Consider the following 139784-nt stretch of genomic DNA (forward strand, 5'->3'; position numbering starts at 1 on the left):
ATGATCTTAGGATAGTTATGACCATAAGCTGTGAAGGGATTTTTGATATCTCAAACGGTATGGAAATGGCGAGTCGTACAGTACACATATTGCGTGCAAAAAAAAGACTTTTTTTTCGACATCGTCCGATCTGGCTGATATTTTATAAATATGTTCACTGTTGGAGTACAATATGAAATGTATACATATCAATCGGGGCGTGGCTAGACAGCGCCCCCTATAATTATTATTCTCTTTTTTTTCAATGTATTTTGCATTTTTGAGGTGCTTGCCATGGATGAAATCTCACGGAATTTTGCACACACATGAGAAGTTTTGGCTGTCAGGATGTATCAGATGCTCAGACCTGGGCGTGGCCGAGGAACTCCACAGCGCCCCCTAATGCTTTGTCTTCTATTGTGGACAGGCACTTTGAGCTACCTTCACTTAATTTGGTATGCATGTGGGCCTCCTCTGGAAAAACACATTTGTCATTCACATCAAATCAAATATGTGAACAGGAAGTCAGCCATTTTGAATTTTGTGCATTTTACATGTACTACACTTTTAAGTACTCCTCCTAGGGGGTTCATTACATTCACACGAAATGTGGTTAAAGCGGTCTTAGGATAGTCATGATACTAATTCCAAAGGATATTTTTGATATCTCAAACGGTATGGTCATGGCGAGGCATACAATTTTCATGTCACGCCGCGCCAACAGGAAGTAGCCATAAATTCATGGTCTACATTGTCTGATCTGGCTGATATTTTAGAAATACGTTTATTGTTGGAGTATAATCACATCCATATCCCAAGAACGGGTCAATATTATAGCGCCACCATCTGGCAACGGAAGTGAGGTTTTTATCATGTTTGTATGCGTTCCTGCTAGGGTATTCATCACATTCACACCAAATGTAGTCATCATGATCTTAGAATAGTCCTGACCCTAAATGACGAAAGGATTTTTGATATCTCAAACGGTTTGGCAATGGCGAGGCGTATAATACACACGTTACGCCCAAAAACAGGAAGTGGGCTTAATTCCGTTCTACATCATCTGATCGGGCTGATATTTTACAAATATATTCACTTTTGGAGTGCAATCACATCCATATCCACATTCATCTGGGCGTGGCTACACGGCGCCCCCTATGGCTTTTTTCTAATATTGTGGACATATACTTTCACGTAAATGCACCACGTCTGGTAGGCATAAGGGTCTCCTCAAGACACACACATTTCTCATTTGCATCCCTTAACTTTTCCCAACAGGAAGTGAGCTATTTTTGATTTTGTGTGTTTTTAAGTGTTTTTTCACGTACCAAACTTTGAAATACTCTTCCTAGGGGGTTCATCACATTCACACAAAATGTGGTCAGCATGATATTATAGCCCTGACACACAACTATCAACTGATTTTTAATATCTTGGAATGGTATGGCTAAGGTCAGCCTTAAAATTAACTTGTAATGCTGCCCAAACAGTTCATGTTTTAATACAATTATGTATTAAATAATTTCAAAAAGGTATTAAATTCTACATTGCCTGATTTTGAGGCTACAACTTTTCACATATGTTCATTGTTGGAGTGTCATCACATCCATTAAGCAATAATAGTTCACTATTTTCGCTGGAGACTCATTATATCCAGTCTTAAAACTTCAACTCAAGTCGCAAATGACTCTCCCATTTCTAATACGCGACTGCCATCTACTGGCAAAAGTTGGTATTGCATATATCTTGCAATGACGTTCAATGTTATTTGGTTTTAAAAAAAACCGTGTTGTAGCATTTTAAGGACTCAATACAAAACAGCTGTTCGGAAAGTTGGCTTGAAAACCAAGAAGCCTTATTAAGGAATTCGAGCCGTTTCTATTTGACTTCATTCGGTTGAAGTGAATGCCGTAATGCCGAATGCCGGAATACACATAATAGCCTACACTGTCAACGTGAAATAAAAATATATAGAGGTTTAAATCGATCCTATATTGGGACATTTGTTATGATGGCTGGTGCAACGGGCATTTTCGGTACCGTTGACCATAATCGAATGCTAGCATTTGTATCATTACACTGACCAAGTCCTGTTAAAAAGCACATCACCTTTGTGGAAACAGTGAAGTTGTCTACACAATCTATTCTACTCACAGACTAACTGCGTCGCTGTAACTTCCCCCCATTTCTGATACGGGGATTCCATTTATTGGCAGAAAGTGGAACTTTTATATTTTTCTTCCTTCAACAGATTTTTCAACGATAGGTTTTTGTTTTTTTTCTAGCGAGCCAGTAGGCATAACGATGTATGATTTACAGTTGCAGCCGACGTGACAAAATGTATTGACAACACCCAGCCCGACGTTTCTTTGCATCTATTTTCATTTTTGAATAGAATATCTGAAATAAATATTAAAGACATTTAATGACTGTCTTTAACTGGCAGGAGAGTAGCATATATTTAAAAGAGTCAAAAGTCAAAAAGAAACGTTAACGTTTGAGATGGCTCTGGTCGAACTCTGTGTTAACATGAGACCGTTATGTTCAACAAAGGTATGGCATGCAGGTCGTTGCGAGATGACGCGCATTGGCTAACAGCAGCCAGCCTGTCCACTGTCTGTGTGAGTCAAAAAAACAGGTCAGCTACGTTTGTTTACATGAATAGAAAACTTTCAGTTAAATCGCCAGATATGTTAGTTTATTTTGCTTGTCATTAAACACGAATTAAGAGAACATACAATTTCGCTAGGAATTTTTGACTTAATATGAAAATACCGGATTGAGGGCAGAGACTTGGCATCTCCTTTAGATTTGGCTAAACAAATGCGTTTCAGGCAGCATAATTACCGGTGAAATGGAAAAGAATGATGCTGGCTAACTCGACGTTTAATGCAATATTATCCGACACTTCGGAGAGAAATTATTTAACCAGGATAAAAGGAAACATACAACTTTTGGCCAATAAATGGCGTACGTGTATAAGAGGGCAGTATAGCTTAATGGTTCAGACAGTGGATTAAGACATGCAAGGTCCGCGGTTCCATCCCCGGTGCGGCCACAATGAAGTTGAATAGTTTCTTTACGCCAATGGTTTCATTTTGAGTGCATATTTATAACCGAATGACTTCTCAAGCGTAAATTGTGCCTCCCGCTGTAAAATCTATTGAAATTAATTCATCTCTGCTCTCCATACAGGACTGTAGCACGTTATCACAATGTGTTTGTTGTTTTTGTTTCATTCTACATTGTCTGATGTGGCTGAAACTTCACACATGTTCATTTTTGGAGTGTAATCTCATCCATATACCAATAAAGGCTCAATGGCATAGCGCCACCATCTGGCAACAGGAAGTGGCCTTAATTTCACTCGACATCTTCCGATGTGGCTGAAAATGTAGAAATATTTTTATTATTGGAGTATAATTAAATCCATATACCAAAAATGGCTCAATGTTATAGCTCCACCATCTGGCAAAAGGAAGTGACTTTAATTTTACTCGACATCTTCCAATTTGGCTGAAAATGTACAAATATGTTAATTATTGGAGTGTAATCAAATCCATGAACCATACACGGCTCAATATTATAGCGCCACCATCTGGCAACAGGAAGTGAGGCTTATATCATTGATGCATTCCAATAGCAGCAGCAACATCTTCATTGATCAAAGGAGAATTCCTGTGCACACTATACGTTGTCCAGGAAGGTGATTATTTCCAAAGTGTGTACATATTGTGAAACATGTCATTGGCACAACTATGCCACCAAGGCGGTTGCGCCCCTGGTGCTTGGGCCCGTTCATTGCTGCTTGCAGCTATATTTATTATTATTATTCTTTTTCTTCAGGCAAATGGGCTTTTTTGAGGGCCTTGCCATGCGTAAAAAGTCTTGACATTTTGCACACACATCAGAAGTGGTTGCTGTCAGGAGCTCTCAGATGCTCAGACCTGGCCGTGGCCGAGGGACTCCACAGCGCCCCCTATCGCATTGTCTTCTATTGTGGGCAGGCACTTTGAGCTACCTGCACCTAATTTGGTGGCCAAATAGCGCTCCTCGGTCCAAACACATTTCTCATTCGGATCTAATCAAATATCCAAACAGGAAGTCAGCCATTTTGGATTTTCTGAGTTTTACACGTACTACACTTTTAAGTACTCCTCCTAGGGGGTTCATCGCATTCACACCAACTGTGGTCAGAATGGTCTCAGGATAGTCATGATGCTAAATTGCCAGGATATTTTTGATAGCTCAAACGGGACGGTCATGGGGAGGAGTACAATTTTTATGTCACGCCGCGCCAACAGGAAGTGGCCATAATTTCATGGTCTCCATTGTCTGATCTGGCTGATATTTTAGAAATTTGTTTATTGTTGGAGTGTAATCACATCCATACCCCAAGAACAGGTCAATGTTATAGCGCCACCATCTGACAATAGGAAGTGAGGTCTTTAACATATTTGTATGCATTCCTGCTAGGGCATTCAGCACATTCACACCAAATGTGGTCAGCATGATCTTAAGATAGTCCTTACGCTAAGTTGTGAAGGGATTTTTGATATCTCAAACGGTATGGAAATGGCGAGTCGTACAGTACACATATTGCGTGCAAAAAAATGACTTTTTTTTCGACATCGTCCGATCTGGCTGATATTTTAAAAATATGTTCACTGTAGCAGTACAATATCAGATATATACATATCAATCGGGGCGTGGCTAGACAGCGCCCCCTATAATTATTATTCTCTTTTTTTTCAATGTATTTTGCATTTTTGAGGTGCTTGCCATGGATGAAAACTCACAGAATTTTGCACACACATGAGAAGTGTTGGCTGTCAGGATGTATCAGATGCTCATACCTGGGCGTGGCCGAGGGACTCCACAGCGCCCCCTAATGCTTTGTCTTCTATTGTGGACAGGCACTTTGAGCTACCTTCACCTAATTTGGTATGCATGTGGGCCTCCTCTGGACAAACACATTTCTCATTCGCATCGAATCAAATATGTGAACAGGAAGTCAGCCATTTTGAATTTTGTGCATTTTACACGTACTACACTTTCAAGTACTCCTCCTAGGGGATTCATTGCATTCACACCAAATGTGGTCAAAGTGGTCTCAGGATAGTCCTGATACTAATTCCCAAGGATATTTTTGATATCTCAAACGGTATGGTCATGGCGAGGCGTACAATTTTCATGTCACGCCGCGCCAACAGGAAGTAGCCATAAATTCATGGTCTACATTGTCTGATCTGGCTGATATTTTACAAATATGTTCACTGTCAGAGTGTAATCACATCCATATACCAAGAAGAAATCAATGTTATAGCGCCACCATCTGGCAACGGAAGTGAGGTTTTTATCATGTTTGTATGCGTTCCTGCTAGGGTATTCATCACATTCACACCAAATGTAGTCGTCATGATCTTAGAATAGTCCTGACCCTAAATGATGAAAGGATTTTTGATATCTCAAACGGTTTGGCAATGGCGAGGCATGTAATACACACGTTATGCCCAAAAACAGGAAGTGGGCTTAATTCCGTTCTACATCATCTGATCGGGCTGATATTTTACAAATATATTCACTTTTGGAGTGCAATCACATCCATATCCACATTCATCTGGGCGTGGCTACACAGCGCCCCCTATGGCTTTTTTCTAATATTGTGGACATATACTTTCACGTAAATGCACCACGTCTGGTAGGCATATGGGTCTCCTCAAGACACACACATTTCTCATTTGCATCCCTTAACTTTTCCCAACAGGAAGTGAGCTATTTTGGATTTTGTGTGTTTTTAAGTCTTTTTTCACGTACCAAACTTGGAAATACTCTTCCTAGGGGGTTCTTCACATTCACACAAAATGTGGTCAGCATGATATTATAGCCCTGACACACAACTATAAACTGATTTTTAATATCTTGGAATGGTATGGCTATGGTCAGCCTTAAAATTAACTTGTAATGTTGCCCAAACAGTTCATGTTTTAACACAATTATGTATTCAATAATTTCAAAAAGGTATTAAATTCTACATTGCCTGATTTTGAGGCTACAACTTTTCACCTATGTTCATTGTTGGAGTGTCATCACATCCATTAAGCAATAATAGTTCACTATTTTCGCTGGAGACTCATTATATACAGTCTTAAAACTTCAACGCAAGTCACAAATGACTCTCTCATTTCTAATACGCGACTGCCATCTACTGGTTTTGTTTCTTTTTGCGAGCCAGTAACCATAACGATGTATGAGTAACAGCGGCAGCCTACGTGACAAAATGTACTGACAACACCCAGCCCACAGCAACGTTTTTTCTCATCTACCTTAATTATATGGATTGAATAACTAAAATAAAAGACAGGCTTTTACTGGCAGGAAAGTATCATATATTTCAAAGATTAACACATATAATGCATATCTTGCAATGACGTTCAATGTTATTTGGTTTAAAAAAAAAACCGTGTTGTAGCATTTTAAGGACTCAATACAAAACAGCTGTTCGGAAAGTTAGCTTGAAAACCAAGAAGCCTTATTAAGGAATTTGAGCCGTTTCTATTTGACCTCATTCGATTGAAGTAAATGCCGTAACCCAATTAAATGTAATTCGCTTCGGAATACACATAATAGCCTACACTGTCAACGTGAAATAAAAATATATAGAGGTTTAAATCGATCCTATATTGGGACATTTGTTATGATGGCTGGTGCAACGGGCATTTTCGGTACCGTTGACCATAATCGAATGCTAGCATTTATATCATTACACTGACCAAGTCCTGTTAAAAAGCACATTTTTGGTTCCTTTGTGGAAACAGTGAAGTTGTCTACACAATCTATTCTACTCACAGACTAACTGCGTCGCTGTAACTTCCCCCCATTTCTGATACGGGGATTCCATTTATTGGCAGTAAGTGGAACTTTTATATTTTTCTTCCTTCAAGTGATTTTTCAACCATAGGTTTTTGTTTTTTTTCTAGCGAGCCAGTAGGCATAACGATGTATGATTTACAGCTGCAGCCTACGTGACAAAATGTATTGACAACACCCAGCCCGACGTTTCTTTGCATCTATTTTCATTATATGAATAGAATATCTGAAATAAATATTAAAGACATTTAATGACTGTCTTTAACTGGCAGGAGAGTAGCATATATTTAAAAGAGTCAAAAGTCAAAAAGAAACGTTAACGTTTGAGGTGGCTCTGGTCGAACTCTGTGTTAACATGAGACCGTTATGTTCAACAAAGGTATGGCATGCAGGTCGTTGGCTAACAGCAGCCAGCCTGTCCACTGTCTGTGTGAGTCAAAAAACAGGTCAGCTACGTTTGTTTACATGAATAGAAAACTTTCAGTTAAATCGCCAGATATGTTAGTTTATTTTGCTTGTCATTAAACACGAATTAAGAGAACATACAATTTCGCTAGGAATTTTTGACTTAATATGAAAATACCGGATTGAGGGCAGAGACTTGGCATCTCCTTTAGATTTGGCTGAACAAATGCGTTTCAGGCAGCATAATTACCGGTGAAATGGAAAAGAATGATGCTGGCTAACTCGACGTTTAATGCAATATTATCTGACACTTCGGAGAGAAAATATTTAACCAGGATAAAAGGAAACATACAACTTTTGGCCAATAGATGGCGTACTTGTATAAGAGGGCAGTATAGCTTAATGGTTCAGACAGTGGATTAAGACATGCAAGGTCCGCGGTTCCATCCCCGGTGCGGCCACAATAAAGTTGAATAGTTTCTTTACGCCAATGGTTTTATTTTGAGTGCATATTTATAACCGAATGACTTCTCAAGCGTAAATTGTGCCTCCCGCTGTAAAATCTATTGAAATGAATTCATCTCTGCTCTCCATACAGGACTGGAGCATATTATTACAATGTGCAAGCAAGAAGTAATTTTTGTTTCATTCTACATTGTCTGATGTGGCAGAAACTTCACACATGTTCATTTTTGGAGTGTAATCTCATCCATATACCAAGACAGGCTCAATGGCATAGCGCCACCATCTGGCAACAGGAAGTGGCTTTAATTTTACTTGACATCTTCCAATTTGGCTGAAAATGTACAAATATGTTAATTATTGGAGTGTAATCAAATCCATAAACCACACACGGCTCAATATTATAGCGCCACCATCTGGCAACAGGAAGTGGCTTAAATTTTACTTGACATCTTCCAATTTGGCTGAAAATGTACAAATATGTTCATTTTTGGAGTGAAATCAAATCCATAAACCATACACAGCTCAATATTATAGCGCCACCATCTGGCAATAGGAAGTGAGGCTTATATCATTGATGCATTCCAATTGCAGCAGCAACATCTTCATTGATCAAAGGGGAATTCCTGTGCACACTATACGTTGTCCAGGAAGGTGATTATTTCCAAAGTGTGTACATATTGTGAAACATGTCATTGGCACAACTATGCCACCAAGGCGGTTGCGCCCATGGTGCTTGGGCCCGTTCATTGCTGCTTGCAGCTATATTTATTCTTTTTCTTCAGGCAAATGGGCATTTTTGAGGGCGTTGCCATGCATAAAAAGTCTTGACATTTTGCACACACATCAGAAGTGGTTGCTGTCAGGATTTTTCAGATGTTCAGACCTGGGCGTGGCCGAGGGACTCCACAGCGCCCCCTATCGCATTGTCTTCTATTGTGGGCAGGCACTTTGACCTACCTGCACCTAATTTGGTGGCCATATAGGGCTCCTCAGTCCAAACACATTTCTCATTCGGATCTAATCAAATATCCAAACAGGAAGTCAGCCATTTTGGATTTTGTGAGTTTTACACGTACTACACTTTTAAGTACTCCTCCTAGGGGGTTCATCGAATTCAGACCAAATGTGGTCAGAATGGTCTCACGATAGTTATGATACTAATTCCAAAGGATATTTTTGATATCTCGATCGGTATGGTCATGGCGAGGCGTACAATTTTCATGTCACGCCGCGCAAACAGGAAGTGGCCATAATTTCATGGTCTACATTGTCTGATCTGGCTGATATTTTAGAAATTCGTTTATTGTTGGAGTATAATCACATCCATATCCCAAGAACGGGTCAATGTTATAGCGCCACCATCTGGCAACAGGAAGTGAGGTCTTTATCATATTTGTATGCCTTCCAATAGGGCATTCATCACATTCACACCAAATGTGGTCAGCATGATCTTAGGATAGTCCTGACGCTAAATTGTGAACGGATTTTTGATATCTGAAATGGTATGGCAAGGGCGAGGCGCACAATTTTAGGTCTCGCCGCGCCAACAGGAAGTGGTCGTAATTTCATTGTAGATCATCTGATCTGCCCGATATTACACAGATATGTTCTTTCTTGGACTGTAATCACATCTATATTTCAAAAGCGACTCAATGTTATAGCGCCACCATCTGGAAACAGGAATTGACCTTGATTTGGCTGAACATCTTCCGATGTGGCTGAAAATTTAGAAATAGGTTTATTATTGGATTGTAATCAAATTCAAAAACCACACATGGCTCAATCTTAAAGCGCCACCATCTGGCAACAGGAAGTGAGGCTTATATCATTGATGAATTCCAATAGTAGCACCAACATCTTCATTGATCAAAGGGGAATTCCTGTGCACACTATACATTGCCCAAGAACGTAATTATTTCCAAAGTGTGTACATATTGTGAAACATGTCATTGGCACAACTATGCCACCAAGGCGGTTGCGCCCATGGTGCTTGGGCCCGTTCATTGCTGCTTGCAGCTATATTTATTATTATTATTCTTTCTCTTCCGTCAAATGGGCATTTTTGAGGGCCTTGCCATGGCTAAAAAGTCTTGAAATTTTGCAGACACATCAGAAGTGGTGGCCGTCAGGATCTATCAGATGCTCAGACCTCGGTGTTGCCGAGGGACTCCACAGGGCAGGCACTTTGAGCGACATGAACCTCATTTGGTATGCATGTGTGGCTCCTCAATTCAAACACATTTCTCATTCGCATTGATGCAAATATGCAAACAGGAAGTGAGCCATTTAGAATTTTGTGCGTTTTCACATGTACTAAACTTTTAAGTACTCCTCCTAGGCGGTTCATCGCATTCACACCAAATGTGGTCAGAATGGTCTCAGGGTAGTCAAGATTCTACATTGGCAGGATATTTTTGATATCTGAAACGGTATTGTCATGGCGAGGCGTACAATTTTTATGTCACGCCGCGCCAACAGGAAGTGGCCATAATTTTGTGGTTTACATCGTCTGATCTGGCTGATATTTTACAAATAGGTTCAGTGTTGGAGTGTAATCACATCCAAATGCCAAGAACGGCTCAATGTTATAGGGCCACCATCTGGCAACAGGAAGTGAGGTCTTTACCATATTTGTATGCGTTCCTGCTAGGGCATTCATCACATTCACACCAAATGTGGTCAGCATGATCTTAGGATAGTCCTGACGCTAAATTATGAATGGCATTTTGATATCTCAAACGGTATGGAAATGGGGAGGCGTAAAATACACGTTACGTGCAAAAACAGGAAGGGGGTGTCATATTGTTCCACATCGTCTGATCGGACTGATATTTAACAAATATATTCACTGTTGGAGTGCAATCACATCCATAACCACATTCATCTTGGCGTGGTTACGCAGCGCCCCCTATGGTTCTTTTCTAATATTGTGGACATATACTTTCACGTAAATTCACCAAATCTGGTATGCATATGGGTCTCCTCAAGACACACACATTTCTCATTTGCATCCTTTAACTTTTCTGAACAGGAAGTGAGATATTTTGGATTTTGTGTGTTTTTAAGTGTTTTTTCAGGTACCAAACTTTGAAATACTCTTCCTAGGGGGTTCATCACATTCACACAAAATGTGGTCAGCATGATATTATAGCCCTGACACACAACTATGAACTGATTTTAATATCTTGGAATGGTATGGCTATGGTCAGGCTTAAAATTAACATGTAATGCTGCCCAAAATTATGTATTAAATAATTTCAAAAAGGTATTAAATTCTACATTGCCTGATTTTGAGGCTACAACTTTTCACATATGTTCATTGTTGGAGTGTCATCACATCTATTAACCAATAATGGTTCACTATTTTCACTGGAGACTCATTATATCCAGTCTTAAAACTTCAACGCAAGTCGCAACTGACTCTCCCATTTCTAATACGCGACTGCCATCTATTGGCAAATAATTGTATTCTTTTTCTTGGATAGTGAATGGAATTCTCAACAAAAGGTTTTATTTATTTTTGCGAGCCAGTAACCATAACGATGTATGAGTAACAGCGGCAGCCTACATGACCAAATGTACTGACAACACCCAGCCCACAGCAACGTTGTTTCTCATCTTCCTTAATTATATGGATTGAATAACTAAAATAAAAGACAGGCTTTTACTGGCTGGAAAGTATCATATATTTAAAAGATTAACACATATAATGCATATCTTGCATTGACGTTCAATGTTATTTGGTAAAAAAAAAAAAGGATTGTAGCATTTTAAGGACTCAATACAAAACAGCTGTTCGGAAAGTTAGCTTGAAAACCAAAAAGCCTTATTAAAGAATTTGTTTCTATTTTACTTCATTCGATTGAAGTGAATGCCGTAACCCAATTAAATGGAATTCGCGTCGGAATAATATCCTACACTGTCAACGTGAAATAAAAATATATAGAGTTTAAATCGATCCTATATTGGGACTTTTGTTGTGATGGCTGGTGCAACGGGCATTTTCGGTACTGTCGACCATAATCGAATGCTAGCATTTATATCATTACACTGACCAAGTACCGTTAAAAAGCATATTTTAAGCTCCCTTGTGGAAACAGTGAAGTTGTCTACACAATCTATTCTAATCACAGACTAACTGCGTTGCTGTATCCCCCCCCCCATTTCTGATACGGGGATTCCATATATTGGCAAAAAGTGGTAGTTTTATTTTTTTCTTCCTTCAAGTGATTTTTCAACGATAGGTTTTTTATTTTTATAGCGAGCCAGTATGCATAACGATCTATGATTTACAGCTGCAGCCTACGTGACAAAATGTATTGACAACACCCAGCCCGACGTTTCTTTGCATCTATTTTCATTATATGACTTGAATAACTAAAATAAATATTAAAGACATTTAAAGACTTAAAGACAGGCTTTAACTGGCAGGAGAGTATCATATATTTAAAAGATTAACACATGAAGTCAAAAAGAAACATTAGCGTCTGAGGTGTCTCAGCTCGAACGCTGTGTTAACATGAGACCGTTATGTTCAACAAAGGTATCGCATGCAGGTCGTTGCGAGATGACACGCACAGGCTAACAGCAGCCAGCCTGTCCACTGTCTGTGTGAGTCAAAAAACAGGTCAGCTACGTTGGTTTACATGAATAGAAAACCTTCAGTTAAATCGCCAGCTATGTTAGTTTATTAGGCTTGTCATTAAACACGAATTAAGAGAACATACAATTTCGCTATGAATGGTGACTTAATATGAAAATACCGTATTGAGGGCAGAGAGTTAGCATCTCCTTTAGATTTGGCTGAACAAATGCGTTTCAGGCAGCATAATTACCGGTGAAAGGAAAAGAATGATGCTGGCTAACAAGGCGTTTAATGCAATATTATCCGACACTTCATAGAGAAATTATTTAACCAAGATAAAAGGAAACATACAACTTTTTGCCAATAGATGGCACCCGCGTATAAGCTGCAGTTTAGCGTAATGGTTAAGCCTGTGGACTAAGATACGCAAGTTCCGCGGTTCGATCCCTGCTGAAGCCACATGGTTTTATTTTGAGTGCATATTTATAGCCTAATGACTTTTCAAGTATAAATTGTGCCTCCCGGTGTAAAAACTATGGAAATGAATTAATCTCTGCTCTCCATACAGGACTGTAGCATGTTATCACAATGTTCAAGTTATTTTTGTTTCATTCTACATTGTCTGATGTGGCTGAAATAGCATAGCATAGCGCCACCTGCTGGCAACAGGAAGTGTGGCTTAATTTCATTTCACATCGTCTGATTTTGCTGATATGTTCCATGTTGGATTATAATCACATCCATGTTCCAATAAATGCTCAATGTCACAGCGCCACCTGCTGGCAACAGGAAGTGGCCTTAATTTCACTCGACATCTTCCGATGTGGCTTAGAATTTAGAAATAGGTTTATTATTGGAGTGTAATCAAATTCAAAAACCGGCGGTTGCGCCCATGGTGCTTGGGCCCGTTCATTGCTGCTTGCAGCTATATTTATTTATTTTTTTTACATTGGCTGCAGTAGCAGTACATCAGTGATGTATGTGTAGCATAAAGTTAACACTGTTTTGTGATAGGCCAGTTCCTCCCTGGTTCCTCCCCCTTTCTCACTCCTCTCTTGTGCATGTCAAGAGACTGTTGTGTGAACTTAAATTAAGGATATAACTACAAATCATACATTATTTTATTTTGTGCATGGTTCATCAGTTGCTGACAGTTATCATTTGTCAGCAGCACTGTTAATTTTACAAGCAGGCTGTTGGAGAGATCTACACAAAACTACCTCAGCTTGAGCCTTGCATGGTATATGCAAAACCCGGAAGTAGTTGACCGCGGCCATTTTGTTGACATAAAAAGCATGTACTGACATTGAATGGCCACTGTCAAGAAAAGTAAAAGCAAATATAACGGGACAGCAAAGAGAGGATGCAAAGAAAATATTCACCTTACTGGCGGTGTTGACCCCTATGCTGTGGATAAATCAGAATGGCTTCAGCGAACAGGTTTCAGAGGTCACCCAATAGGAAGGTATGGGGCAGCTTAGTTCTGACATTACTTATTTCGAAATGTACCGATAATCCATGCAAGCCCAGTGTATTGAATGAGGTGTATTGCCTCTGTCACAGATTGCCGTGAGAGTTAGTGGTACAGGGATCTGATAGGGGGTGTGGTCGCTGGTCACACAAGTGTTTGTGATTTTTGTGGTTTGTGATTTTATTTGAGTGATTTTTATCTGCATTATTTTATTTATTTAACAAACTGTGACGGATGTGTTGCTTAAGAGTACAGTACTTTAGAACAATGTGGGTGTGTGTTTAAAGGCTGCAGTGTGACGGCAACACAGATAGCCAAAAGTGTTCTTTGTAAAATTGTTCACGCACACATCTTTTAATATAGACAGTTTCGGTTTTTTACTTATTTTAAGATTAACAAAAAAAAAATTATATAGTGATTTACCTGCGTAACACTACAAAACTGTAGTAGTTGTGCTTCAGGTGAAAGTCTTGGTTTCAATGTACTGCAAATCGCAATGTAGTACGGGGGTTTAAACGAAACCACTTCTGGATTACGTCATGCAAACTTCCAAGTACGAGTAATATGGATTCAAGTAATTTAATTGGTTTAACGGATATGGAAACGGATATGAGTAATGCATCACTCGATCAGCCCTAGTCTCATCTCCCATTCTTGGATGAGGCTTGGGAGCATGTCAAATTGTGTGTATTGACGGAATTAGAACTTGGGTAGGCTATACAGCTGCAGGACTCAACTGCCATCTCAGGCTTTCCGCCAGCCTTGCGCCTAGGCTTTCGACTAGACACGAATGATCTCACCAAATGCCCAGGGTAGAAAAAATTGCCTATTTTAAATAGCCCAGTTTAAATCACGTTAGAGTCAAACAATATGCTGATGTATTTTGCCATACACAAGTGTTCAATACAGCTTTATTCCTAAATGCCATCGTAAAACCGGAGAAACAAACACAGAGTACTGAACTAAAATAATTCTTCACTTTGTTAACTAGCTCAAATAACTGGTTAACTAAGTTTAGTTTACCATTTGGCTCCTCACCATTTAATTGTTTGTATCGACTGTGTAAAGACTAACCGTTTGGGTGTAGCCTATAGTAATATACCAGTAGTATCCATGTGTTGACGTTACAATTCCATAATATCCCCAGGCTGGTTTTACCTCCTCTCCTCCAAACGCCAGCTCAGGGAAGGCTTTTGGCATAATACTTATTTAAAAGAACCTAGTCATTAATTTCAGCTGCGTTGACAGTGATTTCTGCCGGGTGGATTGCGACCATTATTTTATGTTATTTAAATTTACAGCAATGTCAGAGACGGCTTCTACATATATAGATATATAGGCAATATGACGGAAAACCGCAGTGGAGATGGAAGACTTTAATCCAATAAAAGAGATAAGGAGTTGAAGTGTTTCTATTTTTATTTTTTATTTTCTTACTTTTTAACAAGGGAAAGCAGTGAGAAACAGCAACTCTGATTTGTGAGCCACATACATGGCAGATGGCTTGCCTGTGTTGCTTGTGTTAATAGATTGTATTCTAAATCAGATTAGTCTACCACTCCTTACATGCTGAAATGAGTAAGGACATACTGGGTAACTAATTGTAAAATCATGTGTTTCTAAACACTGTTCATTGTGCAATGTATTCAGTACGCTTCGGCAACGTTGTACTGGAACCCTTCCCTCGTTCAGATCAGCAATATGGTGCTGTTTAATTTCAAACGGTAAAGGTGGCTATAATACTTCTGTGTGGATCTAGTTGTGGTATGATGTTAATCACCTTAGGGTCCCCTCATGTCTGTGCCGGTCCCTTGCCTCTTGTCCCTTAGTTATGCTGCCATAGTGTTATTCTGCCCCCCCCCCCCAGAGACCGACCCCCTCATTTCTGCTGTCCTGCTTCTCTTTTCTAATCTACCACTTACCATTCATTGTTTTGTTTCTGCCTTCTTCTCCCTGCTCCGGCCTCCGGCCTGGAGCTGTAGGTCAAGCACCACAACCTTGCCCAGTGCCAGCCAGAAGCAGGTGGGCTCCCCCTCTGAGCTTGGTTCTGCTCAAGGTTTCTTCCTGTTAGTCAGGGAGTTTTTCCTTGCCACTGTCACCTGTGGCTTGCTCCGTGGGGGGTCTCAGGCCTGGGTCCTTTGTGACAATCTTGTATTGTAAAAAATGCTATACAAATTGAAATGAATTATGCATAAGATACCAGTGGTAAGATTTCCATTGCCAACAATAACATTATCAAACGTACAGTCACTGCAGGATAGAGTAAATGAACTGGATGCGTTGATTAAATTCGATGGGGACTATCGGAGAAGTAATCTCTTCTACGTCACTGAAACGTGGTTAACAAATGACATCACTGACATCAATTTGGATGAATTCACAACAATTTGTTATGATCGCGACTCTCAACAAACTCTTAAGCATGTAGGAGGGGGCCTATTTATGTTTATAAACAACAGCTGGGCGATGAACTTTACAGAACGGGACAGCTCAAAACATTATGAAATAATGATCTCTCAAGTATCTTGGCCAAGTAACTATTATACTGGCATATGCACTGGGCCCTGATTGGTCACTGGAAGAATGGCAAATTTCCCAATGTTACAATAAAGCTCACAGCAGATCAGCTGATGTGCCTGGGTTTTTATTTGGAGACATAAATAAAGCAAATCTCTCCCAAAACTTGTCGACTCGATTATAAAACCTAAGGAGGTTAAATTATTTCCAAACAATAAACCATGGATCAATTACAAATTATTTAATTTAGTTAATTTGCTTTCAGAACGCTTATGCAACTTGCATGTACATGCAAGTCTGATCATATGGATCAAAGACTTTTCAACCAACTGACATCAGCGTGTCAGTGTCAATGGCCATCTTTCAGATGAATTGATCCGAAACATCAACATGGCGTTCCCCAAGGCTGTGTACTATCTCCAGCACTATTCTCTATTTACACAAATGAAATAAAAGAAAACAACATCAATCTCACTCTCATTAAATATGCAGATGACATGGCACTAGTTAGGCTACATGTCTTGATTAGGAATTACCACCAACTGCATATCTCCAGTACATCCAAAGCTTAGTGGCATGGTTTGACAGCAGTTTCCTTGACCTCAACATCAATAAAACCAATAAAAGAAAGGAACTCTATTTTAGAGGCACTATCACCAATGCCATCAAAATAAAAGGGTAACAAGTAGAGCAGGTCTCTAGTTTGAAATATCCGGGTCCTGTCCTGGATGAGAAACACACCCTCACTGAGAACTGTGGCTTAATCTACAAGAAAGCCAGATAGTGGCTCTTCCTTCTCAACAGACTTCAGAACTTTAATGTGGCTGCCCCTATTTTGGTCTATGTATATAGATGTCTCAATGCGAGTATAATGACCATTAACATGGTGACCAGGTACAGAAAATTATCACTAATAATAAACCAGGCCAGAAAAAGAACCAGTATTCAGCAATTGCCTTCCTCAATAATGGACTAACTAGAGCAGGGGTGTCAAATTCCAGTCCTGGAGGGCCGCAGTGTCTGCTGGTATTTGTAGTTCCCTTTCAGTCAGCCAATTAAGGCCTTGAGAACCAGGTGTGTGGACTCTTCAGCCAATGAAAGACTTTGAAATGTAGCTCTCGTGCTGAAACACACCAGAAACCAGCAGACATTGCAGCCCTCCAGGAGCGGAGTTTCACACCCCTGAACTAGAGACTTTGACCTGAGGATGTAGCTGATGACCAGGAGATGTTATTTCAAGGATGGATTTCTATGGTTGTCTAATGTCTGATGTCCTGCTTTTAACCAGTGTCTAGTTAATCTGCAATGAGCATTAAGCTGAAGGAAAGTTTACATTTGATTTTATATTTAATGGACATTAAAGTTTTTCTATTCTATTCTATTCAATTACAGCTAGCTAGCGAAGCAATGGAACTTTAAAACAGTTAGCTGAGAAGTAGCCAGCAAGCTAGTTCACTGTTAGCCAATTGCAGGCTAGCTTGTATAGCTCTGTGATTCAGAGATGAGACTGAAGCTACAATGGAGTGAGGCTTCGTCATGTGATGAAAATGACGCAACTACGATCGCATGAGTCCCTGCCTCAACCAATCAGAGATAAATTTCCTTACTCATTGCATTGATGAAGTGATTTTTGGTTCAGCTTACCAAATAATTTGACCCTGGAACATTTTTAAATGATATTGCCTTTTCTATTGAACTACACTATTAGAAAATAAATTACAGACTCATTAGTAATTCTATTTCCGGGCCATGGCAGCCAACTTGCGATGGTGCCACTTACAGAAGAATGGGCTTGAATGGAACCACGTGACAATGTTTCCTTTCCAGTTATTATATACTCAGGGATCACTTTATTAGGTAGACCTGTACACCAGCTTGTTAATGCAAATTTTTAATCAGCCAATCACATGGGAGCAACTAAATGCATAAAAGCATGCAAACATGGTTAAGTGGTTCAGCTGTTTTTCAGACCAAAAGTCTGAATGGGGAAGAAATGTGATCTAAGTCATTTGATTGATTGTTGGTGTGTAGAATATGGTGCGAAAAACAAAAAATATCCAGTGAACAGCAGTTCTGCGATCACAAATGCCTTGTTAATGAGAGCAGTCAAGTTAGTTAGCTTATAAATTACCTACCATATCAGTTCCCGAATTTGAATTCGACTGCTGACTAACTATGTATTGTGTCACTGAGGGATTTATGTAGGGGATGCTGTAGGGGATGAATGATATGATTTATGTGGGTGGATCATTTTTTGTCTGGAGAGGTTGGGGGGGGGGGGGGGGCAGACCAGTACAGGTTGGGGGCCGGGTTGTAAACAGCAGCTTGTGGAGCTTGTTTTGTAAGGCAGTATTCTCAACCTCGGCTTAGCCGTGAACCGGCCAGTTGGCTAGCGAAGCAAGCACTGTGTTTTTAGTCCCTTATTTGACTGTTAGCTGCTGCCGCTTGCCACAATATCTTGCATTGAAACAAACTGTTCTTTTGTTTATAAAACATATTGTAGCCCTTTAAGGACTATAAACAAAACAGCCGTTAAGAAAGTCAGGCAAACCAAGAAGCCTTATCATCGCGGTGCACAAATGAATCATCACAATTAAGGAATTCCAAGCGTGGTGCAAGTGTAATGTTAATATTGTAAACAAGGTTGTATTATGAAATGTATATGTATGAAATTTCATTTAGACAGTTGATTGTGAGTATTTCCTTGGGACTTGCAGTCACTTCATGTACGTGCTCAAACGCTAACTTCCTCGTTTGAGGTTTGAGAACAATTCATTATTTGTTTGTCATTCCTTTGTCGGTTATTTTGCATACGTACTTCTACTGTATGTTAAGGTGTTTAATATATTAGATCTGTTGGTCAGAGTCGTAGATATGCTTTTATTTAAGACCTTTTGCACTGTGAAGGAAATCCCTTCGGTTTAAAGAGAGGGTTCACTGTTGCAAGGCTTTCTGTTTCTCTTATCTTTTGTATTGCTACCCTATACATAGAAGCTGAATGGAAATGTATAATTAGTAGCTGACTAAGTCTCTAGTTTGGACCGTTTTTTTTTTTAGCTCACAGCTTGAATATGAGGAAGTGATATGATACATTAAAAGTAGCTAGCTAACACTTACCAGTGACAAGGTGATATGATATACACTCACTGAGCACTTTATTAGGTATTTATCACACTTAGTTTTTAGACTTCTACTGCTGTACCCTAACCACTTAGAGTTATGATATGTTGTGTGTTCAGAGATGCTCTTCTGCATCCCACAGTTTAATGAGTGGTTATTTGCGTCAGTGTCACCTTCCTGTCAGCTTTGACCACTCTGGCCATTCTCCTCTGACGTCTCTCATTATAACAAGGTGTTTCTGTCCGCAGAACTGGTAGTGACTAGACTAGTGTGCGTAAAAATCAGCAGTTTCTAAGATACTCAAACCACCCTGTCTGCCACCAACAATCATTCTGTCAAATGATTGTTGGTGGCAGACTGTCAAAGTCACTTAGATCACATTTTTCCCATTCTGATGGTTCATGTGAACACTAACTGAAGCTCCTGACCCGTATTTACATGACTGTATGATTGCACTGCTGCCACACAATGGGCTGATTGTATAATCTTGAATAAGTATGTGTAATAAAGTTTAAATCTTCCTAATAAAGTGCTCTGTGAGTGTATATTTGTTTATTCTGCTGTCACATTGCCTACTTATATTGGATATCCACTTTTCTCTTCTTTCCACTGACAACATTCATGTTTCTTCTCCCTGATGGCTAATAATCTTGGGCAAACATAAGAATGACTTGTTTATCTCCCAAAATTAGCCATTATAACTCTGTATTATTGATGTATTCATAATCAGAATAGCAGACCTGAGATTTAAATACAATATTTTTTGGGGAAAAACACATGCAAGGTTGTCCTCCAGCATGGCGGGTGAGTCAAGGTCACATGATTTGTGACCGTATTAAGAACGGAGAATATGCTAGGGCCTCATTTATCAAACCTACCATACATAAAAAAAACAACACTTTGAGCTGCAAGCACTTAATGCTGGCTCTATCCTAAATATTTTGTACTATGAGAAAATGAAAAATCTTTTCTTCATTCAGTGTGTATGTAAATCTAAAGTGAATGGGCTTTGACAGTAAAATATCATCTGTTGAACAAGTTTGGGGATCTATGGTAGTGTTTCTTGTATCTTACTGTAAGTTGGATAATGATTTAATTTATTGTTGTGTTTTATATATTTGTTTATTATAATAGTATTTAATTTAAGCCCTGTTTTAATTTTCACATGGATATATTATATATTGTTTTGTATTTGGAATTGCATTTTTAAATTTCATATTATAATTATGTTGATCTTTCTGCATTTATGTACGCTATATCAGGCTGTGATTCTGCAGTCATGTAGCCATTGCACTGCTTGTTCTATTGAATATTAAAAAGATCCTATTGCCTAAAGTACCTCAGTACTTGAGTACTTTTTCAGTAGGTACTTTCTTACTCTTACTCAAGTAGTTTCTTTAGATGCCTACTTTTACTCTTACTTGAGTAATTATTATTAGAAAGTAACATTACTCTTACTTGAGTACAGTTTTTGGCTAGTCTACCCATCTCTGGTATACACACACTCCAGAGTGAAAATGGTGATAGCTTTCTGCATATGGCATACGGGCACTCCAGAGAGAGAGTGGGGAAGGTCTTTCGTAAATATATATGCACTCCAGAGAAGAACAGAATAGAGAAGGCACTTATTTATGGTATACACACTCTCTGGAGATACAGAATGGCGAAGGCCCTTTGTGTATGGCCTACAAAGTCTTCAGAGAAAGTATAAAGAAGGCCCTTGCAGAGGATACATACAGTACACAATTATTCATATGTGATCATTTCATCTGCAAGTTTCCTGCAGAGGGTGGCTTACAGTTAACTACCTCTGTTATTTTCGAAGCAGCTGAAATACCATTGTCTTTCCATTAATAAAGCAGTGGCAACACTGCATATTTTACTTCACATCTGTGTTTTAAAACATGCTTAAATTACCAAATTAAATTAACTTCATGTTAGAAAGGGAAAGACTCTCAAAGATTTGAATTGTTGTCAGTTCATAGTTCTGTAAAGGAAAAATGGTCCTGAAGAATTAAAGTCATAGTTGAGTTCCGCTGTTCAGAGCTTGTTTTTCAAAATGCTGTGTGGCACTGTCGAATTTGCCCTGTATTTATTAATAACCATGAAAGAATGAAAGACACTGTAAATGAAAAATAATTCATACATGAAATGCCTGACTAGAACTTATTTTTAAGTTGATCCCCAAAGTGACAGCTCTGTATCTACCTCAGGGCTGTGCAAGCTGTCTCAGTCGCCTTGCATTAGTTTCAATAATTCTCTGTTCTCCTGTTCCTCTTCTATTCTCAGAGTGCCCTCTAAAACACGCTAGTCTGTGCACCATTGGTCATCACCAAAGATTAATTATTGCAAACTCAACCTTACTGTAATGCTTGTGGCAGCAAGAAACCCTGCTGAAAAAAATAGCTAGATTTTGAAACAGCTGGTAGCTGGTTGACCAGTTTAGACCTCAACATGGTATGACCAGCCCCAAGCTATGTTTTGAAACAGCTGATAGCTGGTAACTTCAAGCTGGTCATAGCCGTATTTTACAGCATGGACTGACATCAAAAGAATGAGCCCTCTTTTTCATTGCAAGGAAATGCAGCTGCAGCCCAACTTTGCCAGGAGACAAACATCAGGGTGGGCCGACCCTGGTCCTGGCGAGCTTCCAGGATTTGCAGAGTTTTGTTTTCACCTTGTTTTGACTCGCAACAAGTGTATGGCCAGGAAGCCAGGTGAGGTAATTGTGAGAACAACTGCTTTAATCAATTGAGTGCTGAGCAATAACAGTGAGAAAAGAGCAGGCACTGGCAGCTCTCCATGACCAGGGCTGACCTAAAACGGTTTGCCTGATGGAGAGCCAATCCAGGGATCTGTTAAAAGTGGTGGAAAGAAAAGTCCTGCCATGTGTTGCTTCCACCTGTGGAAGTTCTACCTAATTAGTTCTACCTCCTGGGAGAGGAATTGTGCTAATTTGCAAATTCAAGTGAATTTAATGGGGAGCATTTTTACTTTCTGAACCTTGGTTATCCACCTCTGGTGGTTAACCGGCCACCGGAAAAGTCCTTCCAGTAATAAATCCAGATGAAGGCAAGTCTAACAAATTGTTCAATGTTTGTTGAGCACGGAATGCACTGAGGGAGCCCGAATAGGAACAAGAATAGATTTTGCTTTGTTGATGTGAAGATCCAGGAGTTGCATAAGAATATAGACAGTAGGAGGGGGGCACTCACAGAACACATGAATGCTGTCAGTCGGGTTGGTAGCCAGATTGAAGCAAAGATCTTTGAAGTCGGCAGTCTTTGATTGGCTTTTCAGGTTCGAACCACAAGTTCCCAGTACCTAATTACAGTGTGGCTTTTATTCCTTATGTAACTTCAGGCAAGTTGTATCAGTATAAAGTTACCGCTATCCCACATGGATCTCAGTCTGTCACTGGGGAGAAAATGTTCCTGGTTGCGCAGTTGAAGTCGGCACCTGTTTATTTTATACGACTGACAAAGGTGGGCAACTGCCAGCCTGGCACAGTGGGTGTTGTCTCTGTGTGGGGTGGTGGATAAGCCATAAGCCTCTTATCAAACCTAGCTTACCTCCTGATAGTCTTGCAGAGGTGTCACAGTTAATATTGTTTGATTCGTCTTCTGTTGGAACCCAGCAAATAGTTTGTCTTAATTCCAGATCCTCCATGTGTTACAATTCTATTCCCGCACAGCATATGTATCACAATTCTATTAACGCAGAGGATATTTACCACGATTATACTCCAAAACAGGATATTTACCGTGATTCTAATGCCACATACTGTATATCACATCATTATTATACTACCCCAGCATGTGTACCATGATTGAACTCCCACAGAGGGTATTTAGCATACTTCTACTCCCACACAGGACAGGAGACACCAGGATGTAGCAGGATTCTATTTACAGTCTATTCAGCAAAATTCATATGCCTGTCCATGATATTGACAAAAAAATATTTCATCTTGCACCTAGACACAATCTTTACATGGACCTTAAATGATCTTACATAATTCTGGCTAACAATTAGTTTTTTTTGGATGTATATAAAGGATTCTGATGACCTATGTAAGCAATATATAAATCACAGAAATAAATCTGTTGAATAGGAAGAAGGAGCTACATGCAAATGTGATTTATTTTACCTGCAGATTCCTTGACCCAATTGAATGAATGATTCATACAGTGGGCTCCAGAATTATTGTCACCCTTAATACAAATTGAGAAAAAAAGCTGCATATAATAAATTACATGGATATTTTTTGTACAAACTATATGGGAAAACTTTTACATTTTCTCTCATGTTTCAAAGTTTTTTAAAAATTCATTAATATGATTTCTTCTAAAAACCACAGGTCCCAAATGTATAAATAAAATCTAAGTGAAATTGGCAATACAATTTTACTTTCATTTAGCTAATCTCAGTCTAAGCATTCAGTAACATCACAAGATGCCCTTTGGAACATTGTCAAAGGATGCTGGGACAACATGAATCATCAGGCATCTTTGCACAAATTTGTGGAGCCCCAGACAGCTTGAGTGCATGTTGCCATTAAAGCTGGGGGACATACCAAATACTTCAGAAATTAAGAAATGTGTGTACATCTTTCAGATTCAACTGGTAATATAATTTGTAATATTATTATTAAATTAGAAAATAATACAAAATAGAAACATTTTCACTTGTGGTCTCAGACTTTTTGACCCCACTGTAGATGGTAATTGTCCATCACAAGTCAGGAAATAGGTACAAAAAAAATACATAAACGGTTGAACATACCACTACAATACAAATTCAACACATATTGACTGGTGGAAAACTTGACAGGAAGAGGATGCAAGTGCATAAGTGGTGAAGGAGGCCATAAGTATCACAATTTAAGAATTGCAGAGATTGGTTGTGTCAGAAAATGGCACCTCCATACTAACAAACTCTTTGGAAAGGTGGCACGAAGACAGCCATTACTGTGCATAATAAACAAAACCAAGCATCTTGAGTTTACTAAACGACATTGGAATTATGACTGGAATAGAACGGTGGGCGGTGGGTCATTAATGTTTTCCTGCCAGTGGTCCAGTGGTACTATTTACAGTAAGATCAATGGCACAATGAAGTACCAGGAAGTCTGGTTGCCGCTGCCAGGAAGCTTAGACTTGGTCATAGGTAGATTGTCCAGCAGGACAATGACTCCAAACATATATCAACATCCACACAGAAATGGTAAAGTAAACAACAACAACCATCTTCTGCAACGACTATCTCAGTATCCAGACCTAAATCCCACAAAAAACCTGTGGTCCGAACTGAAGAGGGGAGTATCCCAAGGATATCAATGATTCTGAAATGTCTGTTCTCTAACACAAATGACAAATTATAGGAAGACTCATGGCTGTCATCTTTGCCAGGGGTTGTATCAGTATCAAACCAAGGGTGCCAATAATTGTGGAACCTGGTTTTTGGGGAAATATATTTTTTTATTTGAAAAATTGAATCATTAATAAAGCACACTGCTTTACTCATTTTGAAAAACTTATGTCAATTATTTAATTTTTTAGTTTACAGAATTTTTTTTTGTCAAGGATAAAGGAGCATATTTATCAAGGGTGCCAATAATTCTGCAGCCCACTGTATTTGGTTAAACACATCATGCTTTCTCTTAGGGGACTGATGATTTGTTATACTGTACAGTATCAGCTGTTTTGGAGGTCTGCACCTGTGATACGGGTTTGCATATTACCAATTCATTCAACAAAGCAATAACTGGCGTTTCACGATAATAAATTGGCAACCAGCTGCCATGCAATTATTCTCACAGTGTGGGGGAAGAAAAAAAAACTTTATGATAGTATTTCAGCAATACATTTTAATGGACCAAACAAATTCTGATTAAAATGTCAACGCGTGATGTTTATTTTAAGATGCTTTGGGGAAATAGAGTCCATAACAGAGTGGAACAAATCCAGTTGACAAGGCTCATGTTCCCTTTGAGGTACCACTGTATGTAAGCAAGAAGGCAAGAACAGCAATGGACCTGGCCCCACGGCCTGTGGACTGTCAGCAACAAAAAATAATAAATTAAATTAAATAAAAAAACTGAAAGAAATAAAATACAGTGGAATGCGGAAAAGACAGGAATGCAGGTGAATGAATGGGGAAATGCATTGACCACAGTTTATAAATGGATTGAAAGCAGTATATAAAACCGGAATGTTCCAAATGTTCTGCGTAAAAGGCCTGTAGACAGGTAATGGGTTGTACACATGCCATCACTGTGTAAAGTCTCCGGGAGACTAATTTCTAAGCTTCACTTCTGCCTGTGGTGCAAATTGCTGATTTGCAGGAGATTTCGGACCACTTGCGGGTATCAAGTCTTCACACTATTGCCTCCATCCAGAAGGGTGCAACCCTGAGCCCAGGGGGACGATTTGTCCTCGTCCTTTCCCCAACATAAATGCTGCGTTAACCCTCTCTCATCCATGCTGTGTGGTTTTGGTCCCTCTCCATGTATCAGGCTGTCTCAGGGTTGGTGGACGCTTGGGGGTCTTGGGGGCCATGGTGGTCGGTTTGCTCTGGCTGGCTAGCCTGCCGGTAAACAAAGCGGTACTGCTTGCGGGGGTCGGTATAGTGCAGGTCGGACTTGACGGACAGGGGGAGCTCATCCGGACCCAGCTGCCGGGCTTCATCTTCCACCAGCACCCACAGTGCACATGACTCCGGGTCGTCCACCAGAAACTTATCCGCGCACTGAGCGCAGAGGTCCCGGACCGTGGTGTTGGGGCAGACGCACAGGGTCTTGGGTTCGGCCCCGGTGTCTGGGAAGGATACGTTGATGAAGTCCTGTGAGGAAGAGATAGAAAACTCTGACCTTAACCGTGTGAAACATCAAATTTATCGTCAACATTTTTGAGTACAGCCATTTTATTCCTTTTCAAGGAATGCATTTCAACTAACCGTGTCTGCGAAGTGCAATATTGACAAAGTGCAGTTACTGTTAAGTTATGTAGGCCCACACACAATGGGCCCCATTGACAAAACATACATAAGATCAGAAGTAAACTGTGCGTAACAATGTTTCCATGAACATGGAATTCATCTCTTTTTTCTAATATGAATGTTCTCTAGTACAATGGAAATTTTACATGCATGAAGCTTGACACAGAAGACATTTCTATGAATGCTTTATTTACGTTGCTCCCTTGTGGTTGAGATGTTGACGTCCCAAATTATTGTGGCATATATATTAATAGAAACTGTGGCTGGCAATGCCAGATTATTTAAAAAGACTCTTTGCTAGTGAGAACAGTAGCTTAGATGTTTATCAGCATCTTATTTGCAAAACAGGGCAATAAACCTCCACCCTCCCCATCATCATATTAATGGTTTACAACCCTAACCTTTGCCACAGACTCAAACAATAAAAAGCATATTCTAACAATCCTTCATACCATTTATCTACATCAAGAAATCATGTTCCAATAGAAGAACAAAAATATAGACTAGCGCAGTGAAGATGGTTGCAGCTCAACCTTCAGATCACTGCGCTCAACCAGCAGAAGACAAAAGGTTACATGTATCTTCAGCGGTTATTGTTCCAACCGGCAAACTTCGCCAAAAACGTCTCTGGTTTTTGCAGTTTTTTCCCGCAAGTGTATTTCACCTTGTGTAAATAAGACACCTTCGGAGTTCCTGTAAGGTGTATTTCTTCACTTTAAAGGAGGTAGGCTACTGACTCCTTTCGGCTTCAAGTCTTTATGCTAAGCTAACCAGAAAAAAAAAGAAAAAAAGGCATTTTTATTTCTCCTAGATATTGTTTCTTCTTTGTTTTATGTTGAACTTTTTTCTCTTTCTTTTCTCAACCAATTTTATGCTTTATTTTTATTTTCATTTTATTTATCATTTATTTAGATTTAGTCTTCTAATGTAATGTCTCACTTTGTATCCTTAAATTAAAATAATATATATAAACAATTTTTGGTGAAGTTCTAACATAAGCTCCCTGGGGTTTCCAAAGCTCTCCTGTACATTGATTTAATATTTGTTCACTATAACTGTCCTGAATTGTACATTTGTGCAAAAGAATAAATAAATAAATAAATAAATAAATAAATAAATAAATAAATAAATAAATAAAATAATCAAAATGCTGTCCCCAACTAACTTCTGTAAACTGTATGAAGAAAATTTGCATTTAAATGAGTTGTTTGGACTTCTGTGAATTTGCGACATCACAACAGGAGCCGGAACAAATCTAAGCATTTGGCAGCGAAGGCGTTCAGTTCGTTGGCGATAGCCGGCCAATCAGAACGAAGGTTCATTAATATCAATGGGCTTTAAAGACACAGTCAATACAATTGCCTGTTCTTAGTAAGAGGTCATGAGAGGTGCTGGAGAATGGACTTGTAAAACTGGACATATATAGTTTTTCACACAATACCTAAAACCATACAAATGTCTTCTTATGGATATCATATCCATATTGGGGGACATTGGCTCAGGAGGTAAGAGCAGTCGCCTGGCAGTTGGAGGGTTGCCATTTGATCCTGCCCTGTGTCGAAGTGTCCCTGAGCAAGACACCTAATCCCAAAATGCTCCAGAGCTGGTTGGTACCTTGCATGGCAGCCAATTGCCGTGAGTGTGTGTATGAATGGGTGACTGAGAAGCATCAATTGTACAGCACGGTGGTGGAATGACCTCCCGGTGGATATCAGAACGGCAGAGTCTCTGACCTCTTTCAAGCGCAGACTGAAGACTCATCTTTTCAGGCTACACCTTTCCCTCCCTAACTCACCACCATGATTAGCCTTATATATGCCATAGACTGTAATGGCACTTATATAGTTGTAGAGATATATATATATATATTTTTGTATTAGCTATTGTATTGTTGTACTCAGGGTATCTAGCTGCCAACTGTGGTATGCTAGTTTGGAAGTTTGGAAGTTGATGTATTCTTCAAGGGTTCCAATTGTATCTGTATGGCTACACTAGGACTCGGAACTGTACTGTCCTCTCAGGTCCTCTTCGCACTTGTACTTGTGTTTGATCTGCACTTCGTTGTACATTGCTCTGGATAAGAGCTTCTGCTAAATGCCTTGTACTGTAATGTAAAAACAGCGCTTTGGATAAAGGCGCTATATAAATTCCAACCATTTACTATATCAGTACCTAAAATAATGGAATGGTGTTCAATATGGGACCTTCAAGAAAAGTTTTGTGAATTAAGCCCAATATACCTTTGTGGAATGTATGGATTTTTCATTTTGTATTAAGTGCTGCTGAAGGCACATTTCTGCATGTGGGAGGAAAATAAAGTTGCTTTATTCCATTCTAAGTTATACCAGATGGCTGAGCAGTGGAGCACATGCAGTATCAATTGTGATAGGAATACAATGCATTGATTGAAGCATAACCAATGCCAAGTACAATGGCAAGTCCCTCTCTCCAAATGGTTCACACAACAGGAGGTCCTTCTGTAAAACCATATTCATATGAAAAACAATGCGCACAGAAAACAATGATAATAGCAACTCTATGCCACAGGGGAACAAGTGAGCAGAGAGTGTTTACAGGTCCTTTGATTACGGACTTACCTGTGTGCATTTTCGATAATAAAAATCAGACCTGGGTCAAATACGTAATTGTTTTAGATTAAAATAATTTTCTACAATTTACTGAGCTGACCTTCTGAGCACAGAAAAGTTTTTGAATCCAGAACGATTATGTATTTCACCCAGGTCTGATTCATATAACCGAAAATGCTCAAAGGTGAGCCAGTAAATCATTAAGCACCCCACATAACCGGTAAACTGCATTTTACACCCATGTCTCTGCTGACAGTTTTTGCTGTTGCTATTATCATCATTTTCTGTCCGCATTGCTTTTAACCCGCTGATGTGAATCACTTTGTGATTTACCTGTAAACCCAACGGTTTATAGAAATACAATTTATTTTATTGTCGTACATGATAGCAATATGCTTTTACAATATAAAGCAGGGACATGTCACAAAATAGAAAAGGGCAAAATGAATCGCAGGGCCACCAAAGGCACCTTTCTAAATTGCTTTTACCTGCATGAGTGAGCAAGCCAATAGCAAACCAAGTACAGTAATTTCTTTTAACTGCAGACACTGTAATCATTAGACGAGCAAAATGCACAATACAGCATGGTACAGTAGATCTCTCGGTGCTGAGCATCACATTAATAACAAGCAGATAAATGTATGTCCTCAGATCGCAGCAACACAGTTTCACCATTGCATATGAATAGTCTGCATGTTGCCCATTAGCAGAACAGAGCTGGCAGAACTGCTTCTGTGTCCAGTGTTGCAAAATGGTGTTGTGGCTTTTAGCAGTAACTTTTTTTAAACTTGAATGTTCTCTTTTCAATTGCAAAAAGTCTCAAAGTTCAATAGAAGTTCTGGACCTTTTTCTGGCTAGATTACAGACAGGAAACCTTCAAAAACTGCCAACTAGCTGGCCAGCTGGCAGGTCATGTTGAATGTATCTGCCAGTATTACATGCAATCCTAGGATTTGATGCTTTTGCCTTAAATGGAGTACTTTTTAACACCCTGAAAAACAGTTAAAATGCAAATGGGAATTTGAAGTAACATCAATGAACCGTCCAGGAGACACATATTAGAGCAAATATGATTTTGGGTCGCATCCCTCTTATCTCAGATTTTGCTAAATTATTTTTAAGCAAACATCCATTTTTCATATGAAACAAACCATTGAAACTGCTGTGGTTCTTCTTGAAATTCAGAGTCTTAATTGCAGTCTCCAGGGACTGCTACATGCACTTGTTTTCTGATGTTAAAAAATACATTTTTGGCAAAAGGCCTACCTACAAGATTAACAGTGGTGGGTGTGCTGGCGTTTCGACAAACTTCCCTACCCCTCAGGATGACTTACCTACTCAAACTGTGTAGTTTATCACCGTGCTGTCAATTAGGTTACTCTCGCCCATAAATCCTGCACTTCCTCACAGTAATAAAACAGAAAATCCAACAAAATCAAACAGCTCTGCAAAACAGTTCGTCTTAACCTGAACTAAATGATCTGGCGTGCTGGCATCTATGATTACAGGTACATGTTGTGTAGGATTTTCTCTTCAGAGTATTTTAGTTAATTCTGGTTAATTACATACTAGTTCTCTTTTATGCAACACTGTTATGTGTCTCAGTTTCCGACCATGTACATTTCAACCAAGCTAGCACAATTCCAGGGGTAGCTCTTTTTCAGAGTAGTCTGACTGTTTGAGCGGCAGGAAGGTCAATTCTTCTGCACACCATCCGACCCCCTTGACTGTAAAGCTCACCCATTATGCATCATAATGGTTGGCAAAAGCTAAAAAAGACAGGAAATTCAACCCAAAAACTGTGTTTTAAAGAAGAGATAATGATTGGCAAAAGCCGAAAAAGACAGGAAATTCACAGAAGCACCGAGAACATTATCTTGACCTTTGCACTGACAAGGCTTCCAACACACAATGCATTAATAGCTGCTAGGGGTACTGCAACTATGGTGGTCTACTTCAAACAACATGTACCACTGGGCAGGCTGCTGAGGATTAAATCATATATTCTCTTTGAATCAACAACCTAATAGATTATTTTCAGAGGAACGGAGTTTATTAAGACACAAGGTGTCTTTTTCAACAGGGGTTGATATTGGCTTGCGAAGATGGACAGGGATGTAACGTCATACAAGCAACGAGAAAACAATCATAAGCCTATTTGGTTGTAGCCTATCGAGGTGGCAAAGTATGCCATTGAACTACACACAAGCTAAATGACACGAAAAACACTGCCTGCTATTCACACTCCTGGACGTCAAGGGGCAGCATTTTGGCTCCATATGGCTCTGGCAATGTATAATCCGTATGTTCCGTGGGGCGCGTGGCTCGCAGTTGCACAATGCCTTACATTATAAAGTCACTGGCTAACAGACAAGCTTACTTTTCACCATTCATTTTCAACGGCGCCTCGTTCTCGAAATATCAATTTTAATAACAATCTTTGCACATGAAAACCCGATTTTAGGAAAAGTTATTCGTCCGTTTAAAAGTAGGACGTGTTCCAATTGGGTGAGAAACTGTAAAACGCTTTAAAAAGTTTGTTGAAGAGCGCAAAGATAACTCTTACGAAAATGCTAATATTTTCACTCATCTTTTTAATGAAAACCATCTAACTGATTTTTATGAGATTTTCTAGATTAATTGGAATAGCGCGTCTGCCTTAACAACAGATTTTCCATGTATATTGGTCCCAGAACGGCAAAATGACAAGGCTGCTGATTTTCATGTTTTGCATGCAAGTGTGGTTCGGACATTATCTAACAGAGGCACGACCATTAATGCATGTCTGTAGGTAGGTATGTTTGGACTGTATATTGTATTTGAATGGCTAATGTTTTGTTTGTTCTCAACGATGTACATGTATGTTTCTATGTCGGACTATTTTTACCGAGCTGCACTAAGACAAGTTCCTCTCAACTGTGTTGATATAGCAAAGTATTGTAATATAGTATATAGTAAAGTATAGTAAAGTATTGTATTGTATTGTATTATATTGTATAGGTCTCCTACCTGCACGGAAGAGCGGGAAACGCGGGTCGTGTTGTGCGTGCGCCGGCGCTGCCAGCGGTGGATGGAGTCCTGGATCTCCAGGCTTAGCTGCCGGGTTGGCGGCTGCCTGTCGTAGTTCTTGATGTGCTCCAGCGCCCCGTACGTAGTCGTCAGATAGTAGGAACCTGAGGTGCAAACGTAGCTTTGTGAATATAACAGGCTCCATCAGTGGCGTCAGTTGTACAGTGTGACCTTGAGTTTATCCAGTTTTGTGAATAAATACAGAATACTGTGGAAAAGCTTTAGGCACACTACATTTTTAGAATATAATGTATGTTTTCCAAATAATCACCAATTTTACAGAGAAATGTTTGTATTTTGTTAAATAAAATGACATGATTAAGGAGTAGACTACTTTTCTGAAGGCCGTCTGGGATTAGCTAGATAGCTACAGAAGAACTGTGGAAAGTTCTCCAACATGCTTGGAACAACCTATGTGCCAATTTTCCTATAAACCTGCATGGTAGTGTACATGTACCTAAGATAATTGATCCAGTTTTAAAGGCGAAGGGTGGTCACACCAAATATAGATTTTTGACATTAGAATGCTCAGGAAGTTAAGAGCAGTCGTCTGGCAGCTGGACGTTTGCCGGTTCTATCCCCGACCTGGGTGTGTCAAAGTGTCCCTGAGCAAGACACCTAACCCCCAACTGCTCCTGACGAGCTGGAAGCGAGGCTTTAAGAACTTCTACTAAGCTATATAAATGCAGTCCATTTACCATTTATATATTTACTGTATATTGGAACTGTTTGTTTTTAAGATGTTATCATACACCTATATTTCCAAATGCAATACATGCTGACATAAAGATTCATAAGATTTTAGGCTTTAAGCCAGGGGGATTGGTCTGTGCAGTAGCTGCCGGTATAATGGATTCCTTTCAATCAGCAATCATTTTAGGCCTTGGAAACCAGGTATGTGGCCACGTTACCAATCAGTGGCTTAAGGTAATCACTTAATCACGCTGAAAACCAGCCAGCACTGCAACCCTCCACAACTGGATTCTGCCTTCGAACCACAGGCAATTGCGTTCCTTGCTTACTAAACACACTGACATAGCATTTGCCCTTAGATTTGGGTCAGCTCTAAATCACTGTTGTTGAATGTGCATGTGTGCTTGCTTATGTGTGAGTATTTTTATGTCCACCTATGTGTGTGTACTGCCTTTGTATTGTGTGTGTGTGTGTGTGTGTTTGTTTGGGCGTGTACGAGAGAGAGTGTAAACTGTGTGTGTACAGGGTATTCAGTTTGTATGCCTGTGTGGCACGTGTGTAGCATACGGTTCAGCACGGTTGGTGTATTTATGTTATAAATGGTCCTGCCTTCTCCCAGTTGAAGTGCAGGATCCATGAGCTCCATCATGTACTCCACATCCAACAGCAGAGCGGCGATGTTACAGCGCACCAGTACATACATCAACACTGGCAGGAAGTCATCCGCACCATGAGGCTTCCCTACAGACAGACAGGCAGACAGAGAGAGAGAGAGGGAGGGGGAGGGGGAGGGGGTGGGGGTGGGGAGGTGGAGGGAGTCAGACACTTACAGTACAAAGGCGTCACACACACAGACACACACACCCAGGCACGCATGCACCAGCATACCACAAGGCACTCCAGCATGCATATCAGCACTGTGGGGCCTCCCTGCAGAGAGAGAAGAGAGACTCTGAGTCACACAGGCATCCATGCAGACGCGAGCGCTCTCTTCGGTACGTGCGCATTCTCACACACGCACACACACTGCCGTGATTCCTCAGAGCAGAGGATTCAGAGTCTTCACACACGCGTGCATACACCCACAGGGCCGCGGTAAACATAGGAAATGCGTGCAGCGCCCCGCTGCTCTCAGAGAAGTCACTGCGGAGCTCATCAAGGCCGTTTTATGTTTGAAAAAGGAAACGGCAGGCTGTTATTCCAGCACACACTGAGAGGCGAGAGAAAGCTGAATCTAGCGACAAGCTTTCCGTGCAGTACTCAGGTCTAGCTTGAGCTGTTGAAAAAAAACTGCTCAAGCTAGGTTTTGAAGTAGCTGGTAGCTGGTTGACCAGTTCAGACCAGCTCCCAGCTCAACATGATTTAGCTGGTTGATCCGTTCAGACCAGCTCCCAGCTGTTTCAAAACCTAGTTTGAGTTGTTTTCTTCAGCAGGGTCTAGACCTGCACAATACAGCTACAAAGCTACCAGCACTAGCTGGTTGACCAGCTCATACCCAGCTAGACCAGCTTTATGATCAGCTTGGCCATGCTGGTCGACCAGCTCATACCCAGCTAGACCAGCTTATGACCAGCTCAATTTTAAAGTAGAATTTTACTTCAGGGCTCACATCTAGATCAGACCCTTCCCAGGGTACAGTATGAAGAACAGACTAAACCCTGAATACCCACAAGATTATGAGTACATTGACCATTCAGCATATCCAGGCTCATAATTCTACATACCATTGTAAAAATATATTTTACTGTCATTTAACTGTCAGGGGCAAGGCCCTTAACCCTGCATTGCTCCTGGAGGGATTGTCCCCTGCTTAGTCTGATAAACTCTAAGTCGCTTTGGCTAAAAGCACCAGCTAAATAACAAATTATTATTATTATTATTATTATTATTATTATTATTATTATGAAGCCCCACAATCACAATACAATTTATGTTATCCCCTTAGGGCAGGGGTCTCCAAAACGGCACGTGTCCAATTTTATCCAAAAAGGGCAATTGTGGTTGCAGGTTTTCATTTTAGTCCAGCACTAAGACATCTGTTTGAAGGTCACGATTAGCTAAATATCTGTGTTGTAGTGTTGGGCTAAAATAAAAACCTTTACCCACAGAGGCCCTTTTCGGATAAAGTCGGACATCCGTGCCTTTGGGAAATAGGGCTACAGTGCACACTGACAACAGATATTAAACAGCATGAACTTAAGTGCATAATAAGGCCCATGAGGCCTGCTTGCATTTGTTATCACCTTAAAATCAGTGACCAAATTGGACCCAAGGAAGTAGGTGAGGTGAGTTAACCGTGTAATCGATTGCATGACTGGATCAATTAACAATAGAAACCTGAAGTCCCCGCAGCTCTCCAGGAACACGGTTGCCACCCCCGATCAACAGAACATTGAGCAGAATGACAAACCCGTTTATTTACCATGCCAAGGCTGTGCGGTTCTACTACATATCCATTAGACCCAGGGGAAACGCTAGCCTGTCATATACACTCACTGAGCACTTAATTAGGTATTTATTAGACTTATTTTTTAGACTTATTGGTCTTCTGCTGCTGTAGCCTATCCACTTAAGACGTTTTACGTGTTCACAGATACTCTTCGGCATACCACTGTTGTAATGTGTGGCTATTTGCTTTACTGGCGACCTTCCTGTCAGCTTTTACCAGTCTGGCCCATCTCCTCTGACCTCATTTCTGCCCACAGAACTGCTGCTCACTGGATGTTTTTTCATTCACACACACACACACACACACACACACACACACACACACACACACACACAATACAGCATTGTAAAAACAACTAAACAGTGAAGCTATTACAAGCAATCAAAAAAAATGTTCTGATAGTATTTAATGAAAAATGAGGAATTTAACCATTGAGTTTGGAAGTACAAGAGTTCTTCAAAGATATGCATACACAATGCATGTTTTGAACAGGCGAACGGACTGTGTTACAAGTGCTTTCCATTTTGAGTGTTTTGAAAATTGAGCACAAGCTTGTGAGATTAGTGTCGAAGTGATGGTCATTCTAAAAGTGGAGCCACTCTAAGCCATAAAAGGTGGCGTGCATGAAACTCTGATAGTATTGCTCTCAAAAAATAAGTAGGCCAAAATGATCTTATTGACTTAAGTTTATTTTGTATGTGGCCACTTTCCCGTGTTCTGTTCGGATATGATTCATATGGTTCATATGATTCTGACCTACTTACTGTTACCATATTATTGTAGCTGAGATTGTGCTGAAAACAAAGATATGAAACACTTTTGAAAATATTGTCTTTCCATCCATTACAATGCATCTAACAACCAATGTATCCAACTACTAAGTAAGTGTAACATTACTCCGAAAGCATAGTTTTATGGAAACAGATTACTTGTAACAACATTCCATGTTTTGATCATGAATATGTTAGGATAAATAAATCGATTGACATTAGGGTTGAAGTGATTGTAATAAACTGTCATTTGTACCTTTATTGCTCGGAAAATGTACTCATTTGTACCCAAAGAGAACATTACTGTAATAACATTCCTTGAGAACAAAAATATACCACAACTGTCACTTTATTTCTAAGAGTGTATGATGCATTCACGCAACATATCTCTGACTTAAGAATGTACTATATTTATTTGTTAATGTAAACGATAGGCAAGATTAGGCTACAATCCCACCCGCCCACCCATTCCGATTCTGATTAGACCATGCAGAGCAGCTGCACTGACACTGTGGGCGTATACAGAAGGGCTGCACTCACCTGGGCAGCCCACGGACATGGACTCGAAGATGATCTTGCAGGTCTTGAGCAGCAGGGAGATCTTCTCCTCCGGGGAGTACTTCCGGTGTAGACTGTCCAGCTTCTGGTGGATCTTCTCCATGACGGGTGCCTCTGGGACGCTGGTGGTGATGCCCAGGTCGGTGGTGGTGGTGTTGAGCACCACCAGCTGGTTCTCCTTCAGCTTCCGCAGGGAGTCGTCCCGAGTGTGGATGTCCCGCAGGACCGAGTAGGCCACCTCCCGAATCGGTTTCAGCACGCCCTTGTACAGGGCCACCTCTGCTATGGCTTCTGTGGGGTCCCAAGGAATATGATCATTACCCCCCTACATCAGCTGTATCCAAAAAACCATTTGGTAGTGGATAAACTGAGGGGTGAGATTGTGGAAGCCATTATATCAATACATTCCTTTATAGTTATTTATATTATTATTCCTTTATATTATTATTATTATTATTATTATTATTATTATTATTATTATTATTATTACAGCCTTTTTGACACAGCTATATTTTCTATATTCAAGCATTATACATAGTCTTCCCATTTTAGGCTTTGTCTCTGGTTATTAATTGTCATTTTCATACCCCATGGGATGGCCTACTTTGCTAGCAGTGACACTTCTTTGGTCCTTATGTTGAGAGACAACACCAACAGATTCCAAATGCACATTCCACACATACTATCAACTGTAGAACTTTTGTTAGCTTTCTTGCGCCTGCAATAATGATGCAACAACACACAGCTGGCTATGAAACTGCTGAGCAGAAACTGCTGTTCAATTACTTTTGGTCCCCCAAAATGGAGACTGTTTTTAAAAATAGTGTAACTATGTCATTCCTACATGGTTCACCTGGAATGGATATAAATACTTGCAAATTAAAGCTGACACTTTAACCACACATTCATTGTTATAATATAAAGAGTAATGTTTATTCATATAAAAGTCAAAAGAGCTATCTCAGATAGATGCATGCATAGAATGCAGGGACGTAGTCTCTAATGAGTAAAAAGAAACCGTGGCATAATGTTAGAAGGCCTTTATCGGAGGTCATTGCATTCAAAGAAAGACCATGGTCCCCAACTACTTATTAGGAAAGACATGGTGCCAAACTATTTTTGTTTTGTGAATCATTTCACTACCATCTGGACCGTAGAAAGATTCAATATGTGATTCAAATGTTTTTTCAGAACTAGCAGGACCAGAAAAGTGTTTTATCTTTTACACTTCCTTTCGCTTATCCTTCCTTTAAATATCAACACTGTGGCTGAGTTTCATCTGTCTTCTGCTTGTGAAGCTAACGATAACAATTTTAGTCTGCGCTTGTTCACCATTCGTCATTAAATATATTCATGGGAACTTAAGTGTTGCTCTTTGCAATGTGGTAGGCACCTCAGTGACTGTGTTCATCACCTCTTACCAACAAATAGTTAAATAGTAAATTATTTTATGAATCAGCACAACATTGCTTAATGGCTACAACTCCAGAGGTCATGGGTAAGAGATGGCTAATACATAATACACACCGCAATGTATAAATGAACAGCCTTTAAAGTGCACATACACTGGTTAGATGTGGAAATACAACATTGTGAGTGCTTCATTGGACGTGCCAGACATTTATAAATTTCCCCCCTGTTCACCGTAGTATTTTGGGCTCAGTATGTCGAGCAGAAGCAAAATCTTTCCCTTGGGTGTTCATTTTCAAGTAATCATCGGCTATTTTGGGAAAATTAGACATTTAATTCAAGCTCTAATTATGTATGAATGTTACAATAATAACTGATAACTAATGACTGCAGTAAAAACTGCATATAATATGTATCTGAACGGCTCCAATTATATATGGCTCCAATCATATTTGCACATTAGCTAAATAATTAGGGTAAAGTGCTGAAAAGTGTGTTGAAGCAGTGTGTGTAGGTACTGCACATTGAGATCCATAAGTATTTGGACAACGACAGAATTTTAAAGGCCTGTAATTCTTACACGGTCCACACTTTAATTTGAGGGTATCTACATCCAAAATTAGAGCACCATGTAAGAAGACAGCCCTTTTTTAAACTGTGTCACTGTCCAGACTTCACTGTATGTATTTGCTGGTCTTACTGGACCTGGCCACTGACATATTTTGCATGTGTGTATGTGCGTGGTGTGTCGTGAACATGTGACTTTACCGAGCTTCTCCTCCGGATACAGGGCAGCTTCCGGCAGCGTCCACAACTCAGTGCTCTGGATCAGGTAGCTCTTGAGCTGGGTCAGCATCTGCCGGATCTCATGGAGCATCTCGGTGCTGGAGCCGTGCTTGGGCATGGTCTCCAGCGTGAAGGTCTGGTAGTCCCGTACCAGGTTGCCGAAGTAGGAGTCCTTGTCCCTGGCCAGCTCCACAATGCGTTTCTGAAGCTTCCAGTCGGCCTTCATGAACCTGGTGAAGACCTGCGGCAGGGTGACCATGGACAGCCTCTGTTTGGCTCTGTCCAGGATCACGGTAGGGTTCCGCTTCATGGTCGGCGTGCTGACCCCGGGCGGCTCCGCTTCCTCCTCTGTGCTGCTGTTGGAGTCCTCGGTCGAGTGTAGGGACGTGTCGGAGCCCTTCAGGTTTTCGATGGATGCCGGGCGGGGGGCGGCCATTACCATCGGAGGGTGGGAGTTGGCTCTTGTAGTATGTCGGGATGGTGGTGGGGCGGGGGCGACTGCCAGGGAGGGCTTCTTCCGCCGGGGTGGGGGGACCGGTGGGGCGCTCTTCTTGGGGACCTGGGGCAAGCCGGCCCCACCGGGAACAGGCTTCTCTTCCTGGGGCTCATTGTCTTGACAGGTCGTTGCAGTGAAAGCCGGTGCCCCCTTCTCTGAGCAGGGGGCAGACATGGCGAGCATCTCCTCCCTGTGCTCCTCAAGTGTTCCTCCGCTCTGAAATGGCGCCTCTGAAACACTGAGCGCTGACTCTGGTGGAGACGACGCTCCCTGGCCGACCGTCCATGAGTCACGCTGCTGATCTGTCACTCGGCAACCGTAACTTCCTTCCCCTTTCGGCCCGCCCGTGTCCGTCAGGGGCGGGGGTCCGGAGTCCGCTCCCCGCCTAGCCCTCGACGGCGGCTTCCCGAAGGGAAGACTGTGCGGTTGGGACTGGCTGGGCGCACTCAGGCTCTGGCTCCGGGATTTGGCCGGGGCGACCGTGCTGGACATGCCTTTGGAGTACTCCTCCATGAGAATGGGGTTGACATACCACAACCTGGCGGCCCCTTCGCCGGCCTCTGTCTCGCAGGCCGGGACGGCACCGTGGAGACCCTCGGAGCGTGCGTTCAGGGAGGAGCCCCAAAAATCTGCAGGAAAAGGGTTCAGAGAGGGCGCTTTTAACACATCCAACCATTGCAGAAGCTACTTCCTCTTCTTTCAAGAGCTTCTGAAGCTTGGCCCACCACTTAAATTGGTTCATCTGCAGTCTGATTTAGTACATGGCCATGCCCTGTTTTTTCAGTTCCTATTTTTTTAAAGATGTCATACCATTGAAGTGTTTGTTTGTTTGCTTGCTTTCAAACAGGCTCACAACTTGCATTCTTTGAATTGACTGTTTCTGACAGAAGAGTATGTCAGAAAACGGTGAAAGATTGCACCCTGTCAAACCGAATGACAAAATACAATTACGAAGAAACTGGAGAGGGTGCTGGGGAACAGCAATAGCTTTATGGAACCAAAAAAAGACACAAATAAACAAGAAAACAAACAAATGAAGCACTTCAGGGAAATCAGGTTGCTTTAGGCAGTCTGACGCTAAATGGAAGCACTTCAATTCTACAAGCTTCCTGAAGAGTCGCATGAAAACACACTGGTGCAGAAACCAGGGAGTCTGAAAAGCCCTGAGAGGTTCAGCATATGCTTGGTAATTTTGCCTCACTCAAGTGTTTGCAACAATGGTGATAGTGTTACTTACATCAAACTTACATAACTGTAAATGGGTTTGGCTGGGCAAGGATAGAAAGATAGATAGATACACATCGAAGAGGAAAACAGACAGGGCTGATAGAGTAACAGGCAGAAATGAACAGATGGCATACCGTATAGAAAAACAGATGATGGATACAGAGAAAGACAGACATAACAGAAAAATAGATGGATGAGGGCAAAAGCAATAGAAGAGGGTAGTTTTATATTGTCATCACAGGAACAGGAGGCACACTTAAAAAAAATTAAGGCAAGCCTTTATCAGGAAAAAGCCATAGGCCCCACAGCTGCTCCCAGCATTAGAAAAAATTTTGCAGACACTACTATAAACCATAAACCTTTTCTTGATTCATGCTTTGTGTGCCGCATGCATTTTATATCTGCCTAAATTGCATTTCTGTACAAAATTGATAAATATTTATAATCACAATTAATTTAGATTTTCCCTTATTTTTTCTCATTTTTCTGGAGAGCTCTTCTTTAGAAGTGCATGAATAAATGCTCAATAATAAAATATAGCTGACACGGCTATCAAGGAAGGAAGCGCCACACTGGCTGTGTCAACACAGTCAGGGTTACATAACTCAAACTGCCAATGTGGTTTACACCACCAGAGAGACTCTTGGAGAAGAGTAGCAGTGGGTGATTAATCCTCTTCCCTTCTGCTGGGAGAAATCAGGTCTCATGGACCCCCCCCCCCCCCCACACCCCATTTCCCTCCTTTACCAGGTATACAGGCAGGGCAGGTATACAGTACATTAACACTAAACCCTCCTTTTACTAGAATCCGGCAAACTGTGTTGGGGACACTGTGCTGTAGCAGACACTACCTTTTCGATATTAGGTTAATATGCAGTCATTAAAGATCCCTTGATACTTATCAAAAGAGGTAGACGATGTTCTTGTAAGATTCGAAAACCCGGCTCTTTTGATCTGACCAAACATTTTCCGTTACAGCTGATTGGCTACACATCCCTGGCATCCCTACCCACGTTTATTCCCCTCTGTGAAGGAGAAATGAGCTCTCAGTTTATAGTATTCATCAGTCCACCAGGATAAGTAAAATAAATATAAGAAAAATCATAAACGACCTGGTTCATCTCTGATTCTTTCACAGTTTAATCTATTGCAACAACCCCATCACCCCCAACCAACGCTCACTTACTTGAGCCCAGACTTGAGATGATATCCATGTCTTCGTACTTGGTCGCCTGGGTGATCACCTGCGGCAACCTCAGCGTGAATGGTAGAATGTCTCTACGGGGCACAAGGTGGGATGATATGATGGTGACACCATATTACTAGGAAAACAAGGAAACTATTCCACCACACACACTCTATTGGCCAGTTTATAGTCACCCGGAAATGTGCAATGGATGCCGCTGGTCGCAGCAATGTTTGGTTTATCATACACTCACTGAGCACTTTATTAGTACAGCTAATTATTAATGCGATTATCTAATCAGCCAATCACATGGCAGCAGTGCAATGCATACAATCATGCAGATATGGGCCAGGAGCTTCAGGTAATATTCACATCAACTTTTAGAATGGGGAAAAAATATTATCTAAATTATTTTGACCGTGGAATCATTGTTGGTGCCAGACAAGATGGTTGGAGTATCTCAGAAACTGCCGATCTCCTGGGATTTTCACACACAACAGCCTCTACAGTTTGCAGAGAATGTTGCGAAAACAAAAAACATCCAGTGAGTTCTGCGGGCTGAAATGCCTTGTTAATGAAAGAGGTCAGAGGAGAAGGGCCAGACTGGTCAAAGCTGACAGGAAAGTGACAGTAATGCAAATGACCACAAATTACAACAGTGGTATGCAGAAAACTATCTCTGAACACACAACACGTTAAACCTGTAAGTGGATAGGCTACAGCTGCAGAAGACTTAATGAGTGCAAAAAATAAGTCTAATAAATACCTAATAAAGTGCTCACTGAGTGTATATTTTTGCTTGTTGTTGTTCCGACTAGTCTACGTTGGCCGACAATAACCTTTACAAACGTTCTGCAATTTCCGTCGAGCGACACTGGACTAAACTCGCCTTATGGCCTGCAGAAGGAAACAGAGGAACACACAACTGCATACTCATTTTACTAGAAAGAGCTCTCATATCACCCACCATCAGAAGAATGAACAAAAAGCCAATCCAAATGGACTATAAAGCATTAATTCGCTGGAGGAGATTCAATTATCCCAGAAATCACCATGATAAAATACAGTGAGTTATCGTGTAGGGCAAGGCTATCTTCACTTGGATCCGGAAGGCAGTAATCCAAGGTCTCAAAGTCTCACTATCTCACTTGTGCATTCTGAGAATGGAGGAGAAAATTGCATAAAAAGCAGAAATTAAAAGGATGAACAGGGGGCTAGAGTTTTGGCTTGCTCTGACCGTCACACAGAGCATTTTAGGGGCAAGTCTTATCTCACTGCAAAGGGCAGCACTATACAAGAATGTACACCTGGGGTTGTTGAAGGTGACTTTGGTGAGGTACTAGTCTTTGCTTGCTGTCTTTGCTGCAGTTTTTACTGCAGCCATTTTAGCGCTGAGGTATACAGTATATAAGCTGTGGGAGAGGGAGGCCTGGCTCACCGGCTTACGCAGTAGAAAGCGATGAGTTTGAAGATATTGTCAAAGACCAGGACGGAGCCCTCCAGATGTATCACTGCAGAGACAGGGCATTAGGTGACTTACATGCTAAATGCACAAACAGTTTAACAGTTGCAATCTCAGGTCTTATTCCAAATGTTATCAGAGAGCTTATTTCACATGCTAGTCAGTTAATTCATTCATTTTTTCTCAGATCTGAGATCTACTGTCATTGTTAAACAGCGAAGATGTGGGAAATGAGCCACACACACATCCACACACAGATCGGAAACAGTCGTCAATGAGCCACATCATTGTGCCATGCGGCTATTGTTTCCACAGGACAGCAGAAACACCATTATTTTCTAATTTACTTCTGCCATCACAGTGTCTCCTATTTCCTGTTTGCTTGTGGAAAACTATGTGTGTGCTAAAATGGAGGCACAATATGGGTCTGTCAGAAATCACATTTTATTTCAGTTGCAGTGATTCCAGCTTGTTTCAGAATGCAATGTTCTGGAGATAGCAGGAACTAGTCTACCGATCCCTGGGAATTTCAATAATATTTAGTTTCAAGGCCTCAACATGTTATGGTATTTTTTGATTGCAGAGTATTTATTAACACCATATAATTACATAAACATTAACAAACATTAACTTGTACATTGCTTAGCAAAATGGATAGATAGAAATAATTATTTGGCACATAAGAGACTTGGAATTAATAAAGCATGGTGCTTATGAACAATAAAAATGCTTGGAAGTGTAATGATAATGAGCCCTAATGTTCAGGGGCTGTTAAATTAAATGCACAGTCGCCCACAGAGCTCAGCTAAGTGTGGGAGAGAAGTCAATGAGAAAAACTGTGTGAGCAGTGGAATGTGCTGTCCACCATTAATAACAACAACAACAACAACAACAACAACAGCAGCAACAGCAACAATAATAATAATAAAATAATAATAGTAGATTCAAGCCTATACTCCAACTGGTGCTAGCTCTAACCAGTTGTACTGTATGGGTAGTAGTATTTAACCACTGGCTTGAAGACAAGCACACACACTTTAGGTGGAATTTGATAACCGCTTTATCATCCTGATAAAGCGGTTTATTATACAGCTGGGTATTCATTGAGTCAATTTAGGTACATTGCTGAAGGTTACTCAGGCAGTGTCACTTGGGACCTGAACCTTCAACCTCTGTTACAAACCCAGTCTGTTAACCACTAAAATACAGTGCTGCCCATTACAACACTACAAGGATAGATTAGTATGGCAGTCTCACAGTCCTTAAAATGTCGGGGCTTGCCTTAGGCTGAGATCATTCAATAGTTCGATAGCCAGAAAACTGAGTAAGTTACTCTTACATGATTTCTCCTCTTTGATGAGCATTTCCTGGACCTTTGGTGCCCCCTCCAGGTCAGAGAGACGTATTGACAGGATCATCTTCCTCAGGGCCATGTTCTTCCTTACTAAAAAGATCTTTGCATACGACAGAAGAAAGCAGCCTTCGTCAATATCGTCACTATCCCTTCACAGTGTACGATGTGTGTGTGTGTGTGTGTGTGTGTGTGTGTGTGTGTGTGTGTTTGTGTGTGTGTCGTTAGTGTGTACATGCCTGTGTGTGTCTGTAAACACAGTGTATAGTCAGTCTCACCCCAGGGCTCTCTCCATACAGGATGTGGACAGCCCTCTCCTGTGACATGCCCAGCTGTAGCCATATAGGGCAGGTCTTAATCAGCTTCTCCAGGGTGCTGATGGCTGGAGGGGAGTGCTGAGGGAAAGGCTGCCCGGAAGGCCCGGAGTCGGGGGACGGGAAAGGGTCGGAGAACGGGGGCGAGGGGGGGTCAGCGATGGGAGACAAAGCACAGGCGGCGAGGGGAACCGTGGAGCGGGCAAGGAGAAGGGGCAAGCGGGGAGTGGGGGGCTGGTTAGAGCCAAAATGGAGGATCTGAGGAGAAGGGGGCCGGGTGGGAAAGGCTGAGATGAGCCTGGCAGGTGAAGGAATGGGGGATTTTGAGACCAGGGCAGGGAAAGATGTGGAGTCCACGGGAGATGAAGACATATTGGGGGAAGGTGAGAAAGACAGGCAGGCGAGAGTGGGGGAGGTAGAGAAAGAGAAAGAGAGGGGGGGGGACGGCTTGACAGTCACCCTGTGGAGAGATGTGGGGAGGAATTTATTAAAATATTGCATACAATACTCTTCTCTGAGACCTTGGGGACATATCACAAAGCAGAGTTAGTTGGATAAGTTCAATAGGTAAAACCTGGAACATTTGTTTTCACTTCAGTCCATATTCCACTTTTGGAAGGGTTCTTGGTTTTACTCCTGCTTTTCTACCCTATTTTATTTATATCCTGCTTCGTCATATACCCCCTTGAACACCCTTATTCCATTTGGTGGCAAACCATGTTTGTTTTTCAAAGTTCTCGTCTAGCTCAAATGTCTCATAACTCAACAACTAATAAAGTGGTTTCAAAATCCATGTAAAATCCATGTGAAAACCACATGTTTTCTGAGAATGCCATTTCTGAAGATAAAGTACATCCTCTGCTACACAAATACGCAAATAAGGGGACGGGGGTTGTTAAGCACTGCAATGTTTGTAACCTGAAAGTGAGATCACAGTGAGAGATTAATTGTAATGAATCTTTTATTGTTTGGAACGGTTAATGTTGTTGCCTTATTTGTATGCGCTCTCTACTCATTTTGTAGCCATAAACCCAAGTTTAAGTTAATAACAAAAACAAGTGGTACGATAAGCAGGACATCTGTTTTCTTCATCAACACTTTTGCAAACTTGTTTGCATTTGTTCTGGCCTTTATTTCAAAATCGGACCTTCCTACAATGTATTCTTTAGCAACAGTGCTAAAAGATGCCCCTTGTTTCCTGTTGATAGTATTTCCTTTCCTTAAACGGCAACAGGCTGTGTAACTTCTGTTTAATGCTTGCCTCTTTGTAGCAGCAATAATAACACAGTTAATCTACGTGTTTTAATAATGTATATGTAAGGCATTAACTACATATGGAATTTCATACCTGGGTCATTCCGTGAAAAATCCACCAGAGGTGTGAAGTGTGTAGACCACTTCAATTAGACTCAAACTTTGTGTAAATGCTCTTTATATGTTCAATAAAGAAGATCCAAAACATTAGCCTCATTGGAGTTGTCGTTCTAGATATAGTTTCTCTTAAAACATGAGGGATGGTAACCAAAAAGTCATTCATGAGTGAAAATTGGAGAAAAAACCTGAAAACATGTTGTCTGACACATTTATCTGTCTAGTTTCAGATTATGAACTCCGATTGTCATAATACTGCTCAGAAAACAAAAGTTATGGTCATTCAAAAATGCTAAATTGTGCCAATTTTATTTCAATATTTGATGGCAACACTAGTATAGTTTAGTAGATATTTTCCACAATCAAAATTAAGTCAAATATAATTTAGAAATTAATTTAAAAGTACAATATACAAGTTGGGTCCCACCAGAAAATGACCAGAAAGTGTTGCAAATTCAACCAAGTTGTTGGTAAGTTGGAAGGTTTCCTATTAAAATGAAACTTCAATTATGTTAAAATAGGCTTACTTATGTACTTATGTCAAATAAAAAGTTGGGTCTGGCCAGAAAATGACCAAAAAGTATTAGATGTTCAACCAAGTAGATGGTAAGGTAGAACGCTTCCAATCAATGTGAAACTTTACATTCTTCAAAATGTATAATATGCGTACATATGTCCAAAACATTTAGTTGATATGATAATGCATTTGCATGTTTTGATTGGTTGAAACAGAACCTACAGGAATATATAAGTATGCATACTGCATAAGTCACATCACATAAATTAGAAATGTTTCTTCAGTAGAGAAGTTGTGTACAAGATGGTTTGCGAAATATCTGTTTTTTAATTTTTATATTTATTTATGTTTATTTTAGATCTGTTTTAATAAAACACATATAAGTATTTAATATCAATGTAAAGACGAATGCAAAAAATGTTTTGATCATTGTTTTATACCAAAGACATTACATTACATTACATGTCATTTGGCAGAAGCTTTTATCCAAAGCGACTTACAGTTGATTAGACTAAGCAGGAGACAATCCTTCCCTGGAGCAATGCAGGGTTAAGGACCTTGCTCAAGGGCCCAATGGCTGTGTGGATCTTATTGTGGCTACACCAGAGATCAAACCACTGACCTTGCTTATCCCAGTCATGTATCCTAACCACTTAACGACTACGCAAATGTTACATTTTAATTGGAAACTTTCTACCATAACATCTACCTGGTTGAATATTTAACACTTTTTGGTCATTTACAGGCTGAGAGAAACTTTGGCATTGTATATATTTTTAATAAAAAATATAAATGATCCATTTCATTTCAGTTTGCTTGTGACCGTTCTTAACCAAAATATCTACTAGTATTTCAAGTTTGGATACCATACACCAAGTGGTGCTGTTGTAGTAAGCCATCAAATATTGAAAATAAATTGACAAGCAGCACGATTTATCATTTATGAATGACCCTTTTTTCTGAGCATCATTATGAAAATCAGATCATAATCATACTCTGAAACATGATAGAAAATTGTGACAGAGTAAATGTTTTCAGGTTTTTCCATATGCCAAACATATGATGCTCCAAAATTTAAACAAACCTCAATTTCCACTCGCGAGTGTGTTTTTTCAGTACCACCTCCCCCTTCTTTCAGAGTCACTATCTCTAGAATGACAAATCCAATGAGGCTGATGTTGGATGTTCTTTATTGAATATATTACATTTACACAAAGTTTGAGCAAAATTGGAGTGGTCAACTCGCACTCACTCTGGTTGAATTTTCACGGAATTACCCACCTGTTTTTTTGACAGGACAGGCCATAACTTTGAGGTTTGTGTCTGATGTCCTACGGTACAAGGCCTAACACTGAGACATAACAAAAAAAGTAAAAAACTACAAAACTACTGACATTCCCTGAATGTCAGCAGAATGTAGCTGCCATTTGTTTGTCATTGTTGTTGCCCTTGGTAAATGGACCTTTCTCAAAATAATAGCTGATAAGTTCATAAAATATAAATCAGCTGAACCGTTATGTTATGAACCATATGTAGTGTTATAGTATTTATATATATTTGTTTTTCAAACTGTGAGAACGTGTTGTATTTGGCGTTCTGCATAATTGTGAGTTACAACACATTTTCAACAGCAGCCTTGTGGTAAGTGGACACTTGGGGCTGTGCAACTCTGCTCTTGACACATTCATGCTGCTATTTTTACCGGAAGCAGGAAGTAGAAAGAATAAAAAGTGATCATTGTGGTTGAAGTTGGGGGGTGGGGGGTGGGGGGTAGCTTTGTGTTCCTCCTCCAGCAAGAAATGAAGACAGTAGAGCGAAAGAGCTAATGATGCATGGGCAGGACGTGGTTAACGCACCATAAACATGATAAGATGAGCCTCGATTTATTATAGAAAAGTGTTTGCTTAGCTGTTCTGGTGTACAGTAGCTGCAGTAAAGTCTGCTTTTAACACAATTTTAATTCACAAATATAGCCCCCTTAACATTATACAACACAATATATTGTGTAATACTGACTTGACAAGGTGAAATGCCAATGGCCATCTCCCATTTGATTTTAATAGCAAAAAATAGATTTGCATATGTGTAATGTGCACAAAACAACACCAAAAAAGCTGTAACAATGGTACAATCTTAAAAGAAAATCATCCCTTCAAAAACATAAATGCTAGCTAGCGTTTGGACATTGTTAATACAAGGCAGGCTAAGCAGAATTTTAGGCCTTGATGTGGCCCTTTGTATACATACAAAAAAAGTCTATGCCCCCATTCTCAGCCCCGCCCATCGACACCCTCAAGATGATTCTGGCCGTTGCATACTAGAGTATGATAGTAATAAACGGAGAAACCCACGACTAATATCATTCATAAAACATCTGCTTTACTAGTCACTTTCCACACAAGCCATTTAGCTAACTTTTAAACTGACGTCACTTGTGTTTGTATTAAGTAAAATATTGCTAGTGGTGATACTAGCCACTGCTAACACCAGGGGATTTCAGTCTGCCTCTACCCTGCAGGAAGCACAATTCTGTAATAGCATGCATGCTCACACATCGATTATTTTATTTTTATCAGACATCTCGAGCCTTTTGAATGTTCGGGGGAGCTAGGCATAAGCTCCCTGCCCAGGAAAGGAAATAAAGCAGCAGAATCTCCCCAAATTATAAGTAGTAGTACTGTGCAGCGGGACCCAGATATCATGGCCCGCCAGCTGACATACAAAACTAAATTTAGTTTGCTAATAATGGCAGCTACATTCTGTAATGTTACTGAATGTTAGCCAGCCACTTACATGACATTATATTACAAAGCATTTAGCAGACACTCTTATCCAGGGGGACGTACAACAAAGTGCAGATCGAACACAGAAACAAGTGTGAAGAGGACCCTAGAGGACAGTACGGTTGCTTAATGGTTAGCCACCAAGGATAATCTCTCGCAAACCCAGCCCACCACTGTAGTAGCCAATCCATACATGTCTCCTCTTTCCCTACTAGAATTATAGAACGTATGAATAAAGAATAAAAAATACATTGAGAAGCAGCCCGAGTGGACAAGCAAAGTATTGGGCAGAAGTCAACACAAACACAGGTTGTCAGTGTATCACAGTAACGACTGAGCATGCTTGTTTTATAATATTTTCAAGGTGAAATCCCTGCATAGTGTGCCTATAATCATCAACTAGTCATTTATGGACCTTCGCAAATGGAAACACTGCAACACTGAACATGCCAGCATTTCCTCCATACAAAAGTGACACAAAGAAAAGTAAAGAGATTACATTAATTCACAAATTGCTTTTCAAAATACAAAATAATTCAGCTCTGATTCACATTCAGCACTGCCCTGTGTTTCACTAAGATACATTTACTACAGGTGTGTCACAGCACTCAAGCCTGTCACAGTGGGAAATAAATTGTCTACATACCCTGAAGCTGATCCAGATTCCTGACTGGGAACAGAGGTTCACTGCAGGTTGTCGCTGGTAGGGGAAGCAGGGGCCACATGTCTGTCCGTTCCCACACTTCAGCTTCCAGCACCAGTCAGGCCCTCTGGGAGTGCCTGCACTGATGTTGTCAGGAAGACAGCCATCCATCAACTCTTGCTCTGTGGTACAGTACCTCACCCACCACCCACCTCCTAACCACCCCCCCACCCCCCACCCCGCCCATCCTTCTACCATCCCACCCTCAAACATGGGTCTGGGTGACCATATCCTCACCTGCCCCAGTCGGTCTAGGTCCGGCGTCTTTGCAGCACAGAGAGCGAGCCCCAAACAAACACGCACTCTTTCAGTCAGTTGCACTTCAAACTCGTTTGATGTCTGTCGTCCTGGTCTCACCGCAGCCCTCCCCTCTACCCCCGATCGGACACCATGTGACCCGTCTCTCTGCTGCCCATGCGGAACGGCACCAAGGCTGACCCCGCCTCCACCCGGCCTCCGTCATCCAATCCCGAAGCCCGTAGCAGAGCGGGGCTCCGCTCTCGGACCCGTTGAAACGGCGCAGCCTACCTCCATGTTCTCTGAGGGTAATTTGGAAATTTCTGTTTTTGTGTTGTTGCTGCGGTTATTTAAAGGCGCAGAGCGCGTAGCAGCAGATGTTTCCTGTTGCTGGAGTGTGACTGACTGAGGCCACTATGGACGTGTGCCGAGGCGGATTGTTCGCTCAGCACTGAAAGAGCGCATACAGAGGATACGCATACTTTTTTTGTCTGATGTGACAAAGCTATAAAAAAAAAATCCAAAAGTCCTGTGGAAAATAAAGCACTGACTCACTCTTCAGTTCCAGGAGTCCCCTGATGCAGCAGTTACCACTTCTCGTTCGAAGGCTCTGAAAGCGGGATGTAGTGGGAACAGAATGCTGAGATTTTCATGCTGTCAAAACAGCTGGTCAGCAGAGCTTCCCACAGCCTATGCGGGCCTACCGCTTGCCAAAGCATTTACACCATCTGACATTTTAGCAAAATCTTTTGATAAATGTATGAATGACAACCAAAATCTACTTGTGGATTTTACTGCAGGGCAGGCACGGTTTGAACAGTGTGAGGGTAGGCAATGAGGGCCTGATCGGTTTCTGGTTTTAATGACAATTTTTCGGCCTTAATTATCCCTAACATTTACACTATCTGACATTTTTAGCTTTACGTTTTTTGACGGACATATGAATGACAACCGAAGACTCCTAGTGTCCCAATATGAAACAGATTTTGACATTTTACTATGATCTAATCTACAGGTGAAGTGTAGGCACATACACTCACCGAGCGCTTTATTAGGAACATTTTTACTTTATTACACCTATTTATTCATACAATAATCAGAAAGGTGCAAAAACATTTTTTAATCCAGCGAACAGCAGTTCTGTAGACAGAAACGCCTTCTTTTGAGAGACGTCAGAGGAGAATGGCCAGACTGGTCAAAGCTGACAGGAAGGTGAGTTACGCAAATAACCACACATTACAACAGTGGTATGCAGAAGAGTGGTATCTCTGAACACACCATGCATCATAACTCTCAGGCTACAGCAGAAAAAAAAATAAAGAAAAAAAATTGCTCACTGGGACCACACAAAGCACTCAAGGGCCACAATTGCCTACACCTGGTGTAGCAATCCATCCAACTCCCTAAACCACCCATGGTCCCATGGGGCATGGGCATAATCCCACAAATCAAAATGATTCCTCTAAATCTTATTCATACATTAATCGGCCGTTTTGCCTTTCAACATTGCTGGATGTGTATGGTTCAATGATTCCCCTGCATCATCAGCTTGTTTCTGCTGGCAGAACCATTGTTTAGTTACAGTTAGGGTTAGTTTTACTTTCATCACTAGAGAGACATCTCTCCCATTTAAAACCATTTCATACCTGCAAGGCAAAATGGTGGAAGTGGCCACTGTCCTGGTGGTGCAAAATATTATAATAGTAATGACTTGACCAACGGCCATTTTACACTTCACCAACCCTTCTGAAAGAAAGGTGTTGAAATCGCTGGTAGTTGGTTGACCAGTTCAGTTCAACTCCCAACTTGACATGGTTTGACCAACTTTAGCTATGTTTTGAAACAGCTGGTAGCTGGTAATCAGTTTATTCAATTTTCAAGATGGTCAAGTTGGCATATCTAGATTTTATCTTTATTGGTGCAAGGGGGGGGGGGGGGGGTAGTTATAGGACAGGAGGAGCACACCAACAACCCAAAAAAGTGAATCAGACAGTGTGGAGGTGTGCGGAGTAAGGTCACGCATCCAGATATATTTTTTGTGAATATTTAAAGAACAAAAACAGCAGAAATAACCCACGTGGCACAAACCATTGACAGGTAACTCCGACTGGTCCAATAGTAAATTACTGATATTAATCAAAGCATCCATACTTTGGCATTAAACATGCAATTAAACAGACAGGTGAATGTGTGCAACCTTGTAAACCACAGCACAGGCCAAAATGCAACAATGAAGAATTTCTAAATGACAATTTATATTTTACATACAATATTTATTTAATGATTTATATAATCATCTTCAATACAGAAATTCTTTGTCATACATTTTCTTTTATTGCTTTACAGTAAAATGCATTGGTAGGATACACTGATAGCAAGACAATACATTCATATAAGTTATACACAGATATCTTTAGTCTCATAGTAACTATTCTATATTCTTATTCATTTATTGTTCTGATGGATAATCCCACGTCATTTCGTGCTCACAGTGCATTAGGTCACATTCACTCACAAGAGTACGTAAGTCTCATGTGCATGTATGTTTGTGTGCGTGTGTGTGCATGCATGTGGAGAGGACAAAAAAAAGGTTGCACAAACGTACGTCTAACCCCACTAAAACCGCAGTACATGTATGGCTCCCGTTTTAACCTCATTGAACTGACTCCGCATAAAGATGTATGCATATTTAAACAGTAAATATTCTGTAAAATGACAATCTCGATTAATGTGTGGTTGCTGCTGGAAAAAGGGATGTGACCACAGAGGAAAGTGTTTTTCTGAATTATTATTATTGTTATTATTGTAATAAATAATAATAATAATAATAATATGCCAAGCACCACAAAAACCGCTTGAACCATTTGCACTTCTTTATAAAAGAGCATATAATCCAAAATAGTTTCACCCAAAGTAATGAAATTAGGTAAATGTATTCACATTCACACCCAGCCTCAATTGTAAAGTACTAGCGCAATCAAAACACCTGGTGGTGCTCAGAAAAAAATAAAAATAAAATAAAATCAGAAAAATCATGGGCGCATCACATCGCTGACAAAATTGATGCAATGGAACATCTCATCAGCCGGAACACATGATCAGCATTACTGGTGCTTGGACCCAAGTAATAATAATAAAAATATTGTGTAGGATACTGACAAAAAGCAAATGGCTGTTTAAAGTCAGAGAGGTTATATGAGGTCACTTCATCCAAGAGCCCATGGCTAATGCCCAGGGCACTATCAGCCGTGGGGCTAAGACTCCATTATATGGAGAACACAAATTGCTTCACCTTTCTGCCATAGACAAAATGAGAAAATTACAGTTGTAAAGGATTTGCCTGGCTTCCCCACCACTGGCCCAAAAAATAACTCAAAATAAATAATTCCGGAATTTAGGATGATTGAGTTAATAATAATGTAATGTAATACTTATTCTTTGTAAATTTCCAATACAATATATTTTCTTTTCATTTAAACTAAATTTAAAGTTGAAAATGCATACATGATAAAGAAAGCTACGACATGGGAATTAAAAAATTCCAAATGCGCATCATAAAGCAAGACGGCCAACTGAAGCCAAATGTCTTCATTCATCTATTGCAAAGTTCACTGTTTTAACCACCTGTGAGACATTCACAGGACACCAACCTAAACCAGCGGCCCTGCAATATTCACCCGTCCTCATTGGAGTCTGTATGCCCCCAAAAACGTGTGCGACTCAACTGAACCACAGTAGTTATCCTGTACAGAGCTTGTAAGACAGCCCTAGACAATTTCCTGATGAGATCTGTAAATTCACCCAGCTGCTACTCCAAGTCAACCAGCCCATTTCTCTCAAAACAACCCCCATCCCCTGTGAAGTAGCAGCAAAATAACAGAGCAGCGGTCGGCAAATGTTCAGAGCGCAGGAAACACTTAATGAGCAAACATTTTCTGTGTAGACCAACATAAGTTACATAAATACAGAATCGCAATATTTTTATCATATGCAAATCAACTTCATGTACTGTAAATAGTACAGTGCATGCAATGGCTGCAGCATTTTGTCGGTTTTTAATACCAACTGAAAGTGTATGTTGTTCAGTTACTTATTCATATTTTGTGAATCACTCCAATCCCTCTCAGACTGCCAGTGTCCCCAACCTTCAACTCCAGAAAGACTGTGACAGAGGAAGAAGAGGGGAATTGTGTTGTGAAGGAAAAACCTTTCGATGACAAACAGGAGGGGAGGACATTTGCATCAGTTTCTGGGAATGCATATTATGACCTGTTAACAGGAAAACATCACCAGGCCTTTTCCTATTGAGATTGCATATATATATTATATATTATATATATAAATATATAACATATATAAATATATGTAAACGTTGCAACACCTGCCTTTCAGCAGTGACACAGCGACACTCACATGTTTAACACAAACACCAACACCCACGTTCACCACATGACACCAACACAATTTAGACACTCTGCTCCAGACAGGTGCATTTCTGCATGAAATTAAATGACTGAAACTGTCCCGTAGCTGCCGAGCTGTGAGGTGAGCAGGGGACTCCCGGTGTGTGAATCATCCCCCACACTCCAGCATCTTGCAATGGATCACAGGATTGCTCATTCCCGATCATGCACTGCTGGCATTCCTGTGAAAGTTTTTGGGAGGGGGGGGGTGGGCGGGCCGGACAGATTGGCGGGGGCCCGACGGGGAAAGGTGGACGGGAGACGTGGCCCCACCTGCTCCCCGACGTCGGTTTCCGCAGGAGAGACGCGCAGCTTGTTAAAGTCTCTTATTTACATTCATGCCTCTGTCATTCAGAACAATAGAATACAAATGGGTATGCCTTTCCTGACGTGGGAGGGTACCCCGAAAAAAAGGTTGGAACAGACCCGTGATCTCCACACAAGGTAAAGGTTGACCGACTGCGGACAGATGTACATCTGCTCCAAGAACATATTGACAGCTGAAGCCTAGGACTACAGATCCCCAATCAGTCATCCTGAAGTACCCCCACATTATCCTCAACATATTTACACCAGATGCCATGGGTTACAGTTCCCAGATCATAGTCATAGTCAGGTGGATAGCAAGACTTAAGGTGATGGACTACAAATCCCTGATCAGTCATCTGAAGGTGGACACCATTCTGCCCTGTCCTCACTAAAGCCCTGAGAGACCCCATTCACCAACTCCAGGGGTGGTCAACAGAATGAATTTTGGTAATGGATCAGGAGTACCAAGCCCATTTATGGTTAACAGGGTAGCAGGAAGACCTGTGGGACTCTTGTGACACCGCAGAGCAGGGATAAGACCCGTGGATCACCCTTCTGGCTCTACCAAGAAGAAACATGGTCGCTTCCAAAGTCCTGAACGGCCAGCTGCCACCGTTTGGAGTTTGGGTCATGACGGTCAACCGGCGGAGATGTTTGCAGGGCTTTGAACAGGAACTCGGGGACAAGGGATGACCAGGGGTTGTAAATCCAGTGGGCGAGCCATAACAAAAGGTCTGCGACATTGGAATTTTTACACCCATGGGATATCATCATAGAAAGTCAGTTGACATGTTGACATGTGGGACTTCAGCACTTCATCCATGCCAAAATTTAAACTCTCGGCAAAGGGAACAGAAATGTCCATCAGGGTATGCGCACACCTTGCTGCTCTGAAAGTACAAGGAGACTTAAGCCATCCCCCCCCACACACACACGCACACAAACAAACACTTACCACATAGACCCAACAGTACATGTGCAAATTTACACTCGCGCGGCTCTCTCACACGTATAGAATTTGTCATTTAAGATATCTTGGTGTTATGCATCGTTTGTGCAGCGGTCTCAGCCAGAAAAAGGTGCCTCTTTCCCTAAGGGAGGAGGGGGTGGAGCCGCCCTGAGAGAGGGCGTCACACCCAGCCGCAGCCCTCTCCTTATTGCACCCTTCGCGGAAGGACTGGAATGTTTCCCGAGCCAAAAGACATTACAAAATGTAGTCGTTTTCAATTTTTTTTTTTTTTACAGCCCATTTCTAAAGTGCAACATGTTCTCCTGACATGTTTTTCTTTGCTCATTTATCTTTAAATAAAAAAAGACATTGAGGAACAAGGATAAAAAAAAAAAAAATTAAAAAAAAATTTAAAAAAAAGACAGTTTCCATTGTGCAGTAGATATGTTTGATGCTGGCACCGAGTTGCCTGACCAAAATACAATCATCTACAAAAGTGTGCTAGAAAAAAAGAAATGGAGAGCGATGACCTACAGTGGAGAGGAGAGACAGAGTACCCTGTTAGGACACGCACATGCGGGACAAGGGTGTTCGCTAGCAGATCGGCAGTTCAGAGTTCAAAGTTCAGGGAGTTTGTCCACTGTAAGTTGTCTCGAGGAAGAAGCCGAGCTCCCAGAGAGATGGCCATCTCCCCTGAGCTGAGCGGAGATATTAGGGACTATTTTGGCCGGGTCAATGTGTTCTGGAGACAGATCAGTGTTAAGAGGGAAAGGGGGAACTCTAGGCTCCAACATCCACCCAGGATCAAGAGTACATGCAGAGGGGAATGAAAAGACAGGATAGGGGTGAACTGAGAGAGCTGAAAGTCAGGCCAAAGCAAAGAAGAAGAAAAAAAAAAAAAAAACAGAACAGGTCCAGGAAGGTTGGGTGAGTTTGTGTGTGTGTGTGTGTGTGTGTGTGTGTGTGTGTGTGGCGGGGGGTGGGGGGGTGGGGGGGGGGTTGCAGCGGGGTCTACTCCAGCTCCCGACACATGGGCAGGTTGACGAACGTGAAGACATTGTACTCGATCATGATGGAGAAGCAGAGGAAGATAGCGTACATGATAATCACATACACCCCCAGCCTCAGGTCCAGCTTCCACCCGTTGACGTGAATCCCCAACACCTGTGGGCAGGGGAAACAGAGAGTGGAGTGCAAGCCGAGAGTAGGTGGAGAGGGCAGCCCACATAAGAGAGCTAGCCATACTCTCAGCTTCACAAATGAATACATCTGACTTATGTGGTATAGAAGCAATTTCATCATTTGTGAAATCCCCCATGGCTGTATTGTGAGAAGTGACATATTTAGGCATCTATACAGTCTTATCTCGCCTACTCTAAACATTACTATTTTATTGTATGCTACATTTTGATGTTACATCTTGCTTTGGTGTACTGTAGATCTGAACACAATCTATGTGGCACTTGCAGGGTGTAGTCAACTCATCTTCCCATTCTAATCTTGGTACATCTTTATACATACACAGCAGTGTTTGCAAAAGTGTTCACTCTTTTCAAAGTAATTCCAGGGTGCCATTTTGCATATGGAAATGGGACCTCTACTTTAGCTACAGCACTATTTCCCTGTCCTGTACCTGGAGACCTACAGTCCTGCAGGTTTTCATATCAACCGAAAGTACACCCAATGCTGATGATTAGCAGCTCAATGAGATATCTAGCTGTTGAATGATTTGTTAGGGTTGGAGTGAAAACCCACAGGATGGTAGATCGGCAGGAAGAGGATTGGGTAGTCCTGAGCTACAGGAACTAAGAGAAATTCCCCAATGATTGCAAGTTGATACGGGCGTACAGCATTCTAGACTCTACTATAAGCATTGGCTGGTTCCAGTGGTTCTAACCCTGATTCTAGCCCTGCACTCTGCCTGCAGGGCTAATGTTCAAGTGACAGAAATACTGGAAGCCTGGATGACTCATAAAAGGAAGTACTCTTCATTTTGCGGTAGAACTGTTTTGAAGAATTGATTGAAGAGGCCTAGACCGGCGTACAAGTCACTTTTGACTCACTATTGACTGAGCTTACCTCATCTAACTTATGATCATTTAGAGGAGGCCCATAATATTAGTTTAGACCGAGAGCATATAGGATCTCCTCCAAGAGAGGATGTGCTATCACATGTGATCATACGGGAAGTTGTATTTTCTAGGTAAGAGCTGGAGAGTGATTCATTGCAGGAGTTCTCATGTCTTGTTCTCTCCCATGGGGCATAGTGAGCAATGCCCAAAATAGAATGCCTTTTTCCAAAGTAAAAGTGCACAATTTAGTCAGCAGTTGCCCTATGGGGCCCAGAGGGGGTCTGAAATCATAGGGGACAAAGCTGCTCAGGAGGTCTGCATTGGCAGAATTATAGGTAATTATAGGTGAGAATGCAATAATAATAGCTGGACCAACTCAACCATAGTGGTCCCATTGTTTCTAGATGCTGTAGGAAACTAAGGTATGTGACGGTGAATATGTAATCCCACCAGTTAAACCCTTTTCTCACATCATTCTACGAATACATCAGCCCCAATCCGGCCAGCTGGAAACTGATCTGTTGAGTCAGAGTTCAGAAAGGACTATTTTTGGCTCCTGGAAATCCAGTCTGATGAGCTAACCTATGGTGTCTACATTGTTAGCTTCCTGCCCACATTTAAGTAGAACATGTTCTTTGCCAAGCACTTCCAGTCTTGGGGCACAACTTGTGGCAAATGGTCTGGACATCCTGGCTAACTAGAGCTTGATGGTGAGATATTGGCTAAGACCATTCCAAAGAGTGGGGTACTGATGATTCAAGTGCATTCAATATGAATATTATTTGATGAATGCTATGACCCATACAGGTTTATTTCATAATTTAGATAATATAAAAGAAAAGTTATACAGTAGCCCCTGGATAACCAGGTAATCTGAGAGAGTAGACTCTCCTCTCCTTCTAGTCGAGAAGAAACATGGCGGCCTGCACATGGACAACCACTAGCTGAATGGCAAAACCTACAAGAACGCTTTTCCCCCCGCACAGCTGAGTCAGAGCATGTGCCATCATGGGCCCATAAGCTCTCCAAACTGGATTTAGCAATTGGGTATAATCAAATGTCAGTATCTGAACAAGACTTACTGCGGAACTGTAGAAATTGTAGATCTTTCATTTGAATGTTTTGCAAGCAGTAGTCCATAAATTAACAGCTTTCAATGAATGTTATGTATGAATTCATGGTGCAGTATATGACAAATGGCAGGCCATTCTATTATGCATCACAGTCATGGAAGAGTGTATGTGTGTGGGCGTGTACATATCTGTATTTCTATGGGAAAATGCCCACACCAAGTGGAAAATAAAGCTGAATCATTTGTAATTCCTCTTACAGTTCTTTTAACAGTCGACAAGCTGACAGGGCACATGAATGTGCTTGTCACAATATTCAAATATGCAAAATGCATAGCTGATTCTATTACTTTTTTTTATGGGTCCTAAAAGTATTTTATTCTTCTCTGCTTTGACTTTGCATTGCAAGATATTTTGAAAAAGAGCATCGGCTAAATGGATATTTTAAAGTACTTACAGTGAAAGCTACAGAACCCAGCAATAGGGCCACAGAGTATACCAGCCCCCGACTGCTGATCTGAACCTACAAGAGAGACAAACCAAAAATGTGTGAATCAACACATTCAGTCAGCAGATCCACATGGAGCCAAGTTCTCAGAATTTATTTTTGAAAAAGACTTGTGACTTTCGTCTGTGACCACAAACACGAATGGGAGGATTGCAAGCGGCTGATTACGGTTTTGAGGAACTTAATTGAAAATTAAATGGAAGAAGTTGAATAAAGTGCATTTTGTACTCCATCTATCCAGGTTCAAGTTCAAGTTCAAGTTAGACAAATACAGTCAGTGACCACTATATTAGGTAGACCTGAACACCAGCATGTTAATGCAAATATCTAACTGGGCAATCCTGTGGCACCAACTCAATGCATAAAAGCATACAGACATAGTCAAGAGGTTCTGTTGTTGTTCAGACCAACCATCAGCATGGGGAAGAAACGTGGTCAATGTGACTGACTGTGGAATGATTGGTGGTGCCAGACAGGGAGATTTAAGCATCTCAGAAACTGCTGATCTCCTGCGATGTGATCAGTCTCTAGAGTTTACAGAGAATGATGGCGTGAAAACCAAAAACTTCCAGTGAGCTGCTGTCCAATGGGAGAAAAAGCCTTAAGGAGAGAGGGCAGAGGGGAATGGCCAGACTTTCAAACTGACAGGAAGGTGACCACACAGTACAACTGTGGTATGCAGAAGAGCACCTATGAACATACAACACCTCAAATCTCGAAGTGGATGAGCTAATAAAGTCGTCACTGAGACCGAGTGTATACCGGAGAGTATGCAATGGCTTTGGAGAAATCATTGGACAGGTACATTTTGTGTAGAATAACTTTGGGTATGACAGGAAAATAATAAATCAGAGTCTGTGTTAGTGGTGTCACTCACTGTATTTAGAGGAACAACAAAATAACACGAGACTATGATGAAAGCAGATCACTTGTTATGTTAGGAAATGTTATGGCCACACTTAACCAAGCTGTGCCATTTGCTAATCGACACAAAAAGTTTCTATTGTCATCCAAATACTGTAAATATAAATGAATCTTAGCAGAGTTTACCAGTTGTACAGCTTATAATTTTTCTGGTTACAAAATGGAATTGCAGTGGAGTGGCCTTTTTTTTCTGGCAACATGAATGCCGCCTGTAAACTTGCCGTGAGGTTCCAGGTAGCACTCTCACATAAGCGAATGAGTCTCACCTCAGAGCCAAAATTGACAGCCACGGTCTGGATTGCCCAGGGAACTCCCAAACCAACCAGGATGTCGAATACATTGCTGCCGATGGTGTTGGAAACTGCCATGTCCCCTAGACCTGTAGAGAGGAGATATTACACTCTCTCCGTCTTGATCACACACTCACAGCAATGTAATGTATCCCAGTAGTTAGTCAGACACAAAGAGACAGAAACCAATTGCACAATTGCTTATCTCTCTCTCCATCTCACACACACACACACACACACACACACACACACAACTGAACTTGGTGAGCAATGATACCCACAGAATACCGAACATTTTCTTTAATAAAATGGAAAGAGTGAGTGGCACCTTGCCGGGCGACGATGAGGCTGGCGATGCAGTCGGGAACGCTGGTGCCAGCTGCCAAAAACGTAATACCCATGATGACATCAGGGATGCCCAGAGTGTAACCAATTATCGTCACCTGCACGCACGAGTGAAACGCATTAACGACCTGCCATCTGGTGATACGCAACACAAAAACACATCTCGGTGACCTAAAAGGACGTACCACACAATCATGCATATATCAGAGTTCTGCATATCAAAGCACAATGTTTTTCCTGCCTAACACACAATGTTTGAGAGCGAAATTTGCATAATGGTCTCGATTCACTGCTGCTGCCTCTTGGGTCCACAAACAGCCATCATGCTCGTCACAATAACATCTCCCCTATTTGGCAAAAAGCCAGAACCCATTACCCAGAAACACATGCTTTTGACGTGGTCAATTCATCAATGGTAACTAGTGAGCAAATATTTATTAAGTATGCATTAAGTGTGTAGAGCTAGTTAACTGAAATCTTCTCACCAATCTCGTCTAGTTAGCTACTACCAGTGCAAATCCTTTCCTAAGTGGAAATTTGGTTGACCAGCCATCTTGTGAGTTAGCCATGTGTTACTGAATATTGGTTTATTTTATCGCAATAAAATAATCGAATTGCAGTATTGGTAACCTTACTGTCGTCATACATTTGCCTAACGGTCAGTAAAGGACATTCACATAGCTACTTCTAGTGCATATAAATAGTACTTTAGAACAAAATTAGCTTTTATTTGTGGTTTCGAGATCCTAGTCAAGATTGGGAAAATGTAGTAAACAATTGCTTTCAAGCAACCTTTTTGAGGAACAAAAATGATGGCAGTCAAATGTGGCAACCTTTACTTCCTGCCTAAAACATACTGCATACAAGCAAAGGTTACAATTACTCCTATAACTGCACAATAAAATCCAAAGATTTTTACAAGTATGAAACTACAGTACAGTACTACAGTACATGCCTCCAACACTTATGAAGATGAATTGCACAGCACCGCCGGATGAAAATAGCTGGGTGATTTACAACCAATTTTGGGTTTAAATTTGAGGGACAGAAATTCTAGGTTTGCTTATTTCTTAACAGTTTCTGCAAGTTCAGCAGTTACCACCATTCTCTGTAAACTGTGCTTCTAGAGAAAAATGTTGCATTTGTTTTTGGGAAAAGCTAAAATGTTGCTTGAATCCATGCCCTTGTGTTATTCAACACATTCAACAGCCCAGCTGATGCTTCCTCAGTTAAGGAGGCCAATGAGGACATCTGCTGGAACAGAGAGTCTATGGCAGTCTGTGAAATACAGTGCTGCCTAAACTATAATGCACACAGGTGCTATTGGAAAGGATGGTCTCTGTCTGAACAAGTATTCACCGTCATGCAGCAACAGATTTTGAGCAGTAGGCTCAAACAACCCTCAACTGACCCCCTCCTGTTGTCTCGTCATCTTGGACAAAGACGGTTGGCTGAAGGTGAACGGAGATTCTCCCAGGAGAATGAGGGGAGATGACTACACACTGTGACCAGGAAAATTCTCTTGCCTGACTAAAGTTTGTAGTGGCCTTTGCTTGGGACATTCATCTGTGCTCGACTGGTCTAATTCCTGGAGGAGTATCTAATGTTTTTTGGGTTTTGGGGATTTTGGAACTGATTTTTCCACAGTTTCACACATGACTTGACGTGCTATCCTGTTTTAGCACATAATCACCACATGCCCTTCATTGCAAAGTGGTTTATTTCAGTTCAAACTTCCCATACTTGGTAAAGCCATTTTCAGCTACAGTACAACTGGCCTTTGAAAGCAACTGTGAACTGTTTGTACAACTGCATCTTAACCTCCAGCTAGCAGCCCAAGGCAATGCATCTCAAAGCAAAGTCTCTGTCATTTTGACCCTCCTGTATTGAGGCAGGTGCCTGGGCTTCCCATCTTGCACTCATCCAGTGCAGGAGTGAGTTCCGCACAGTTGGAGAGAAATCTCACCCAAGGTACATCCCTGTGGAACATCAGTATGTGGAGAGATCTGAGGCTTCTTCATATACAGTACTGTATGCCTACATACTATATGCATCTTGTAGAACAGAATTTTAACCCACATGCAACATATGCTCATCTAGAACAGTTTTGGCTGGACAACACTTAACCGCTGATGGGCAGATGTGACCTACACGTTACATCTCCCATAACAGACGGATGTGATGCCAGCGTTGTATTTGATCACATGACCGTTGGAATGCATTGTGATTCCACTGCCTTTCTATGGGTTCTATGGTTATTTTTAACAGGGAGCCTGAGTTCATAATAGGTTAAACCGAAGATGAAAATCAACAGTCTGAATGCTTGAAGCATATGGTAACGAATAAAGTTAATTCAAGAACTACATTTCAGAATATCAAACAAACTTTCAGTTGAAATTAAACAAGTTCCATCACAACATAGGTTGAGCATCTCAAATGGTGCCAAAATAAACAGAAAATCCACACAAAATATTGCCATATTTAGACTGCCAATTGCCAATATCTAAACTTTTAGTCATATTTGTACTTTGGGCATGCCGAGGAACCAAAACACGATTATTCACTTGAGTTGTTTTTTCCAGGGCAAAGAAAAATCTTGTTTTGAGTAAGTTACAAAAGCCTTATTTTGGTAAATGATTTAGTCACTTGAGGTGCAAAGGCAAATCCATCGTCAGGGTAGCTGGCTACCAATAATGCAAACACCAGCATATATACACTACAGACACACTGAAACCCCAGTTTTTGTCCTCTAAAATATGTATTAAGATGGCTTGTATAAAAAATGGCTTTGTATAGTTAAAATATCAGATGAGGATTTATGATAACATTTTATGTACAATAAGTATGTTTTGGATTCACCAATGTAGGCTGACTGAATATTTTACTTAATGTACATTTGACATATTGGGGCACAAAGCTATTTGATCAGTTTCTCTCCACATTTGGAATAACTGAATTTTATAGGCCGATCCCACTGCTAAAACGGCTACAATCTAGAATAAATATGAGCAAATAACTTACCCCATTATACATAATTGAAGGTTACTGAATATTAAAAGCAGCAACTGTGAGATCAGTAACATGCTCACTGCAAAATTCCAAAGCGTTAAGAATTAAAATGTCATATCAGACCCCATATCTCCCTTATCAGGAGGTTTGGCTTCTATAGAATACAGATGCAGAAAAGTGCTTCTTTTCTGCATTTATTTGTGGGTGTGTTTGTTTATAATGTATACAAATAACCTTAATGGTAAAACATTTTTTTAACCTTACTTATTTATACTCGTTTAAACAAATACGCTTAATGGTAAAACAAATGTAACCTTATAGCCTAATGTCATGCATTACTTTTCGGTAATGACAAAGGCACAATAAAACGAATACAAATAGATATCAGACCCAGGGCTGCCGACAGTACATAATATTCAAATCCACGAAACGTGTGACTCACCATCCACACCATGAAGTAGGAGAAGATGGCGATCCAAACGGTGGAGAGGAAGAAGGACAGCATGAAGCACCGCTCCCAGCGAGGCTTCGAGCAGTTTGGCACAGTGAAGTAGAGCAACAGCAGCACGGGCCAACAAACTAGCCACTTCCCCTTATCAAGGATGCCGCCTGCAGGAAAAAGACAACAACTACAACCCAACTACAAAAAGTGCTTCAGCATGGTCTGTCTGTTCCGGAAGTCTGTTCCAGTGGTCTTCGAGGTGTTGGAACTCACCTCCCCTGTGATGGGATGCGACAGATTATAATTGTCATCCCGTCGTGCTTCTAAGCAGCAGGGTCAGCAACTAATTAAGGAGTCTACATCAAAACTAGGTCACACCAGCCATTTGTTTACGATACCATTTTCACTATGGTTGGTCAGACAACTTTTTAAAGATGAAATGTGAGGGGACTTGCAATAAACATGGTTATAAAAGCATAGAAATAGCACAGCACACTAGCTACACTCAGAAATAAAGTGACAGTGGAGGTACACTTTTGTTCTTCGCCTTTGTTCTTTCTTTCCCAAATGTACCGTGAAAGTACATTTGTAAATTTTTAGGCACTCTTCATACCTTTATTTCAGAGAGTGAACATGGTAGTCAGTTTTTTACAGTAAAGCTAGTGAACTTGGAAACCTGCAGGTTAATAAAACTGACTAACACAAGTTTCAGTTAAAAGCTGCAAGCACATTCAAAACAGAAACATTAGCCCTTAATACGGTATTCTGTTTCACCTGTAGCCTTCAGACAGCTACCAGGTGGCTCATCTTGCAAACAGATGGATTTCAGTATCGTGCTGACTGTAGCCAGCAGCCCCACAGGACGGCTCATAATGTGCAATAATCCTCACATCAGAAACAATAATGCTTGTTAATCCACGTTCATTTTGACAAGTAATAACTGAAAATGACAAACTCCTCAATTGACAGTACTGTGCAAAAAAGTCTTAGGCACCTGTAAAAACATCCATACGTCTTAGAAGCTTTCAAATGAAATGCTCTTGATATTTGTAATGAACAGTAATAGTAAAACTAAAACAAATGAATATTGTCGGTGCCCTTCGAAACGGCATCAATTTTCTTAGGTACACTGTCCTGCAGTTTTATGAGAAAATCGGCTGGTAGGTTGTCCCAAGCATTAACCCAAGTTAGTTTACCCGCTGTGGCAAATATCCTTTTGCCTCGCAAGCATTGGTTTGCCAGGACCGCCTGAACCCGTGTATAGCGTTGCGACAGCACACAGGGGCTTCTCACCTGGCACAGTGAAGGGAGAGGAGATGTTGCTCTCCTCCTCCGGCTGCTTGTCTTCCGGAACATTCCCATTCTCCATGTTGTCAACTTTCCCATCCACCACCGTGTTTTCTACCCCGTTGGAAGCTTGAACCAACCTCTACGCCAACCACAGGAGCAGAACGGCCAACATTGTCACATGAGAAAATTATCATAATATCTATTATTCATGCATTTCTAAAAATGCATATTAATCTGAACTGAAAATTGTTAATTCCTAACTAGAATTCCAAAACGTGAATACAATTATAAGCTCATGTTACTGCATTGCCTCGCTGCTTTGCTCACACTAGGAGCAGAGTGGAATGCCATCCACCTGTTAGAACCTCCAGACTGCTTCACTGTCTAGTAAGAGGGGCTCATTCCAAATGACAATTTTTCAACTCCTTTCTTTCCTTGCTCCCATTGGGAGACACAAGAGGCCAGAAAATAATGTGAAGATAAGGGGGGGGGGGGGGGAATACTATACTCATGTCCTTGCTGAAGAAAGCTTTGGTGGAGACTCCCAGCTCCAACAGTAGCTCCTTGAAGGAACACAACAGATTGGAATATCCTTAAAGATGGGGGACCATTATCAATCTCCGGGTCAGGCAAGGAACAAGGAGACACGGGAGGACAAAATAATCAATTGGAATGAGCCTGAGGTGTTAATTCCCCACAGCTCCAGTACCTCCCATTCCCCATGTAGCCCCTGCCTCCCACACACCCCTCTCCCCCCACACCTCATTGATGATGAGGCGGCTGGCCATTCGGAGTCGCGTTTTGGGACCGAAGTGGTTGGTGATCATGACGCGGAGCCCGGCCTCAGGGAAGCGGTAGTTCGAAGAGCTTGAGCGTATCATCTCATCCACCATGACCACGGAGCCCTGCCTGTAGGTCTTATCTGGCTTCACTGGGAACATAGAGACACTGTCAGACACAGACACAGACACAGACACAGACACAGACACAGACACAGACACAGACACAGACACAGACACAGACACAGACACAGACACACAGAACCCAAACACAAAAAACTAAGAGGTGTGAATGCATGTAAATGACCACACTAATTGGAAGGCAATGTAGCGGACACGCCACGCATCTGGAGATACAAGTACGCACAAAAACGCATATGGGACTCATTTTTATGCACGCAGCCATCACCTTCAACAAAATGTACAATTAGCCACTTCCAAACACGCAGGCACACACACACACACACACAAATATATACTCAGTATCTGCATATGTACACATGTACGATCACATGCCAAACTGATACTGCCTGAATGTTGGTCAATGTCACATTCAAACCACCAACTGAGAGCTCCTCTAGCTCAGCGCTGCTCAACTCAACTTGTTCTGGGGGCCGCAGTGTCTGCAGGTATTTGCTTCAACCGTGTGCCACACCACCTGACTTCACTAATTATTTCAGATAAGCGAATTCGTGAAATCAGGTGGCGTAGCATGTTTGAAGCAAATGCCTGCAGACACTGCGGCCAGCAGAACGTGGAGTTGAGTGGTGCTGTTCTAGCTAAAGACTGGACAATTCAGATTTATGCATCACAGTTAAAAATGTGTTAAAATGAACACATTAGTGTTAAAATGACTCTTTCACAGATAGTCAGCCAAGCCTTGGAGTGACAAGTGACGCTGGCTGCAAAACAAATTTGGGTTTGACAATACATACTCTCTGTGATTATTCACCGTTATCTCATTACATTCATTTTTAATAGATCTCTTTCTTGTAAACGCTTTTCTTCTGAGACCAGCCACTGGGTTCACATATTACGACATGACAAGCATGAGAAAAAGAGAAAGATGACACAGGAAAGCAACATTTGCAACAAGAAAGCAGAATCAATGTTTGGTTTAGCAAGGCTAAGCAGACAGGCTTTCTGAGTTTAGGCATTCTAGTCAGGTTAGTTCTGGGGTTAGTGTACAACAGCAGAGAGAGAGAACAGCAGAGAGGGCTTCAGCAGACTGAACCATTACAGCACTATTATACGAATCAAGAACGGAGCGCTAACATGAGCAATTATCATCAATATCATAATGGGCAGTGCTACCATACCCCATGAGTGACTCACTGATTTGAATCCCTGGGTTCGGCAGTGGAGTGCAAAAACCTTTGATTCATTGAAACGATTCAGCGACAAAAATTCAGCTCATTGTAGCCGGACCCATTACGGCGTTTGTGAAACCTCAACTTGCCAATAATTAGTCAAGATCCAGCAAGAGATTGAGTGAGTTCTGGAAGATGAAAGGGGGGGGGAGGAAGAGGGGCGGAAAAATGGTTGACCGAGAGTGCAGCCTGGAAGGGAAGAGGGAGGGGTAAGACGTAGCGCTAAAGCAACAGCACAGTGACTCTCCCAGCGGCCTGAGTCTCAATGCGAGGCTCCTGTTCCTACTCAGGCCTCTGTATCAAGTCCTAACACCAGACCTGGGACCATACTATTCTGTGCTTGATTGATTTTGTCTGGCGCAGGACACAGGACACCTACTCCAGGAGGTGCTTAACCAGAGCAAGGAGGATTATGAAGGACTCTCAACACCCCGGTCACAAACTTTGCGTTACCCTCCGTTTAGGGAACCACAATGCCTCAAAGCTAATACAGAGAGGCTTAGAAGGAGTTTCTTCCCCCACGTCATTGATGCCCTTTAATCAATTGAGCCAACCAAGAAGACCAGGACTGGGGTTTGCACTTTTTGAGAGTATTTCATAAGTTCCAATACACCAGACAACCTCAGTATAGCGTAGAAAATATTTCCAAAACAATTACATATTTGACGTATCGTGCTGGTGCCGGACACCGATGAACATTATGGCTATTAATTTGGCCATTGCTTTCAAGTAATTTCCAATGCCATTTCGCCCTAATTGCAACAGCACTAATTGCAAATAATCAGGATAACTAAAAGCACAATGAGACTAGGCACTAGTGTTGCTATAGTTACTTACTGTATAGCAGACCTAATAGGACTCTACTGCTATCTAACTAAATGAACTGAATGAGATTTCATGCACAGTGCAATTTTCACTTTAAGCCATTTTCAATTCCCTAATTTATGTGCAATATTCAAGCTAGGAATATGAAGCAGGAATGTACATTGTGTTCTATATTAACCTCTTTTTTATTAATTGTCCTGTGTTTTTATTTTATTTGCATTATGTAGGGTACTGGGGGACACTATTCTAGAGTCAAAATCTTTGTGTGTCTGAGTGCACTTGGCCAATAAATCTGATTTGATTCCGAAATACTTGACACAATGTTTTTTTAAATGTGATATTACAATTTCTAAGGTCGATTCCTTTGAAACAGCCAAAGCTGAGTAAATAACATCCTAAAATTATCATCCTGTTATTACAGATAACCTCTCTCTGACCCACTACTCTCTCCTCATTAAGAGTCCCAGCCCGACCCACCAACATCTACCATCAGGACCCTAGGGACACAAGGTGGCCCACAGCCTGTCTGTTTACCCTTACCTGGGTGTAGTAATGGCACTGAGGGGTCATCCCAAATATTGTCATAACATGCATTACCATCTTCCAGCTCATTGGCCACCGTGTTACCATTAGCCACGCCCTTATCCTCCTTCCCTGTGAAGTAGTTCTGCATGCTCGTGTTAAATCTGAAAGAGAAAGAGCAAGCGGCTTTATGACGGGAATCGCTTGATAAATGTTCTTTCGAACAGCAGAGTATTTTTCTTAACCTTAATCTGCAGCAGTGTTTGAATGAGGTCTTTAGTGGAGGTTTCTGGATGAAAGAAATGATTTGCTCTAACATACAGAACAACGACATTAAAACTGCACTTATTGATTAAAAACGAACATTGTGGTGACCATAGACTCCGCAGGAATTAGATATTATGACTGCGATATCAAATGTTAACTGCAACACAAATGGAACTGGAGATTTACTGGAGCTGGGCTGACTGAGCATTATATGTAAAATGTAAAAAATAAAAAAATAATAAAAAAAATAAAAAAGTATCAGAGAACCCTCAGATTTATGTAATTTATGTGTGGGTGTTATGTTATTATTTGAACCCTGATCTGTGGAAAACACATCATGGAGGTCCTGACAGTGGCACCCCTCACACAGCGCACACCCCCCCCCCCCTCCCTGTGGTGGCCACCTGAGGCCAGGCAGTCAAGTGGACTCACTTCATGATCAGAATGTATCCGGCATACATCACCACCAGAATCATGCTTTCCCACCTGAGACAGAAAGCCAAAGTCAGAGCCCAAGCCTCCTCACTGCAAACTACCAATCGCCTAACAGGACCCTGAGTTCAGGGTCCACCCCCTAACCCCTCAGTGACATATCCCCCACTCCACCTCCCTGCTTCACGACACCCGTTTCCCTCCACCCCTACCCCTCTCCAAGCACCTCATCACGCTGCGCAGCTCCCCCCAAAACAACGAGAGGAGGTGCTTACCACACAATCTTCTCGTCATAGATAAACTAGGAAAGAGAGAGACAGAAAGCATATATTATTACAGCAACTGAGCACTGATGGCATCATGTGTGCTAAAGAGAACGTGGCAGCTACTGGAACATTCACATGAAAACCCTGTGTGCCCAAAAATCACCAAAATGATTCTAATTCACAGGGCAAGATAATGCGTGCAATACAGCAAAATAAATGTAATACATTCATACACTCATTATACACTCACACTCATTTCAGTACATCCCCAGTAGCCATGATTGCATTTCCATTCTATATTACAAGGTATGCAACATTCACTTGCCACCATTTTTACTATTCGTGCTAATGTTTAATGTATTTTTACACTTCAAAAGTTGTTTTCAAAAATGTTTAAGAAACAGCCCATTTTGTTCAAGCCCATAAAGGCACCCCCCACCTGTAAAAATATTACAGCATCACCATTTGAAATCATTCTTGAGGAAATTCAAATTCAATTATTCAAGTCTTTTGAAGAACATTCTTAAAAAGAGACATGCCCATCTTCTAATTTTCTTCCATTTTATACTGCTTTTTGTAAGAGACTGAGCTTGATAATGATAACCTGCAAACGAGGGAACTGCAAATTGGGTCAGCGTGCCCCCAGTAACCAGGTGCAGCTTCCATAGATGTTACTAAAAGCTGCTGATCCAAACAAGGACTACGAACTGGGGTCAGCGTTTCCGTGGTAAACCAGCAGCATTTCTGTTGTCGTTGCTACTAGAAGCTGCCGATCTAAATCTAAGGGACTGGGGGGGTCAGCATTTTGGGTCGCTAAATTTCAGGATGGGGTCGCCTAAAAATGTTTAAAAAGATAAAATTGAATTTTATGTGAATGTAGGCCACTGTATCTAACATTACAACAACCCAACTACAATAAAGCAATGAGGCAGGAGAGGCTGTGGTATACTTCCAGTACAGTCATGGCTAAAGGGTGTTTAGGCCATACTTTTCAGAGGTACAAGGAGTTGAGCTCAGTCTCTCACCACCTGTTCTGACTGCAGTAATACCATTGGATCTTCAGTCCTTCCACCCCATGCAGGTGTGGCTGCAGAGTCTACACTTGGATCCCAAGTGGCACGAAAACATAGGGGGTCAGAGTAGGGGAGTGAATATATTGAGTCAGTGCGTTCTCTTGGGGATGATTCCGTCCCGTCGGGAACTGCTGCACACAGATGCTTCCCTTTTGGGGTGACACGAGGCAGCCAGCTGGCCGTGGTGCAGAAAACAGGATGTACATAAGAACTCAGGGCAGTGTACACAAACTTTGTCCTGAAGGGCAAGCCTGCCATTCAGTGTGTGCACTCGAGGCGTATGTTGAGTCAACTGCCAGCCTGAATAGGCCTGACAACCTTTTTGTTTGCCGTGGTGGTCACAGTAAATGCAGAGCCCTGTCAAGGCAGAGGAGGCCCAAGTGGACTGAGGAGGAGTTCATTTCTAGCTGTTGTTTTTATTATGAAATTTGGAGTGGAGGACTTTTATTATGAAATAAACAGCCAATCAGTTACACTATCCCGCAAGCAGAAGCACACACAATAGCCAGCTGCAGCATGCAGGCCAGCAAACTTTTAAATAGGATTTAAAAACAGAAACATCAACTGAATCAAAAATGGAATTACGAACGAACACCTCCACCAGTGTCTCATAACAGAACTGTTGAAAACTCCCATTTGTGAGGAGATGCCACTTTTCACACACACTGATTTCCATCCCATGATTTAACTAGATCCAGACATTATCATTTCTTTTTAAAAGAGCATTTTGGTTGTTAGAATTTTTCAAAGGCTAATTTAGGCCAATTCATAACCGTGTAGGTAGTTTCCATTCTGGTAATAGCCTAAATATTTTTATGTGTGTTAAATGAGTCTTGCACGCCTCAGTCAATTGCATTTTTTATTTCGTGAAAGTTTAGGCCTCTGTTAATGTTACCAGCAGTAGGTTATAATTGCACAAATGCGATGCTCCTTCATATAAAAAAAAAATGGTTACTGAATGTCACATTTGGAAGGAATGCATTTTATGTAACTGAAAAACATTGACAAGCTGTTCAAAATAAACTCATTTAGCCTACATCTGCATTGCAAATGAGGGAGGAGTGAGGGGGTGGGGGTTGGCCCACGGAGGCATTTGAATCATGTAACGTGAACCGGGCAGAAAAATAATTGGGGGTCCATGTTATAGGGTCTTGACCTGTGCATGCTAAAGCACAGTCTCTCTGATGCTCACCTGGAATTCATAGAATCGTATGAATTTTATGCATAGCTCTTGTTCTGGGGAGATCCAAGAGTTCAATGATAAAATGATCGTAACACTCACCACAATCAGAAGCACCACTGACAGGATGTAGTAGAAAGAGTCTCGGAAAACTGCCCACCGTGTCAGATACACTACCTGCGGAGAAGAGAGGAGAGAGAAAGAGAGACAAATGTAGAGGTGTATTTTATATCTTTGTAGTATGTTTAGTCCTTGGCAATCGTTCAAAAAAGAATGAGCTAATAATTCAGAGGAGATAGACCACACCATTCAGTTAAATAGTGGCATCAGGGAACAAGGGAAGGGGAAGAGTGTAGATGCAGACCTGACCAGCGAAGATTCCGCACACGCCTATGATGCACAGGATGTTGAAAACCGCAGAGCCCACAATTGTGCCTACTCCCACATCGCCGTGGGTAATGAACACGCCTAGGGAACAAGACGCAAACAAAAAGGGTGAAAACACATCACCTGTACCTGAAAGGTTTGTGCTTATGTGTGTGTTCAGGCAGGTATTAGTATGCAAGTATGTGTGTGTGCAAGTATTTCAGTTCATTAGGCATTTATTAGAACTGTTTTTTTTAGACCCAAGTCTTCTGCTGCTGTAGCCTATCCACTTCATGGTTTGATGCGTTGTGTGTTCAGAGATGCTCTTCTGCACTCCACTGTTGTAATGTGTGGTTATTTGCATTACTGTCACCTTCCAGTCTGTCCATTCTCCTCTGACCTCTCATTAACATGAAATATTGCACACTGGATGTTTTTTGTTTTTCGCACCAGTCTCTGCGAACTCTAGAGACTGTTGTGTAATAAGTAAGTGTACAGGTCGTACACCTGATGAAGTGCTCGGTCTTACCTATTATAGAGGCAAAGAGCTCAGGGGCGGAGCTTCCGGCTGCCATGAAGGTTGCCCCGGCAACATCTTCACTCAGGTGTAGTTTCTGTACAGGAAATAAGAGGTGCAGAGTTACGGGGAACAGTCATATCCATCAGCTTACACAACATACAGTACATGATGCCATGAGAAAATCTCCAGCTGGCTGTGTCAGCCACAGCCACAAGGTCATTTTATACTTTACTGTGTCACCAAATCATTCATTTTAAAAAGCAAACATTTTTCATTTTTCCCCCACTGCTGAGGTCACGATTCTTCCTCAAATCTTCAAGCAAACAAGGCGAAAGCAATATTGGCAAATGCAAATATTATGAGACAACATTCAAGTCTTGATAAAGTAAAGGAGAGAACACAGTATTACATCTAAATAAATGAATACATGAAACCAACAAAATAAGAAGGGTCATTGCTTGCTTTTAAAAGGGGAAAGAATATTTTTTCAATTTATGTACAATGATGTGCTTTCACGTGTCACTATTACATACAGTAAGACTACGCATATACTGTACATTTCTTACTCAAGTTATTTTCCCCATCTATGGCTCTCCTACCTCACAGATCTTCTCTAGGGATGTCACAAAGAAGTCATCACACACAATCGCAAGGGCCAGGAACATATAGAGGGCCTGAGACACGGGAAAGACAGGAGGGTACCGATGACAAAGGGGAACCAGTCACAGAACGAACACTCAGGGTCACCGAATATTCATTGGTGGGCAAGGAGAGCTATCAAATTCTGCTCCCTGTAAACAAAATCAATCATACTTAACAGTAAGGTACAGACATTAACTAATGTAGTTAGCATTAACATTAATTGATGGATTAATAGATGCATTTCATAGATTCATGCATTTGTTAACGACAAAATGCATTAGTTACATGAATAGTTATACATTGGCAAACCATAGGTTAAACTAATAATTAGTTCATTAACACATGCATTAACGGTTTTCATTCATTCCCAAATGAATTGGCATTACCTGTAGTTGTTAACATGTAATGTACAAATACAGTACATAAGGATGTACAGATTGACTTCAGTAGTTTGTTAAGAACCAACTTAGTTCATGCCAACTCATGTATCCCTATTGTAATGTGTTACCACAAAATCTGAACTTTCTCCAATAACCTTTTAGCCTCTATGTGGTAGAATACTAAATCTGACACGACTGACCCGCTGAACATGTCAAACGGTACAATATTGTTTAGTGAATCAATCGGCATTGGAAAGTATTGCAGTGACACTGTTCAGGTAAAAACACACGACAAATACTACTTCTCTGTACTGTTACTGTATGTCACAATCTGTACTCCACTATCAGTAAATAGACTGGCCTGGATCACATGTACTGTACGGCATAGAAGCAGTTTCCTGGGGTTTGCGAATGCTAAACAACAGATAGGGAAGCAGGCAGCTAACTGGCAACTACATGGCCACTTGCATGCAAAGACACCCACACCAACACGTGAGTGTGTACATAAATGAGTACATGCACAGCTCAATGTGTATGCGCACAAATGGCAAACATACAGCAATCGTGCATTCAATATTAAATCCGCTGTTTGCGGTGAAGCTGAAAATAGCAAGGGATAACGCCCCGACAGAATACACAATGAAACTGATGCGGAGAGGCAGAGCTCAGCTAAGACGAAGAGGACGGAGAAGAAGAATGCTACTATACCGCGAGTATATGTAGCAGCACTGCTCCTTGCTTGCGCTGATTGTTTGTAAACACATCTTCGGGGAACTCGTGAATCGCTGAAATGCCAAAAAACAAGAAAATAAATCTGCAAGGTTACAGGTCAGTTGAGCATCTTTCAAATGGTTGGTTACCAAAGCAAAACTTTTCTTCTTTCTGGTCGTTTGGGTTGGTTCAACTGCAACAAGCAAGACCAAGTCGAGCACAGAAACTTATTTGAATCTGAAACAATTACAGTACAGGTCTGAAGCAGTGCCCAACTAGAGTGAAGAAGCAGAATTATTATGCAGCATACTGCAAAACTATAAATCATTTCAGTGATGCTATTCATGAAAATGACAGCATTTTTGTTTAGACGGTGGGCGAACGCCCATATTATTCCCTGACTTGAGTCATTAACATATACAGTTTAAATCAGGGGCGTCAAACTCCAGTCCTGGAGGGCCGCAGTGTCTGCTGGTTTTTGGTGCGTTTCAGCACGAGAGATAGATTTCTGTCTTTCATTGGCTAAAGAGTTCACACACCTTGTTCTCAAGGCCTTAATTGGCTGCCGATTGAAAGGTAACCACAAATACTGCAGACACTGCGGCCCTCCAGGACTGGAGTTTGACACCCCTGGTTTAAATATACAGTGCAGTCTAAGCATTTGGACAGTGGTACAATTTCTGTTCTTTTGGCTCTGCACTCCAGTACATTGGATTTGAAATGAAACTATGACATTTGAGCTGAGGGTGCAAACTGTCACCTTTCATTTGAGTATTCACATGCATATCGGGTGATCTGTGTTTTCGGTGTGATCCTTTTTTATACATAGTCCTCCCATTTTAGGAGACCAAAAGTAATTGGACAGTTGGGAATGTGCTGGAGTACAGAGCCAAAAGAACACAAATTGTACTAATGTTCAAACACTTAGAGACTGCCCTGTAACTGTACACTTGAAATCCCCTCGCGAGTGAACTGGGTAGTATAAGCCCCTTGCTAATGTGACCGCAGCTGTTACAAGGGCAGATTGATATACTGGAGAGTCACAAAGGTCCAAGGACATTGGGTGGAATTTCAATCCCCATTTTATTTAGTGCTTGCACTTGGACTGGAAAGAGGGCTTGCATGATCACTTGAGGATGTGCATTGGTGAAAATGCATGGTGCAGTGGCATCATAAAATTAAAAGGTCTGATTCAGCCACCAGAAATATAGTCTGAAGGAAGAAGCACTGGTAGTTCCAGAGCCTTCATTTGAGAGAAATTTGGCAGTAAACGACAATTTGATGGAAAGGTTTTGGAGGCAGTCGCACAAATACACTTCCACAGAAACGGTATCATATTTAAGGCTTAATAAATAAGCTCGCTTCATCTTGCAGGTTTTATAACTTTGCTCTAATGTTGTAAACCCATATGGCTAAAAGCAAAACGGCAAATGGCTATTGTCATTTTTTAACGTGCAGTACATCGGAGACCGATTCCCACAGGATGATCATTTTCTGCTGCCTTCAGGCCATGTAAAACCATATGGAGGACTAGGCTCCTGTGGAGTACCATTCTAAATACATCAGATTCTATTCAAGGTTTATGGTGATGGAGATAGATCAGATACCAGCACACCCAGCAACAGCCCATTAAAGGAGCTCAGAACATCTTTGGAAGGTATTAACGGTTCGGACAAACAGCTCCCCACTTTCTCTCACTGCACAAAATTGTAAGAATCTGACCACATGCAGAGATTTGAGAGTCGGGAAGGGAGAATTCAAAAAATAAATAAAATAAAACACACAATGAACTTCAGCAGGTATAGAACATTCACACAGTAGGTGCATTGCATAGACCGAACAATCAACCACTAGGGCCGGTTTCACAGACAGATTAAGCTCATCAGGTTAGTCCTGGCCCTTAATGCATTTAAGCCAGGTATTAAATCATTCAAGGACTCAAAGGCTCATTTAATATTACAAGAGTGATAAAATTCAAATCATGATTAATGTCAAATCAAGATTCATTTGAACAGTGCATTTCACAAACAATTGTATGAATGCACTTCACAGAAAGCTCTGGCCTAAACCCCCATGAGAGCAACACTAGAGCAAATGGTAGCAAGGAAAAACTCCCTGGGGAAATTTAGGAAGAGACCATGAGAGGAACCAGACTCAGAAGGAGAGCCCTTCCACCTCTGGCCGGCACAGGGTGTGGGTTATTATGACCAACATGGTTCAGGCTATGACCTCATATTCACGCTAATGAAATTAGTCCTGGCTAGGTGACAGACCTCAGTTGGTGTGGGTGGGGCCAGGTGGTGACAGAAGTGGGGAGCTTGTAGTCCCCTTACAAACCTCCCATTCAGTTCTATTCCAGGACAATCCGTCTGACCCTCAACAATAACAAAACGGCATTCTAAGAAAAATACCAAAATGTCTTTGAACCTATTCTGAGATGCTCAGAATATGAACTGAATAATTCCCAATTTAGCATAAAATAAAAGGCCAAATGCTACTTGTCAGTTGTTACTAAATCTCTAAATCGCTATTCGCAATTCCTTCTCCCAACCCTCCACCCCTGCTGACCCCCCTACCCTCCCCAACTCCCTAACCTCCTTTTCTCCCCTCTCTGACGCTGACACACTGAAACTCCTTACTTCCCTCTCCCCTCCTACAATCTATATCTGAGGACATTCTCCCTTTTCTCTCCTCTCTAATCAACACCTCCCTCTCTTCCGGCACCATGCCCTCTTCCCTGAAGAGGGCCAGAGTCACTCCCCTCCTCAAAAAACCTACTCTTGACCCCTCTGCCCTGAACAACTACCGACCTGTCTCTCTTCTTCCCTTTCTCGCTAAAACCCTGGAACGGGCGGTCTGCTCCCAACTGTCCACTTATCTTCTCCACAACAATCTCCATGACCCCAACCAGTCTGGCTTCAAGAGTGGCCACTCCACTGAAACCGCCCTGCTCGCGGTCACTGAGGCACTCCACTCTGCTAAAGCAAAATCCCTCTCCTCTGTCCTCATCTTCCTCGACCTATCAGCCGCCTTCGATACAGTCAACCATGAGATTCTGCTCTCATCGCTGTCTGGGATGGGTGTCACAGGTTCTGCACTCGCTTGGTTTTCCTCCTACCTCTCTGGTCACTCCTACCAGGTGACTTGGAGGGGCGCAGTCTCCGACCCTCAACCCCTACGAACTGGAGTCCCGCAGGGCTCGGTTCTTGGGCCTCTCCTCTTCTCGCTATACACCATGTCTCTTGGTTCTGTTATCTCTTCCCACGGCTTTTCTTATCACTCCTACGCTGATGACACCCAACTCTTCATTTCCTTCCCCCCCCCGACACCCAAATCACCACACGGATCTCTGCCTGCTTGGCTGATATCTCTGCGTGGATGACTTCCCATCACCTGAAGCTCAACCTTACCAAAACTGAGCTTCTCTACATCCCTGCTAAGTCCTCTCCGTCAATCGACCTCTCATTGACTGTTGAGGACTTTGTAGTTTCCTCCTCCCGTAGGGCAAAGAATCTTGGGGTGACTCTTGATAACTGCCTCACCCTGGCTCCACAAGTATCCTCCACTGCCAGAACCTGCAGGTTCTTTCTGTATAATATACGCCGTATCCGTCATCTCCTGACTGAGAAAGCCACCCAGCTCCTAGTCCAGGCGCTCGTCATTTCCCGCCTGGATTACTGCAACTCCCTCCTAGCCGGTCTCCCAGCGTGTGCCATCAAGCCCCTCCAGCTGGTCCAGAATGCTGCAGCCCGCCTGATCACCACTCAGCCCAGGTCGGCTCATGTCACCCCGCTTCTCATTGGCCTCCACTGGCTTCCCATTGCCGCACGCATCCGTTTCAAGGCCCTAGTGTTGGCATTTCAGGCTGCAAAGGGGACTGCCCCACCTTACATACAATCCCTGATCACTCCCTACTCCCCAGCTAGACCACTCCGGTCTGCCAGCTCTGGTCGCCTTACGGTTCCCTCTCTACGTGCACCTGGCGGTCGAGCTGCACGTTCACGCCTGTTTTCCGTTCTGGTTCCTCAGTGGTGGAATGACCTGCCTACCACTGTCAAAACAGCAGAATCCCTCCCCCTATTTCGACGCAGACTCAAAACCCACCTTTTCAAACTCTACCTTAGTCCTCCCTCCTGATTTCCCCTGCCCCTCCTTTCTGATATCCCTATCCTTGTCTAACCCCCCCCAAAAAAAAAAAAAAAAAAAAAAAAAAAAAAATTCTGATGACAACTATGTTTAGAACAGCATTTCCTGTGTATTTTGCTAGTTTCTGGATGTGATGCTCTGACTTATGGTAGAACCTATGCACTTGTAAGTCGCTTTGGATTAAAAGCGTCTGCCAAATGACTAAAATGTAAATGTAAATCTCTCAAATCCAAGTGTATCTAATTACGAAATCAGGGACGAATTATGAGTGGTGTCTGGAGAAATAATCATTGTTATTTTGCATGCGTTTCAGTCCTCAACAACCAAGTGGCCGACAGAGCTTCTGTTAAAAGTCATATCAAATGATCACCAATTAATTACAGCAATCATTTCACTTAATCAGTTACCACTTATCCAGGCAAATGGGAAGTGTATTCGACAAGTCAGCAATATATTAAAATGCTCACTATGTTTAATATAGTTTTCTTTCAGAAGGTAGTTAATGTAGACTTAAAATTAGCACCAACTCTACAGTGGAAAATATTACAAATATCACAAAAATAAAGAAGCTGTTGGCAGCAGGGACACAAGTAATAACAGGAGCAAGGATAAATGTCACACAAACTGATTATTTCTCTGGACCTTAATAATAATTAGTCTAACTATATAATTAGTTGGGTCTATGCCGACTACCAATTACTGAATGAGAAGAGCCTGCAGGTATGCAGTAGAACTGCCAAAATTCAAAAACTAACCATCTGCAGTTTCTTACCAGAAACACTGACTGTTAAATGTGTATCCTACTAAGGGGAGCAATCAAATCTGAGTATTTGGGCAAGTTAGCCGAGAGGATGCACTATATACTGCAAACCAAAAAATTGGAAACAAGAATAGATAACATTTGAAGAAAAAGGAATGTGGAAAGCATTCGGATTGTCCAATGCATGGTCACACAGTCATCACACCTTTACCACCTCTGCAAACTGAGATAACACCTTGAAGCTTCACGCACAAGCTTGTACCACCCGCGTTCGTGTCCTCAAAATACCAACAACTGATTCATCCATCTTTTATACCTACAACACTGTCTACCCTAAGTTTTTAGAATTATCGTTTTGTCCTCAAAGTCCCCTAAATGCGGGTATGGGATGCATAAATTTACATAAAGCGAAAAAGCTGCACCCATTATTCTCCCTTATGCCCGAGGCCAACCAATTGTAAATTGTAACTACCATGCTAATATGATTCCGCACTCTAATTTGTCTGGTACAAGGAAAACGCTTCCAAAAAAATAAACTATTTCAAGAGCTCCGTGAGGTTTAATTAGGTAATAATTCATGGAATAAATCACGACAGCCTGGAAATGGTGTTATGATCATTCAAAACAAGCCCGCTTTATTCACTCCTTTTAAAGAGAAACAGCTGGGGGGGGGGGGGCAGGGGGGGTGTGAACAGATCACTGCCGGTATTTATGTTAAACAGAGTAATGCTGTGTGAATTACATTGAGGTATGCGATATCTGTACATGCTCGGCCGTGCGTACAGGTGTATCCACCGGATTCCTTCCCTCGCAGGACGAGGGCGTCCACGTGTCATGGATATCGCCGGCTCTCTGGTGAGGCCAACTGCTCACCTCAATCATGGCTGCACGGAAACCAGCCAATCCCAGTGTGGGGCTGCAGACCCACCCAAGGACAGCCTCTGTATTGATTACTACTGTACACCAACTGGGTCAAGGGCGCTCGTGACAATCCGGCCTGTGCCATGAATCGCTTATGCATCACGCGCACTGTTGAGGTATACTCCGCTTGGACGTTTGTATAATATACGCAATGTATGGAATTCTGTAATTCCCCGCAAAGTAATGTGCGCTAAAATGTTAGCATAACAAAGAAGGGGACTGTGCTTTGAAATGCATGGTGCTAGTGTAGAACGGACTGGCTGCGTGTGCACGTGCATCTGCTTTTGCATTGCTAGACCAAATAATTTGGGCTTGTATTCTTTAATCGATAGATACTTTTCAAATCAAGGAAGAGCATTTGGAGAATTTTCCCCTTTTTCAACTGAAAGATAAATCCTTTCATTTCAGAATGAACTGCGAGGGGTTTGGGATATCCAATTTCAAATGACGGGATTGGCTAGATATCAAATTTGCTATAGGCCCAGGCCTCCCCCTTATGTTGGCATGAGCCTTATCCAGGGGCGAGAATGATATTCAGCCTCCTCCGTGTACTCTCCTCTCTTTATACTGTGCTGTGTTATATACTCAGCGTTTCCTTAAGCAACACAAACTCTTGTGTAATTATTATGTGTAATACCCCAAAATAAATGTGCTCCTCTACTTCAAGTGTTCTGTGTTTCCACAAGCGAACATATTTGCCAAAAGGCAAATTCAGAAGATTTCACACCTGCTTAAATGTTTTTGAGCCACAATATCTCTGACTGACACCCAATCCAAACATAAAGCCATGTAAGCAAACAGCTGAACAATACAAAAAAATCTATACAAGACATTTGTTTCAATGAAGTTGTCTAGTCTGACAACTAACAAATATCACACGCTGGCTCCATTTCAACAACATTTTGCCTCTGAATTGCTCTTATTGGTGGGAATCCAACGCTGACCGCAAAAGCCACTGGGAAGGAACGAGTGCTCCAAATTTACATCCATTACAAGAAAATGTTCGTTTTTGATAGCTAGTTTCACTAATTAATTAGAAATGCTCACTAATTTTTCCAGAAAGCAAGAAAGTGGCACAAAACAGGGAGACTGCCCAGGGTGATATCTGATTGGTTCTGATGTCACATGGCAAAATCCTCAGATCATATCAAGACAGGTTTACGACACGGCATCGCCCCCTGACCGCTCGCATCGCGGTATGTTTGGATGTAGTGTAACATGGGACATCTCAAACTCACTCCCATTCACTTTAAACACCCAACTTAAAACGCAGTTAAACTGCAAAGGACTGCAAGTTCGGAATTAAGCAGACTTTGTGCTTGCATATATCAGGTTTGAAAAGGCCCCTAAGAACGGAGAATCGATGAGTGAGGAGACTAACAAAAGAATTCTCTCAGTCCCTTCATTCATTAGCTACGGTAAGTGCCTTGGTGTCCGTCTGCCCTTCCCCATCTATCTGAATAGGCTTAATTCCTTCTGGAAGATGAAGACACTGGCTCCCGCCCCTCTCCTGTTCATACCATGCAGTGTCCCTGAACAGGTGGCTACATTAGTCTCTGAGCGACAAGTCTCCTCCACTGGCCTTGTTCTGTGTAGAAGCTACTCTGCACAAACAAGTCAAAGGCAAGTCAACCTTCCTCCTGTTCAGACCATAACCACTAGTCCCCAAACTGTTCTCTGCATTCAGATCCTGAGCTAATTTTCCCCCACTGACCTCAAAAAGATGAAAGCTGAAAGAGACCTCCTGCTCATACCATGAACACAGTCCCTGAACAGCCTGTGTTCAATTCAGAACTGTAAGTCGTCCCCCTTCGCCCCCATACTGATTTCCACTCTTCGCCTGTGAGTCACTCCTGGAGGAGGGTGGTATAGCCTTTGAAGTGCCAATCATACTGGTGGTGTGCACAGACCCTGTGCAAGACCCTGAACCTCTCTGCGATTCCCCTGGAAATATCAATCAATTCCCACCGTGCCACACTTTCCTCCCGCGATTCCGTAGCGGATTCCTCATTGCTCTTCTGAGCTTAATACCGTGCGTTGTGCGATTGTTTACTGAGGTAAGAAAATAAAAAAACACCTGAGGAAACCTCTGGAGGTATAGAGGTAACATCTTCACTTGGTTAAGTGAGCTTGATCCTGTAACTATGTAAAAAAGCTAAGCAGTTTGCCTTTGTTTTGGTTTTGCAGAAACACTCTGATCGGAGCCTGTTACAGCTGACCGTGCATCTGGCAGCAAGCGTAAGGAAAAGCAAATATTTGATTACCAGCATTAATTAATTACTATTAACGAGTGCTGAGGCTGTGCACGAGCAATCACGCACTGGCAATCGGCAATCATTTTCACTGATTTCAACAGGAATTCTTTGCATAAGGCCTGGGTTCCCATTGCCAAATAAAAAGTAGAAGATGCCTCTCGTATTTTTGGGGGTAGAGGGTGGGGGTACCAGTTGTGTCTTGGGCCCCAGCATGCAAGGAGTGGGCTCACAGAGAACAATTTTTTGTGATTCTCACTAGCCTCCAGCAGTGCCATTTCCCATCTCCACCTGCTCCACCTCAAAAGAAACCCCAGAAAGAACGAAGAGCTTCTCAAACCTAAACTTGCTGACTTGTCTGCACGGATGACTGACATGCTAAGCGCCACTCGGTTCCATTTGTGAGAAACCCGCAGGTGCTGGTGCCTGACGGGCTCTTTGACATTGACCCCAAGAAGGGACACCAGCTCTGAGACCTCAAAAGAGAAACAATGTCCTGATGGACATTATAAATATCGGTTCTTGTATTATTATAATTTGTTGATAAATGTCTTTATTACTGAATTGATTATTAAATTTACTTAATTTGCTCACCTATATTCTTATACTTAGTTCATATAATTGGCCTAATTTTGACTGTTTTGAAGTTTATTTTTAATTAATTGAATGTTTTAATTGTAGAAAGAAATGTAAGGACCAATAAAAGAGAACAATCTTTGACATTGAGCCGCCTAGTTTCCCTAGTTTCAGCTAAGATGGCCGCTTTTGAGGAAGGCGCCCGCAATGCCGTCCTCTCCTTCGGGTGCTGGACACTGCAGTGAAGATCAGTCGTCCGATGCGAGCTCCAGCCTCCTGCTGGGACTTTGCCAAGCTGATGATTATGGCTGGTGCAGAGGAAAGTGGCTGCATAAAGCTCCCTCACCCTGCCCCCGTCTGAGAATATTTCTGCATGGGCACCACCACGCACGTGTTAGAACCAACGCTCTTGAAGTGCTTTGGCTCAGACACTGCTTTTGTGCAACCCAGCAGGAGGATTTCTCCTAATGTCCTGCCAGCCACATGATATTGCTTGATAATTGTTTACAAGAATAGCTGTGCTCAAACAGACATGTTGTGTTTTTTTGCCTTCGGCCACACAGACCCAGAATATTTGCTTAGTGGTGCACAGCCCGTTCCCTTGCGGGTTCCTGCATGACAGCTGGGGTGAACGTTCCCCAACCACATCGTGAAATGAAAGAGAGGGTTACTCATGTGACCGCGGTCCCCTGAAGGATGAATGGACTTCCAGGCTGCCTCGTTAATTGGCCCCCCAAAGATACCCAAGATAACTTGTCACAGCCCAAAACTACATACGGTTTAAAAGAACTGAGAAAAATGTATTCGGAGACGCGTCAAATTTCAGGAAGTAGCCGGTCATTTAATCAGTCTCACAGGAGGGGTTCTGCTCCACATACAGCAAATTCTTTCAAAATGCTTTGTATATGTACTGTATATAAGCACAGACAGCGCTGGAACATTGATGGACCAGGCCAATCCGCCAGTACAAGTAGTGGAGAGAGACAAAGGCAAATAACAATAGGGAAAAGACACACAAACCAGGGATGTGTCATCCAGGTAGGTATGGTAGGCACAGGCCATTGCTGCATTCCCCACAGATTAATGCCCACATCCTGACAGAGGAATATTCAGTGGGAGAAGCCAATTGAAGGGCATGAAACTGGCTTTAATAGAGTGTGATACTCATTGCCTTCCAATATACACATTTCACTGCATGGCCCTGTAGAAGGCAGTCTGGAAGCTGCGACCAGAGTCAGTAAGAGCTGTAAGGCAATGTGTCATCATGTGAACATTTATAATACGAGGAATATGAAAGAACTTCAGAAGTAACATTGTTAAAATTCTGGGATTGCATTTGTGGTTGGAAGGAATACCAGCATACACAGGGGGGCCACAGGACCGAGTTTGGGAACCACTGATTTAACTTGATATGAGCACACAAAGAACTACAAATGAGAAAGGAAAAACAGTAAATCAGATATCCAATTGATCAGTGGTAATTGACCATGTTCCTGGAGATCTACCATCCTACAGGTTATCATTTCAGCCTAAATTTGGCACACCTGATTTCACCAATTACCAAGTTTTCTATCCGTTGAATGTGGTGTGCTGTGTTAGGAATGGAGTGAAAACATACAAGCCAGTAGATCTCCAGGAAAAGGGTTTGTTACCACTGCACTAGATGATCTGCAACAGGCCTTCAGACCATTGTCGATTCAGAAAACATTCAAAGGACACATTTAACTTTCAAACTCTCAAATCACAATGTCATGTCTGGAAGTATAAGCCATCATCATTTGTTCAGAAAAAAGGCATAACAATAAAAAGGTGTGAACTGGCTCATACGACCAAACCAATCACTACTATAAGCAAATGCAAACATTGTAATTTCTTATGTAGAATGAATACATCTTCAAGACGTATTCATTCTACATCAGAAATGACAATGTTTGCATTTGCTTATAGTAGTGACATGCTTTGTAGAAATCAAGAATTGCAGTGCCAGAGTTGGTACTGAGCATTGCCATATTACCAGCCGCTCACTTAATTGGGAAAAAGTGAACAGCAAGCATGGCCAAAACACACTTCTTCATTATAATAATTTAAACACATTATATTAATTTATATCGGTATGGATTCAGGTATGTAAAACAATCTACCTGTACTGCTTGCCTTTGTAACATCAACTGGTTTACTTTACCATCCATGCATTTTGAGGCCTTTTTTGATAAATCATATCGGAGCAGATGTTTCTGTACACTTCAGAATTCATCCCGCTGCTACCATCAGCAGTGAAGTCATTGAAGTCAGGACACCTTCTCTGTCAGTGACAAAAAAAGAAAAAAGATCCAGCAGCAGCCACACATGCCCAAGCCATAAAACCCACCTCCTCCTTGTTTAAAAAATGACGAGTGCTTTGGCTCATGAGCGGTTCCTTTCTTTCTCCACACTTCCATAACTTTGGTACATGTTGATACTGGTCTCATCTGTCAGTAAGAATGCTTGTTTTTAAATGCACTAAACAGGCCACTCTGCTCTTGAGACTTATCAGTGCTTTGTGTCTTGCAGTGAACCCTCTGTGGTTATGCTGACGTAGTTTCATTATTTTAGTCTTTGACACATCGATGCCTGCATCCTGTTGAGTATTCTAGAGCTGTTCAACAGTTAAAAAGGGGGGTTTCGTCACAATTGAAAGTACTCTTTGGTTCTTCTGGGTCCTCGCATGGGCCACCAAATAGTAGGGATTTTACTCTCATAAAATTATCCATCCATCCATCCATTATCTGAACCCGTTATCCTGATCAGGCCGACGGGGATTCGAACCCAGGACCTCCTTGCTGTGAGGCGGCAGTGCTACCCACTGCACCATCCGTGCCGCCCTCATAAAATTATTGTCATCAGAAATATCTAACCACAAATTTAGTATATGCGAAAGATGGCGAATCAATTCACGTACATACACAGCTAACGGAATGCATTCAAACGGTAACACAAAACAGATTCACAGTTCGCTGGTCCTTTTTCCGGGTGGAAAAGTTTGTTTCTGTGGTTTGCAGTGGTAGCATTCCATGTACACCAGCATCCACTCACTATAGGCCACTAAGTTACCGCAAGGTAAACTAGGTAAGGCTGGTGGTGCGCTACAGAGGCCTCTGAGTGTCGAGACAGGGCATTGACGTTGCAGGAGCTGGGGGGCGGAGGCCAGAGGCTGCTGAGGTGAAGAAAAGAGAAGGGCCAAAAAGGCAAACCGTGTTGAAAGAAAGGGTCCAAAAAGAGAGGGTGTCCCAAGAGGGTGCCTTGCTCTTATACGGGGAAAGTTTATTGCTCTTGCCGTTATGGTATTGGCTGAACCGTAATAAGATGTCATGCTGGGGTGGACGTTGCGGAAGTGTGGGATTGTGGGAAATGTAGTTTAATGATACCTACACTATGTCTGATTCATTTGGATTTCTCAACATGATGGCCTGCTTTACTGGCATTGACACTTCTAATGATACAAAGACACACAGCAACCAAATAGCCAACAGTCCAAATACTTTTGCTCCCCTAAAATGGGGGACGGAGCATAAAAAGGATCATTCCTACATGCATCACCTGATATGGATATAAATGCCCTCAAATTAAAGCCAAGAGTCTACACTTTGTCATACTGTGTTTTTTCCATTTGCTGTTTCTTGTCGTATATTTGTACCTTGTGTCCCCGCTCTCTTTCCGTAATCCTGTCATGCATTTATTTCACCAGCGCCTCGTTACCAGTTCCCCACACTCGCACCCGTTTGTCATTTCAGTTTATTGGTCGGTGTATTGGTCGGGGCAGCCTGTAGCGTAGTGGTTGAAGTAAATGACTGGGACAGGCAAAGTTGGGGGTTCGAATCCCAGTGTAGCCACAATAAGATCTGCACAGCCGTTGGGCCCTTGAGCAAAGCCCTTAACCCTGCATTACTCCAGGGGAGGACTGTCTCCTGCTTAGTCTAATCAACTGTACTTCACTCTGGATAAGAGCGTCTGCCAAATGCCAATAATGTAATGTATATATACCCCTTGTCTATGTTAGTTCCCTGCCAGATTGTAATGTGTTCACTCCATTCATTCCAGAGCTTTCCCGAATGTCTGTTTCGTGTATCGACCTGCTTTGTGTACCCCGACCACTGGGTCTTGGATTTTCCTTCAGTCTGTGTTTTGACCTGTCGTTATCGAACTTGGATTGGACTTTCGGTTTTTGATTTCTGGATCACCCTCTGTACCTTTGCCCTGTCGGATTGCCTTTCTGTATTTGGACTCTTGCTCGTTAGATCAACTACGTCTTGGATTACATGGGTTATATCTGTCTGCCTGTGATTGACCACAGCCTGCCCTGAGCTGAATAAACACACCTATTCTGCTTATTTACCGTCCTGACACTTCATCCTCATCCTCAAATCCTGTGGTAGAGTAAAGAACCAAAGCAACTAAAATGGTGTCACTGTCTGAATACTTAACTGTCCCCTTTTTTTAAAAATGCAATATAATTTTTGCTCCAGTATTGGTTCCTTTTTAGTATAGGTTCTTGCCCATCACATCTCATACTGATATCAGTTGTTTATATGTATAGTAAAACACATATCCCATTGTTTAGATACTTACAGTTCATATTCTGTGAATACATACTAGATTGGGTTCTCTGTAAATATTGCGAATGTTGCATTCAAGAGAAACATCTGAAACTCACCCAAATTCCATATATCACACTCTACAGGCTCTGGTTAAAGAGGCAAAACATTGGTCCACTGAATCACACACATCCAGTGCTTACTTTAAGTATTTTCAAACAAAGGACAAAATCTTAATTTAATCGAGAGCAGGTGAGTATTTTTGTGCGAATGGACCCAGACGATTTGAAATGCAAAACCCTAATCTTTCACAGTCCTGAATCATTCGCTTGGCATAGGAATTATTGTGACACACTATTAAAAGATTGTGAGAATATCCCAGTGTACAGTGATGGCACAGATCATTCTGCATTGAGGAAGATGCCTCTTATCAGTGACTGGCAGAACCCCTGGTCTGGGCATCTCTGCTGCTGGAGGGGTGGGGCTGGTGATGGATACACAATAATGACCTGAAAAAACATCAGGACTGATGCATATAGAGAATGTTGGGCATTGTAATGTATTGCATATTATTATTGCTGTTATTTTTTATATTAATTATTATTATCGTCATTAATTAAAGTTAGTAGTAGCTGCAGTCTGTAGTGTTACATGTAGTACTTTGGATGCAGGTGCAAAAAACACTACAGAAAAAGAACATTGGACTGCACTGAATGCAATAATCTGCTCTTCAGAGGAAAATTTTACTTTAACTAAGAAGATTCCTTTAACACAAAGACTATTAAAATTTGTTTTGTACCATTTTCTTTGGTGGTTTCAGTTAGGGTCACAAAGTATTGACACATTGTAATGTGTGGTTATTTGCATTACTGTCATCTTCCTGTCAACTCTGACCAGGTTGGGCCTTCTCCTCTGACCCATCTCAAATCCCAGGAGATCAGCAGTTACTGAGATTCTCAGCACCAACAATCATTCCATAGTAAAACATTTTATGCCCATTCTGATGGTTGGTGTGAAGATTAACTGAAGGTCCTGACCCGTATCTGTATTATTTTATGCACTGCACTGCTGCCATACGATTAGATAACCTGCACACTTACTTATTCATGTGATTTTCTTAAGAAAGTGCTCAGTGAGTGTATATACTTTAAGTGTCTTAAATCTAATCTATCATGACAATCTCTAATCACACACACACACACACACACACACACACACACACACACACACACACTTCATTTTTGTAAAGTACATGTACAGCCCTTCAACAGTTTTGGCACAGCTGTCTCAATGAAGGATAATTATTTCTTCAATTACTTCTTCAAGGCCCCATTGAACAACCAATTACTCTTAAATAAGCATATTAAAGCCAAATCATTTATGTTTGGTTGTATCACAAATGGGCAAGTGACTCCATAAATGTTATAAACATCATACATGTTTATGTAAACAATGTAGAGTACATGCACCACATCTGTATGCCAAATTATTTTAGAACTTAGTCAAGCTGACAGATGAAGAGGCATAGATGAAGAGGTGGGTCCGAGCTGTGTACCACATTGGATAATGTAAGGACATAAAATATTTGTACTGCTAGTGAATAAATGAGTATAGGGAAAGGAGACAGGCTTCTTCAAGACCCAATTAAAATGCATTCTAAATTACATGCCTGAAAACACTGCATAATTCAAAACAACAATATCATACAGCAAATAAAAATCTTAAAAACAATAATCATTAGAATTACCATATCATTATTATGGGATTTGTAAAGTCTCGAGAACAAACCAACTCCCCCCGCCCCACCGCACCCCCCCACCACATACCTGGCTCTGTGCAGTTTTTCTCCACTGCCGTCTCATTGTCCCCCGCAGTGGCCATTAGTCTCCGCCCCCATTGAGCCTGAGCGTTATGCCCCTCCTCCATGGTCAGCCCATGTCCTGCGCGAGAAGAGAAGTGGTATAACATGAATCTCAAACCACCACTGTGTGCTACCACCATATCAGACTAAAGACTAAAAATAGTGTGTTAAGAAAATGACCAGGGGTCATCCTGTTCCGTGTAGAAAGAAACCTTTGGGGCTAAAATAAAGTAATAAAAGGGGGCGGCATGCAGCCTAGTGGTTAAGGCAAGGACTGGAACCTGCAAGATTCGATCAGCGTGGTGGCCATGATAAGATCAGCACAGCTGTTGGGCCCTTGAGGCCCTTAACCCCACATTGCTCCAGGGGCGATTGTCTCTCTAATCAGCCGTAAGTCGCTTTGGATAAAAGCATCACCTAAACATGGAACATAATGTTAAGAAAATCCCATGCTGTAGCCTAATACATTGGCTAAGTTGAAACACTTCTACAGATTTGTGATCAGCTAAACTAGCCTGATAAGTGTACCAAAGGAATTTCAAACTTACATGAAGGACATTACTTGGTTAATATTAGCAAATGGAGAATGAGGCTACATGGAACCCAACCAAACATAGGCAGAGCTACAAAATACCACGCATTGAATTCCACTAATGGCATTTGCATTTCGAGCAAAATCTCTTGCTTTTGTATAAACAAAAAAAAGCGACTGACAACTCACTGAAGTCCCACCCATCAAGAGTTTCGCGAGACTTCATGGAGCAGCCTACTTAACAAATCAAGGACTTAACAAATCAGGGCCAACAAGAACAACATAACTTTTTAGTTATACAAGTAGTCACACTAGCAAGCTTATGCAGCCAATCAAGAGCAAATATTACAATTCAAAAACTATTTAATGACAACTTTTCATAACCTTTAAACCAATGAAAGCACTCCTAGTTCGGGTGAACTCATACCCTTAGAAAAACGAGGTTCATGTCTGCCTTTACATAATGATACTGGTCACATGGTCATATTCATCCAATGTTAAAGCACTTCTGTCCTGCTGAGATGGTTGTCTTTCACAATGACAATGCCCCATCAGCAGAGCATCTGTATCACCAAATACATTACGGTACATTATTTTATATAGCAGGCACTTTTATTCAAAGCAATGTACAAAAAATGTGCATATCAAGTTCATTAGAACAAACTACAGAACAGGTCGGACGAGCTACAATTCACAAAGAATCGGTTGTACAGCCATGAGCATCATTTCCAGTACACATGGCGAATAGGTCAGGTCAGTAAGGCATTAGAACAGCAACGACAGTACAAAGAAATTCAAATAAAACATGAATACAACTGAAACAGTCCTGGATTAGACTACAACAATAGGCTAACAATTCAGGCAGGTGAAACACGTGTCAATAGATCAGGGTACTCCCACAGAGGAGTCGAGATACAGTGTGAAGAGATGAGTCTTCAGACTGCAGTGGAAAACGGGCAGTGACTGAGCGCTTCTTCTAGAAAGAGGGAGGTCACTCCTCTACTGGGGAGCTAGGGAGGCCGAGAAGCACTTGGGACAAGCGAGAGCCATTCATGCGGCGAGCAGGATGCGCCTGTGGGTGGTGTGAAGGGCTGAGTTATGTCCTGTACATGGGGAGGGGCTGTCTTGCAGGACTTTGAAACTGATCCTGTCAGAGAGATACAGTATAACACACATACAGTATTGTCTGTATCCTATGGTCATCCTAGTAGTTAATTTACAAATGATTGCTTCTTTTTGAACAAACCTTTTTCGGTGAATGAAATTTTTTAAGAATGCAAGATTTGCATTTTAGAATACAAGGTTTAATCCAGCGCTGGGAAAAAGTATTTCCCCCATTATTGCACATTTGCCTGGCTTCAGATCCTTGTCTAATATTACATTTTGTCTAAAGGCAACCGGAGAAAACAAAAAAAAAAAAATAATTATGCAACATTCCCTGAGGGAGCACACTATATACAGTCAGATCCAGAATTAATAAAAATGAATGAAGGGAAACGTATGGGAAAACAATATACTTTCATTTCAATACATTTACCCTCATGTTTCCCGAGAAACATGAATGTCTCTCATTGTCACCCCTAACAATTATTGTAAATAAAATCTAAGTTAAATTAGCAATACAATAATAGGACCTCAGAAATTGCAACAGTCCCAAAAGATCACAGACCCACCACCATATTTCACCATGGATACGCCATGCATCTCCTTTTACATATCTCTGTTTCAATGCCAAATATGCTGATACTGTATCTGACTGTCCAAATGTGTTGCTCAACCTTGTCAAACATTACAGGAAAAATGCTGTAATCCTTGCCAGAAATGGATGCACCAAGTAGTAAAACAGGGGTGCCAATAATTATCTAGTTTAAATATTGATTTATCAATTTTTTTATTGAATTAACGTTTGATTTTGGTTGGTTCCATTGAAACATTAATCAAGTACAGTTGTCTTCACATATGCAGCATTTTGTGCATCTCAGCAATCATATTCAGTTTTTTGCACATTGTCAATAATTCCGGGGCCCACTGTACCTGGGGTCTGAACTGAAGAGGATCTATACGTACAAACCAAAGGATGACAATGAATCAGAAAAGTTCTGCATGGAGAAATGTGTAAAAAAAACACCTCCAAATGTGTTCTCAAACCTTATCTCAAATTATAGGAAAAGATTCCTGGAAGTCATCTTTGGCAGGTGCATTTGCACAAAGCATTAAACCAGGAGTGCCAATAATTGTGAAACCTGCTTTTTTGGGGGGAAATTCATTTAAAGAAAATACTTGATTCCATTGAATAATAAGTAAAGCACAATACTTTGCACATGTTGGAAAATAAAGCATCTCAATAACTCATTTCTTTAGTTTACAATATTTTTGTGCATATTTATCAAGGGTGCCAAAAATACTTGACCCAAGTGTATATGGCTAAATCTACTTAAAATGCTTTATAATTAAGTTCTCTGCACATACATACCTACAGTCATACAGTAATAGGCCCCTAAATGTACAGTTCATATTCCACATCATGATACATTTAATGTAGGGAGGGCTTTTTATTTTTTGTTCTGCTTTACTATAAAGTGCATTATTAAGATCACAATCAACTTGCCGACACTGTAAATGCAACTGCAACAAGATTGCTGAAACCACTTGCTTACTATTGCATAGGTAAATAGAGCACACTGGATGAGAACGTCCTTAAGTAGTCAGAAAGTTTCTCTAAATGTAGTATCGATTATATATATATATATATATACTTCCAGGGTTTTGATGTGTGGAAGTGCCCAAAACTACAGTGTCCTCAAAATATGTAGTGACACAATCTACTGCAGACTGCGCAACACATCCCCACGCTATTTTCCAGCAGTACGCTGGCAGTGTCACAAGACATCCACCCTTGCCTCTTCCTCTATGATCTATTGGACTGTGATTACATTACATTACACTATTGGCATTTGGCAGATGCTCTTATCCAGAGCGATGTACAACAAGGTGCAAAGTGCATACCCATCACCAGGGATAAGTGCGCTGAATGACCCGAGAGGGAAGCACAATTTCACTGCACTGATTGGACCCAAAGATGACTCCTCCTCTTTCCCTCTGAGGGACCTCCCAAAAAGTATGGTTTGCTTCCTGAAAAGTCTACTTGCAAATGCTCAGCGAAACCACGGAAATATGTATATTAAAGTACACTACATTTCACCTACTTAACTTTATCATCCAGTGTACACGGTGTCTGCATTCAGCAACACATCCTGTACTAATACAAGTAAGCAGCATGTTTTGTAGACGGTACATATTTTGAGTACGCAGAGTAGTTAGGAAGCAGTTTTTAACGCGTGACAGCACTACGCTTGAGTCATGGCTGACTTGGGGCCTGAACAGGCCTCCTCACAGTTTGCTAACAGCCGAAGGAAAAGAGCGGCACGGTAAAATTCACTACCGCCGGGAGATTAGCAGCAGAAAAAGACAGCTTTGTGTGGGAAACCCGCTCAACTGTGTAATTACAGCACATTGGTCTTCACGGCCACTTCCTGTATCTAAAGCCCATCCAATTGAAACATAGCACAAGTCTTCCTATGCCTTCATATTGCAGAGGACCGGCATGATGAATTCTGCCCAAAATTTGATGGAATGGCAACTCGGCCTACCTAGGACACGGACCTGCACTATAATTACATTTGTCCCTTAGGAGTCAGCGAAGAGCAGGTCCAGATTATGATTTTAATGGGTTCTTATTTTTTAATTTCCAGCATGCCCTTGAGAGGCTGGAAATACGCTAAATGATTTACTGTAAAAAAAAAAAAAAGAAAAAAAAAGAAAAGAAATGTACATACCAGCTGACATGAGCATGTCGTGTCAGAGAAATATTTCACAAGAAAATGTGATGTGGTCAGATCTTGAGCATAGCAGAAGGTGAAGCCTTTTGGTCTGCTTTGCCTCCAGATATCGGTCACGTTCCTCCCATAAACCCGACACTGTAGAAGCTCCCAGAAGGGAACTCTCTCTGGGTTATGCATTCAGAGCTGGTTATAAATGAACGAAATGGCTATCATTATTCAGAGCCCATGCGCTAAATGACAACAGGGCTATCACTGATTAACAGTGCTTCCTTTCACACTCACGTTTGCTCTACAGAAGTAATATTGTCCTTCTCTGTATGATATCCCTGTATAATCCCTTAAGCTTCTGGTTATTTTAAATATTATTAATTAACTTTTGGGACTTAAAGGTATTTCAGATATTGTGCTTGTTCAGTGTTTAAAGGACAAAGGAGATCAAGTGAAATTGAAGTAATATAGGGTCTTCCACAAAAATACCATCCTTATGCAATTTACTGAAATCTATTTTCTAGAAAATGCCATTAAAACAATACAAATCCCTTTCAAAATGAGCTACATTATAACATTACACTATAACATTAAATGTAAACCTGGATCAATAATTATTACTTTTGGACCCAGGAATACATTGAACGTGCATCTGGTAAGTCTATTTGGTGAAGTAAGAATAATTACAGAAGGTGCAACATTTGAAAATATGGTTCTATAAACATAAGCATAAACGGTCCTTAGTGATAAGAACTGGTCATTGAGCCGGTCTGAAAATGGCACATGCAACTGACATATTTGGCAATAAAGTATCGTGTATGAATAGCAAATGTATACTCTGAATTTACTTTCTAAACAGATTTTAATTGTTATAGAGTAATGGTTTAAAGGTACAATAGGCAAGATTTGTCTTAAGACATTGTTACAAGACCATTTTAAATCCCTTCCTATCAGGGCTCACTGACATGTTGACTCACCCTCTGCCTGTGTTTATAGTCCTTAAATATGGGTTTCAAAATATACAGTTGACAGCCCAACACTCTACCATAATTCAAGCTCATTGGTTGAAAATTGGTTTTAATTGCCACAGCCAATGGCGTTTACAGAGAAGGGGGAGGGATAAACAGTGTTGTGGGTTGAAGGGGTTTGTTGCTGCTATTCCTCTCTGGACCATTAGAATTCCAAATATTTAAAGGTGCAATAGGTAAACAGAAACTTCCCAGAAAATTCTAAATGAAATATCAGATTTCAGTATTGTCCACATTGAGAGGTTTTTCATTGCAAAAAAATACACCCTTGGTAATGTTACAGTTTGAATTCAAAATCTGATGCGTCATATGGTAACAGTCTGATAGTGGTGGCAGGCCTTTTGACAAGATTGAATCCAGAAACTTTGCCACCTGCTATTAAGGGTTTACATATTTGTATATGGTTTCAGGTTAGCACTTCTGCCTTTACAGTGTAATACAGGAGCTTAATATATGGGCTTTTTACAGCCCGGACGATCAATATTTGGAATTTATCCTGTCTAAACGCATTGGTTTCCTTTATTTGTTCATGATACATTTGCTTTTTGAAGTCTTTCAGTGATACTCGGTAGTTGGCCAGCTAAGATGGAAAGACTGACAGGATGACAACATCAAGGAAGAAGGGAAAACTATTTTTAACAGTATGCTCTGTAGAAGACGCAGAAGTACAGAACTGTGCAAAAGTTTTAGGCAGGTGTGAAAAAAGCTGTAAAATGAGAATGCTTTCAAAAATAGAAATGTTAGTTTATTTTGATCAATTAACAAAATGCATGAACAGAAGAAGTGAATGAACAGAAAAACAATCTAAATCAAATCAATATTTGGTGTGACCACCCTTTGCCTTCAAAACAGCATCAATTCTTCTAGGTATACTTGCACACAGTTTTTTTTCAGATGCCTCCCTGATGGTATTGCATGATGGATAAGTATCTGCCTGTACTTCTCAGCATTGAGACGACCATTCATTCTGACCAGATCGCCTACTCCATTTGCAGAAATGCAGCCCCAAACTTCCAAGAACCTCCACCATGCTTCACTCTTGCCTGCAGACACTCACTCTTGTACCGCTCTCCAGCCCTTCGGCGAACAAACTGCTTTCTGCTACAGCCAAATATTTCACATTTTGACTCATCAGTCCAGAGAACCTGCTGCCATTTTCTGCACCCCAGTTCCTGTGGTTTCATGCGTAGTTGAGGCGCTTGGCCTTGTTTCCACATGGGAGGTGTGGCTTTTTGGCCGCAATTCTTCCATGAAGACCACTTCTGACCAGCCTTCTCCACACAGCAGATGGGTGTACCTGGGCCCCACTGGTTTCTGCCAATTCTGAGCTGATGGCACTGGCCGACCACTGCATATACGGTCCTCAACGTTGCCGGTTTCTTCAACAGAGCTTGGACAGCACATCTGGAAACCCGTCTGCCTTGAAATGTCTGCCTGGGATAGCTGTGCTGATGCAGTATAACCATCTGTTTTTTGTTGCCGTGCTCAGTCTTGCCATGGTGTATGACCTCTGACATTAAACTGTCTTCAGCAACCTCACCTTGGAAGCAGTTTGGCTGTTCCTCACCCAGATTCATCCCTCCTACACAGCTGTTTCGGTTTTAATTAATGATTGTGTTTCAAACTACATATTAAATTGATGATCATTAGGTCCTGTTTGGTATAATTAGTTAATCACACACCTGACTATATGCCTACAAAACCCCTGACTTTGTGCAAGTGTACCTCACTGTATCACTGTTCGCCCCAGTAGTTTGTTTGGTCCACATACTAGAGTAACTTCTTTCATATTGAGGGCTTTACACGAGTAGTAAAAAATTAATAAACAAATAAAAAGAACTATGCATTATTTCAGTGCAGATGTGTGAAAATAATAGGCTACACCAGAAATTGACCGCACAGAATTTTTATTCTAAATCTGAAGTTTTTATATATATATATATATATATATATATATATATATATATATATATATATATATAGCTCTCTGCATGTATAAAAAGTGTGGTCATTTCTCTAAGGTGAAACCAAAATGGTAAAATACCCTTTCTGAATCTACACATTAAGCACATGTGCACCGTTCGATTAGAATTCTAAAATTGTGGAGAACAATATGACTTTGTCCCAATCGTCCTGTTTAAGTGGCTTTGTAGTTATGTACAGTGGTGTGAAAAAGTGTTTGCCCCCTACCTGATTTTCTTTTATTATTTATTTATTTATTTATTATTATTATTATTATTTTTATTTTTTATTTTTATTTATATATATATATATATATATATATATATATATATATATAATTTTTTTTTTTTGCATGTTTGTCACACTTAAATGTTTCAGATCAAACAAATTTAAATATTAGTCAAAGACAACACAAGTAAACACAAAATGCAGTTTTTAAATTAAGGTTTTTATTATTAAGGGAGAAATAAAATCCAAACCTACATGGCCCTGTGTGAAAAAGTGATTGCCCCCCTTGTTAAAACATAACTTAACTGTGGTTTATCAAACCAATTTCTCTAGCCACACCCAGGCCTGATTACTGCCACACCTGTTCTCAATCAAGAAATCACTTAAATAGGACCTGCCTGACAAAGCGAAGTAGACCAAATGATCCTCAAAAGCTAGACATCATGCCGAGATCTAAGGAAATTCAGGAACAAATGAGAAAGAAAGTAATTGAGATCTATCAGTCTGGAAAAGGTTATAAAGCCATTTCTAAAGCTTTGGGACTCCAGCGAACCACAGTGAGAGCCATTATCCACAAATGGCGAAAACATGGAACAGTGGTGAACCTTCCCGGGAGTGGCCAGCCGACCAAAATTACCCCAAGAGCGACTCATCCAAGAGGTCACAAAAGACCCCACAACAACATCCAAAGAACGGCAGGCCTCACTTGCCTCAGTTAAGGTCAGTGTTCATGACTCCACCATAAGAAAGAGACTGGGCAAAAATGGCCTGCATGGCAGAGTTCCAAGACGAAAACCACTGCTGAGCAAAAAGAACATTAAGGCTCGTCTCAATTTTGCCAGAAAACATCTTGATGTTCCCCAAGACTTTTGGAAAAATACTCTGTGGTCTGACGAGACAAAAGTTGAACTTTTTGGAAGGTGTGTGTCCCATTACATCTGGCGTAAAAGTAACACCGCATTTCAGAAAAAGAACATCATACCAACAGTAAAATATGGTGGTGGTAGTGTGATGGTCTGGGGCTGCTTTGCTGCTTCAGGACCTGGAAGACTTGCTGTGATAAATGGAACCATGAATTCTGCTGTCTACCAAAAAATCCTGAAGGAGAATGTCCGGCCATCTGTTCGTGACCTCAAGCTGAAATGAACTTGGGTTCTGCAGCAGGACAATGATCCAAAACACACCAGCAAGTCCACCTCTGAATGGCTGAAGAAAAACAAAATGAAGACATTGGAGTGGCCTAGTCAAAGTCCTGAATCCTATTGAGATGCTGTGGCATGACTTTAAAAAGGCGGTTCATGCTCGAAAACCCTCCAATGAGGCTGAATTACAACAATTCTGCAAAGATGAGTGGGCCAAAATTCTTCCACAGCGCTGTAAGAGACTCAATGCAAGTTATCCCAAACTCTTGATTGCAGTTGTTGCTGCTAAGGGTGGCCCAACCAGTTATTAGGTTTAGGGGGCAATCACTTTGTCACACAGGGCCATGTAGGTTTGTATTTTTTTTTCTCCCTTAATAATAAAAACCTTAATTTAAAAACTGCATTTTGTGTTTACTTGTGTTGTCTTTGACTAATATTTAAATTTGTTTGATCTGAAACATTTAAGTGTGACAAACATGCAAAAAAAAAAAAAAAAAAGAAATCAGGAAGGGGGCAAACACTTTTTCACACCACTGTTTCAGGTCTTATGTTGTCATGGTTAACCACTAAATTAAAAAAAATGCATATTAAACAAACCTTGGTGGATTCGATATGAAAAAAAATATTTTCACCATTTGCTGTCTGTTCCACGCACAATCTGCTAAAATCTGCATGCTTTTTAGCACAAGACCAATATTATTTCTGTATTGAATGAACCTTAAAATTCACAGCGCAGTTTTTCTGCAAAAAAATAAAAATAATGGATCGACGACAGATGTAATCAATCGCTTCAAGATAAGAGACTATCGTTTCATCCATACTACCTAACCTACATGGCAGTAAGCTAGCTGCCAGGCTAATCAAGTGGGAAGGCCAAAACTTACTTGTGTTTACCAAAACAAAAACAAATCCATGCAATTTCAGGAGAATTGCACAACCCGGTACCTCACAACTGAAGAAAAGAAAAAAAAAAAGCTGTTCCCTGCGGAGTAGATGCCTATGCAGTACTGCACAGATGTGAAGGGATATCAATAGAACTGCCAAAGGCTAGCAAACCTGGCTTTCCAGGTCTTACTAAAAGCAAATGGCACATCACCTATGGGCACCTTCCACTCTGTACAATTAGCCTACTTTTTTGAACTTGGAGTGGCAGAAAAGATATGTATATGACTGATGTTTGCTTCTCTGTGCTGGAGAATATCTCCCATTTCTTCTACTAATAATACATACTTCTACAACTAATACAGTAGCGACTTGAGTTGTTAGTGGTTGGAAGAAAGCCCAGAAGAGTCCAAAAGCTCTCCAAACCATGCCCATGGACAACCTTTCCCAAAACACCCTTGTGATGCAAAAAAGAGCTTCTTGATTAAAATGTATACCAAAACCAGCCTCACAGGGTGGTTGGGTATAACAACACTCCAAACCTCCCTCCCAGATCTCTAAACGTCTGGCTTGCTAAGCAAACAATCGACTGAGAACAATCTAAATCACTCCAATCCCACAACCTCCTGCAGAATGCATGCTTTTGTCACAACAAAGGCGGCACAGGTGAGATGTTCATGACGCATGAGAATATGGATAAAAATCCTGTAATTAACATCAGGATCGCACTAACTATTTAGTGCGACATGGCTCAGGCAGTAAGAGCAGTCGTCTGGCAGTCGGAGGATTGCCGGTTCGATCCCCCGCCCGGGCTGTGTCGAAGTGTCCCTGAGCAAGACACCTAACCCCCAAATGCTCCTGACGAGCTGGTCGGGGCCTTGCATGGCAGCCAATCGCCGTCGGTGTGTGAGTGTGTGTATGAATGGGTGAATGGAGAAGCATCAATTGTACAGCGCTTTGGATAAAGGCGCTATATAAATGCCTGCCATTTACCATATTTCACCTCTAGGCTCCCTAAAATGATCACCGAACCAGCAGAGAACTAGAACTCAATAAAATGCTTAATGTTGGACCCCTTTATCTTGAATTTGCCACATGCTACAATGTAGTAGCCATGTAAACTCATGTCATCCCGCTTCTCATTGGCCTCCACTGGCTTCCTATTGCCGCAAGCAGCTCTGGTCGCCTTATGGTTCCCTCACCACGAGCACCTGGCGGTCGAGCTGCACGTTCACGCCTATTTTCCGTTCTGGTTCCTCAGTGGTGGAATGACTTGCCTACCACTGTCAGGACAGCAGAATCCCTCCCCCTATTTTGACGCAGACTAAAAACACACCTTTTCAAACTGTACCTTAGTCCTCCCTCCTGATTTCCCCCGCCCCCCTTTCTGATATTCCTATCCCTCTTGTCTAACCCCCCCCCAAAAAAAATTATGACTACATGTTTAAAACAGCACTTCCTATGTATTTTCCTAGTTATGGATGTGATGCTTTGACTTGTGGAGGAACCTATGCACTTGTAAGTCGCTTTGGATTAAAAGTGTCTGCCAAATGACTAAAATGTAAATGTAAAATGTAAACACCAGTATATAGAGAAGCAGTCATGATATCATTATTTCATGGACTTACAAAAGATATGCAGCCATTTTTTATTGACAATATACCCATTGCCTTTAATTTGTTTACTGTGTACTCCCTTTGGGTCCTTCGTAGACCCCATACCTCAGTTTGGGAACATCTGACATGACATGCATGTATATAGGCTGCACTGCATAAAATGTATTAGATATTAAGATTAAGCTTAAGGTTGAGCTTGAGGTTTGCCCAATCCCATTCCTGGAGATTTACTGCCCCTAATTCACTACACCAGATTCTGCTAATTATCAGTTCAGTGAGATCTCTAGCTGTTGAAGGAGTTGTGCTTCGCTAGGGTTGGAAAGAACTTACAGGATGGTAAATCAACAGGAACAGGACAGGACAGCTCTGACATCTTATTATTGACTGTGTGTCCCTCTCAGTCCCTTCACATCCAGGAGCACATTCTGCTATTCAGCACAGCAAGAGGACATGGTCACTGAGAAGCAGTAAGGGGCGCAACAAAACTTTTGACCAAGATTACTCCAATGACAAGCCATGCCAACATTCAACATTGAATATTCAGTTACTGGATTAATACAGAGTGTACACCACAACACAGGGCAACAAATATAAAATATTTAATTCCAGTTGGTAGTATCTTGCTTCAGCCTGCATATTTGCGTTATCCAGTGACAGTAGTGATGTGCAGTATCTAAATAGCAGTGTTGCTTTTACAGAACTATACTTGCCAATGTAGCGCAAGTGCGCCAGAGTAGAAAATCAACATTCAATGTAACTTTAACCTTTCAAGGAACAATAAGCATTGTATGTAGGCATTGCACACAATCACAGGACAAGTCAGCCTGCTGCAAATTTGTTTCATTTTCATCATCAGTACTGTTACTGGGTCTAACGCCAACATCACAATCGTGTTTGTTTCGGCGGTGAATGTGATGTGACAGTTGGGATGAGCAAGTAATGTTATAGTCACAGCATAATGTCCTGTGCGAGGCGCGCTGCACCAGCGTCACCGCGAGCACCAGCTGCTGCAGCGCTACTTTTCTCCTTTGCTCAACAGTAGCAACTGGACAGTATCCGCGTGGATCTAACGCAGATAAAACCGAACCTTGAACACCGATGACATCAAGGACAAAAACGACGCAGTAGAGGCGGTTGCGGTTCCGTAAGCGGCTGCTAAAGGGCTGCCTTTATACACGTGAATTCGTAAGATAATAATTCACCTCCATCTCGCACACTGCGACATACTCACGAGCGAACGCCAAACGAGTGCACGTGAGCGCGCGCGAATACACACACGAGGAAATACACCCTGCTTTAACCTATATCGTACGAGTCAAGGCCATCTCCTCAAAGCAGGTATCCAAGATTACCCTGAACGCCAGCGACACAGGATGCAATCAGTCAGAATGTGTGTATCTGGCTATATTTGCTTACATCGATAAGCTCTCATCCCATGTCTTGACACGAGTATATACATAATCTTCACGCAGCGATACGGCTGGTTAGTATAATTAATAATCAAGATACATTACGCGATGTATGCCATGGTAATAGGACAGGTCGAAATACAGGTCTAAATTATTTAATACATAATTTAAAAGTAACAACGGTCAGCTAATGAAAATATAAAAAGCATCTCCATCACATCCTTGGATTTCCAAGTTTAGTAACCACTCTAATTCCAGGGAAAGCAAGTACCTGCCACAGCACGGAATTACACTGCAGAATTCTCAGGCGTTAGTAGTCACGAGCAGTTCCAGCACTTACCTGTTTTTGTCAGTAGTGCCGACATACACCACGCCATGAAGAGGACACTGCAGATGAAACAGACCTGCACGAAAAGCATTTCCCTCCTCTTGCGAACTTTAAAAATCTTGGCTATGATGTTTCTTTTTGACACGGAGCAATTTGTTTCCTGCTCCATGGTCTTCGGGTGCGAATAACGGGGGCGTCCGTCCTCTAATTTTTCGTCCCTCTTGCGCACTGTAGACAAGGAAAAGAACAGGAATGGTGTACGCTTTTACACAGGACAGGCTTCGCATGCGGTCCTCATTTCAAGCGGCCGAGTAGTAGATACTGAGCGAGGTAGCTAGCGAGCCGATATCATGCATGTGTGCTCTCAGCTGCCGAAGAAAAAAGGCTGTTCGACCACTGGATTAGTAAACCTGCTCGAGAGAAATGGTGTCCCACAGCAGGAGAATCTAACGGTATAATAATTGTAATACATCAAACGTTTTCTTTTTTTTCTAATACGGACAGCTTGCAAGAGCGTAAAGCTCTCAGTCCTCGTTTTAAAAAATAGAAATCACGCTCAATTACCAATGTCCTCGACTGCACTCTGACGGTAGTATAAATAAGCTTATATAGCTAATTTTTTGACATGTTGAGTTCAGTGCTTTGAAGAGCCACATTCATGCATCGTGGTCACTTGTCTCGTTTGGTGTCGTCCCTTTTCCTGCAAAGTAAGGTTCCCGCGGCAGATACCCAGTACTATTCAAAGAAGGAAGTCTCTCTGATTGTTCTACGAGATAAATTAGTCCGTAATTATGACCAGCTGCTATGCCACTTTGATTCCTGAATGGGAGTTTTTTTTTTTTTTTGCATACACGTGATATATATGCATATATATATATATATATATATATATATATATATATATATATATATATATATATATATATATATATGAAACCCTCAGAAGACAAGAGATGAAATTACTTCGACCTCAATCTCACAAGCTTGTGCTCAATTTTCAAAACCTTAGACACAACACTCAAAATGGTAAGCACTTGTAACACAGTCCGTTCAAAACATGCATTGTGCATTCATATCTTTGAAGAAATGTTGCACTTCCAAACTCATTGGTTCAAATTCCAAATTTGTTCTGAAATACTATAAGATAATTTGTTTAGACCGCCCACACAGAAGATACATTATATATATAATGATAACATACTGTGGGTTTGTTTCACAGGTTTTTTTGGGTTTTTTTTTTACAATTGCAAACAAGCATTTTTTGATACTTTTTAGAACTTTTTTTTAGAACTTTTCGCAGTTAGCACAAGAGCACTGTGTGTGGACTAATCTGAATGATTTCATTGCTTTTCCAAAAAATCAGGCTGAACCACCAAAAACTATACATTTCTACAGTGCAATTCGAAAATTACTAACAGAAAATAGTGCATCGACTGTAATGCCACTAGTTGTTTGTGTTTTTTTAGATCATTGTTCTATAATTGGCACAAAAAACCTCTAGTGGTGGTGCTTTTCCTTTGAGATATGTTCACAGTGGTTTGGTGGTATTTTTGACTCATTTTGTGAATTAAGTGAACTGACAAGCTGCATGTTGGTTAATTGTTAAAAACTGTAGTCATAGCAACATAATTATAGATACAAAGTGGGAAAAAATCCTTAACTGCAGTGAAATACACTGTCCTCTACCAGGACAACCCCCCCACCTCTAAGATGAGTAACAAGGAGTACTGAAGGAGTACTTGCCATCTGCCATTCCATTGACCACCTCCTCTTCCTCCTCCTCTCACTGCTTGATCTCTATTCTAACATGAATCATCTGACTGCTCCATGTTGTCGCTTTGTTGTTGTTACTCCTACTCTTAACACTATGTAAAATCAATCATCAGTCATTTCACCACCAGCTCAAACATGCCTGTCAAATAAGGTTGGAAAACCCCTGTGACAAAAGATGGTGATGCAATATTACATTCAATGATAATGTGGTAAAATTGATCCTGTTCCAAAGTAATTGGTGTCAATCGATTTATTTATCCTAAAACATTCATGATCTAAACATGTTACAAGTAATCTATTTCCATAAAACTATGCTTCAGGAGTAATGTTATAGTTACTTATTTTGAGTAGTTGGATACATTGGTAGTTGTAGTCATTGTGAACAAGTGATTTGGTTCAGTGATCAAACGATTTTTGGTTTATGTATATTGTAGCAATTGAAAAAAGTTGAAAAAAGTGAAAAAAGTGCTCCAAAAATGTTTGGATTATCCGTTTTGAGTTTTGTGCTTACAGTTTTGAAAAATTACCTCAAGGTTCTGAAATTAGTATCAAAATTATTGTAAAAAACTGTAATCAGCCCTAACGCTAACATCAGCCTGCTCTCCATCAAGGTATCAGCACAAATCTCTGAGAACTGCTTTAGCCATGTATGATATCTACTGTACATAAAACAAGACATGCTCACCACTAGGCAAATTGTTCAAGATTAAAACCTGAAGGAATTCATAATCTTAGTAGTACACTGTAAAGTATTGGCAATTTTGCTTATTAAAGACTGAGGTAATATACTTATTTTGTACTTTTTTAAGCATGCTATGTTTCCAACATGCCCATGTGTCCTATTTAGGACTGCATATCTTTCAACATAGCTTGTCCATAAAGTGTGTCAGTACATACCATGTAGCATGTACTTTTTAAACTAGTGTGATTCATTGATAGCTACTGTATTAAAGTTATATTGTACAGTGTGTATTGTTTTGATCTCATTCATATAGGCCTACTGTATGTCGATCTGGACAAAAGTGCAGAAGCAGATAGGCTACTGTATGTACATATATATGGGCCTATACATAATTCTTTGTATTTGTCCAAAAGTGGCTAATTAAACAGTCATGGCTAACAACTGTGCATTCACAGTCAATCAATGATAGTGTCACCCACAAATCGCATTGATTCTCACTGTGGGAATAAACCTTATAATGTTACATGTAATATATATAATTTATTTTGTATCTGTTGAATTTATCAAAATAATATTCTGCCATGTTAACGCTATGGAAATTGGCAAATCTAATATGGAAACTTGTCTATAAACACTTAATATTTCATTAGATGAAAGGGGAATTATATAAGCAGATAATCAAAAGTGAATTGCATGGCATCTAATCATACACCAGTTTCACCCTTCTTCCCTCCATCAGAATTACATGGTACTACATGTGGTAAAACTCATGTAGAAATAGATCTCATGCATTTTTTTTTAATATGAAAAATTCTACAGGTCCTGGAGCACCTATTAAGATAGATGTGATCATGAACACCAGTATGTACTAAGATATGTAAATAACAAAATAATGATTAATAATTCGCTTAGGATTATCTGCTTATACTTATACTTATGCTTGTACTTATGTACATTTGTTTTCATGATTAAAAATGCTGAAATTAGACTGAAAGTACACTCACCAAGCATTTTATTAGACTTATTTTCTAGATTCCTACTGCTGTAGCATCAGAGATGCTCTTCTGCACACCACTGTTGTAATGTGTGGTTATTTGCATTACTGTCACCTTCCTGTCAGCTTTGACCAGTCTGGCCATTTCCCTCTGACGTCTGTCATTAACAAAGTGTTTCTGTCTGAGATACTCAAACCACCCTGCCTGCCACCCACAATCATTCCATGGTCAAAGTCACTTCGATCAAGGAGTTCCGACTGCCAGACGACTGCTCTTACTGCCTGAGCCATGTCGCCCCAATGTATGTATAAACAGCCACATTAAATAAATGCAGACATTCAAATTGTGCCTCATAGTCATTGTTTTATTTCAAAGACAAACTTGACTAGTACAGAGGGGAAAGAAACAATTTAACACAACTGTCCAAATATTTTTGCATTTAATAGTACAATGACACATGACACCTGAATCCACCTTGATTTATTGGCCACAATACCACTCACCTCAGATGATTCAGAGCACGGTGGTGACATGCTGATGGCTCCCAAGCCTCTCCATGGACAGAGAATTTGACTGTAATAATTGTAATTGCGAGATTGTAATAAAGTTAATCACACATTTGTCTGGTTATTTGGAAGAAGATGGCGTTCATCTTTCTATGTGCGTGCCATTTAGGTGAATCCCGATAACTTCGTCCCCATTAGTTGCACATCTGATTTGGTGCGTTGTTGCTATCACAGATCATTAGGCACAGCGAGTACAGCAGCAAGGTGAATGTGCGTCGGGATCTTTATTTGCTGTTTGTGCTTGTTAGGGTGATGATGTTGTGCCTCTCCGAGAGATAATTGTTCATCGTTGCTATTATATTGTTACAGCCTTAGGAAATGTACTCTATCTTACATTGGACCTTTTATTCATGGAGAGTAAATAAACTGTTAAGCAGAACAGAGACAGTGTGAAGTGGCAGTGTCCAAACTGTGGGTCACAACCTCCACCAGGAGTGGAGACAAGCGAGAGACAGGATGTGGCGGCCTGTAGCGTAATGGTTAAGGTACATGACTGGGACCTGCAAGGTCAGTGCTTCAATCCCCGGTGTCGCCGGTGTAGGCGCAATAAGTTCTGCACAGCCGTTGGGCCCTTGAGCAAGGCCCTTTACCCTGCATTGCTCCAGGGGAGGATTGTCTCCTGCTTAGTCTAATCAACTGTACGTCGCTCTGGATAAGATCGTCTGCCAAATGGCAATAATGTAATGTGCAAGTCGGCCTGTGGCAGCAGAGCGGAGCGGTCGAGCTGGTGTGCAGGGGTGAATTACGTCCTGCAGGTAGGGAGGGGCCGTCTTGTTAGCTATCATTTAACCTACAAATATTTTTTTTTTTTTGAGTAATATTTTTCTTTTGTTCTTCCATTTTAATTTAAACAATTGTAATTATGATAATTATGTTATTGTATTATTGCAAAGCAATTTAAACCTGCAGGCTGAAAAGTGCTCTAGAAATAGTTATTATTATATTATTATTATTATTATTATTATTATTATTATTATTAATGCATTTATTTATTTATTTATGTATTTATTCATTCTGTCTGGCTGCATTTTAATTAGCCGCGAAAGTCCTTGATAGGATTTATTAACTTTATGAAAGCCTTTTTATGCATGATTTTCACATCACTTCCCAGATGAGAGGACACAAGTTAAAAATAGACAGACTACAGATAAAAATAGGTATAAAGATAATAACAAAGCATGGCAGTTAAAATAAGCTTTTAAATGGTACAGGAGTTTATAAGTAAGTATTATACAGTAAATCCCACCACAAACAAATTGCACATGCATGCCCATGCCCACACACACACACACACACACACACACAGCTGAATGAGTAGTCAGCTGAATAAGAGAACTTGAACACAATAGAGTGCGTGTTAAGACTGTGTGAGGGCCCTCTCTTAGGAAGATATCACATGCTCCCTCAGAAGCTCTGTCTAGCCCACGACCTCCTGCTCAGATGACTAGCACCACTTTACAATATGCAATCGGGGGAAGTCAGTCGGGACTCTGTACACTATAGTAGATGCAGTTACAATCTGATCAAAACATTTGACCTGTTAAAATTGAGGAAGTGTTCTAAATGTCAAAGTGCTTATTTCACTTGTTAAGTCTGGCAAAACCATTTTGCAAGTGAAGTAAAGCAACTATTGATTTCTGTTTTGTTTGTGATTGGCAGGTGGTAGTAACATAAAAAAATACAATCTACATCTGTTTGGCACAGGTTTTTCTGTCAGTGAATGGAAATGGGCTAAGCGATAAAGCACAATTTTTATTAATTACTTTACATTAAATATATCACTGGATTACATCTGTGACAGATTTGTGTTTGCTGTGATCTGTGATGCCTGCTGTTTAGTGAGTGATTTGACTGAGTGAGTGACTTGGGGGCGCGAGCAAACACACTGTCAAAAGTTCATGTCTTCACCCTGAAAATGTGCAGTATTGCAGAATGAAATGCATTTTACATTGCAGTAACATTATTCTCCAGTAGGTGTTCAGTATAGCATACCCTGTTGATGATTTTAATGCAGTTTCTAAAGAACCGGGTAATAATGGCTCTGTATTGTATTATAAACGCTATTCCTGATTTTTTGTGTATACATAATTGCGAGAAAATACACATTTTTTAAGGGGTCTGTAGTGGACCTAAAAGAGAACAGCATGAAGTGATACATTGTGATATAAAACCCTGGCCCGTGAAAGTGAGGTCGGCCTTTTTCTTCAAGTCAACGGACGAACAGTGGGTAAATGCTGTAAGGTTTTTATGAAAGTACAGCGCATTTTCAGGCCGGCAAACCTTTTTCATCAAACTGTTCTCGCAGTTTATTTTTAGTACTTCAAAACTACGCTTGAGGCAACTGACGATGCAGCACCAATAACAAAGGGAGCGTCATTCTCACCCATGTGCTCTGGTCTGTGTCTACCTGGGACACCTAACAAAGAATGTGTGCAAGCTAAATCTCTACAGACTTGCTACACATCAATAGCGTTGCATGATTTCAGCCATTCTACCAACCAACATGGAAGAAATTTGCACATGCTAACCTAGATTTGCTTTTATTTGTCCTAAAACTCACCTTTGTTTATCTTTCCCAAATTGCATCTTCATTTGCTGTCTTTGTTGGTGTAGACAGAGGTAAGTCATGTATGTTAAGAATTTGACGGCAGAGTGGCTATTTTGTATTGTCATGCACATAGCTGTCCTAGATGGCACTCTCTAAGGTAGCTCCTGCATTCCTACCTTATTTAGAAGAGGCACCCTACTTCACACTACATAAACGCTAGAGCCTCGAGGAAGCTATGGGTGAAGAATGGTGAAGACAAAGTCTTGCTTTCTCAGATCTCATTTCAACTAAATCAATTAAAGGCGTACTATACTGGATTTGTTGACTTGCTTCGCGTCTCTGCCTTCCTTCTCATCCCGGTCGACACCCCCAAGATGATGAAGTAGTAGCTTCAATACTGTAGCTCACCCACCTATATGACTAGAAGCTCGTGCTAGCCTTTCTGAAGTCAACCACCTTTTTTTTGTCTGGTTGGAATTCAGAGAGATTGTTGTCTTTACACCAGATTTTAAGCTCCCTCACCTCTTCCCTGATTCATTGTTGATAGTAATGGGCTTGATGTCTGTGGTGTCATCTGCGTACTTAATGATGTTATTACTTTGATGGTTGGAGATGCAGTCATAAGCCATCAATGTGTACAGTAGTGGACTCTTGGGGGGCTATAGTGTTCACAGTGGTGTTAAGAGATTCTGAGATTCTCCATTCTGTTACTTAGAAAAAATGTATTCAAATTCATTGAAATCCTTACAGTGATGAAATGCATTACACTATTATGAAGGAAACATATATTTACATTTTTATCGTGGAATTGGACTTGAATAATAGATAAAGCAAAATCCCCCGTTTATCATTTCAAGAAGTTTAAGACATTAGCATGTAGCAAACCCAGTCAAAAACACACTCCCAGAGAGGCAGTGATGGATGACCTGTCACCTTGTAGTTGAATCAAGAAAATAAATAGCAGTGGGCAAATGAAATGTCAGTGTGAGTTGGGAAAAGGGGAAATTGTCAGTGTCAGTGGGAAAAAAAGACAGACAATATTTGGAAAAGGTGAAAAGAAGAAGGGCAAAGTTCTCATCAAGAGTCTTGACTTTGACACTTTACCAATACAGCAAGCTGTGTAATTACTTGACTTGGTGCTGTGCAAGTCAAGTAATACATACATTGGTATTTAACAAAAAGAAATTGTTGGTTGGAGGAAATTGTGAACCCTAGGTAAATGGCAGGCATAACGTATTTGCATAGGACAAAAAGCAGGATTACTCTTCTGATTGCAGTCCTATTACCTTCTATTCACCATACAATATGATCACAATATATTGTAGTGTACATTGCTTTACAGTGTATTTTTCTGTTGCCCATTTTCTATGGGCAAGACCTGAGCTTGAACCATATTAAGCCATAATTTATGGTATTGATGAGCAGTTTATATATAAACTGTGGGGAGAGTTTGGAATGATCTGATCTGGCCTTTATTTTAGATAACCTCTATACCTTTATTTCAGCAAAACTCTTTGTAAGTGACAGCAAAGAGATACTTGAATTCCTCCCCTGATTCAATGAGCCCTTCCCTTAATAAAAGTACTGTAGGTTTGTGTAGGAGTCGTGGTGCATGAAACATGAAATGATTGGACCATTAATTCTGAATCTGGACGTATTCCTTTGCCGCATTACTTTACTGTTGCTCCTTTACCCCCTTTAAGAATACATTTCCAGAATAGCAGAAAGGTAAGAAGGAACCAGGAATATCTGCAATGAGTAAAGATACTAAGATAAACCATAATGGACTCATTTATTCAGTTTTTAGTTTATTTTTGCTGATCAACATAATACATGGACAGGTCAGGATATTTATGTTTAAGTGTATGGCATTGCTCATCATACTGTAAATTTTTTTGTGTATATAATTGCAATATGTTCCTGTGGTCTTAGTGCATGTGTGTACCCATTCCCACTGCCTCAGAGGGAATATTCAATTTCCTCCAAAGACGGGCTCTGACATGATCACAATGGGTTTTTTTTGGATGGTGTCACCTTAAGAGTCAAGGAAAGACATAACAGGACCCCTGTTTAATAGAATAAGCTCTGTGTGGCAGTGCTATTGGCTCTTTGGCACAGGTTAATAGTAATCTCTACCGGTTTTTAAAGCATGTTTCTATTTTTAGCAATCTCTAATCTGGCTGTTTTAACCTAGAAGTTTATTTGGTTTGCATCTTGCAGTGAACTGTCTTCTTTAGTCAGGTTGTTTGCTATTGCTGTGCTCACCAGTGCTTCTTAACAATGTACCAAACAGTTGATTTTTGGTCCTCATTTTCTGAGACAACAGATACACAGTGAGCTCCAAAATTATTGGCACCCCTGATAGATCTTCACAAAAAGTGTTGCAAACTAAAAGACAATACAACTATTGAGCTTTATTTTCCAACATGCGTAGTGTGCTTTATGTTTTTAGTGTGATTTCTCCAAAACACAGGTTCCACAATTATTGGCCCTGGTTTAATACTTTGTGCAAACACCCCTAGCAAAGATGACAGCCAGGAGACCTTTTCTATCATTTGTGATAAGGTCAGAGAACACATTTGTAGGGATGTTTGACCATTGCTCCATGTAGAACTCATATCAGAATCATTAATATCATTGGAATCAGTTCAGTTCAGGCCACAGGTTTTTCATGGGATATCAGTTGTTACCAATTCTGTGTGGATTTTGATGTATGCTTGGACAATTTACCAACAGGCAACCACATTTTCTGCCAAGATCTCCTGGTACTTTGTTGAATTCATTATTACATTACATTACATTATGATCTTAAATGGTGCCCCTGGACCATTATAAGCCACTGCCATATTTGACAGTAGGTATGAGGTGCTTCTCCTTGTATGCATTCTATTTTGCCACCAAATTTAGCCATGTCCATGGTGCGTATGGCTAAAATGTTCCGTTTTGGTCTCATCTGACCATAGCACTCTCTTCCAGTCATAATTGGCTTGCCAAACTCAAGATGCTTGGTTTTGCTTATTGTGCTCAGTGTGGGCTCTCTTCATGCCACCCTTCCAAAGAGTTTGTTGGTATAGAGTTGCCCTTTTATGGTTGTTTGTGTAACTTGGTGACCCTAAGATGCAACCATTTTCCATAATTCTTAAACTGTGATAAATGGTATATGGTTGGCATTTATATAGCACCTTTATCCAAAGCGCTGTACAATTGATGCTTCTCATTCACCCATTCATACACACACTCACACACCGACGGCGATTGGCTGCCATGCAAGGCGCCGACCAGCACATCAGGAGCATTTGGGGGTTGGGTGTCTTGCTCAGGGACACTTCGACACACCCAGGGTGGGATCGAACCAGCAACCCTCCGACTGCCAGACGACTGCTCTTACCACCTGAGCCATGTCGCCCCACATCCTTGGGTTCTTTATGGCCTCCCTCGCCATCTTCCTCACCGCCCGTGGGTTGCAACCATTCCCTATGTTTTTATTTGTTTTTATTATTTCACTTATATTTCTTAGTAGTATGTTTAACTGCTTATCCGTTTTCTTGTACATATTATCAGACTTGTGATGTTCAATTACCATCTGTCACTTCTGAATTGACAATACTTTGGCACAGGGATTTTGCATGCTTGTTACCTCATTTTTATACTCTAGTCAAACAAAAGTGATTGAATGACACAATGAAGTTACTTTAGACTGATGATTTTCAGAAAACATTGGGATTACATTTTTATCAAGGGTGACAATAATTCTGGAGCCCACTGTCTATATATTGCTTGTACATGATGGTATCTGCTGTTGGTACAGGTACCATCACTATAGAAGCTGCTTTGGAGTTACTTGAAGTGTAATTTCTTAATTTGATTAATGATACTTTTCATTTTTAAAGCCAGTCGGTCATCAAGAACTTAGATAATGTATCTTAAAATCTAATTTATTGCACTGCTTCTCTGTATGAAGGAGCAAATCACCTTCTGCTGGGTAAGCTTTGAAAATGCCTGCTGTCCCACATTCACTGTGCTGGAATCCAACGGCAGCATTTTTATGCATGAGGTGCAAGTTAATTTTACTCATTAATTGGGCTGTAGAGCTGTCTTACCCCATCTACACATACCACACCTACACTTTGGGAAAACCTTTGCCCTTTCTTAGAAATAGCTACATAAAGGACACCTACACCTGGGTTCGATCTTATCCCTTTAACCCTTTCTACTTTGCCCCACACAGAGGGCAATTGCCACCTATTTTGTACTAGTCCTATAAAAGTGTCAATAACTCATTCAATACCATTCAGAAATTTGAGACATAACAAATTTATATCAGAGCATGTACATACAGTGTACACAAAAGATACACTAATATACAAAAAAAAATACAAAATGCCTTATGTTTTTATAGTTTAACACTGAATATCGCAATTTCTAAGTCAAAGACCAACCCAGAACTACTTTATATTTCTTCACAAACTTGATGTGAACTTGTAGTAAAGATATCGACAGGCATTCAAATATTCTCAAAACTGCACCCAAATGTCCTCAAGTGTCCCCAAATCTCTCCAAATAAAAAATATCTGCAGATCTTTTTGTCCAGTCACATGAATGATCATATAATCTTATTTTCCTCTTAAGTAAATACAAAATGTAAAGAAGATTTACCTTCATGTGTGTTTTATTCACATATATGAGAGTATGTTTTTATAAAGCGTGCCCAAAGTGTCCAAAAGATCTCCAAAAATAATTACTCACCCAAATGCATTCTCACAAACCTGTATCATATGTAAAATTGAACTTTATTTCAAAATTAAGTTTACCAGAGCCCCTTAGCCAGTACAATTACAGGTTTATCTATAGCATAAACCGGTAATAGTTGCATGCGATATTCCTAAACTGTCCATCACCTGAATATGACACATTATACCTTATTGGAAATGGTAGGAACAAAATGCTTATCATGTTTTACATTAGTCTGGTACTGAAATGATCTTGCAATGCATTAACACAACAATAAGAAGTAGTTCAAGGCGGCATTCACTTTAAGTACAGTCCCAGCAAAAATATAGTTGGGGGGGGGGGGTATTTTCAATTTGATCTTTTCTCAGCTCTAGTTGGGTAGTCACATAGTTTAATGTCAATGGAGTAACAGTCTGCATAACTGAATCTAATTACAGTAAACGCACATAATTATATTGTTACATACTGCATCTAGTTGGTATGATGAAATTGTACAATTTCTGTGCTCCTCTGGGACTGACAGTGATGCTCTTCACTTTTTAAAGTTGCCCTAGATCACAGCATCTGCTGTGTGATTGTCATGTCTTGTCACAGCATGTAATTAGGTGTTGGACTTTCAAGCAGTAATGGTGCCACCTGCTTCTACAGGGTAGTGCAGAAAAAATAACTGTATGCTCTGGAATACAGAAGCCAGACATGTTTTACATGGTTTAACATCTGCAGAAAGAACATAAATGTACATTTTAGAATAATTATTCTAATTATAATTAAGTCTATTTCATTTTCTATTTCAGAGAAGACGGTTAAAAGACCTGATGGGTTTAGGAACACAGGAGAGGACCGTGCTGTTACGGTCAGCCATTTTATTTCCCTGTCCCCAAACGGGGGTTGAGAAAGATGGTATGATGCCATCAGCTGAAAGGAGATGCTGGCTCCTCACAGCTCTGAATTCAAATTATTTAAGCAAAGTGTGGGATGAAAAGGTACTTTTCAAAAGTAAAATGAAAGTTCCTTTATTGTTTTGGTACGTTCGTTTTTTCTAGAAGCTGATCATATGATGTTCTGTGATACTCCATTCCAAAGAATACTTTCTGCTATTGCTATCCATCAATTTAGTTATCAAGGGTAACATATTTGTTTGATTTGTGATGTTATTAAGAAGGCGGTGTGGTAGGTGGGCGGGCCAACATTCTGTGTGGCACACATTGTAACACAAGGACCAGCTGGATTCTCCACAATGCACAATGACTAAGCATACATCAGTAGAAAAAATAAATGGACATGCAAATAAAGAGAATAGAACCATGAAATAAAACAAGAAATACATACTGAAAAGCTGTCTATATAAAATCTGTTCTTCTAATATTGTCATTGCCCAGACCCATGTCTAACTCAGAAAGAATGCCTTTTCTTTTTTCAGGGTCAACTTGTTCCTGAATTTTCAAAGGCACATTTTCTTTAATTCAGAAAATGGCTTAATTATAGTCAGCATGTTTGGCGGTGTTTATCATGTTTTTCATTCAAGTAGTATCTCAAGGATTGTTATGGAATGTGGCGGACAATGGCTTGCTTTGAAGTGAGATAGATGCAGCTGAATTGACCAACATGTAAATAACATTATTATTCTGCCTCTAACCTAAACAAAATATGGCTGTGGTTTCCTATCACAATAAGGAGTGACATTGAGGTGAATATGCTACATGCTGATACAACTAAGGAAATGTTATACTTTACATAGGTCAGTACTATATCAGACTATAAAAAAAACTATTTCTCTTTCCTGAACCTTTTTTCCTGCTATTTTAATCTGCTTTAAAGCTGACCTCATTTTGGGCTTTTAAATGAAATGGTAGACTGAACGACTTTGGGACTCTATTTAGAAAACAAGTCATGAAAAGAAACCTACAAACATTAATTCACACATTTGCCACTTACGACTCCTACGTTTATCTTGTATCATTTATTTTATGTGGTTGTTTTGTCTCTAAGTGCCTCATCTCTTGTCATGTTTTTATATTTTGTGTGGACCCCAGCTGATGTATTGCATCAGCTAATGGGGATCCTAATAAATCCCCGAATCCTTGTTTGACGGTAAACATTTTTTGGTGAAAACTGAGTTCAATGTAATAAGGAATGTGGCTTAGCTCTAACCCTCCCCCATGCCCTACTCTGCCCCAGGGAGCCATGGGATCATTATTCACAGGAGTTTTTCCATGCCACGACATGGGATGCAGACCAGCTGAGCGGTCATGTGAGCACTCGCATTGTGGAAGCGAGCTCTGAGTAACAGTTTGTAGTGTCAGCTGCTGGGGATTTAATCCTGATATACCAGGCAGAAGGCATGAGATAAGGGGGCTGGAGCAGCGGGGTGTCTTGGGCTACCGTCGCTGCCCCCGGCCACATTCATGGTATTGACATAACAAACTTAAAGCAGTGTGGTGATGCTGGCTGTGCCAAAACCAGTGTGTGCCTCCAAAACCGTTTGCTTTGAAAAGAAACCTGTCTTTAAATTAGGGGAAACATTGGTTGAATTCAGGCCTTCAAGATTACATTACATTACATTACATTACATTAATAGCCTTTGGCAGACGCTCTTATCCAGAGTGTTGTACAGTTGATTAGACAAGCAGGAGCCAATCCTCCCCTGGAGCAATGCAGGGTTAAGGGCCTTGCTCAAGGGCCCAACACCTGTGCAGATCTTATCATGGCTACTCTGGGGATCGAACCGCCGACCTTGCGGGTCCCAGTCATGTACCTTAACCACTACGCTACAGGCCGCCCCTGAGATGTTATCCTGCTGTACTGAGAACTGTACTGGGTGGTGTGTCCTGCTAAAGCACAGGTACAGTGAACTGATGCATCCCCGTGGTTTGGCGTCTAATCGTGACTGTGGCAGTGCTGTCTGCTGCTGGCAACAATATGGCGCGTAATCGGCTGCACTATTTAGGGAGTGAGGGTCTCGGTTGGGCTTGGCAGGGTACTGCCCCACTATAATGCTTAGTCACAGTTCTTCTGGTCAATCTGGTATCTGCAGCGTTCCCGTGCCAGCTGCATAATTACCACAACACTTCAGAGCGATGATTAAACTGTTTAGCTTCAGGGCTAGAAGAAAAAATTGGTGGACATTAATATTCATGCTCATCCATGCTCTCACAAATTGATTGAGGAGTTGACAGGTCTACATATACAGCTCCGGAGATATAGTTATTGCAAATTGTGACAAAAAGACAGAGTAGACTAATAAAAAAATATGTTTTAAAGAGCTGTTGCCTCAAATAATCTATCACTGTTGTAGGACATTTATGTTTTTGGTTAGGAGAAAGTCTGGAAATTGTTCCCTGAGCCCGGGAAAGGCAGAGACATTCTTGGAAAATAACAAAATATAAATAATAAATTAAATAGCACAAAAAAAACAAATAAAAAGAATGCAGATAGCATCTATCATTTCACTACATAAATCCAGATTTGGGAACATGGCTTAAGTGATCGAGCATTCACCAAATGTGTCAGGGAAATGAGTGCTCTGCTTTAAAGCACAAAATCATTAACTGCAGACTAACCATGGGATTTTACCCGCCATATTTCTATTATATAGGATACTCAGATTTGGCACACATGAGTGATATCAGCTGCGTAACCAGTATATAAGTCATCTAAAAGTATGTGAAGTAATAATAAAGCTAATCCCTCCCACCCTCCTCCCAGTTAAGCCATTAGAAAATTCCGGCTTCAGGCTCTTGGCTCAAAATAGTCCTAGGCCACACCCCCTGGTCTCGAGAATTTTGCAGCACACAGATGCAAACTCTGGAGTGAGACTCTGACTCAGCTGAAGGTGGTTCTCAGGGAGAAGAATGTGTAAATGAGAGAGGAACAAGTGCGGGTGTGTCGCAATACAGGAAAAATGCACTACCACCCTCCTTTACTCCATGCCCCGGAAACCGATCTTTGTGGTCTCCCTCCCTCCACTGTCCTAATATTGGATTAGACGAGCGAAGCAGCTTCAACTATTACTCCACCGGCGAAGTGTACAAGGATGTAGGCTTCAGCGGAAGTCTTTTTACATTTCTGGGTGACTTCATCGTGCTCGTGCCCGCATACCCCACAAAATCTGGTCTGATCCTGATCCAGAAAAATGGCCGGGAGCTTCAATTCCCCTAATTATACAAGATAGTTTGTTTGACATTATTATTGCATAGCGTAATGATAACGCTATCTGGATTGCGAAATGGATTGTGAAATGTCAGTTTGTTTTTGTCCTACAACTAAATTTGGCAATAATATAAACATGGAAGCAAGTTTATATACTGTTTTTTTTTGTACATAAAACCAACATAACTCTAAATAAGCATGGCAGCTACTATAATTTCAGTAGACTGCAGTGGGAAATAATTGTTTTTCAATGTGAACACTGAACATTGGATAACAATGACACATAATATGAGGCTACATAATAGGCTATGCTACATTTCACAAATCTACAGAAATATTCCAGAATTAGTAGTGTCTCTACATGAACCGGACAGGTTCGTGTTTGTACAGTGGTGGAGAGGGTTGCATTCACTAATAGGCAGTTCGTGGAGTTTTTGTTTCATTTTGTTTATCTTTCAGTTCTGTGTGCAAAAGGGAGGAGGCGGTCGGCTGAAAAGTGGTTTTGCTTTCTTTTTCCTTTTTTATTTTAGTCTATTGTGTTAGTTAACTATTTTTGCCCAGAACCCGTGAGGGGGAAGGGCGAAGACTTTTTATTATTTATTTTGTGTTGGTGTTGGCACTCTCGGAAGTCCATCTTGAAGCTTATTTTGTAGCTTTAAATGGGCTGACCACATGTGATATCTGCGGCTATGTGACTGTGTGTGGGCTCAGCAAAAAATAACACTCATGACAGGGGCATTTAATCAATAGTCAACTTTAACTTCGATGACAGCAAAGCAGACAGCAAAATCTGGACAGCCTAACTCCCCCTCCTTCATTCCCTTTCTCCACTCATTAACTCCGCACCTTTGCAACACATACTTCTGGTGTAGTGGAGGCAGCTACCATTAGAGGGTCACACCCCTTGTCATACTGCTCTGGAGAAATGGATTGGAATTTTTGATGAATGCCCCAAAGTGACAGAGCCCGGTGCAAGACAGTACTCATCAAGCAGTTGGATATTTTTAGTAGAGCAGTTCAGGGTAAATGCTTTGCTCGAGGACAAAATTGCATTTTATTACCTGGGATCTAGCCTGTAAATTCAAAGTCCACTTCCTTCACCAACAATCTACTCTGCTGCCCTCTAATTATCCAGTGAAAACATATGCTTCAGAATCATCAAAACAAAAAGATATACCAAAAAAACACATTTTTACTGGACTGAATTTATGTGGATTGATGAATAATAATTTAAATAAGCTTCATTCATAAACGTTTTTAGAAGAGTGCTCTAATTGCTTCACAGCAAGAAAACAGAAAATAAAAAGAGAAAACTGGGACAAATGCAAATAACAAGCAAGTTGCAAGATATATGTATATAAGTCATTTGAGATGCAAAAGCAAGACTCAAAACTGCAAAAAAGCAAGGAGCTGCACTTTCTGGCAGGACATTGTGAAGTCAGTGTGAAAGCGGCTCTTGGACTCTAAATAGGTTTTTGCCATACACATGACCGATGACATCTGCGATGACTACAGAGAGACATATGGGTCATGGGGCGTCAGTAGTTCAGTCAAATACTTGGCAGCTCATCTGATCTGACGTACCTCCCAAAAAGTGTTTCTATGCCAGATAAATATTTTTTCCGGTCTAGTTAGTACACGGTGTGAGGAACATTCCTGCGTCAGACCTCCAGAGCTGTGGATGTCAAGGTACTCTCATGCCTGAGATGACAACAGAGGAAGTAGAGCGTGTGGCTCCCCTTAGCTCAATGCGAGCTCAGATATGTGGCTGTGTCTATATTCCAGAGTTGCGGTGATTTGGGGGCGACATTTCGCTGGATCGATCCTCTGCCTTGGGTGTGTCGAAATGTCCCTGAGCAAGACATCTAACCCCCAGTAGCTCTCAACAAGCAGGATAGTGCACTGCTTGTAAAGTGTCTTGGATAAAAGCACTATATAAATGCAGTTCATGTACCATTTCACTATGAGCACTTCAGTATTGTGAATGCATTCTCTACAAACTGGTAAAAGATGCACACAGGTTTCACTGCATGTTCTTTTAGAAATAAAACAATTATCTAAATGTGACTGTTACTGACCAAATTCATAAGAGATAAATTCACATTATCAAAAGTGAACAAGCTGGAAAATGGGAATGCTTTACGCTTGACAGCTGTAATTTCACTTCTCGGCAGCAGGGGGTAGAGTGAGGACTCCTTGACATGATTGCACTTCAGCACTATAATACTGAAATACCCACTGCACAGCATAGCTGCTTGCCACATCAGAATGAGGATTCTGTGACTAACCTCGGCAATAAGTCTGCATTAACACAAGTAAGAGGATTAGCTTGTGGACATTTTGAAAAAAAAAAAAGGCAGTAGGTGTGGTTCATGATGGCCTGCATAACAGAAGCAGGCTACTACAGTTAAATCAAAAGGTACATTTTTAGTCATTCATTTTGTGTACCGTGGATTAGAAATATAAAAATAAATATATAAGAAAGTGACTTTATTTACTTTCCATTTTATTTATGTTATTGTATTATTACTAATGTATGCAGATATTACATGCACTATATGTGCTGCTAATTTTGTTTTCAGATTTTTTACACTTTCCAGAATACTATGGCTATGCTTTTTTATTTTTTACTTTGAAGGCGGCACGGATGGTGCAGTGGGTAGAGGTCCTGAGTGTGTGAGTGAATGGAGTGTGTGCCCTGCGATGGACTGGCGACCTGTCCAGGGTGTATTCCTGCCTTTCGCCCAATGTATGCTGGGATAGGCTCCAGCCCCCCTGCAACCCTGTTCAGGATAAGCGGGTTAAGATAATGGAAGGATGGATGGATAGAACTGGCTTGTTAGAACAAGGCAAGTACACTTTTGTTTTGTTGACAGCTGAAGAAGCAAAGCCTTGTCTTTGTTGGAAAATCTAGTAGACTTGTACAGCACACCAATCATCACAGTGATGAACCTTAATGGACTGCACTGGCCTTTTTAGGGTTTATGGACTGCACTGGCCTTTTTAGGGGGTATATTTGAAGAAAAGTATTTGTAAAGAGAACCATGGTAAACAAATCTGTATATACAGTAGCTTATCACAAGATCCAACTGGCATGCGTTAATATCCCCAGAAACCATTTCCTCCTGGCAATCTCAGGCCTATCAGTGCACAGAACTCATCTGTGTGCAGTGGCTCATCTAAACAGTGGCTGGTGATCCCCTATCCCACTTCAGGAACAGCATGAGGCTTCCATGGGGTAGAAGCTTTGGTCTTGGTTCTTGGCTTCCGGAGGCTTCCAGTCATGTTCACATGTTGTTTGCCAGTGTTTCTGCTCCTTGGTCAGTGCTTCCCAAACGTTATAGCCCCAGGGCTGACTTAAGGACTGGATACATTTTTCATGATTGGTCCCATGCCATGTTGTGTGCTGACGTGCTGTTGATTTTGTATTTTCCAGACAATCCGGTATGCCGATGATTTCGGGACTGGTTCAAATAATGTGTGCAAACCCCAAAAAAGTAAGCAAACTGGGAATTAATGATTGAATTGAATGTCATTTTTTTTCCTTTTGTTTAAGCAACAGTTCATACACTGCTGCAAATGGCTTGGTAGCCTGTGTTATTTCGTGGTTTTATTTTGTTTATTAAAACTGAAGAAATACTTGAAAAACATGCCAGTATTTCTGTAGAAGTACAAGTCTGTACCTCCAGCAAAATAACTTTTTGGGAGAAAAACATATGCCTTAACCTCATCTTCCATTGTATTCATAGACACTCCAAGCTGTGCAATATGCGAGGATGTTAATGGTAATGAAAAGAGTGCATTTGACTGGATATGAATGAATCAAGGTGCACCACACTCCCTGATAATATCCATCCATCCATCCATTATCTGAACCCACTTATCCTGAACTGGGTCGCAGGGGGCTGGAGCCTATCCCAGCATACATTGGGCAAAAGGCAGGAATACACCCTGGACAGGTCGCCAGTCAATCACAGGGCACACACACCATTCACTCACACACTCATACACTCATACACTCGGGCAATTTAGACTCTCCAATCAGCCTAACCTGCATGTCTTTGGACTGTGGGAGGAAACCCACCCAGACACGGGGAGAACATGCAAACTCCGCACAGAGAGGCCCCGGCCGACGGGGATTCGAACCCAGGACCTCCTTGCTGTGAGGCGGCAGTGCTACCCACTGCACCATCCGTGCCGCTCCCTGATAATATAGCGAGCATAATATAGCCGATTTACCGTCTGCCCACACACCACAAATAAACTTTGCACGGCGCATTGGCACAGTCACCTGGCGAGGTGCATGGCATACTGGGTGCGCCCCTCGCTTGACTTAGGAAAATTGCAAGATTCAGTGGCCACGCCCAGTACACCAAACAGCTCCCCAGGTGACTGCACCAATGCACCATGCAAAGTTGATTGTGGAAAATATGGCCCATTTTGTAAACAACGATTTGCACACTATTAAAAATGCAACACATATACTGCTGTTGTGAAGGCCAAGTGTAATGTATACAGTAATGGTACTGACTGTATAATAACCCATAATTTGGGAATGTATGCAATATGGATCCAATTTGCCCTGTTAGCAGTATTGGGAAACTTACATAATATAATGGAAAAAATGTATTTCATTTTCCCATGATGATGAGAAAAAAGACACTCAGCAATAAAAATGATCTCAATAATCATTACACAGTGGCACATCAGTATTTTTAACACGTCTTCGGTTCTGCATCCAGTTAACAGCTGTAGAGATTCTTGTATGAATAAAGGCTTCATATGACAACAAGATAAAATAGTTTTCTTCCAAAATTTTAATTGCAGAACTATTTACAATAAATCATCATTAGCGATAATTAAAACATTTTGAAAGAGGTAAAGACAAAAAAGAAATGGATAAAAACAGAAAAGTACATTTGTACTGTCAGCAGAAAAAAATAAACGCATTTAAAATGGGAGATTGACATTTATACAATATGAAGAAAACAATGAAGCAATGTCCATAAATAAATTATATGTAACAATACAAAACAATCTGTGGAAAGCAGAAATATTATGAAGCAATGAAACACAAATTATACATTCAGTATCTCCTGCATGCCAATCCAAAAATGTCTCAAAATAATAAATAAACAAGTAAATAAATAAATAAATACATAAATAAATAAATAAATAAATAAATGTTTCATAAAAACATGGTAAACAGCATACAATTTAACTTAAGCATGTACATACATATGAGTATTTGCGTGTGTTTATTTTTGGCGCACACATACACACAAATAATGATCTTGAATATTTGGCATTGTATTAATTGATTATTGATATGATATATAGTCATCGAAAATAGGTTTAGCTAAACATCTATCTTTTTTTTCTGCCTATTTTACATCCCCAATACCCAGGAGTGCTGTGGAACTCTATTTCATGACTATGTAGACTTCCACAAAATAAAATTAAGAAGGCTATCTCCCCTCTTGAAAAAAAAGTACTATTTGTGGTTTCTGTTCCACTTGACACAAAAGGTGAATGAACACATGAAGATAATAGAGTTATCTGGACATGTTAACTTTGAAGGATTACAAGTGTTGAAATAAATGGTTATTCTGATTATGGGTCATTTTAGTAAGTAAATAGGCCTACATAGTTCTAAATCGAGTACACTGTGATAGGCACAAGTTGCCTTATTGGTTGTTACAATAATAAAAAAGTGAATCTAGGGACATTGTTATATCTCTTATAGAAATATAAATAGGAAAATTCATATTTGTAGGCAGTTTGCAAGCTAATAACTAGCTGAATATCAGTAGGCATATTACTAGCTAGCTTGCTATATAGCCCACTAAATCTAGCTAGCTTTGCAAATTTTGTTATCCTCTGATTCAATATGTATCTTCTTCAGAACTTGTTTTCAGTGTTTTGATTAACTTGCAAAACAAAGCCACTGCAGTAAGCAAGCATGTTTATAAAATATTACTTGGGTGATACCCATGAATACCTGGTTTAAAACAATGAATTAATATGGGTGCTGTACTGTATTCTATGAAACTTTTCATTACACAATTTAAACTGATGATTCAAATTTATAATTTATATAGTCCCATGTTTGAACACTTTTCCTTCAAACTTCTTACCATATTCCAGTGGGTTAACAGACAAATGGAAATTGTTCTTGGATGTATGCATTTATTCAATTTCATTACTTGCAAGTGTTTTATGGAGAGAGATTATATTAAACACCAAAAAAGAACATACCCAGTCCACATTCATATAGTTATATTAGAAGCAGAGGTGGAAAATCCAGGTTCAGAAAGTTTGTCCCAATTACTGGGATTTGATAATTAGAACAATTCTTCAGCCAGAAGGTAGAGCTAATTAGTGATATTAACTGGCTGAGTTCATGGGTGGGAGAAACACATGGAAGGACTTTTACTTTCTGACCCCACCTCTGATTAGAAGATAAAATTAATTGTAATGACTCCTGTGTTGCATGGGACACTGCACAAAACAGTGGGGGGAAATGAGAACATTTAGACAATGGTACATTTAGCCTTTTTTGAATTGATGGTATACACCACAAAATCATGTAAAGGACTGGCATTTGTATTGATGGTCAGGCAGTCAGTGAAGTAATACATCTCAACAGTGGTTCTTGGGGGACAGAAGGTTTGGTACTGTAGAAGGAAATCTCCTTCCCAGACCAAACCTATAAAAATGTACTGATAAACAGTAGATGACATTACAGAATGCGCTGGATACTTTTTACAATTCATTTTTCTACAGACGGCCCTCTCTATCTACAATTCAATAAATTCAGTGAGATAAAAAATGGGGGAGACCTTGTTTTTTAAACAAAACAAGCGAAATATGGAAAACATCCTAAAAGAAAGCTACTACCAAAGACAAAGAGTCATGGCTTGTCTAGGTTGACTTTATCACCTTCAAGTAAAGAACATGTTCAGCTCTACAGGTAGAAGAAAAAAACTACGGTTATAAAATCAACTTTTTTTGTATAGAAATAAAAGGAAGGAGTAAGCGTCCCACCTGATGGATTCTATGATGATCTATGAGTTTATGCTCAAGGACTGTGTTAACAGCTTCAACTTTAACAGCATATTTGACCAGTAATTATGTATCTTTCAGAACCTTCATGAAGCCCTCGGTAGCATGAGGAAACATCTCCATAAACTGCATTTAGTATTTCAGTATTCAGGGTATTCTAGCTGCCGAACTATGGTATGCTAGTTGGAAAGCTGATGGGGTTAAAGTTGTATCTATGTGATCAGTCTAGGACTTGGAATTGTACTTTCCTCTAGGGTCTTCAAAGCTGGTTTTGATTTGCACTTTATTCTATGTGGCTCTGTATAAGAGCGTCTGCTAAATGACTGTAATGCAATGTAATTTACAATAAGGTGTGTTATTTTATGCCATATAGAGAAATTCATGAAGAAATGTCATTTATTTAGAATTACTTTTATGAACACCATATGCCACATTATTTAAGGTGTTATAAGCACAACATGAAGGCTTTCAGAATGCAGCGGCCGCTTGTCCCTACAGATTCCATATACGTACAGCTGTCCCTTTGTTTACCATTTCACCAGTCAAGGTGTTACATTTCATGTAAGGCATCTACATCGCTCTGCTGTGTTTTGCAGAACTCCACTCAGCCTCCTGTTTCCCACAACCCTCCACTCTTCCACACTCTGATGATGGTGTGCCAATACACAAGTTTTACATTTTCACTTTTTAATCATCAAAATGGTAAAAGACAAAATATTTACACTACAAACGTCTCATTAATTCTCAGGGGTTTTGAGTGTGTGGTTTGTAGTTAGCGAGTAAGAGAGAAAACATTTTCCCCATATTTTTTCCTCACATTTAGAAGTACGTGACTGCAGTTTATTTAAAGTGACTGTAACAATAAATCTGTGAATGGCTTCAAACTACATTGGATGGCGTTATTATGGTATGTAATTAGCATCAGAAAAATTAGAGAAATCAAATGCAATGCAATATTAGCAGTTTGGCCAGCCATTGGGGTTTTCAGTAACCTGGCCCCTGTGGTTGGCAAGGGACATACATACTTTTGAATGTGACTGAATCTAGTTTGTTCCACATAAAGCATTGATGTAACTGAAGAAATATGATAACCATATGACATCATAACAATACAACATGATAACTGTCACAGCAAAGACCCAGGAAGAATGTGGAAGGGGTCTCAAAATTTGGCACAGACACTACTTTGGCTATCACCCTGAGCAAAATGCATGTAAAAAAAAGTTATACAGTAATGGTTCAAGTTGCAAGTAGGGACACACAGAACAACCCGATGCTGCCAATCAACTTCTGCACTTCCCAGACAATTGTCCTGTAGTGTTCTATTAAAAGATGGTTGTTCTATTACTGATTGCTATGAGTGGTGTCTTCCATAGTCTTTTACTCAAGTAAACATGGGACATGTTCATTACACATCATTTGGCTGATGCTTTTATCCAAAACAACTTGATTAGACTAAGCAGGACAAGACAATCCACCCCCTGGTTAAGGGCCTAGCACAAGGGCCCAACAGCTGTGGCACCGACAGCAGGGATTGAACCATTGACCTTGTGGGTCCCAGCCATGTACCTTAACCTCTACGCTACAGGTCGCCCACGTTTTCCTTACTGATGCGTGTGTACAGGGCCTACAAAAACAGTGATAACAATGATAACAAACATATCACTGGCTCTCATTGCCTGATGAGCAACTGAACTGAACCACTGAAATCCTACCTGTACAGCACCTAGCCAAAATAGTTTATAGATGCGACTAAGCATGAATAACTTGTCTCGTGTGTTACAGCCAGATGACTATCTGTGTTAATATCAGTATTTGTTGGCCCTTTTTCTTTGCCTTAACTGGGAAGCCTGCTGACCTTGTTTTACGACCATAATAGTTTGGTTAAATGTTCTCTGTGCGATTCCTGATTTATGTGTTGTGCTTACTGTTTGATGCATGGACACTGTTTCACACTGTTTCAGGCAGCTAGAAGAGATTTACACCAAGTGTGATCAAATGTTAGTCATCAGCACCAGAAATGTGTTAGTGATAAGGAATATGAGTTGGCACATCTCAGTTGGGATGCTTTAGCAGCAGGTTGGATGTTTTAATGGTTTTTAATATAGTAGAACATCACTATAGATTCTTCTTATTCATTATTATTATTATTATTATTATTATTATTATTATTATTATTATTGTTATTATATATTATTGTTTGTGTTCAGTGCTGATGACAGGGACAATACCACAGCAGGCACTGAGTATTATACTATTTTCCAGGTACAAGGGCCCCCTCTTTGTTCAGTGATGAACCATGCCTTCTTAAAGTATGAATACACACAAGACAATGCGGCAATTGGGAGGGTGTGTTTCTTTACATGTCTGTTGGAATATAAAAGGTTTGAGTCAACCAGTGAAAAGCAGCAAGATATTACATCAGCTTCAGCACCAAGGGACACAAACAATTTCCTTCAAGAAACTCACAGCAAGAATTGTTATCATTTTAAATTAAAGGCTGGGTAGGCCAAATTTTATATTGAATATTTAACAGTAAATCTCGTGGGGTCACTATTTTAATCCTTAAATTAGTACACTTTACATCCACTAATGTTATTTCTGACCCCATTGGCAGGTATGCTGTGGTCTCTGGGAAGATTTATAATACCCCCATTACCCTGGCCAATATCTACATTCCCAATTTGGATAATTATAATTTTTTGTGACTTTTTCTCTCTTCTACCAGACATGTCTTCACACCCCCTCATAGTAGTAGGCGATTTTAATTGCTGGCTACCTTGTCTAAGCAAGCTTAAACTATTCATGAATTAATTTGCTGTTTCTAACACATGGTACCTCAGTCCTCTCTGACTGTGCTCCCTGACTGGAGCTCTTTCTGATGAAACTAGAATACCATCATGGTGACTTGACACATACCTATTGTCAGATGATGTCTTTGTGAACTTCCTATCTCATCAATCTCTTTATGAATGAGAACAAAACCTCAGAGGTATCTGCCTCTGTGCTCAGAGGTCAGATTATCCCTTTTTTTTGTGACAAGAGTAAAGCCAGAAAGAAAAAGCTAGCAAAGCTATCCCAACAAATTTCCCAAACTTGACTGCATAATGTTAACTCCCCAACATCAGAGTTACATTCGGAGCATTTGCTCTCAGGAATAATTTGATACTGAATCCACCAGGCTTAAGCTCTGAAAAGCTCTTGTTAAACTTGAGGTGTGGTCTGTATGAATATGGTGACAAGGCCGGTAAACTTTTGACTCATCAAACTATGACAAGTGTCCTCATCTCACCAAGATTTCCAAAGCACAAACACCATCATGTGTCACCACTGATACTGCTAACCAATTTATATGTCACTATATGCATCAAAGCAGACCAATGACCCTATAAGTTATTTGATCACCTTAAAATTCCCTCAAGTAGATCCAGACTCGATGATTGATCTAGAAGGGTCTATGACTGTGGTGGAGCTCACTCAAGCAGTGACCTTCTGGTATGCCCCAGCCCCAGCCCAGAAGGGTGTAACAACAAATTTGACAAATTGTTTATAGATAAATTGGCAATATGTACAATTAATTTCAGTATTTCAATTTAACAAACTACTTGATACTTAACCCAAGCATCAATTTAATTAATTTAAAACAGAATAGAATACCTTCTCATTCAATTGGCGGCTCATTCCGTCCAATTTCACTCCTGAATGTAGATTATAAACTACTTCCTAATCTTTATAGCTGGAGTTGTACTGCCATCCATTATTTCCCCGGATCAAATCGGGTTTATTAAAAATAGGCACTCCTTCTCCAATATCGGAAGATTGTTCAATGTCGTGTATAATTTGCCTTCGTCTCTTCCAGAGGCAATTATCCATAATTAATTATCTTTTATGGTTGCAGAGAAGCATTCAACTGTGCGGAGTGGAATATATTCATCATACTAGAGAGAAATTTGGACTAGGGAAAATTTTTGTGACTTGGATTAAACTTTTATGCTCCTCCCCCCGAGACCTCTGTCAGAACCAATGACACCTACTCTGAGTACTTCCCAAGACAGTGTCAACGTGTCAAGATAGGGTTACCTGCTGACTCTTCACCATCACCATTAAGCCCCTAGCAATCATGCTCCAGTCTAACCCGTTTCATAACAGGGATGAGTAGAAACTCTCACATTTAAAGGTTTAAGTCCCCAGTACCCTCAAAATACTTGATGATACTCTTTTGGCACCATTCCAGCTTACAAAATAAACTTTTAAAAATCAGCAGCATGTGAATATTCTTTGCATAAGCTCTCGAGGTGACACAAGATTAAAATATTCAGAATTTCAGGTCAGGTCAATTTAATCGATACCGAAATAAGTTCACTCCATTATTAACCAAGGTCAAACAAGACTTTATACATCACTCCTTGGAGGCAAGGGTCAATTTGATGAAGATAAATATACAAATTTGGGGAGTGTGTTTATCTCCATCCATTCCTATATTTAATCCAAAAAGTATTTTTCACAAATTGGATAAAACAATTCTATATAATAATTAATCTGGAATAAGAAGCCACCTTGTCTCCTTAAATCTGTTTTGCAGAGGCCTAAATTGCTTGCTGGCATGGCCCAATTTTCAATTGTATTATTGGGCAGTAAATATTTGGGTGTTTTGCGGTGCTGGTCTCTCACACACATTGCTTTCACCCTCAGAATGGCAGCAAATTGAAGCCACCTCCAGCCATTTTACCTCTCTGTGGACCATCTTTCACTCTCTTCTTAATTAACCCATCTCTTCATATAGTCAGGTTGTGGAAAGAGCTTCCATTAAAACTGGGAGGCAGTTCAGAGAACACTTCAGTTTTCAGACTGATCAGGCATATTGGGTCTCAAACTCACTGTGGAAAGGATTGAGGACTTCCATTAAAGGTGGGCAGGCTTTGATTGAGGAAAGGCCACAAAAAAGCAATAGTGGGGAATAGGCTGGAATGATTTGATGGTAAACAGGTACACATTGTACATATAAACATATACTGTATATGATCTTATATCTCATTCACATTTTTTTGTTATGACCAAACATGGAAGCAGGCGCTGCTACTTCGAGGCCTTGGCTGGCAACTAACCCAGGGTATGATAGCATGTGCCTGGAGAGGAGGAGGGATGGTGTGGGCACCCTGATGAGATAATCAGCAGGGAGTTGTGTTCAAAAATGTGTGATTGCCACTGTGGTAGGCAGTAATTTGTGGATGCATTCCATGGGAAGGATTGGGTTTCAGATTCTAGCCAATAAAGATGGATGTATCAGGAAAATTCTGCAGAGTTCTCTTTGGACGGCTCCCTGTGTGCACCTTGGTTAATAAATTGGACATGCTGTTGCCATCTCATATTTTGGAGTCTGTCCCTAGTACCATACCACGGACCCTACACACCATTACTCCGTTGGCACATAATTAATTCTTTCCCCATGTGTAGTAAACAATATATTTCTAATTTGGTTCAACCTGAAAATTGTACAGTACTGTGAAAAAGTATTCATAAAGCAAAGATTCTTTCAAAAGTAATGCAATTAACAGTTTTAAATATGGAAAAATATGCTATAAAGAGCAGTGAACAGTTAAAACAAAATCAAATCAATATTGGTCGTGACCACCCTTCACCTTTAGAACCGCATCAGTTCTCTTAGGTACACCAATTTGCAGTTTTATAATAAATTGGTCATTTGCACCAAACATATTCTGCAGTCTTTGGCTGTCTCACTTGCTTTGGGCTCTCCAGGTAATTCCAGACAGCTTTGATTATATATATTTTTTAAAAGTGGTCTATTACTTAATATGTTGCTTTATTTAACAAAATGCTAACATTTCTCTGTTTGTAAATCACTGATTTGCTCTTTTATAGGGGCGGCCTGTTTCTTTAGGTACTTACAGCCTAGAGCATGAACCCCCAATTCCCTTCTCTCCCACAGACCAGACAATTGGAATCTTGGGATCTTTTTGAAATGCCTACCCACACCAAACCGCTCTACACCCTTACTTACACTCTAATTTCATTTTTACAAACTCTCAGCCTACACTAGAGACCAATGGGTGGAAGATTTGAGAGTTTACCAAGGAGGAATTGGAGAACATTTTGCATCGTGTTCATACACATGTTTAAGGAATGGTGTAAAAAGTGCTTTTTGTACTCTTTCACAGGTTCAGTTCAAACCTTCTACAACCACTGCATTGTTTGGGACAGTACCCACTACCATATCCATCCTCAAATATAATGCTGACCTTCTGGCCTTTGTAGCGAGGCATTTACTACTTTGTGGCCTCCGCTTTTCCCTCCCACTCCTTGTGGATAAAAGATGCCTTCCATCCTATTGCACTTTCTCCACCATCCCAGAATAGTTTCACTCCCAAGCCTTCATCTTTGTAGTTTGGAATTTAAACATATGCACTTACTACCTCCTCAAACAAAGACTTATACCCTTTAAACTTACGGTAACATACCGTTACTTAAGTATAAAAACGCATCAGCATACCTAACCTCACTGCTTTATCTTTATCTGCTTATTATGATTATTTGATTGATATGGCAATGCAATTCTGAGCCACGTCATTTAGCACTATTTATAAGCTCGATGTCTGTTACAAAAAGGTTTAAATGGCAACAGGAAAGATTTGAAAGTTCAGTGAAAGTTGTCAGTGAAGTATTCGTTCCTAGCTTTCAAGGGATCTCGAGGTATGATGTGTAAAGAAATCAGTATTTAATTGTGTTTTTAGTCAATTAAGTGATTAAGTGATCTAATTGAATTTTTAAATAAGTATGAAAAAGAATGAATATTACACATATTCAAAACACATCCATAACTGACTTCACTTTTGAAAGAGCAATGGGCAGTTAGCTAGCTCAGTTATTTTGCATGAAATATACACTACTTTAGATTCAATCCAAAAGTATATGCTATTTTTATTTTATGTTTAATATTTTCCATGAACGTACTGTAGAAATGGATGGATGTTGAGTGTGGCCATCTCTACACATGTCAATTTTCTAAGATATGCTTTGATAAAAAAATAAAAAAATATATCTATGTACAGTTGAAAGAATACATATGTACACTTTATACGATATAAAAACAGGGAATAAAGGTTTTTGTAAGTTAATTTTCTTTTCACGTTCTGTTCACTGGAATGGACCTGTTGGCTGCTGAGGATTGCGAGTGGATCAATGGACCCTGACTGAACTGAAATGAAATGTACACCGACGACAATCTATAACTACAAAAAAGAAATTAGCCTTCAAATAATTCAGCTTATATCCAGCCAACAAAAAAGCACACAAATGAAACAGCTAAGGTGCACCATGACTTCCTCCACTAGTTTGCAGGCTACCTTCAGAGCATCATTTGCCTAAGGAGGCTTTTTTGAGCCATACTGATAATGTGTAAATGTGATGACATATCTTCTGGACAAATTTATCAGAAATGACAAAGCTATCAGGTGCGGGTGGCCTTATTGCCTAGATATGAAATGGAAAGTATCCATACTGCAACCAAACCCCTACCGCACACTCAGTGAGCACTTTGTTAGGTAGAACTGAATGCTAGCTTGTTAATGCAAATATATTCAGCCACTCATTTGTCAGCAACTAAATGCATAAAAGCATGTGGTCAAGAGGATTCAGACCACGTCAAAATGGGGAAGAAATGTGATCTAAGTGACTTTGATGATGGAATGATTATTGGTGCCAGACAGGGTGGACTGAGTATCTCAGAAACTGCTGATCTCCTGGGATTTTCATGAACAACAGTCTCTAGAGTTTGCAGAGAATGGTGCGAAAAACAAAAACACATCCAGTGAGCAGCAGTTTTGCAGGCAAAAATGTACTGTTCATGAGAGAGGTCCGAGGAGAAGGGCCATACAGGTCAAAGCTTACAGGAAGGTGACAGTAACATAAATAACCACACATTACAGAAATGGTATGCAAAAGAGCATCTCTGAACACAAAACGCATCAAACCTCTAAGTGGACAGGCTATAGCAGCAGAAGTCTCAAAAGTCTAATAAATACCTAAAGTGCTAAAGTGCTCACTGAGCGTATTTGCCTCCTCTGAATCTAACTTCTAAACTTTAAACAAAACAAAAAAAAAACTGCAGGTTCACTCCAGTCTAGTCACAAAAATATCTCAATTAGACACATCTTAATTTATTTCTTCATTTGTATTAAGTTACTGCTGGAGTCACACAATTGCGCCTTCTCTGTGAAAATATGGCCCATTACTTGATAGAGAGAAAGCACAGCTAAAAATGTTACATATACACTACAGTATGCAGAAATAAACACAAAAAAAGAAACTGCATAAAATCATGTGGGGTGTTTCTCCTATTTTTGAAATAGGAAAATATCCTAAAAAAAGATTATGCTGTCAGATTACCCCCAGGATACAAACAAAACCATACAAATGATGTTATGCTGTTTTACACTAGCAAAAAATAAAGCATGTAATTCTTCAGCTCTCTACACCTTTTATGTGTAAAGGAATATAACTGGACATTTTATATATAGAGATATGCTTTAAAGTCATATCAGGGACCATATGTATCAATCAAACATCTTAAGAATTACAATTAATAAACCTCTTAAGAGCTTACTGAGTGTAATCAGTCTTTCCATTTTTATATTTATGACAAATTTATCAAGCTCACACTTTTGCTTAGATAAGTGCTTGAAATATTGTCAAGGATAAGTCTTATGTGTGTTTTTTGCAACAATCACAGGTCTCTCAAATGAAAAGATTACGATGATGCCATCATTCATCAAAATTGCAAAGAGGAAGAGGAACCAATCAGCTTTTAGGAAATCCATGGAAATCCAGAAATCTTATAAAAACTGCATTGTTGCCAATGTTCAGCAAAGCAAAATGGCTACAAAAAGAACCACATGGAACTGGCTTTTCCATTGTCAAGTACCTCTTTCCACAAGTGCATTTGTGTGGCCTGAAAATGACAATGTGTGTTTAGAGGTGCCTTCAAATTTAATTATTATTTCATTTGTACCTGTTATAATTTTCTTGGGCCCCACTTTGAAATTATATAAGAAACATAATGTCAATATTTTGGCTTTTTAAGACTTAATGTAAGTCTTACATCTTGGAATTTTAAGGCACTAAAACATATTTCCACTCCATTAAAATTTTCATCTATCTATCTAACCTTATCCAATAAAATTGCTATGTAATTAAAAGAAAACTGATTATACACAATTTCAATCTCTGTCCACATTTTTGACTGTAAAATAACTGCATAATTAACCATTAACAGGTTGGCAATTCTTTTGATTAACTTCCAACAAAGGGTTATTTAAGCACTGCATTTATCTGCTGCTGAATCTAAATTGCACACTGGATATGAGAAGGCAGTATGGATACAGTATTTAGTAGACACAGTATAGTTAGCAGTGAGATGCCTTCTATTATGCAAGGCATAATGCATTATGAATTTGCTGTCTTATCAGGAAACGTTATGCAATAATTTGATGGTAGAGTGCATTAATAACATGGTGGTGCAGTAATGGGTGGTGCAGATCACAAGCATGAAACCCCTTGAAAATAATTACTCATGTATATATATAATGCGTCAGTGTGTGTGTGTGTGTGTGTGTGTGTGTGTGTGTGTGTGTGTGATATGCCTCAAACAAAAAAATATTGTTTTCAAAAAACAATTGCTTTCTTATCCATCTTCAGCACTAATTTGGCTTAAAATCTATTCCTTCTTTAATTATTATATCTCTCATCTGAATGGCATGATAAGGTTAATGTAAATTATGCAATGACATTTAAAGATAGTATACTTAAGTTCCTTCAGGTTCATAACAAAGTATGGCATAAAAAATAAATGTAATTATATTGAAATGAATTTTCATTCATGCCAAAGAGAAGTAAACAAAATTATGAAATCATGATATTGATCGCAAAACATGCACATGTGGATTGTATGTGTATGTGAATTCTTAGTCATATTTTGAATGAATCTGTTCCTATCATTTAATTTGAACTATTTTGGGGTCCTACATTAATTGTCTCATTAAACCTTTCTCTTAACTTAATTACAGATACATGGTAGAACATGAACTGTTGAATGTCATTGTCATTGTAAATTCAATATTATGCTAACACAGGCTGAGACTAGCAACCTACACATCACTGGATTGAATCATTAGCCAACTATGATCTGGATTTCATGGCCGCAATATACTTTGCCTAATCACTGGGTTAAGGTTAAGTTAGTCTTTGGTTTATTTTTACTTAACAGCATAAGTGTGATGCAAACACATACTTAACGAGTGCCTAAAGGTTACCGGTTGTCACCAGATAGATACCCCTTTTACATTCCCTTTAGCCTTTTCAGGTTAAACACCTGAAATCAATTTTTTCAAATTATTTTCAGAATTGCATCAATATAATCCAAAACAATGCTAGATATGGGCTGTAATGATCAAAGGCTTGATATCTGAAACTTAACCACAAAAACGAACCCCGTCATTCAAAGCTCTCCAAACAAATTAATTATTCATAACACAGCTGCCTACAGCTACTGTGTGAACTTTTGATTGCTTATTTGCACTCCTCATTAACTCCAGATAACTACTGGTTTCAGTGTCATTTCCTACAGTATTGCCTGGATTTGATTAACATTTATCTGCAACTTTAACTGACAAAATCAGAAAGAGTTTCACAAGCACTTGTTTTGTTTGGTCCTTATGGGGTTATCTGAAGGTAGAAAGGTGTGTTCAATCTGCACTTCGTTGTGTGTCGCTCTGGATAAGAGCATCTAATGTTGTAATGTTATGTAATGTAGAAACTGTAAATGTAAATTAAGTCCTTGGCCTGGATTTAATCAGCATTCGTCCATAATTTGTCTCACAACTAAAGCCAAGTGAAAAAAAAAAATATATTTTTTTGTTGTGGTTACCACAATAGCACCCTAAATACACCCAATCTTGTCTGATCATAGAAGCTATAGGAATATCAGGTGCTGTATGCACTGTGTCAGTTTATATTTCTGTTTGCGATATGTGTGTTTGTACATTTTAATGTTATGTACTCTTTGTTTTGAGACCTATGTTGGTGATAATGCACTTTAAATAAATTTGACACGACTGGACTATTTTTGGCTAAGTATGTGTCCAGTCAATCCAGTCCTTTGAGTCAAAGATAAGGACAAATATGAATCCAGGCTAATTTGTGTTTTCAGATTGTATTGATCCTGTGACACTTGTTATGTACGGCAATGTTTTAAACGAGGCAATGAGTCTGGTGTAGATATGAAAAAATAACACTGTCACTTCAATTGTGGAGCACCACTTCTGAGCTGCTTTTATCCAATTCTCAACCTTTTGTGCTATGACACCACCGTCACCTCCAATGTCCAGAAAGGGTGCATTGTGACTTGTGTCCACTGAAATGTAACTAAGCTACTTCTCTACAGTACATGACAACCATGCTGAATAGTCAAAGAGTAATCAGACACAGTTCACAGATGTGAACAACATCTTTTCTGAGGAAATGAAAATATTGTATGTTTGCTTCCACAAATGAATAATTTAAATAGGCAATGCTATACCAAACAGACTAATCCTGCCTCTAGAAATTCAGTGTAGGTTGTTTTCCTAAGGCTTTTTCAATTGCAGCACCATTTTTTCATTTTTTTCTGGTGATTACATCATAAGACTACCAAAAAGGGGTTCAAATAGTATTTATTTTAGATTGAAATAACCTTCTCTGCTCTATTGATCTTGCCTTGTGCATTTGAGCCGCCAAGGAGGAGCAAATGGGGAAGGTTTACATTTTTGGGATCATTTAATTTATTCCAATACACCAGGCAAGCTTAGTCAAATGCAGAAAATAATTTGAATCCAGAATAAATACTATTTCAACCCAGGTCTGAAGACTACTGAGTGTGATGCATAGGACCAACTTCAACCACAAACCAATAAGCCCAGCAGAGCCACAACAAAACCAGTACACAATTCGGTGGCACCACAGTATAGCCAATGCTTAGAAAAGCAGAGGCGCATGTAGACAAACTCTACACTAGTCTTACAGTGTTACATCCACAGGTGAGAAATTCCCAAACTCCCTCTAAGAAACTTTGGCTTGGATTCAATCAACACTTACACTCAATTACACTTAAAAATAAACGCACATGAAAAGTTTTTCTTCAAAATTTGCGATCACTGAACCAAACAGTTTGTTAAGGAAAAAAACGAACTAATTTAAAGCTTATTTAAAGCTAAGGAAAATATTATGAGAGGAATATGAAAAAATAATCATGTTGAAAATATTTTTTGCCATCTTTTGTTTGGCTTGCCAATACGCAGACCAGTTTATCACAGTTTTCTCCTGATGTTAAAAATTCACTTTAATGGGTTTTTAATTATATTATTTCAGTTTTCATGTCTGTTTTCAATTGGCTCAGACGTTTTTGCATGAAATGAAGGGCAATTAATATATTTAGAGAAGTCTCTGATGACCTTGAGGGTTCTGATTATCTGTATGTTTACACTAGGACTCGGAACTGAACTGTACTGTCCTCTCAGGTCCTCTTAGCACTCATACTTGTGTTTGATTTGCACTTCATTGTACGTCGCTCTGGATAAGAGCGTCTGCTAAATGCTATGTAATGTAATGAAATGTAATGTAATGTAAAAATGACCTACAACCTTTGCAATCGCAGGTACAGTACAATACATTTGCAGGTTTACAGCAAGTCTACACACTTCACTTAACACCAAAGCAGGTTTTACCACGACTTTATGTCTGCTAAGGTTGAATGTAAGTATATGTATTTTTTGTATAACGATTATTTGTTTAACCTCTCTAAATACCTCTAAAAATCTCCTTCATCGCACTCCCTACTGTCTGAACCAAAAAGATACACTGACATACAATTTCAAAACCCCAGAGAGCCACCTATCCGTTTAACATGGATTGCCTTGAAGTACTGAATATCTGACATAGATTGTGCCCTAAGAAATCACAAAACTGTAATAGTGCAAAGTATCCAGGTTTCTCAAAATACGAATAACTGTACCATAAAAATGAATAAACTGAATGTGAGCTTTTTCATTTGTCAATTTGATTGAAAAATCTGCCTGTCTCAAACATGTGGATCTAGAGGTAAATGAAAGAATTTTAAGTTAACTTTGCTTGAAAGATGTTCATGTATAATACTGGATATTTGAAAATGGCATTATTTGAATAAGGTAGGGTACCTGGTAATAAGTAAATAAAAATCGCTTTCTCATCTCAGCCAGTCTGATCTAAAAAAAAGTTCAAGCATTTCTCTTGGAAATTTTTGGAGGACAAAATTGTGTTTAACTGCCTTGGGATGCTTTAAGACACCATTTTGTCCTTAAAATCCCCCTCCTGCTTGATGACTGAAGACAATAGAAAACAAACGGTTGGCACAATATGACTCTGGTAGCATGGTCCTGCCTCAGACTACGTGAGAATAGTGTATGGCTTTCAGTGATAGATGGTGGGAGCAGTCGATTGCTGTACATTTTGGGACAATTTTGATCTATTTCAGCTGTCTCTCCCCAGCATTGATCAGATTACCGTCTGTGATCCTATTTTTCTAAAGAACTGGGCCAGGAAAAGCCGCGTTTCCAAACAGTTGCCGAGCCAGAGCTTATAGAGGCAACCGGAGATCAATTCGGAAGCGATTACTTCTCCTGCTGTGGGGAGTCATGGCACTGCATGCACAATTGAGGTATTTCAAGCATTGGCACTTTTTTTGTTGTTGTTGTTCTCTTTTGAAACATGTACTCAAGCCACGGTGTGATTTCAAAGAGTTTCAAAGAATCACGGACGAGAG

At 40.5% G+C, this 139784-nt stretch overlaps 2 protein-coding genes across 3 annotated transcripts; both read right to left on the reverse strand.

The window, feature by feature from the left end:
- Positions 1-23537: 23537 nt before the first annotated feature.
- rin3 (Ras and Rab interactor 3) lies at positions 23538-50579 on the reverse strand. Of its 2 annotated transcripts, none has more exons than XM_061242587.1 (11): positions 50382-50579; positions 50088-50221; positions 44735-45230; positions 44445-44559; positions 43082-43154; positions 41644-41735; positions 38717-39859; positions 36521-36829; positions 33371-33502; positions 32009-32172; positions 23538-26255 (listed from the first exon to the last, which is right to left on the reverse strand). In XM_061242587.1, exons 3-11 carry the CDS (start codon positions 45140-45142, stop codon positions 25926-25928), a joined length of 2766 nt encoding a protein of 921 aa, XP_061098571.1. In that variant the 5' UTR covers positions 45143-45230; positions 50088-50221; positions 50382-50579; the 3' UTR covers positions 23538-25925. The 2 variants fall into 2 exon arrangements, with proteins under 2 accessions (XP_061098571.1, XP_061098562.1); XM_061242578.1 differs by having other exon boundaries at positions 50088-50226.
- A 6534-nt stretch (positions 50580-57113) lies between these two features.
- Positions 57114-104154, reverse strand: slc24a4a (solute carrier family 24 member 4a). The gene is made up of 18 exons (XM_061246903.1): positions 103994-104154; positions 103442-103657; positions 90438-90551; positions 75383-75459; positions 74252-74326; positions 73662-73746; positions 73131-73234; positions 72869-72943; positions 70523-70548; positions 70248-70301; positions 69624-69712; positions 66814-66983; positions 66056-66191; positions 64763-64929; positions 61295-61409; positions 60943-61055; positions 59702-59767; positions 57114-57266 (listed from the first exon to the last, which is right to left on the reverse strand). Exons 2-18 carry the CDS (start codon positions 103596-103598, stop codon positions 57114-57116), a joined length of 1776 nt encoding a protein of 591 aa, XP_061102887.1. The 5' UTR covers positions 103599-103657; positions 103994-104154.
- Positions 104155-139784: the final 35630 nt, after the last annotated feature.

Source organism: Conger conger, chromosome 1, assembly GCF_963514075.1.
Source record: "Conger conger chromosome 1, fConCon1.1, whole genome shotgun sequence".
NCBI classification, from domain to species: Eukaryota; Metazoa; Chordata; class Actinopteri; order Anguilliformes; family Congridae; genus Conger; species Conger conger.

Excerpts from the sequence above, each read along its gene's own strand:
- rin3 (XM_061242587.1), bottom strand. The coding sequence starts at position 45,142 with ATGTCTTCATCTCCCGTGGACTCCACATCTTTCCCTGCCCTGGTCTCA. Across the intron at positions 43,155-44,444 it reads CATCAAAGAGGAGAAATCAT|TGATACATCTGGAGGGCTCC; the intron begins GTAAGAGTAACT and ends CTGTCTCTGCAG. Across the intron at positions 26,256-32,008 it reads TTTCCCGCTCTTCCGTGCAG|GACTTCATCAACGTATCCTT; the intron begins GTAGGAGACCTA and ends TCTTCCTCACAG.
- slc24a4a (XM_061246903.1), bottom strand. The coding sequence starts at position 103,598 with ATGGAGCAGGAAACAAATTGCTCCGTGTCAAAAAGAAACATCATAGCC. Across the intron at positions 74,327-75,382 it reads TGCTGCTACATATACTCGCG|GCCCTCTATATGTTCCTGGC; the intron begins GTATAGTAGCAT and ends CCCGTGTCTCAG. Across the intron at positions 61,410-64,762 it reads CCTACTTCATGGTGTGGATG|GTGACGATAATTGGTTACAC; the intron begins GTGAGTCACACG and ends TCGTGCGTGCAG.